The sequence below is a fragment of the Eleutherodactylus coqui genome, chromosome 1, assembly GCF_035609145.1.
Source record: "Eleutherodactylus coqui strain aEleCoq1 chromosome 1, aEleCoq1.hap1, whole genome shotgun sequence".
NCBI classification, from domain to species: domain Eukaryota; kingdom Metazoa; phylum Chordata; class Amphibia; order Anura; family Eleutherodactylidae; genus Eleutherodactylus; species Eleutherodactylus coqui.
The window spans coordinates 67,404,347-67,548,525 of NC_089837.1; the positions used below are offsets into that span (position 1 = coordinate 67,404,347).

Below are 144,179 nucleotides of genomic sequence, written 5' to 3' on the forward strand. Positions count from 1 at the left end.
TGTTCCTATGGGGAGAAAATGGCATTCATTAGTTTCATACATCATCTACTTTTGGGCTCCAATCTGAACCCGAGATTTATAGGGCGCATCTCCTATTACAGGAAGACTAGAAGATTTTAACTAAATAATCTCCTGTTAATGGTGCGGACTGCGGCGGCGCTCACTAGTGGGGAGACAACATGTGAAAAATCAGTTCAGACCAAATTAATTTGAACTGAACCACAAATTCACCAAAACCCGTAAAACTGCTGTATAATACTGTCTAAGGGCAGCCATGAAATAATGTAACTAACCAGGTAACGGGCAAGAAGTCATGATGTTGAAAAAAGCCACAAATACAGTCTAAACCATAAGAGCTGTGCTTCATAGTATCTCCATTGTAGCAGGAATAGTCAGAATAATAACGGTCCTAGTTCTGACCTCCGGTCCAGATGTTCCTATGGGGAGAACATGGCATTCATTAGCTTCATATATCATCTACATTTGGGCTGCAATCCGAACCCGAGATTTAGAGGGCGCATCTCTTATAAGTGTTACCTCACACTTTAGTATGTGAAAAGATGCTCGTCAAGTGCCACGCAGTTACATCATTAACGACACACTTTTGCGTTAGTTTTTACACATATTATCGTACAATTTCTGGTCGCTTAGCCATTTTACATGGGGGCAGGAATATAACCCCTTCCCGCTATAGGACGTACAGTTTTTGGCTGGGCCCAGGAGGTGGCCACCACTGGGACTTCCTCCTCTTTACCTTAGTAGGCTGCATAAATTTATTGAAAATTAAACTATTGTCTAAATTTGTGTATGTCAGCTATAACTCCCCAAAATTCCCCTAGTTTCCCCCAAATTTTCTGATACTCTCCACCTAATAGTACTAGTACGCAGCATGTTATGTAGAGGTTGCCTTCCAAGATTTAAATTAGAAGCCCTTTGCCTTCCGTATGATTGAGGGGTGGAGGGGGGGTGCCCTTCTTTAGCTAGCCAACTGGTTTATTCAGGCTCGTGGTTGTCCTCTTCTAATTACAATCAAGCAGTGGGCTTGGATCAGAGGGCTGGTACTGAGGGGCTGTTTTTCCATGGGGATTGTTTTGCCACCCCTATGATGGTGAGCCTTAAAGTGTGGCATTCTGTCCCGAGGAGGCGGCTAAATGTCCTCTGAATACTTCCCTGTGGGGTAATCCACATTTGCCCCGTCCGCACCACTTTACTGAATCCTCATTCTGAGGGCTTTATGGTGTGACCATCCTTACTGATATAGTAAGTGAGGGCAGCTTTTTAGTTCCTGCAGTTTAATGTTACTATACCAGCTAACTGCTACTTTTGGTATGCCAACTACGGCTTGCTGTTAGAGCCCAACGCAATGGCCTGACATTCTCACGTTCCTTGATTCTTCTGGAGGCTTTGGCTTAAATGTGTAATTATTGGAACTACGTTCTAGTTTTTATACTCATTTAACACGCTAGATATCCTACATGTGGACGGTGATGAGAGTGGGGATATCCTGGCTGGCCATAGCTCTCTACTGGTCAGTGTTAGGCCGTCATCACATGGACGCACAGAGAATAGAACCCATTGATTTCATTGGGTTTGTTCACATGCGCATATTTTGGTGTGCGTATTTTGGTCGCACAAAAAGACGCTAGAACATGCTTTACCTTTCTGTGTCCCCATTAGAGATGAGCGAGCATACTAACTAAGGCAAATTACTTGAGCGAGTATTGCCCTTTTCGAGTACATGCCCGAACGTCTCAAAAGATTCGGGGGCCGGCAGGGGGCGGGGGAGAGCGGGGAGGAACAGGGGGGGGGGGGAGATCTCTCTCTCAGTCTCTCCTTCCCGCTCCCCCATGCTCACTCCCGCAACTCACCACTCACCCACACCGGACGCCGAATCTTTTGAGACAAGCAGGCATGTACTCGAAAGTGGCAATACTCGCTCGAGTATTTTGCCTTAACCAGTATGCTCGCTCATCTCTAGTCCCCATAGAAGTCAATGGGGGTTCGGAGTAAGAACAACTGCGAACAGGCTTTTTTGTATTCAGCTCTCAGGACTGGATTGCTGACCAATAGCAGGGCAGTGCTTAGCAGGACATACACAAGAAGAAAGTACGGAGCAGGGAATAGTGATAAATGTAGGTTCAAGCTGCATATCCGCAGGGATGTGGCGGCCATCTTGAAAAATAGCGATGTGGAGAAGTATCAGAAATGAGGAATAGCATAAGATGGCAATGTTGCCCAATTTATACACACAACCAGCTGTGCATAAACATCTGGAATTTTTGAAGATTCACAACCAAAATACTACTTTAAAAAAAAAAACTTTATTAAACGTAATCAATAGCAAATAAAAAAAATAGTAAAACTTTTATTTTACATGTTGATGTATCAAAATTAAATAAATTAAAACTAAGTATTGCCCCATCCGTAAAAGTCCGATTTAACTTAAAAAAACAAAACAAAAAACACATTTATCCCACATGGTGAAGGCCATCAAAAATTATATATATATTTATATTTATATATATATATATATATATTTATATTCACACAGTGCCAATATTGTGCTTTTTTTTGGTCAATCCATCTCTACAAACAATTAAATAAAAAGTGACCAAAAATTCACAGCACAAAAAATATAAATTTGATATCGCCGTCATCATACTGACCCACAAAATACAGACAACACATCATTCCTGTTGCACGCTGAGGGCCATGAAAACGACCCCTCCTCCCAAAAGTTATAAGATTTCCTAGCTTCCATTTCATCCCACTTATAAGATTTTAAAAGTTTTCTGATACATTATACAATACTGTATATTAAATGGCACCACTGAAAATACAACTTGTCCCACAAAGACAGCCCTCATGTAGCCGTCGCCGGAAAAATAGAAAAAGTTATGATTTTTTAAAAGTGAGGATGGAAATATGAAAACAAAAGTGAGAAAGGGTTGTGGCAGGAAGGGGTTAAGTAGTGTTTTCTCCATATGTAACCCAATCAAAGAACTACTTACTTTTACTGATTATATCACGGATCCAAGGATGCCTTTCCTCGGGGTCATCCTTGGGCGCTGGGACAAGGTCATCATTCACATTGCTGGTACAAAATAAAAATCACTGCTTTAACAAGAGAATGAATAACAATATAGGAAATGACGTACAACATTGTTTCTCTGGTGAGAGTCTCTACCAGATTGATGTGCCACACACTTACCTTCCTATTAGAAAAACTGAAGTTGGAGCCAAGATGGTGGTATTCAAAATGGCCGCCATGCTGATGACATGGCCTAACAGGCTTCTTCTTTCCTCCACAACTTGTATCTAAAATTGGATCATAATCCGCCAAACCATTTTCCTTTTATATGGGTGTTTCCTCTTGTGGGTTAGTCCAACGCTAAAGGGATGAGAGTCATCAACATGACTCCGCTGACACCAACTACTCCATGTTAGAGCTCGTACCTTTAAATACCTTCAGGGTATGTTGGTGTTATTGTAGGTGATGTTTTTCCTATCACGCTGGCCGACTTTTCTGCAATATGCAAAATTCATAATAAATTAATTGAAAGGCAAAACAGAGATTTTCTATAAACAGCAGATTTCAGTCATTGGAAACACAATAGACATTGGTAGCTTCTTCTATGGGTTAAATTTTTTTCTATTCTTTGGATAAATTAACCCCTTCCTGGCAGCCACCATACACGTGAGGTGGAGGTGGTGTGTCACCGTATGGTGAAAAAAAATCGAGTCTGCTAAATACGTGGCTGTCTTTGATAGCTGACACCTGGCCGCAGTGTCCAAGATCAGAGAGAACTGAGATACCGGACATTTAATCATTTTATCATATAATTACCCTGACAGAAGGGACCCCCCCATCATCCCCTCTGGCCTGCCATGGATTTCTTATAGAGGAATAAATAGTAATAGTAACAACGTCATTATACACTTACCATTTATACCGGGAAGGGTCAGAATAATAACCGGTCTCAGATGGACCTCCGGTCCAGATGTTCCTATGGGGAGAATAACTTTGATTAGTTTTATACATTACCTACAACTGGGATCCAATCCTAACCCTAGATTTGTAAGGCACATCTCTTAGAACAGGAAAGCTAGAACAAAAAACTAACAGGAACTTTTATTATCATGATAATACGTAATGAGATATCGTGACTCTGTAGTCACCATTAAGGGGTTAACCTCCCTCTAGTTTACAGGTAAATGGTAGAAATCAGAGAAATATAAGGTGGACATTATATGTAGATAAAGAGTAAAGTTCTTCTCATCTCTCCAGTTTTGACAGTCAGGTTCTCTCCGGGGGTCACGGTGTTCTCATCTGACAGCCCTGTAAAAAACATAGAAATACACAGGTTATCAGCATGCTTATAGCATTAACCCCTTCTATCTCCGTGGAATACATGTAGGTGACTGAGGTGTGGGTTGGATACAAGGCGGACTATGGCGGCGCTCACTAGTGGGGAACCAACTTGTGAAAAATTCAGTTTGGTCCAAATTAATTTGAACTGAACCACAAGTTCACCAAAACCCCTAAAACTGCTGTATAACACTGTCTGAGGGCAGCGATGAAATAATGTTACATTACCAGGTAACGGGCAAGAAGTTGTCATGTTAAAAAAAAAACGCAATTATCATCCTAAAAATCAGATCTGTGCTCCGTAGTATCTCCATTGTAGAAGACACGGAATCATGGATAGTGGGATCATTTATCCCAGCTCTGATTTATAATGGGAGCTTAAAGTTGTTAAAGAGATAAAGTTTGAATAACAGTGATATGGGGTAAGAGAAAAAAACTACTAAAAAAAGAATAGAGTCTTGTGAGGAAACAAAACTAAGTGACTATGAAAAGAATAAAGAGAAGGGCTCACCTGGCGTGGACAGCTAGCCTGTGGGAAGGGAAGCCGCCAGACCTGTAGTCCTGGTAAGCCGGACACTTCTTCTGCACCAGATGCCTCCATGGGACAGGAAGACTCCAAAATCCAAGGCAGGGAATCAGGACAAGGACAACTATAGTTTAAAGAAAAAACAACAAGCGCTCATCAGTTAATGTAGGGGCAAATTGGTAATACTCATTAGCGAGAAGAGAGGAGTCTGATGTGGGAATTAGAACCCTCCTTTTGTCGTACATCAAGATGCAATGTAGACGCCTATTAATAGAAAGCAGGTTTTTTAATGACAAAAAGGGAAACAAAAGAACTTCACAATTTTGCAACGCGTTTCGGTGCCCATATAGCACCGTTTTCAAGCATGACTTAACAGACCAATATCACTGAATATATAACAAGTTCTAAAATATTAACAGGATGTAAGACGGTGGGAGAGCATTTTAGCTCCAAGGCTACCTTAGTTTGCGTTCTGTAGTCAGCTGGAGATGGCCTTGTGTCACCGTGACGCGGCGCACAGTAAGACCTCTCAGAGCATTGCACAGAGGATGATGGAGGAGTGCGCACCGTAGTGGCGAGGGGCAGGAGGTCTCTGTCACATCACCAGTAAGCGACACGCGTGTCCATCTACCGGGCCGTTACACAGATCATGGGTGTGAGCACCACCGTAGCAGGGGGCAGGGAAAGCTGATGCCATCCCTCATCGTGACAACGTGCCCACAACTGAACAAGCAAAACATTAGTAACCCTAAATCACTAAACATATTTTCAAGTTACCCTTTCACTACATATTAGTCTCACAGACTAACAAAATTAAACGACAATATTTTATTTATCATATTTATTAGTGAAAAAGTAACTTATATGAAAGGAGATTTATTAAATTTAACTAAAAACTATCAAACTAAATAAATTTATTACTTACAGTCGTTGAAAAGTGGAACAGTGTGTCCGCCCCACTTATAGCCTGCAGCATTTGCAGGAGAACTTGGTCATCCTGGGCTTCTGGTATGAACAATATCCACAAATAAACAATTGGTGAAAAAGTGTGAATTCTTTAGGTGTCACCCCACAAGATCACCCCTTACGGGCTTTGTTGGGATTTTGTGGCAGCCAATTAATGAGCTGTTCTAGGAGGTCCAGCATCTCCCGTGACACTTCTGGAAATAAGAAGAGAGGTATAAGATTAGTTTTAAGACTTGCTTTCCTATGCTAGAAGGTCCTTCTAAAATGGGTTTCCTGTCTTGCCTTTCGTCTGTTGACCTATCCTCCGATAGGCCATCAGTATTTGATGGACGGGGTCCGCTGCTCAGAAACCCCATCCATCAGCTGATCGTCTGACCCACTGCAGTGACAGCAGCATCAGCGGACATTGGAGGAAGTGGGAGCGCCGGCTTCACAACCCATGAAATAACTACCTACTTTTACTTTTGGCTTTCCGCATCCAAGGATACCTCTCCTCGGGTCATCCAGCAGCACTGCTGACAGTTCTGGAAAAGAGTAGTTGGAAAATAAAGTTATGGTTTTTGAAAGTGGGGGTGGAAAAATGAAAGTTTATGCTTCCACGGCTGACACTGTTGTTGCCGCTTTTGGTGTTGCTACCACCGTTGTTGTTTCCTCGGCTGACGTTGTTACCACTATTGTCACTGTTGTTTCCACGGCTGACACTGTTGTTGCCGCCGCTGTTGGTGTTCTTGTCACCACTGTTGTTTCCACGGCTGACACTGTTGTTGGCGCCACTGTTAGTGTTGTTGCCGCCACTATTGTTTCCACAGCTGCCGCTATTGTTGCTGCCGCTGTTGGTGTTGTTGCCACTACTGTTGTTTTCAACAGAAATCTCCCACAGGATCTGCCGCAGCATCAGCCCTGGGATCGCGGAGGATTTACTGGGCAATATCCGTTATTTTTTTAAAATTCTCTCTCCTTTTTCACAGTTAGGATAATTTTTAAGCACACAGAAAATCCCTTTAAAGTTAACCCTTAAATGACCAATCACATAAACGTATGTCATTGAGCTGTAGGGCGAGTATGGAACAAGCTCGGTAGTCATGCTTGCTTTATACCTGGCTGCTACCAGCTAATTCCTATAGCTGACATCTGCTGACTATAGCCACAATCAGAGCTGGCCCCCATCATGGCCATTTATCTACTTAGATGCTGCAGTCTATATAATCTCTCTATATATACTCTAGCGCTGGTATAACTGTGTCCCTTCTCTAACTGACATGCGTCTATAGAAGTATTCCCCTATAAGACACAGCCCGTCACTACTACCCAGTTTTATACTGTGTAGATGGCCGCTATGAGAATTCTCTATGTGTTCCCTCACAAGATCACCCCTTATGGCCTTTGTTGGGATTTTCTGTCAGCCAATTAATGAGCTGTTCTAGGAGGTCCAGCATCTCCTGCGACACTTCTGAAAATAAGAAGAGAGGTATACAGTTTAGTTTTAAGACTTGCTTTCTTATGGTAGAGGGTCCTTCTAAAAAGAGTTTCCTGTCCTGTTTTTCCTCTGATGACCTATCCTCCGATAGGCCATCAGTATTTGATGGAGGGGAATTCGCTGCTCATAAACCCCATCCATCAGCTAATTGTCTGGCCCACTGCAGTGACAGCGGCATCAGTGGACATTGCGTGAAGTGGGAGCGCCGGCTTCACAACCCATGAAATAACTACCTACTTTTACTTCTGGCTTTCCGCATCCAAGGATACCTCTCCCCGGGGTCATCCGGCGGCGCTGCTGACAGATGTGGGAAAGAGAGGTAATTTATACAGTGTTGAATAATAAATGGTACTGGTGAAAAATACAACTGCAAAAACAGCCCCATGTAGCTTCACATAGTCGGAAAATAAGGTTATGGTTTTTGAAAGTGGGGATGGAAAAATGAATGTTTATGTTTCCATGGCTGACACTATTGTTGCCGCTTTTTGTGTTGTTACCACCGCTGTTGTTTCCACGGCTGACGTTGTTGCAGCCACTGTCCCTGTTGTTTCCACAGCTGATACTGTTGTTGCTGCCGCTGTTGTTGTCGCCACTGTTGTTTCCACAGCTGACACTGTTGTTGCTGCTGCTGTTGCTGTCGCCGCTATTGTTTCCACAGCTGACACTCTTGTTAGCGCCGCTTTTAGTTTTGTTGTCGGCACTGATGTTTCTATGGCTGACGCTGTTGTTGCCACAGTTGTTGGTATTGTGGCCGCCACTGTCGCTGTTTTCACGGCTGACACTTTTGTTGCCGCCGCTGTTGTTTTCACTACTGCTGCTATTGTTGCTGTTGGTGTTGTTGCCACTGCTGTTGTTTTCAACAGAAATCTCCCGCAGGATCCATCGCATCATCCGCACTAGGATTGCGGGGGATTTACAGGGCAATATCCGTTATTATTTTTTAAGATTCTCTCTGCTTTTTCACAGTTAGGATAACTTTTAAGCACACAGAAAATCCCTTTAAAGTTAACCATTAAATAACCAATCACATAAAGGTGTGTCATTGATCTGTAGGGTTAGATTACATTGTTTTATACTGTGTAGATGGCCACTATGAGAAGTCTCAAGGTGTCACCCCATAAGATTACTACTTATGGCTTTTGATTGGATTTTCTGGCAGCCAATTAGGGTGCTGTTCTAGGAAGTCCAGCATCTCCAGTGACACTTCTGGAAATAAGAAGAGATGTATACAGTTTAGTTTTAAGACATGCTTTTTTATAGTAGAGGGACCTTCTATAAAGAGTTTCCTGCCCTGTTTTTCCTCTGATGACCTCTCCTCTGATAGGCCATCAGTATTTGATGGACAGGGGTCCGCTGCTCAGAAATCCCTTTCATCAGCTGATCGTCTGGCCCACTGCAGTGACAGCAGCATCAGCGGACATTGGAGGAAGTGGGAGCGCTGGCTTCACAACCCATGAAATAACTGCCTACTTTTACTTTTGGCTTTCCGCATCCAAGGATACCTTTCCTCGGGTCATCCGGCGGTGCTGCTGACAGATGTGGAAAAGAGAGGTAATTTATACAGTGTTGAATATTAAATGGTACTGGTGAAAAATAGGGTTATGGTTTTTGAAAGTGGGGATGGAAAAATAAAAGTTTATGTTTCCATGACTGACACTGCTGTTGCCACTTTTGGTGTTGTTACCACCGCTGTTGTTTCCACGGCTGACACTGTTGTTGGTTAGTTGTTAGTTTTGTTGCCGCCACTGTCACTGTTGTTTCCACAGCTGACACTGTTGTTGGTGCCGCTGGTAAGTTTGTTGGCGCCACTGTTGTTTCCATGGCTGATGCTTTTGTTGCCGCTGTTGTCGGTATTGTTGCCACTACTGTCACTGTTTTCACGGCTGACACTGTTGTTGCTGCCACTGTTAGTGTTGTTGCCGCTGACCTTAGTGTTGTTGCTGCTGCTATTGTTGGTGTTGCTGCGAATGCCGTTGTTTTCAAAAGAAATCTCCAACAGGATCCGCCGCAGCATGCGCACTGGGATCGCGGGGGATTTACAGGGCAATATCCGTTATTTTTTAAAATTCTCTCTCCTTTTTCACAGTTAGGAAAATTTTTAAGCACACAGAGAATCCCCTTAAAGTTAACCCCTTAATGACCAATCACATAAACGTGCGACTGTAGGGTGAGTATGGAACAAGCTCGGTAGCCATGCTTGCTTCATACCTGGCTTGAACCAGTTTAAGTGGAACCAGCTGTAAGTCACTTTAACCAGACTCACAGTTCAACACATTGTAACTGTTCTGAATACTTTGGTAATACACTTCATAACACTCAGTAACACGGACTGTGAAATCTGGGAACGCTGTATCGGCTTGCCAGTCTTTTCATTATCAAATCCGTTCTATAAACTGCTCAGATTAACGCAACCTTCTGAAACATCAATGGTTCTAGCGACACACTCTCAGATTTACCGCCCATACGGGATTCAACAGACACTTTGTATTCCTAATCTCTTTGTGTTTGCTGTCTCTTTACCTACTCATCCGGGCTGGTACACGCTCTCTACAGATCACACCGATCAGCAATCAGTGTCTCTACAGGTTAAGGCTCCGCATCTACAGCAGCTCATTAAAGCGTCCGCAGGGGCCACAACAAAACTCTTTTCCATCCGCACGCTCACACAGTCCCCAGTTATACAGTGAGGGCTCTTTCACATGAACATAAATATACAGCGTATTACACAGTGAATAAAACAGTGATTTCAGTGGGTTTATTCCCGTGTGCGTATTTCAGTCACGTAAGAAAAATCGAAGCATTTCTTATTTTAGTGTATATTATGTACCAAAATAACCCATATTAAACTGAAATCACTGGGAATATTCTTTCAGGGTTTTTTTTACATGCACAATACGCAGAAAGTATGCACATTTCAGTCACATAACTACGCTACCTATTTACACAACTGAAATACATAAATGCCCATGTGAATGAGCCCTAACCCATAGACGTCCTCACGCTTTCCTAGTACACAAATGCATCTATGTCAGTAAGTCACATTATATACATTAGGTTAGATTCCCACATTTCCCCTTACAGTCTCTTCTGTCCGCATCCTGTTATATAAGTCTATATCCTCCATGGACAGTCATGCTATATTACCTTCAGGATATGTAGTCAGGGTGGTCGGCAGCAGGTCTTCTGTTGCTATATCTCCTGTAAGGCCCCCTGTCCATGGCCGTTACAGAATATCGCCAGCGATATTCTGCCGCGGGGGAGGAGGGGGGCCGCTATCAGTTCTTTGCGGTGAGTCTATCTGATAGATAGGCTCACAGCAGAGAATCGCGGCACACCGCGATTTAGATCCCGCGAGCGGAGAATTGCTATGATTCTCCACTCGTGGATGCCCCTGCTGCACTTTCCATAGCAATGCTATGAAAAAGTGTACACTGCGTTACCAGCGGCTGGTTATCACCGCGGGTAACACAATCAACAATCGCCGATGGACAGGCAGCCTAAGAAACAAGAACATAATCACTTCAATCACAAAGCAAACCAATATATACAGTGGGGTCTCAAAAGTAAGGAAACACCCAGAGAAAATGAAAATGGTTTAGCGGATGATGATCCAACTTTAGACATAAACTGTAGAGGAAGGGAGAAACCCTCTAGGCCATGTAACCTAAGTATTGCAGTATATTCTACATGCAATCAGACGATCCCTAATTCAAGTCACCTAATAGGACAAAAAAAAGTAAAATAAAAGTCAGTTTAATAACCTTTTGTTGAAGTGAATGGAAACAGCTGCAATTCCAGAAACAACCCACAAAGAAGGGTGGCGCTGTGTTTGAAAAAAAACACGTTTTTCTAACCCTGGACAACCCCATTAACCCTTATTATGTCAACATATTGGGCTTGTCTGTATCTTTAATAAATTGGGGAACAGTTTCCTACAGTTATAAGTAATGACATAAAATAGAGGAATAAATAGTAGTAGTAACAATGTCATTATACACTTATCATTCATACTGGGAAGAGTCAGAATAATAACAGTCCTAATTCTGACCTCCAGTCCAGATGTTCCTATAGGGAGACCATGGCATTAACTAGTTTCATATATTATCTACATTTGGGCTTCAATCTGAACCCGAGATTTATAGGATGCATCTCTTATTACAGGAAGACTAGCCAATTCTAACTAATTTCCTGTTAATGGCGCAGACTGCGGCGGCGCTCACTAGTGGGGAGACAACTTGTGAAAAATCAGTTTGGTCCAAATGAAATTGAACTGAACCACAATTTCAACAAAACCCCTAAGGCTGCCTGTCCACGGGCGAGTTTGCATTGCGAGATGACACGCTTTCCATAGGCTTACTATGGAAAGCACAGCCCAACGTCCAGGAGCGGAGTTAATAGCGATTCTCCGCTGGCAAAATTCAAATCGCTGCATGTCGTGATTTGCCGCGATTCTCCGCAGTGAGCCTATCCATTATATAGGCTCACCGCGGAGACCCGTCAGTGCTTCCCCCTCCTCCCTGTGGTGGAATATCGCTAGCGATATCCGGTCACGGCCGTGGACAACGGACCTAAAACTGCTGTATAACACAGTCAAAGGGCAGCGATGAAATATTACCAGGTAAAGGTCAAGAAGTCGCTGTGTCCAAAAAAACGATCAACAAGAAAATAAACGCTGTGCTTCGTAGTATCTCCATTGTTGCAGGAATAGTCAGGATAATAATAGTCCTAATTCTGACCTCCGGTCCAGATGTTCCTATGGGGAGAACATGGCACTCATTAGCCTCATATATCATCTATGTTTGGGCTCCAATCTGAACCCGAGATTTATAGGGCATATTTCCTATTACAGGAAGACTAGCGGATCCTAACTAAATAATCTCAGTAAATGGCGCGGACAGCGGGGGCGCTCACTAGTGGGGAACCAACTTGTGAAAAATCAGTTTGGTCCAAATTAATTTGAACTGAACCACAAGTTCACCAAAACCCCTAAAACTGCTGTATAATATTGTTTAAGGACAACAATGAAATAATGTAACTTACTACGTAAAGGTCAAGAAGTCGCCATGTCCTAAAAAAACACAAATACAATCTAAACCACAAGAGCTGTGCTCTGTAATATCTCCATTGTAGCAGGACTAGTCAGCATAATAACAGTCTTAATTCTGACCTCCGGTCCAGATGTTCCTAATGGGAGACCATGGCATTCATTAGCTTCATACATCATCTATGTTTGGGCTCCAATCTGAACCAGAGATTTATAGGGCGTATTTCCTATTACAGGAAGACTAGCGGATCCTAACTAAATAATCTCCTGTAAATGGCGCGGACTGCGGCGGCGCTCACTAGTGGGGAGACAACTTGTGAAAAATCAGTTTGGTCCAAATTAATTTGAACTGAACCACAAGGTCACCAAAACCCCTAAAACTGCTGTATAACACTGTCTAAGGGCAACGATGAAATAATGTAATTTACCAGGTAACGAGTGAGAGGTCGCCATGTCCAAAAAAAAACACAAACACAATCCAAACCATAAGAGCTGTGCTCCATAGTATCTCCATTGTAGCAGGAATAGTCAGAATAATAACGGTCCTAGTTCTGACCTCCGGTCCAGATGTTCCTGTGGGGAGAACATGGCACTCATTAGTGTTATACATCATCTACATGTGGGCTCCAATCCCAACCCGTGATTCATAGGGCGCATCACTAGTGGGAAGCCAACTTTTGACTATGTAGATAAAGAGCAAATTTCTTCTCATTTCTCCAGTTTTGACCGTCAGGTTCTCTCCAAGGGTCACTATGTTCTTATCTGACAATCCTGTAAACATAAAGAAATATACAGGTTATCATCATGTTAATCACATTAACCCCTTCTACCTCTTTAGCGTATGTGTATGTCTCAGAGGTGTGGGGTGGATACAAAGTGGGTCCGGGAGCCAAGCTAGCTGCATACCCGGAGGGTGACGGCTGTTCTGACAGTTGACATCCGCCGCTAAAGGTCACAGTTGGAGCTAATTCTGATAGCAGCTATTTGACATCTTACATGCACTGTCTAACCTGACGGTGGCATGTAAACTGTCAGCATTGGGGGGGCTCTCCCTCCGACTCACCATCTAAGCCACCATGCGATTGCCATGAGTCAGTGTTTGCCATGGCAGCCCTGGGTCTAGTAAAGACTCTCAGGGCTGCCATGTATTTAAAATGGTATTTTAAATTGACAAGCCATCAATAGATGATCGTTGGGACCAGCCTTTCAAATTCCAATCAATCAGATGATTTCCGATGGGGTCAGCGCAGGAAGTAAAATGTGCCGACCATAGCGCAGCAACCCGGGTTGGAAATGCAGATGCAGCTCCTATTGAATACAATGGCAGAGACCAGCATACAACATCAAGTCCCCTCATTTCACTGAGATATATATTAGATAGTAGGAGACTGTTTTTACCTTCAGCATCCGCTGGTCCAGGCGGTGTCTCTGGTGCTCCGTTATCCTCATTGGGTGCTGCTGCTTCAGCAAGCAAGAGAGAAAGAAAAAGAGGAGAACATTATTCTTCCTGCTGCTAGAGACGTCTAGAAATGTATATGATTGGACAGAATGGAACAGAGAGATGAGAACTAAGTGATATGAGGATGAGATAAGTAACATTACCAGGTAAAGGCCGAGAAGTCGCCGTGTCCAAAAAAACACAAGTACAACCCAAAATATAAGAGCTGTGCTCTGTGAAGTCAACATTGTAGAAGAGGTGGAATCACGGAGAGCGTGATCACTTATCCCAAACTGCTTATGATGATAACCTAACCCCTTAGTGACCAAGCCTGTTTGCGCCTTAGTGACGGAGCCAAATTTTGGAAATCTGACGTGTGTCACTTAACATATCATAACTCCATAAAGGCTTTGCATATCCAAGTTATTCTGACATTGTTTTTTTCACCACATGTTGTACTTCATTTAGGTTGTAAAAATAGACCGATAGAACCTGTGTATATTTATTAAAAGTGCCAATATTGGGAAAAAGAATTAAAAAATTGACATTTTTTCACATTTTCAACTGTAATATCTTAAAGATCTGCAAACATACTGTACAAATTTTTGCTAAGATATATTTCCATCTGTTCACTTTATTCTGAATGCACATTTGAAAAACTTTCTTTTTTTTTTAACCATTTAGAAGTTGTACAAATTTAACATTAATTATCAACATTTTGAGGAACACTTTGTTTTCCAGCACTAAGCCAAGATTGCAAAGGCTCATAGGTTCAGAATTATAGATAACCCCACAAATGACCCCATTTTAAAAACTACACCCCTTAGTGTATTCACTGAGGGGGGTCAGGAGTATTTTGTCCCCACAGTTTCTTTTCAGGAATTAATGCAATTTAGAGTAGAAAAAAATTAAATTTCATATTTTTGCAAATACATAATTTTAAAGACAGGATTTTTTCTATAGTGCACATGAAAATGAGGATTTACATCTCAAAATGCATACCCCTGTTTGTCCTGTGTTCAGAAACATACCCATTGTGGCCCTATTCTTCTGTCCGTATGTACAACGGGGCCAAAACCGAAAGGAGCAGCCGGTGGCTTTCAGATCAGACATTTTGCTTGAAGGCGTTTTAGGCCCCATTGCTCACTTGTAGACCCCTTGAGCGGCCAAAATGTGGAGGACGCCCACAACTGACCTCATTTTGGAAACTATACCTCTTAGCGCATTAATCTAGGGGTGTACTGCGTATTTTGACCCAACAGTTTTTGAATGAATCAAAGCAAAGCAGAAGTAAAAAATTGTACGGGTAGAAATTTAAAAAATTATGATTTTAGTTTTTTTTTAATCAATTATGTGATTTCAAAAACAATTTTTATTGGAAAGCAGACATATGAATGGAGGCTTTCACCCAAAAATCGATACCCCCGTTTGTCCCGTGTTCAGAAACATACCCATTGTGGCCCTAATCTTCTGTCCGTATGCACAACGGGGCCCTATCTGAAAGTAGCAGTGGGTGGTTTTCAGAACAGACATTTTGCTTGAAGGTGATTTAGGCCCCATTGCCCACTTGTAGAGCCCTTGAGCGGCCAAAACGATAGAGAACCCCCACAAATGGACCCATTTTAAAAACTAGACCCCTTAACGCATTCATCTAGGGGTGTACTGCATATTTTGATTCCACCATTTTTAAATGAATCGAAGCAAAGCAGAAGGAAAAAGTAACGATTTTTGTTTTTTTGGCAATTACGTCATTTTAAAAATAGGTTTTTTTGTACAGCATACATAGGAATAAAGACTTTCACCCCAAAATGTATACCCCCATTTGTCCCGTGTTCAGAAACATACCCATTGTGGCCCTAATCTTCTATCTGGATGCACAACAGGGCCCAAACTGAACGGAGCATCAAACTTTAACTGTCTTTTAACTTTTACGTGATCGCCATTATCCATTGGATAATGGTGATCACATGACCGAAGACCGCTCACCGTGGCCCCCCATGACATCTCTAAGCTCTTGGCTACCTTTAGTAGCCAGGAGCAAGGAGATTTTAAATTTCCTCTTGCCCTCCCCAGCTTCTGCGCCTGTGTCCACCATTTTGGCTACAGGTGCATGCGCTAAAACTGGGGAAAGGTCCGCAGATAAGGATCCCATCAGGGGACATTGCCAGTGGACTTATTTAAGTAATTTCACCTCCCCTCACGGATCCGATCCGTGACGGGAGGTGAAAATTGAGCTTTTTTTACTTTTACGTGATCGCCGTTATCCATTGGATAACGGTGATCACATGACTGGGAAACGCGTACCATGGCACCCCATGAAATCTCCAGGCTCTTGGCTACATTTAGTAGCCAGGTGCAGGGAGATTTTAAATTACCCCGTCAATCTGCGACTTTTGTGCCTGCGTTCGCCATTTTGGCGATGGACGTGTGCAATCAAAAATATAATTAACAACTGTGTTCAGTAAAGTCAACATTGTAGAAGAGGCAGAATCACGGAGAGCGTGATCACTTATCCCAGCCCTGATTTATGAGGTTATCGCCCTAATCATGCTGTGATTTTTTGATATGGCTGCACAAGAAAAATCGCTCATGTGAATTAACCCATTGTAAGTAATGGGTTATTATAACACATACATCCCGTTTGTCCCGCAATCACAGAATTAGCGTGTTTTTTCTTGTCTGTGAAAATACAGGTTTAGAGCTGAAACAGATGAACGCGTTTGCACATGTTTTTGCGCGCATGAAATCGCGGCTATAAAATGTGACGAAGCGAAGCCATTCATTTCAATGGGTTCATTCTCCTGAGCGTATTTCTCGTGTTCTCGACCTGCCCTATCTTCCTGCATATTATGCAGAAAGCTGCTATAGAAGTCAAAAAAACCCAAGGGGAAGGGTGCGGCTTGGCGGGCGACGCAGGGAGAAGACAGCTGGTCCTTATTAGGCTTTAAATAGTATCACACGCGTGTGAACTGGCATTGCGAGGACAAAAATTAAATTACTACGCGCCTATACGCACGTATCAGCCTGAGTATTGCCATCTCACAACTTTCTTCATGTGTAAATACGCCCCCGGCGGACATATTTGCGCACATGCTTGTCTGTCAAAGCCCTAGGTCAGCGTTACTTTGGAACCACTCTTGTTGACCCTGTACAAGCAATAGTTCACATTTATAAGTTAAAACAGCAGGGGTTCCCAAATGTGAGCTGTGACTTCCTGGGGATCACAAGAGGATTTGGGCCTTACAGGCAACTGCGATTTCGCGGTAAATTGCGATTTGCACGATCGCGATTTTAACATTACAAGTCCCATAGACCCCTGCAGAAAAAAAAATGCTGCGAATTTCGCAGGGAAAAAAAAACTCCAGTGGGTAGTCACCCTAAAGCTGACATAGGAGTCAGCTCCAATTGTGGCCTATCATGGCCATTTAACTACTTAGATTCTGCAACCTATATAATCTCTCTATATAAACTCTAGCACTGGTATAACTGCCTCCCTTATCTAACTGACATGCGTCTATAGAAGAGTTCCCCTATAAGACATAGCCCGTCACTACTGCCCAGTTTTATACTGTGTAGATGGCCGCTATGAGAATTATCTGTGTGTCACCCCAAAAGATAACCTCTTACGGCCAATTAATGTGCTGTTCCAGGTCATCCAGCATCTCCTGTGACAGTTCTGGAAATAAGAAGAGATGTATACAGTTTAGTTTTAAGACGTGCTTTCTTATGGTAGAGGTTCTGTAGATGGCCGCTATGAAGGTTCTCTATGTGTCACCCTACAAGATAACCCCTTACAGCGTTTGATGGGTTTTTCGGCAGCCAATTAAGGTGCTCTTCCAGGTAATTCAGCTCCTCCCATGACAGTCTCGTAAATAGAGATTCATACGGTTTAGTTTCAAGACATGCTTTCTTATGGTAGAGGGTCCTTCTAAAAAGGGTTTCCTGTCTTGTTTTTCAACTGATGACCTATCCTCCGATAGGCCATCATTAATTGATGGACAGGGGTCCGCTATTTAGAAACCCTCCAATGTCCACTGATGCTGCTGTCACTGCAGTGGGCCAAACGATCAGCTGATGGATGGGAAGGGGTAGCCCTGGCAAAAGTGATATATTTTTTTAGGCGATGTATGTTGGCTGTCTTTTCTGCAATATGCAAAATTTAATAGAATGACAGTAAATTTACAAAATACTGCAATGCCTAAGTATTGCAGTATATTCTACATGCGATCAGATGATCACTAATTCTGGTCCCCTATTAGGACAAAAATAAACTGAATCAGTTTAATAATGTTTTTTTTTAGTGAATGGAAACTGAACTACAATTCCAGAAACAACCCACAAAGAAGGGTGGCGCTGTGTTTAGAAGCAAGCAACCATAATTTTCTAACATGGGACATCCCCATTAAACCCATCATGTCAACATATTGAGCTTGTCTGTATCTTTTAGAACTTAAAAAACAGTTTCAGTTATAAATAATGACATCAAATAGAGGAATAAATAGTAACAGCGTCATTATACGTTTACCATTTATAGTAGTTGAGATATTCCTATGTGAAGAACAGGACATTCATTAGTTTTATACATCATCTACATTTGGACTCCAATCCTAGCCCTAGATTTATAGGATGTATCCTTTAGTACAGGAAAACTAACAGATTCTAACTAACTAATCTCATGGAAATGGCGCGGACTGTGGCGGCGCTCAGTAGTGTCGAACCAACTTTTGAAAAATTTGGTTTGGTCCAAATTAATTTAATCTGAACCTCAAGTTCACCAAAACCCCTAAAAATGGGTGTATAACACTGTTTAAGAGTGGCTTTACACAAGCGTATCGCAAATATGCTCACCACAGCGCTGCATTTTTGAGCATGAATGAGGTTTGAAGAGGACCATAATCAGCGTGTTGCACACATGTCTACACCCATTACTATAATTGTTGCGCATGCAAGGCCAGTTCGCATGCACGTGACACACCCTTTCTGTGGAGTTTATTGGCTATTTCAGCCTAAGGGCAACCTCACATGAGAGTATGTGAAAAAACACTCGCCAAGCACCACGCATTTTCATCATGAACAATACACTTTTCCAAATATGTTTTCATTAAGTTTGGTATGAGATACTTTGTCAAATGCTTTACTAAAGCCAAGATATAGTATATCTACCGTATTATACAGATCAACCCAGTCGGTGATTCTGTCATAGAAGGAAATTAGATTAGTCTTGCATGACTTGTTTGTTACAAACCTATGCTGGCTCTAGTTAATTACTCCTTTTTTTCCAAGTACTTGAATACATGCTGTTTAATAATTTGTTCAAAGATCTTTCCCAGTATAGAAGTCAGGCTCACAGGCCTGTAGTTTCATGAATCCACCTTCTTCCCTTTTTTGAAGAGAGGGACAACATTTGCCATTTTCCAATCTTCTGGGACTTCTCCTGTTCTCTAGGAACTTTCAAAGATTACGGAGAATGGTTCAGCAATTACCTCCGCTGCTTCCTTTAGTATCCTAGGATGTAATTCATCTGGACCTTGAAACCTGAATTCATTTAAGTTAGCTATGTGTTCCCTCACCATCTCTCTGCTTATAGATAGCCTGCATTCTTGCATTCCTCCAATAGCACAGAGAAGAAAACAGATACAAAGTAGGAATTTAAAAGCTCGGCCTTCTCAACATCATTTTTAACCAATTGACCATTTTATTCCTGTGAACATCTTATACTATCTTTGAATTTTCTTTTGCTTTTGACATACCCCCCAAATCTTTTATTGCTTTTGGCCTCTATTGCAAGCCTCAATTCATTATTAGCTTTAGCTTTTCTGACACTTGCCCTACAGTTTCTGCAGAATTCTTTAGATATGCCCCCTCCCCTTTTCCCTTTGATACACACGTTAAAAAGGAAAAAATATATGTTTTAAGTTTTGTGTTCAACCATCCTGGTCTCTTTAAATGCTTCCCATTCTTCCTTCTTTTAGGGATTGTTAACGATTGTGCTTTAAGAATCTCATTTGGTATGTGAGGAGAGGGCTATCTGGATGTCGAAAAATAGAATGAATTTAACAGCGAACAGCATGGCTGGTTACGTTATAATGGTTATACTGATATGGCCAATAAGATGAGAAAAGTGTCTGAGGAAGTGACCAGGAGGGGATAAAAGGAGTATGAACTAAATGGATGTTTTATGTATGAATGCTTCAAGGACCACAGACTTAGTGACACAAATGGGCGAGACATCCGACTGACTTATGACCGAGATCACCAAATAAAGGCTCCCAAGATTAAAGAAGGTAGTGTTCCACCCATTTGCCGGCGTGGACGTGTGGCAGATGCGATGAACAGAATGCTTGGTGGCAAAAGATCTCTGTAGATTGTGGTGGAACACGCTCTCGACCCCCAAACCCCAGGTTGTATCCCATAATGCCCGTTGTAAAAGGCACCTTGCCAGGGCACAGTGGGCTTGATTTTTTGATAGATACTGGGACAGCCAAGTCTGTAATACACTCAGTGTCACAATTCCAGTGCAGGATCAGAGTCTCCTGTTTGTAACCGCCACTGAAGGGTAGTCAAGTCAGAGATGACGATGCAGCACAGAAGGTTTAAGCAGGAACATAGAAAGGGAGGCAGGCGGGGTTTGGTACACAAAAATGATGGTCCACTTATAAGAAAGACAGATATGCAGAGAGAGAGCTTGGGTAAAGGCTCAGGACACAATAAATACGTAATGAGGGAGGAACAGGGCCAGGTTTATATAGAAAATCCAATTTGTGCAGGTTGAAGCTAAATGGGAAACAGGAACCAGATTTGCAGAAACAAGATCCAAGGACCAGTTCAGCAAAGGAGCTGTCTAGAGGGCTGAATTGCTCAACAGGTAGAGCTCCTGCCTGGAGGACATGAGCTCCTGGGTTCAAATCCTGACAGATAACATTTTCCCCTATGAGATCACAGATGATTTTATCACCTGAACTGGAGTGGATGGCAATCCCAATAGGACTCCAATAAATATGCCTCTAGCTGCAGGTATTGACTAGGGTCACAAAACTGTCTACCCCACAGAAAGGATTCTAACACGATTCCTAGTCAGTGACACTGCATCGGTAAATCTGCTTGGGGCCGATGTGCTACAATCCAAGCAAACCACTATCCACTTCTCACCCAACGTTACTGTCACCCTTGGCTCTGAGGTGGATGAACAGTTAATTTGCTTGTCACATGTTTTTTTTTTCTTTGAAACAGCAAACAAGTGCACGTTCTCTGCAGATATAGCCCAGCTTATTCAGGTCCCACAGACACTATGGGCAAGTAGCAAGACAGATATTGGGAAGCTTCTGGTCCATCCTATCTTAGTCAAGGTGAATGAAGGGGCTGTGCTTTCTTCACACCTTAGTACCCCTTAAGGCCCGCACAATAGGCAGCCATTGGAATAACACTTCACATCTTATTACAGGCCAGAGCCATAAAAGAAACCACTTCTTGTAACACTCCACTGTATCCAATGATAAAAAATGGAGAAAAAGGCCATCCCCACCTTCAACAAATTGATAGCACCCACTGTTCCAAATCCTCACACCTTACTGGCTCGATAGCCCCCGACTGCCACTCATTTCATGGTTGTGGATCTGGTTATTGCTTATTTTGGCATTGCCCTGTAGAAATCATGTCAGTACTTGTTTGCCACCACCTTTAAGGGGAAACAATATACCTGTCTGGTCCTCCCACAGGGTGCACAAAATTCTCCCACACAGAATTAAACTACTCTAGCCTCCATCCTCCAAAATTGGATCCCTCTAGATCCTCCCATGGTGCTCCTGCAGTACATGGAAGAGCTACTTCTCTGCTCTCCTTGCGCCTGGCTCTTGCCCCCCCCCCCCCCCCCTGCAGATGAGGACGACGTATATCGGCTTGGCGTGAAAACCGAGCCGATATAAGTTCGTGGGAATGCTGCCCAAGTAAAATATAGGCAATATAGCATACAAACGCGTTCTATATCTCTAGCACAATATATATAGATGCAATAGAAATAAATATCTTGTTATCCTAATAATCCCAGTAATCCTGTAAATCTTGTTAAACGAGCACGAAGGAAGATTTTTGCATACAGTACCTTAAATCACATGATATTTCCATCCCAGTGATGAATAAATGCACCAGATTTAAAAGAGAATGGTCTGACACTTTATTGGGGGGAGTGGGCACCGGTATGGGTGTATTACATTCCATTGACAGTAATGAAGAACAAGGTAGCACATGCAGGTGAGGATGTGTCACAATTAATTCATCTACAGGCACAATGGATGCCATCCCTATTTTTGCCCCGACACCTAATGTTGGGATACGATGAAGATGTACTTACGTTATTCAACCTAAGCTTTACAATATGATATATTTTGAAATGTTAATGAATTTATTCAATGTACTCAATGTAGTTTACAATATCTATATATGCTTCATGAAAGGGATAAAATGCATTGAGGTCTGATGACAAATAATGAGCGATTACGGAGAAACATTTTTCGGAACATAATACCTGCTGATGTATGGATAGCCAGAGGGTTCAATGTCAAGAAACATTGTGCAGCGGACAATTCAGCTTCTTTACAGTGAAGGTTTTTGATCTTACGTGTCAGTTTGTGGTACTGCCTGTCATTTTCGGCCCACCTTTATATCACTATCAATATTGCTTGCCAAGTTTGAGGGTACACTGATAGATAGCGATAACCACACTCACAATGATGTAAATTGTGGAAGGACTTTGGCTGGTTTGGTGCGTGGGGGGAGTACAGCAATATACGTACCTTGCCTATTACAGCACTTGGTAAGCATGTGTGACTGGACGGTATCGCCACCTACTTCTGTTATGTTTACAGAGATCGGTCCACAGTACATCTGTATGGTAACTTACCAAGAAAGAACCGCACAAATGTATAATTTAACCCTTGCATGTTGAGGCTGCCTCTGGAACGTATCCTTTATGCATTAGTTTAATCCCCCTTGTTCCACCTCCTGCCTTTGTACCTTCTGTATCACCCCCAACCCCTTTGTTTCCAAATAGTTGAATACCACATGTAATTTCTGTAATGTTCATATTGCGTGTCTTCCCCATGTGCCACAAAAGCGCTGCGGAATAAATTAGCACTATACAAATAATTATACCGATTATTATATAACTCTTTGCCAGATGGTGATCATCCACAACACTATATTGGCACCCAATATACTAACAATATCTCTAGCGCGTGTTGTCCGTTTAATAAAGGACACTGAGCACCTGAAGAGGCATCTGGGAGTCATAAACAGTTCTTTGATTGACGTGGAAAAACAAACCATAACATCAAATGTCTCATTAACAATAGCCACTAAGACACAAGAGGATCAGGTCCCCGCTGGTATGACATATTCACTGGTTGGTCGACTACGGCTACATGCGCTTTAAATTGGTTTTTGCATCCCATGTTGGTTGTACTTATACTTTGTACTAGAGATCTCCAACTGGAGTCCCTTCAGCTATTCTTTAAATACAACTCCCAGCATGCCCTGTTTAAGAAGCTATCCCTCCCTTTTCAGGAAAGTGGCGTATAACAGTGTACATAACAATAAAATGCGGCACTTCCATCAAATTTTGCAACTTTTTTTTTTTCTCTACAACAAAGACGTACGATGAATCCCCCTGCAGTTCCATCCTGGTTTCCGTCTCTGCGCGTTTCTGCATAAAAGATGGAAACCTGAGACAGAGCCACCGCTGAAGAGAAAATCACGTTGAGAAAGTAGCCTTTGGGACATATATCATGTATCCCCGCCACTGGGTGATAATTATCATGTGTATACACACAGGGCTGGGAATATACAATATAATATGTGCATACACACAGAGGTGGGAATATACAGTATACTATGTGTATACACAGCGGTGGGGATATACGCTATAATATGTGTGTACACAGCAATGGGGATATACGGTATAATATATGTATAGACAGTGGTGGGGATATACGGTATAATGTGTATACACAGCAGTGGGTATATACAGTATAATATGTGCATACACCCAGCGGTGGGAATATATAGAATACTGTGTGTATACAGAGCGGTGGGGATATACGCTATAATATGTGTGTACACAGCAATGGGGATATACGGTATAATATATGTATACACAGCAGTGGGGATACATGGTATAATATGTGTATATACACAGCGGTGGGGATATACAGTATAATATATGTATACACAGCGATATGGATATATGGTATAATATGTGCATACAGCCAGCGGTGGGGATATACGGTATAATGTGTATACACAGCAGTGGGTATATACGGTATAAAATGTGCATTCACACAGATGTGGTGATATACGGTATTATATGTGTATACACACAGTGGTGGGGGTATACGCTAAAATATGTGTATACATCCAGCACTGGTGATATATGGTATATGTGTATACACACAGGGCAAGGGACAAAATAGACAGACAGATAAATTACATGCCGCATCTCTCTGTCTACTTGTATATTTATGGCTCTGCAATGCGCAGATGGATCAGACAATCACAGAGAAGAGGCACTTAAGATGTTTATGTTCAGCTCTCTTTATGAAAAACAGGACTTGTGCCTCATTTATCAAAACCGTCTCTAACAGTAAACCTCTCTCCGTTGCCCGTAGCAACCAATCACTGCGCAGCTTTCATTTCTTATACTCCGGAGGTAAAATAAAGCTGCGCTGTGATTGGTTGCTATGGGCAACGGAGAGCATTTTACTGTTAGACAGTGATGATAAATCTGTCCCCCTGTTATCTGTGGTAATGAGTCTCAGTACGGCTCGCAGTTTAACCACTTCAGGACCGCGGGACGACTATAAACGTCCTGCAGTCTTGAAGTGTGTATGGAGACGGTTTGGAAGCCGCGTCCGCTGTATACTCGGCAGCTATCAGACACAGCCGCTTGTGACGGCCACGATTACAGTTAGCTCTGATGGCGGCAGATAAATGTTTAGGTGCCACCATCATAATTGAAAATGTACGAATCCTGGAAGATGGGGACAAACAAAAGCGAAAATATAAAAGTGATAATTCCCTGCCCCGAGGGCTCATTCACACGGGCGTAGTCGTAAAACACTGCGTAAACATCGCAGCGTTTGAATTGCGTATTGTTCAACTATCCCTGCGTATGATCGTGGATACGGTTTATTTTGCATGCCTATACCTGCATATGTACTGTGTATGTGACACGCGCAAAAAAAAATGCAAGCAGGAAAGACGGCCTGGAGTGATATTCTTCCTGGTTATGTTTAAATTTATTAGCTTGTTTCCAGCAACATGCGTAATACACGACAAAATAGAGCATGCTGCGATTTTTCTTACGCACGTAACATACGCAATGACCGTATGCAAGTCATACTTTCATTGAGCCTATACCCGCGCATTACGCACGCAATATAAGCTGTATTTTGCACTGCCTTGTGGTATCTGGCGGTGTTATTTTGTGCTGCCTTGTGGTATCTGGCGCTTGTATGTTGCGCTGTCTTGTGTTATCTGGCGGTGTTATTTTGTGCTGCCTTGTGATACGTGGGGGTGTTATATTGCGCTGCCTTGTGGTACATGGGGGTGTTATATTGCGCTGCTTTGTGGTATCAGGCAGTATTATTTTGCCCTGCCTTGTGGTACGTGATGCAGCCAGGGGTCAGCAGTATGTGCGCTGCATGGTGACATTTGTTTGGCTCTGCTGGGGGTAATATGGCTGCCACATGGTGATATTTGGCGCTGTCTGGCAGTACTTGCTCCCTGGTGAGGTCCTGTGTCACCAAGGATTGGCTGCTGAGACCCACATAGACAATATCCTGCAGTATGGAGGGGATAATATTGTATGTGGGCTGCTGGGGCCGGTGGGCCGCTGTATAATCCCGGCACCCTGATCCTCCATCTTCCTCCCTAACGCTTGGACTGCGGCCCCTCAGTATGTATACGCTGTATATACGTTCTCACAGCGAGAGGGGAGGAGTCTATATACACAGCGGGGCTGAGGGGCGCAGCGTGAGGGAAGAAGTTAGTTAGATGGAGGATGGTGTTCTACTGTATGACTGAGGAGGTGGGGGAGCAGGCAATGGTGGATTATAATAGGGATAATGGACCCCGGCTCCAGCCCACGGCCACCAATACTGGCCCTATTATAACCCGCTCTTCCCTCCCACAGACAGCTGAGCCCCCGCCGCCCCTGAAGCTTCAGCTCCATCTAGAATGGAGTTTCTTCACTCTAGACATGTCACTAATAAGCTGACTACAATGGAGCTGCTGGAGGTTGTGAAGCCCCGCCCTATCCTGTGATGTCACACCTGCCAGGAGCAACTACACTCTGGCCTCCTCCCTGGGGGGGGGGTCCTTCTTCTCACCCCACAGGCCCCAGCTGAGGCGGCAGCACTTGAAGGGCCCCTCTTCCAGCTGCCCGTTAGGGCTTCTCCCAGCTGATGGCAGACAACTATCTGATCAGGTCATAGTAAAGGCGTCCATGAGTAACTGCAGGAGAGGATCCTGGACTCGTCACTCGAAGAGATAGCTGTTTCCTCGCCCTCATCACTAGCGCACATTCACACCACCGTATTTACCCCACGTGTTACGCAGTGAATAGAGCCCATTGATGTCAATGGGTTCTTTCACATATGTGTGTTTCTCACGTGACTTTCCATCGAGTGAAAACATACGCGGCACGTTCTATTTTTGTGCGAATTACACACCAAAATAGGCCATAGAAGTGAATGGGGCAAGCTCAAAAATGCAGCGGTGTATTTGCGCATTTAGGCCCCTCTGCGTGCCTAAATGCTCTGCGTAATTACACGCACTAAGGGCTTCTCAAGACGAGTGTTTTTGCGCACGGTTCAGCATGCGCAAAATGGCTGACACAAACCGCAGACAACAGAACCCATTGTTTTTAATGGCCTGCCTCCCATTCTGCCTTTTTGCACTCAATTTTCACATGTGTAAACATACCTGCATGCTCTATATTTGCGCACCCAAGGTACCATAGGAGTCTAAGGGGGTGTGCAGATGCGCCCCATGTCCGCACAAATTAGCACACTGAACTGCGCAATTTCAAATCACAGCACAGCGCAAAAAAGTACAGTAAACAGAGCTGCTAGTGATAGCGTTCCCTTCACAGCGCAATCACGTCGCACTCACAAGCGTATATACGCCTACACTCATCAGTGTTTTCTGCCCAGATAATACGCTGAGTATTACACAATGGAAATACGTATACGGCCGTGTGAGCGAGCCCTTAGTCAGATGTCCGCTATATCCTTCCGTAAACACACGTTACTCCGTCCTTCCGTGTAAACGCAGTGACTGAACAACACGCCACAATTCCTTCATCGTTCCGTTTCTGCAGGTTTAACAATCCAGCGACGATCAGCCGGTGTAAACAGGGTCACCAATGAACGACGACCTGCTTACAGTGAATGGAGGCGGGCGGCCGGAGCGATCTCCTGCGCACTTTACCTCCATTCGCTGAGTGATCATCGTCCGTTTGGAAAATTTAAATCCTGATTGGAGCATTCAAATGGCGCTGTCAGAATTGACATTGGCATTTGAAGGGTTAACAGCCACAATTGGCATGAATGTTGATCATTGCTGTTACCAGCGGAGGACAGCTATCAAATATGGCTGAGATCCACTCGGCTTCTGAGCCCGCTGCATACAGACACCTGATATGTGCCACGTCAGGAAAGAGTTAATATAGCTTTATACTACGACGGACCCAGCTGTATATCATCTGTAGGCGGTATTTGATGGATGATTTTACTGGTAGCAGAGATATTGAGCTAAAGCTACATGGCAGCTCTTGGCCACAACCGCGGTCACATGACCAAAAAAAATAAATATTTATAGCCGCGCGTCCTCACACGGTCACTGAAATAGATGCTTCGCCGTGCAACTCGCAAGTTGTCGCAACCCGCAGGTTTTAAAAATTCCACCAAGGTTGGAGGTAACTGGTGAGTTGCACCGTGACCCCATTGATCAGCGAGAGGGCGAGACCGCAAGGCAGCACCGCAATCTATAGCCGAAACCGAACGGATCCCATTATAATCAATGGAGTCCAACCGGCACTGTTCGGTTCAGTCATAAGATGGATCCGATCCGCCAGGGGATTCCCCTTTACTGCTCCACGAACAGAACCCCCGCCGCTGGTGTGAAGCCCCCCAATACTATCTGCACTAACCCAGATTTATGAATATTACCCACTGCAAGCGATAATATAACAGCCATATACAGGTCACATGGTACAATACGGTATATATTCCTTCTGGAAGTGGTTGTCACATCTCTGCTAAGGATTCCATTAGGCTGGGTTCTCACATGCCGGATTCCTGGCGGAAATCTCGCGGTTTGGCCGCAGCGAAAAACCGCAACATTTCTGCTGGGAAAAGCGCTGCTTCAAAACCCGCGGCACTTAGCTGTAGGTTTTGAAGCAGCCTGGCCGCTCGTTTTTCCACTGCGGCCGGCGTTCCCATAGAGGAGAGCGCGGCCACAGCGGAAGAAGTAAAGAAATTTACATGCTGCGGCCGGGGAATCCGCGCTGCAGCGCCGACTTCTGAGAAATCTCGTCTTCATGGCTGGCTAACCCCGGGATTAGCGGCCGCAGGCAGATCTGCCGTCGAGAAATTCCAGACGGAATTTTCGCGGCAAATCCGCCCAGTGTGAGCCCAGCCTTATAGGAGCAGGAAAACGAGATCCCCAGGATGAACAGATCCGTCTCATAATGGAACCAAATGGTGAATGTATCCCATTGACTATAATGGGTCCGTTCGGTTCCTGCAATTGTCCAGCCTCCTGCATGCACAACTTTTTCATCCGGCATCTCATGCTGTATCTGTACTGGAGGAGACACTGAGGCAGATGTGAATATAGTCTTAGTTTATTTTTTAGCCATAAATATGAAATGCGAGGTTTTTTACAAAGCCACCTCATTCTTTATTTTGGATGAATTAGAACAATATAACAATGGTTACACAGGGGGGCATAGAGGCACTTTTATTAAGAGCATCATTTCATATGCAGCCTTAGTAATGTGCCTGCTGGAGTAAGAGGTTAGAAATTTATCAAGAGGCACATCTTATGATAAATCTACGCAAGCAATGGGCTCAACAGTCCGTGACAAGCGACTCAAGCACTGAAGCCTTGGCATTAGTTCAATGTCCTCACTACAGGCTATTTCTCCTGCAGCAGGCCTGCTAACTCCTCCTGGTCCTGATGGTGTGCACACCTAAAGTCATGGATGAGGCTAGCCTCACTTATGGTTCGTTGTGCCGGCGTTGTCACTTTAACCGACTCTAAACAATATGTCTGCATTAGAGATGAGCGAGCACCAAAATGCTCGGGTGCTCGTTACTCGGGACGAATTTATCGCGATGCTCGAGGGTTCGTTTCGAGTAACGAACCCCATTGAAGTCAATGGGCGACCGGAGCATTTTTGTATTTCGCCGATGCTCGCTAAGGTTTTCATGTGTGAAAATCTAGGCAATTCAAGAAAGTGATGGGAACGACACAGAAACGGATAGGGCAGGCGAGGGGCTACATGTTGGGCTGCATCTCAAGTTCACAGGTCCCACTATTAAGCCACAATACCGGCAAGAGTGGGCCCCCCCCTCTCCCAACAACTTTTACTTCTGAAAAGCCCTCATTAGCATGGCATACCTTAGCTAAGCACCACACTAGCTACAACAAAGCACAATCACTGCCTGCATGACACTCCGCTGCCACTTCTCCTGGGTTACATGCTGCCCAACCCCCCTCCCCCCTGCACGACACAGTGTCCACAGCGCACACCAAACTGTCCCTGCGCGGCCTTCAGCTGCCCTCATGCCACACCACCCTCATGTCTATTTATAAGTGCGTCTGCCATGAGGAGGAACCGCAGGCACACACTGCAGAGGGTTGGCATGGCTAGGCAGCGACCCTCTTTAAAAGTGCTGAGGCGATAGCCCACAATGCTGTACAGAAGCAATGAGAAATCCAATCCTGTGCCACCTCCATCAGGAGCTGCACACGTGGGCATAGCAATGGGGAACCTATGTGCCACACACTATTCATTCTGTCAAGGTGTCTGTATGCCCCAGTCAGACTGGTAATATGTACCTTAACAGTAACCGCGTTGGTGGTATTGTGGTGGTGACTGCGGACCTAGTAGCACGGTTGTATTTTGTTGGTTTTCGGAATGTGGCCAGGATTAAGTGGGCCGTGGCGGGGGGATGGTGGGGGGGCTCTCTTGTAGTGTCGGTAAAGGTGAAATTCTTGGACTGCCACCAGACGAACCAATGCAAAGGCATTTGCCAAGAATGTTTTCATTGTTGGAGGAGGAGGGGGATGTTTTTGAGGCACTACGTGTCCTCTCCACGTGTCCGTGGTTATATGCACCTTAACAGTAACCGCGTTGGTGGGAAATGGCCTCGCCGCCATCATGTCTTTGGGAAGCCTCTGTTTCCACACCCCAGAGACATACCATTAGCAGCGGTATAGGCAGAGCCCAGAATTCGTAACATTTCAGCCGTAGCATTAGGACAGGCCCCACTAACATATCACTAGCAGCATTATAGGGGGAGCACAGTATTAGTTCCATTTCAGTAATAGTAGCACTCAAGACAGGCCCCAGTAACAATTCCGAAGCAGCAGTATAGGAGGAGCATAGTCTAAGTTCCATTTAAGTAATAGTAGCAGCCTACACAGGCCCCAGGAACAATTCTGAAGCAGCAGTATAGTGGGAGTGCAGTCTTAGTTCCATTTCAGTAGCTGCAGTATAGCCAAGGCCCAAGTTACATTTATGTAGCTAAAGTGTAGGCCAACCCCACACACCTTTCTGTACCATGAGTGCAGGCGAAGAACATAGAAATTGCTATGATTACACTGCAGGTGAGGGCCCAAAAAAATTGGTGTACCAACAGTACTAATGTACCTCAGTAAAAATTGGCCATGCCCAACCAAGATGGCAGGTGAAACCCATTAATCGCTTTGGTTAATGTGGCTTAAGTGGTAACTAGGCCTGGAGGCAGCCCAGTTTAACGAAAAATTGGTTCAAGTTAAAGTTCCAACGCTTTTAAGAGCATTGAAACGTATAAAAAATTTTTAGAAAAATTATATGAGTGAGCCTTGTGGCCCTAAGAAAAATTGCCCGTTCAGCGTGATTACGTGAGGTTTCAGGAGGAGGAGCAGGAGGAGGAGGAGGAATATTATACACAGATTGATGAAGCAGAAATGTCCCCGTTTTGGATGGTGAGAGAGAACTATGCTTCCATCCGCGGGTGCAGCCTACGTATTGCTTAGGTATCGCTGCTGTCCGCTGGTGGAGAAGAGAAGTCTGGGGAAATCCAGGCTTTGTTCATCTTGATGAGTGTTAGCCTGTCGGCACTGTCGGTTGACAGGCGGGTACGCTTATCTGTGATGATTCCCCCAGCTGCACTAAACACCCTCTCCGACAAGATGCTAGCCGCAGGACAAGCAAGCACCTCCAGGGCATACAGCGCTAGTTCAGGCCACGTGTCCAGCTTCGACACCCAGTAGTTGTAGGTGGCAGAGGCGTCACGGAGGACGGTCGTGCGATCGGCTACGTACTCCCTCACCATCCTTTTACAGTGCTCCCGCCGACTCAGCCTTGACTGGGGAGCGGTGACACAGTCTTGCTGGGGAGCCATAAAGCTGTCCAGGCCCTTAAAGACTGTTGCACTGCCTGGGCTGTACATGCTGCTCGATCTCCGCACCTCCCCTGCTACCTGGCGCTCGGAACTGCGCCTTCTGCCACTAGCGCTGTCGGATGGGAATTTTACCATCAGCTTGTCCGCCAGGGTCCTGTGGTATAGCAACACTCTCGAACCCCTTTCCTCTTCGGGAATGAGAGTGGGAAGGTTCTCCTTATAGCGTGGGTCGAGCAGTGTGTACACCCAGTAATCCGTAGTGGCCAGAATGCGTGTAACGCGAGGGTCACGAGAAAGGCATCCTAACATGAAGTCAGCCATGTGTGCCAGGGTACCTGTACGCAACACATGGCTGTCCGCACTAGGAAGATCACTTTCAGGATCCTCCTCCTCCTCCTCCTCAGGCCATACACGCTGAAATGATGACAGGCAAGCAGCATGGGTACCGTCAGCAGTGGGCCAAGCTGTCTCTTCCCCCTCCTCCTCATCCTCCTCATGCTCCTCCTCCTCCTCCTGAACGCGCTGAGATATAGACAGGAGGGTGCTCTGACTATCCAGCGACATACTGTCTTCCCCCGGCTCTGTTTCCGAGCGCAAAGCGGCTGCCTTTATGGTTTGCAGGGAACTTCTCAAGATGCATAGCAGAGGAATGGTGACGCTAATGATTGCAGCATCGCCGCTCACCACCTGCGTAGACTGCTCAAAGTTTCGAAGGACCTGGCAGATGTCTGCCAACCAGGCCCACTCTTCTGAAAAGAATTGAGGAGGCTGACTCCCACTGCGCCGCCCATGTTGGAGTTGGTATTCCACTATAGCTCTACGCTGCTCATAGAGCCTAGCCAACATGTGGAGCGTAGAGTTCCACTGTGTGGGCACGTCGCACAGCAGTCGGTGCACTGGCAGATTAAACCGATGTTGCAGGGTGGCAGCGTCCGTGTGGGACTTGCGGAAATGTGCGCAGAGCCGGCGCACCTTTCCTAGCAGGTCTGACAAGCGTGGGTAGCTTTTCAGAAAGCGCTGATCCACCAAATTAAAGACGTGGGCCAGGCATGGCACGTGCGTGAGGCTGCCGAGCTGCAGAGCCGCCACCAGGTTACGGCCGTTGTCACACACGACCATGCCCGGTTGGAGGCTCAGCGGCGCAAGCCAACGGTCGGTCTGCTCTGTCAGACCCTGCAGCAGTTCGTGGGCCGTGTGCCTCCTATCTCCTAAGCTGAGTAGTTTCAGCACGGCCTGCTGACGCTTGCCCACCGCTGTGCTGCCACGTCGCGCGACACCGACTGCTGGCGACGTCCTGCTGCTGCTGACACATCTAGATTGCGAGACAGAGGTTGAGGAGGAGGAGGAGGAGGAGGGTGCTTTAGTGGAGGAAGCATACACCGCCGAACATACCACCACCGAGCTGGGGCCCGCAATTCTGGGGGTGGGTAGGACGTGAGCGGTCCCAGGCTCTGACTCTGTCCCAGCCTCCACTAAATTCACCCAATGTGCCGTCAGGGAGATGTAGTGGCCCTGCCCGCCTGTGCTTGTCCACGTGTCCGTAGTTAAGTGGACCTTGCCACTAACCGCATTGGTGAGGGCGCGTACAATGTTGCGGGAGACGTGGTCGTGCAGGGCTGGGACGGCACATCGGGAAAAGTAGTGGCGACTGGGAACTGAGTAGCGCGGGGCCGCCGCCGCCATCATAGCTTTGAAAGCCTCCGTTTCCACAACCCTATACGGCAGCATCTCAAGGCTGATAAATTTGGCTATGTGGACGGTTAACGATTGAGCGTGCGGGTGCGTGGCGGCGTACTTGCGCTTGCGCTCCAACACTTGCGCTAGCGACGGCTGGACTGTGCTGTGCGAGACATTGGTGGATGGGGCCAAGGACAGCGGAGGTGAGGGTGTGGGTGCAGGCCAGGAGACGGTAGTGCCTGTGTCCTGAGAGGGGGGTTGGATCTCAGTGGCAGGTTAGGGCACAGGGGGAGAGGCAGCGGTGCAAACCGGAGGCGGTGAACGGCCTTTGTCCCACCTTGTGGGGTGCTTGGCCATCATATGTCTGCGCATGCTGGTGGTGGTGAGGCTGTTGGTGGTGGCTCCCCGGCTGATCTTGGCGCAACAAAGGTTGCACACCACTGTTCGTCGGTCGTCAGGTGTCTCTGTGAAAAACTGCCAGACCTTAGAGCACCTCGGCCTCTGCAGGGTGGCATGGCGCGAGGGTGCGCTTTGGGAAACAGTTGGTGGATTATTCGGTCTGGCCCTGCCTCCACCCCTGGCCACCGCACTGCCTCTTGCAACCTGCCCTGCTGCTGCCCTTGCCTGCCCCTCTGAAGACCTGTCCTGAGTAGGCGTTGCACACCAGGTGGGGTCAGTCACCTCATCGTCCTGCTGCTCTTCCTCCGAATCCTCTGTGCGCTCCTCCCTCGGACTTACTGCCCTTACTACTACCTCACTGCAAGACAACTGTGTCTCATCGTCATCATCCTCCTCACCCACTGAAAGGTCTTGAGACAGTTGCCGGAAGTCCCCAGCCTCATCCCCCGGACCCCGGGAACTTTCCAATGGTTGTGCATCAGTGACGATAAACTCCTCTGGTGGGAGAGGAACCACTGCTGCCCAATCTGAGCAGGGGCCCGAGAACAGTTCCTGGGAGTCTTCCCGCTCCTGAGCATGTGTCATTGTAGTGGAGTGAGGAGGCTGGGAAGAAGGAGGAGCAGCAGACAGAGGATTCGGATTTGCAGCACTGGACGTTGCAGAACTGTGGGTGGATGATAGCTTGCTCGAAGCACTTTCTGCCATCCACGACAGGACCTGCTCACACTGCTCATTTTCTAATAAAGGTCTCCCGCGTGGACCCATTAATTGGGCGATGAATGTGGGGACGCCAGAAACGTGCCTCTCTCCTAATCGCGCACCAGTCGGCTGCGACACACCTGGATCAGGAGCTCGGCCTGTGCCCACACCCTCACTTGGGCCTACGCGTCCTCGGCCGCGTCCACGTCCTCTAGGCCTACCCCTACCCCTCAGCATGCTGTATTACCAGTGATTTCCAAGCCAGGAAAGAAATTGGCGCAAGTCTGCAGCCAAAATAGAATTTTTTCCCTTGTTTTTCAAAGGACAAGCCACACTGCGTGTATTCAATGAATACTACTAAGTTTAATAACTGTGTTGTGGCCCTGCAAATGTGTCAGAGAACTGCAGTGATGCAAAGTTATTCGCTACAGCAGATCAGGGATTTCCCATGCAGGAAAAAAATTGGCGCAAGCCTGCAGCCAAAATAGAATTTTTTCCCTTGTTTTTCAAAGGACAAGCCACACTGCGTGTATTCAATGAATACTACTAAGTTTAATAACTGTGTTGTGGCCCTGCAAATGTGTCACAGAACTGCAGTGATGCAAAGTTATTCGCTACAGCAGATCAGGGATTTCCCATGCAGGAAAAAAATTGGCGCAAGCCTGCAGCCAAAATAGAATTTTTTCCCTTGTTTTTCAAAGGACAAGCCACACTGCGTGTATTCAATGAATACTACTAAGTTTAATAACTGTGTTGTGGCCCTGCAAATGTGTCACAGAACTGCAGTGATGCAAAGTTATTCGCTACAGCAGATCAGGGATTTCCCATGCAGGAAAAAAATTGGCGCAAGCCTGCAGTAAAACGTAGCTGGCTGCGTCTGATTTTTTTTAACGTTCTGCACGCAGCACACACGTACCCAGAGCCCTGAGGACTGTCAGAGGCAGGCGAAATAGAATTTTTTCCCTTGTTTTTCAAAGGAAAAGCCACACTGCGTCTATTCAATGAATAATGTATGTCTTCTGGCCCTGCCTACACAATTCTATCCCTGTAGTATTAATGCCGGGTGCAATGGTCTGCACAGTCGGTTTTGAGAAAAAAAAAAAATGCAACACTGCTAACAGCAGCCTGGACAGTACTGCATACGGATAGATGTGGCCCTAGAAAGGACCGTTGGGGTTCTTGAAGCCTACACTCACTGCTAACACTCTCCCTGCCTAACCACCACTTCTGTCCCTATTGCAGGGCGCAATGCTCTGCAGATCCAATTTTGAAAAAAAAAAAAAATACAGTGCTAACACAGTACTGCACACTATTAGATGTGGCCCTGAGAAGGACCGTTGGGGTTCTTGAAGCCTACACTAACTCCTAACGCTCTCCCTACAGCAGCTCCAGCACGATAGCACTTTCCCTCAGCTAACTCGCAAGGCATCTGAGCCGAGCCGCGGGAGGGGCCGATTTTTATACTCGGGTGACATCAGATCTCCCCAGCCACTCACAGCAGGGGGGTGGTATAGGGCTTGAACGTCACAGGGGGAAGTTGTAATGCCTTCCCTGTCTTTCAATTGGCCAGAAAAGCGCGCTAACGTCTCAGAGAGGAAACTGAAAGTAACCAGAACATCGCGTGGTACTCGTTACGAGTACCGAGCATCCCGAACACGCTAATATTCGCCCGAGTATCAAGCTCGGACGAGTACGTTCGCTCATCTCTAGTCTGCAGCTACAGGTTAGGGAAGCTGCTCACCACTCCTTTCTCAGGCTTCTTGTCGGGTCCTCCATTTGTCCTGGATAATTAGGACCCCTCTTTCTCTCTCCTCCAGCAGCGCTGGTGACAGTTCTCCAGCCCTTTTCTAGCAGCAGTTGGCATTTCTGCAGCTCACTACACAGAAGTAATTGTCTTTTTAATGGGAAGGTATCGACTAATCACAGCCAGTACAATGAGCATGCTCAGTTCCATTGTGCCAAAATTTTGTACAAATTTTCTTACATGGCGCTTTTGGTGCAATACTTAGTGTATTCTTCCATTTGATCTCCATGACAACCTTAACTGCTTCGGGTGAATCCTTTATAATTCCACCCCTTCAACTTGTGCAAAAAGTTGCAACTTTTTTAGGCTAGAAATCTGGCACAAGTGTCTTTGTTCATATGTGTACCATCAGGGGTCACAACTGCAACCCGGGCCCCTGCTCTGAGAGGGCGCAGTGGCCCCCCGCTATATATAGACTGCACATTGGGTGTTTTACCAGCCAGTCACACTGCTGGTCGCTTGTTGTGGAAAGAAGAAAGTGGAGGAGAAGGGATCAGAGGGAGGCAGGCATTGTGTACAGAGCAAAGCCAGATAATGACATCATCATGCTGCTCCTGCTCCAGAGTTTGTGCTGCCTGCTCTCCTCAAACCAGGGCTGTCTGCTGGTCCGTTTCCGTAGCTTGGATACAAGATATTATACGGGCAGGCATATAGGCTCCAGTACCCTGTTGTCCCACCTTTAGCTTGCAGCCAAGATGTGATAAAGTTAGGCATGGAGGCTCTAGTACCCTGTTGTAACACTTCCAGCTTGGATAGAAAAAGTGATGTGTGGATATGGAGGCTCTAGTAGCCAGTGGTACCGCCTCTAGCTCTGATACAAGATGTGATACGGGTGGGCATGGAGGCTCTAGTACTCTGTTGTACCGCCTCTAACTTGGATACAATATGTTATGCACATGCACATGGGCATGGAGGCTCCAGTACCCTGTTGTATCGCATCTAGCTTGGAAACAAGATGAGAAGTATGGAGGCTGTAGTATCCTGCTGTAACGTCTCTAGCTTGGATACAAGATATGATACGTGTGGGCATGGAGGCTCTAGTACCCTGCTGTACCGCCTCTAGCTTTGATAGAAGAAATCATACAGAAGGGCATGGAGGCTTAAGTACTTTGTTATATTGCATCTAGATTGGATAGAAGATGTGATACGTGTGGACATGGAGACTCTTGTAGCCAGTTGTATGGCCTCTAGATTGGATAGAATATACGATACGTGCGGGCATTGAGGCTCTAATACCCTGTTGTACCTCCTCTAGGTTGGATACAAGATGTGATACATGTGGACATGGAGGCTCTCGTAGTCAATTGTCCCGCCTCTCGCTTGGATACAAGATATAATATGTGCTGGCATGGAGGCTCTAGTAGCCTGTTATACCACCTCTAGCTTAGATACAAGATGTGATACATGTGGATATGTAGGCTCTAGAGCCAGTTGTACTGCCTCTAGCTTGAATACAAGATGTGATACGTGTCGACATTGAGGCTGCAGTACCCTGTTACACCGACTTAAGCTTGGATACAAGATTTGATACGGGCAGCATGAAGGCTTTAGTACCCTGTTGTACCGCCTCTAGCTTGGATACAAGATGTAATATGTGCAGCATTGAGGCTCTAGTTCCCTGTTATACCACCTCTGGCCTGGATGCAAGATGTGTTACAGGTCGGCATGGAAGCTCTAGTTCCCTGTTTTATTATCTGTGGACATGGAGGCTTTAGTAATGTGCGGTACCACTTCTAACTTGGATACAAGATGTGATATGGGCAGGCATGGAGGCTATTGTACCCTGTTGTACTGCCTCTAGCTTGGATACAAGATGTGATATGGGTGGGCATTGAGGCTCTAGTTCCCTGTTGTAACACCTCTACTTTGGATATAAAATGTGATACAGGCAGGCATGGAGGTATGCAGGCTCCGTCTGGTATCTTGTGGCATATCATGCCACATTTTTTTAACTGAGCCTCTAGATCGTCCAAACTCGTTGATAATATATATAATGGGGGCTTCCTGTGACCCCCCTGTTGTGTAAGGCTGAGCTGTATCCTGCTTGAAAATATACAGGAGATGTATAATTTATACCAGCTATATATATATTCTCTATATATTTGTCAATGTTTGTCTGTTGGAGCATCACGCACAAACTGTATGACCGATTGACATGCCATTTTGTACATAGCAAAATCTCAACCTTGAGAAGGTTATAGGCTAAAAAAATTGAAATGTTGTTGTCCTTGAAATTTAATACAGCAACCCACAAATTTACTCTCACCGATGGATTCTTCTGACTCGATTTAGTATCCTGGTTATTTCCAACAAACGACGGCGGATTTTGGTCGATGTTTAAAGTCCAAGGGCTAATTTATCATTGTGTAGGTTCACCACTACCTGAATCATATGAGGAACACAAGTCCCTGCAGATCTACTTTATGGGGGGCGAACAGCAGCGACCCGACCGACGCTGCAAGAATGCCCCAGCCACTAGCGAAAATATTGTCTTATCGCTGCACCGCAGTAACAGCTATGTTCGTAGTTTTAAATCAGCGATACAGCGAATGCCCCGTGATGCATTTAAAGTAGTTATTCGGGCGGACAAAACATTAACAAAGCATTAATCAGCATCAGTGTCCTTCCATGTATTTATGCCTACGTTCAGATATCTTTTCTTACTTAGAATGTCACATTTTGTATTGTCCATGTTCTGTATCGGGTACCCGGGCTACTACCCTGTTTCCCTGAAAATAAGACTTACCCTGAAAATAAGACATAGCATGGTTTTCTAGAATTTTTGAGGATGCAATATGATTTTTCAGGCTTTTTGAGGATGCTTGAAATATAAGCCCTACTCCAAAATTAGGCCCTGCTAACAGTTAATTTAAAAAGACAATTTAAATGGTGTCCAGGCAGCTATACATGTAAAAAGTTAACCCTTTTTGAACAAAAATTAATATAAGACACTGTCTTATTTTTGGGGAAACACAGTATCAGTATAATGTAGCTGACAAATGTGTTTTTTTAGTCCCACTAACAACAGTTATATTTGCCTTTATTATTCTTTACTGCCCCGTGCATGTATGTATTTGGAATCTTATGCTTTATTAAAACCTTACCAAACTCTTATAAATAACAGACACCAATATTGGATAAAAAGGCCGCAGTGTTTATTTAACGAGGTTACAAATAATAACCAATAATAACCATAACACTTTCTGTAAGCTTGTGTCTCTTAGGGCTCTGACCCATTTGCGTTTTTTTAATGCTGTGATATCGCTGCATTTTTTAACATTATTGTCAATAGGTCTTTCTTATGGTAAAAACTATAGATGAGCGAGTATACTCGCTAAGGGCAATTGCTCGAGCGAGTATTGCCTTTAGCGAGTATCTCCCCACTCGAGACTGAAGGTTCGGGTGTCGGCAGCGGGCAGGGAGCTGCGGAGGAGAGCGGGCGGAACGGAAGGGAGATATCTCTCTCCCTCTCTCCCCCCCCCGCTCCCTCCTGCTGGAGAGAGATCTCCCCTCCGTTCCTCCCTGCTCTCCCCCACCGATCCCCGCCCCCCGCCGGCCCCCGAATCTTTAGAGGCTCGCTCGAGTAATGTGCCTTAGCGAGTATGCTCGCTCATCTCTAATTCCAATCATTAATGAGGAGATAGATGCCTGCAGAATGGATCTGAAGCTATAACATCACACTGGAGCTCCAACATGTCATATCTGCACTAGTCACTGACTGGTATCAGTGGTACTAATATACTGAAAGCATCCCAATCATTAGTGAGGAGATAGATGCCTACAGCATGGATCTGAACCTAAAACATTACACTACAGCTCCCCGACATGTTATACACTCAATTTACACTAGAGCCCCCCAGCATTGAACCCTCTGTGGTGACATGTCTGCACATCAGCAGGGGGGGCCCCGTCAGTTCTCTGCGGTGAGCCTATCTGGCATGCCACGATTTAGATCCTGCGAGTGGAGAAATGCTATGATTCTCCGCTCGTGGACGCCACGGCTGCGCTTTCCATAGCAACGCTATGGAAAGTGTTTATTGCGTTACCCGTGGCCGGTTATTGCAATGAACAATTGCCCGTGGACAAGCAGCGTTAGGCCAAATGCACATGGGCGGAAATTCCGTAGCAGGATTTTGCGCAGAATTTCCGCCTGTGCACGCTGCCATAGGATTGCATTAGATAAAGCAATCCTATGCAGACGGCTGCGATTTGTCCGCGTGAAAAGGCAGAGGCCCCCACAGAAACGGCACGGCTGACGCCCCAGCTTCACTCCGTGCATGCACCGACAGCCGGCACATAGCAGAGCGGGGAGCAGCGGGATCCAACCCGGCCGTCTGCAGGAGGCCTTAATTTGGGAACAAAGGAATATATTTGGAGCGCTCATTTGCGCTAACACCGGCATTGCAGTGAGCCTCCATCTGTAAGTCACAGCCGACCACTGCTGCGTGTAATGTGGGCTCAGCTCATGGTGTACATTTTTGGTATAATTAATGACATTTTATGTAAAACTCAAAATTTGTTTGTTTGCGTCGTGTACAAATCCAGAGTTCTGATCTGATTTCAGTAAAGTTTTGCATGAGCGTTCTTCAGCCCCAGGCGACAAATACTGGCGTAGCTAAAAATGAAAAACTGACAGGCTTCCCCTGTAATTTTTGTTTCCAACAGAAACCAATCACAGCTCACCTTTCATTTCTAATACTGCTGAGGTAAAATGAAAGCTGCGCTGTGATTGGCTGCTATGAGCAACACAAACTTTCTTTTGGACAGCTTCCATAACAGTGCGGTGCTGGGCTCATTTTTGTGGCTTAGGCCTTAGTCAGACGGGCGTTTTTTCGCGCGATTTACGGATCGCATGACGGATGCACATCCGCAAATCGCGTGACCGGTGCCCGAAAATTGCCCGAAAATCTGCTCCTAGCCGCGTTTCATTAGAAACGGGCTGGAGCTGTCCAGCGCTTTGCATTCAATGGAGCCGGCAATACAGCCCGCTATATTGAAAGCAATGGGCTGCGGGCGAGTGTGGGATGAATTGTCGGGAAGGGCTTAAATATATAAGCCCTTCCCTGCAATTCATCCAGAAAAGTGTTAAAATAAAAAATATATATATACTCACCTGCTCCCGGCAGCCGGAGTTCCGCGCGGCCGGCCTGCAGTGGGTGTGAAGGGGGTGTGAGTCAGACCTGCCCCCTGATTGGCTCAGCGCTGAGCCAATCAGGGGGCAGGTCTGAATCACACCCCCTTCACACCCACTGCAAGCCGGCCGCACGGATCTCCGGCTGCCGGGAGCAGGTGAGTATATATATATTTTTTATTTTAACACTTTTCTGGATGAATTGCAGGGAAGGGCTTATATATTTAAGCCCTTCCCGACAATTCATCCTGCGCACGCCAGCAGCCCATTGCTTTCAATGGAGTCAGCTGTATTGCCGGCTCCATTTAATTAAATGGGCAAACATCGTTCTTCTCTGCCACAGCTGTTACAGCTGTGGCAGAGAAGAAGGATTTGTCTTCTATATGTTCTCAATGGGGTCGGCGCTGCTGCCGCCGGCCCCATTGAGCGCATATAGAGAAGAGAACAGGAATCGCAGATCGCAGATAGGTGCGATTTGCGATTTCTGTTCTATAATTTATCGGACGAGCGCATAAAAAGCGCTCATGTGTCCGATACCATTGCAAAGCAATGGTTTAATAAAATCGCCGGACGCATGCACATGCGCAAATCGCGGCAAAAAACGCCCGTCTGACTAAGGCCTTAAGTTGTATATTCCAGGACTGTTATCCATAAAATTGCTCTGCAGCATGCGGGTTAATCTCCTAGTTATAGACAAATGGGTTGGGCCGGGGCCGCCACACCCTGTAAGAGAAGCTATCCCTCCCATTTCAGGAAAGTGGCATATAACAATGTAGATAACAAAAAAATAGAATAAAAAAATAAAATGCCAAATTTTTGCGCAAGCATCAAATTTTCACATTTTTTTTTTACACAAAGAGGTACGATGAATCCCCCTGCAGTTCCATCCTGGTTTCCATCTCTGCGCGTTTCTGCATAAAAGATGGAAACCTGAGACAGAGCCACCGCTGAAGAGAAAATCATGTTGAGAAAGTAGCCATGGGGACATATATCATGTATATCCCCGCCACTAGGTGGTAACAATTATCATGTGTATACACAGCGTTGGGGATATACAGTATACTATGTGCATACACCCAGCGGTGGGGATATATAGAGTATACTATGTGTATACACAGCAGTGGGGATATACAGTATAATGTGTGCATACACCCAGCGGTGAGGATATACAGTATAATACGTGCATACACCCAGCGGTGGGAATATATTATACTATGTGTATACACAGCAGTGGGGATATACAGTATAATGTGTGCATACACCCAGTGCTGAGGATATACAGTATAATATGTGCATACACCCAGCGCTGGGGATATATAGTATACTATGTGTATACACAGCAGTGGGGATATACAGTATAATATGTGTATACACAGCAATGGGGATATACGGTATAATATGTGCATACACCCAGCAGTGGGGATATATAGTATATTATGTGTATACACAGCGGAGGTGGGGATATCCGGTATTATATGTGTATACACAGCGGAGGTGGGGATATCCGGTATTATATGTGTATACACAGCGGAGGTGGGGATATCCGGTATTATATGTGTATACACAGCGGAGGTGGGGATATCCGGTATTATATGTGTATACACAGCGGAGGTGGGGATATCCGGTATAATATGCGCATACACACAGCGGTGGGGATATACAGTATAATATGTGCATACACCCAGCGGTGGAGATATACAGTATACTATGTGTATACACAGTCGAGGTGGGGATATCCGGTATTATATGTGTATACACACAGCGGTGGGGGTATACGCTAAAATGTGTGTATACATCCAGCATTGGGGATGTATACACCATTTCTTGGTCTCCAAGAAAAACAGCACTTGCGCCTCATTTATTAAAGCAGTCTCTAACAGTAAACCTCTCTCCGTTGCCCGTAGCAACCAATCACTGCGCAGCTTTCATTTCTTATACTGCTGAGGTAAAATAAAGCTGCACTGTGATTGGTTGCTATGGGCAACGGAGACGATTTTACTGTTAGACAGTGATGATTAATCTGTCCCCCTGTTATCTGTGGTAATGAATCTCAGTACAGCTCGCAGTTTAACCCCTTCAGTACATCCGGACGACTATAAACATCCTACGGTCTTGAAATGTGTATGGAGACGGTTTGGAAGCCGCGTCCGCTGTATACTCGGCAGCTATCAGACACAACCGCTTTTAACGGCCACGATTACAGTTAGCTCTGATGGCGGCAGATAAATGTTTAGGTGCCACCGTCATAATTGAAAATGTACGAATCCTGGAAGATGGGGACGAAAAAGCGAAGATATAAAAGTGATAATTCCCCGGCCCCGAGGGCTCATTCACACGGGCGTATGCGTAAAACACCGTGTAAACATTGCAGCGTTTGAATTGCGTATTGTTCAACTATCCCTGCGTATGATCGTGGATACGGTTTATTTGCATGCCTATACCTGCATATGTACTGCGTATGATCGCGGATACGGTTTATTTGCATGCCGATACCTGCATATGTACTGCGTATGATCGCGGATACGGTTTATTTGCATGCCTATACCTGCATATGTACTGCGTATGTCACACGAGCAAAAAAAAATGCAAGCAGGAAAGACGGCCTGGAGTGATATTCTTTCTGTATGTTTAAATTCATTCCAGCAAAATGCGTAATACACGACAAAATAGAGCATGCTGCGATTTTTCTTAGGCGCGTAACATACGCAATGACTATATGCAAGTGTGAATGGATCAATGAAAATCCATCTACTTTCATTGAGTCTATTATTGCATATTACGCACGCAACATACGCGTATGTAATACGTGGTGAAAATACGCATGTGTGAATGAGGCCTAAGATGGTTAGGCAGTTATTTTGTGCTGCACCGTGGTATTTGATGCTGTTTCGGTGTTATTTGGTGCTGCGCCATCATATTTGCCACTGTCGGGGTGATATTTGGTGCTGTTGCGGTGTTATCTCGTGTAGCACAGTGGTATGTGGCGCTGTTGCACTGTTTTGCGCTGACTTGTGGTATCTGGCGGTTTTATTTTGCGTTGCCTTATTGTATCTGGCGCTGGTATTTTGCGCTGCCATGTGGTATCTGGCGGTGTTATTTTGCGTTGCTTTGTGGTATCTGGCGTGTTATTTTGCGTTGCCTTGTGGTATCTGGCAGTGTTATTTTGAATTGCTTTGTGGTATCTTGCGTGTTAATTTGCGCTGCCTTGTGGTATCTGGCGGTGTTATTTTGCGCTGACTTGTGGTATCTGGCGGTTTTATTTTGCGTTGCCTTGTCGTATCTGGCCCTGGTATTTTGTGCTGCCTTCTGGCATCTGGAGCTCATATTTTGCGCTGCCTTGTGGTATCTGGCGGTGTTATTTTGCGCTGCCTCGTAATATTTGTCTCTGGTATTTTGTGCTGCCTTCTAATGTCTGGCGGTGTTATTTTGCGCTGCATTGCGATATCTGCCGCTGGTATTTTGTGCTGCCTTGTGTTATCTGGCGGTATTATTTTGCGCTTCCTTGTGGTACATGGCAGAGTTATTTTGCGCTGACTTTTGGTATCTGGCGGTGTTATTTTGCGCTGCCTTGTGGTACGTGGCAGTGTTATTCTGCGCTTCATTGTCGTATCTGGTGCTGGTATTTTGCGCTGCCTTCTGGTATGTGGCGCTCATATTTTGCGCTACCTTGTGGCATCTGGCAGTGTTTTTATGTGCTGCCTTGTAATATCTGACTCTGGTATTTTGTGCTGCCTTGTGATATCTGGCAGTGTTATTTTGCGCTGCCTTGTAATATCTGCCGCTGGTATTTTGTGCTGCCTTTTGGTATCCGGCAGCGTTATTTTGCGCTGCCTTGTGGTATCTGCCGCTGGTGTTTTGCGCTGCCTTGTGGTATCTGGCAGTGTTATTTTTTCGTTGCCTTGTGGTATCTGGCGGTGTTATTTTGCGCTGCCTTGTGGTATCTGGCGGTGATACAGCCAGGGGCCAGCAGTATGTGCGCTGCATGGTGACATTTGTTTGGCTCTGCTGGGGGTAATATGGCTGCTACATGGTGATATTTGGCGCTGTGTGGCAGTACTTGCTCCCCGGTGAGGTCCTGTGTCACCAAGGATTGGCTGCTGAGACCCACATGGACAATATTCTTCAGTATGGAGGGGATACTATTGTATGTGGGCTGCTAGGGTCGGTGGGCTGCTGTATAATCCCGGCCCTGATCCTCCATCTTCTTCCCTCACGCTGGGACTGCGGCCCCTCATTGTGTATATGCTGTGTATACGTTCTCACAGCGAGAGGGGAGGAGTCTATACACAGCGGGGCTGAGGGGCGCAGCGTGAGGGAAGAAGTCAGTCAGACGGAGGATGGCGTTCTACTGTATGACTAAGGAGGTGGGGGAGCAGGCAATGGCAGATTATAATAGCGGTGACGGCCCCCGGCTCCAGCCCACGGCCACCAATACTGGCCCTATTATAACCCGCTCTTCCCTCCCACAGACAGCTGAGCCCCGCCGCCCCTGAAGCTTTAGTTTTATCTAGAATGGAGTTTCTCCTCACAGGCCTCTCTTTAGCCACTACGCTCTGGGAAGCCCCGCCCATCCTGTGATGTCACATCTGCCAGGAGCAACTACACTCTAGCCTGGAGGCGGAGTCCTTCTTCTCACCCCACAGGCCCCAGCTGAGGCGGCAGCACTTGAAGGGCCCCACGTCTCTCTCCCTCTTAGTTGTCCGCCATTAGCTGGGAGAAGCCCTATCAGATCAGGTCGTAGTAAAGGCGGCCATGAGTAACTGCAGGAGAGAATCCTAGACTAGTCATCCAAAGAGATAGCTGTTTCCTCGCCCTCATCACTATTAGCGCACATTCACACCACCGTATTTACCACGTGTGTTACACAGTGAATAGAACGCATTGATTTGAATAGGTTAATTCACATATGTGTATTTCTCAGGTGACTTTCCATCACGTGAAAACATACGCGGCACGTTCTATTTTTGTGCGAATTACACACCGAAATAGGCCATAGAAGTGAATGGGCCAGCGCAAAGATGCAGCGGTGTATTTGCGCATCAAAACAATGGGCCCCTCTGCGTGCCTAAATACGCTGCGTAATTAAACGCACTAAGAGCTCCTGAAGACGAGTGTTTTTGCGCACGGTTCAGCATGCGCAAAATGGCCGACACAAACCGCAGACAATAGAAGCCATTGTTTTTAATGGCCTGCCTCCCATTCTGCCTTTTTGCACTCAAGTTTCACCTGTAAAAACATACCTGCATGCTCTATATTTGTGCACCCAAGGTACCATAGGAGTCTAAGGGGGTGTGCAGATGAGCCCCCTGTCTGCACAAAATAGCCCACTGAACTGCGCAATTTCAAATCACAGCACAGCGCAAAATAGTACAGTAAACAGTGCTGCTAGTGATAGCGTTCCCTTCACAGCGTAATCACGTCACACTCACAAGCGTATATACGCCTACACTCATCAGTGTTTTCCAACCACATAATACGCTGAGTATTACACAACGGAAATACGTATACGGCCGTGTGACCGCGCCCTTAGTCAAAGTCCCCTATATCTTTCCGTAAACACACGTTACTCCGTCCTTCCGTATAAACGCAGTGACTGAACAACACGCCATAATTCCTTCATCGTTCCATTTCTGCAGGTTTAACAATCCAGCGACGATCAGCCGGTGTAAACAGGGTCACGAATGAACAACGACCTGCTTACTGTGAATGGAGGCGGGCGGCCGGAGCGATCTCCTGCGCACTTTACCTCCATTCGCTGAGTGATCATCGTCCGTTTGGGAAGATTAAATCCTGATCGGGGGAATTCAAATGGCGCTGTCAGAATTGACATTGGCATTTGAAGGGTTAACAGCCACAATTGGCATGAATGTTGATCATTGCTGTTGTCAGCGGAGGACAGCTATCAAATATGGCTGAGACCCACTCGGCTTCTGAGCCTGCTACATACAGACACCTGATATGTGCCACGTCAGGAAAGAGTTCATATAGCTTTATACTACGACGGACCCAGCTGTATATCATCTGTAGGTGGTATTTGATGGCTGATTTTCACTGGTAGCAGAGACATTGAGCTAGAGTTACATGGCAACTCTTGGCCTCAATTGCGGTCACATGACCAAAAATCACATTATAGGCCCTAGTCCTCACACGGTCACTGAAATAGATGCTTCACGGTGCAACTCACAAGTTGTCGCAACCCGCAGGTCACAAGTAAAATCCACCAAGGTTGGAGATAACTGGTGAGTTGCATCGTGACCCCATTGATCAGTGAGAGGGCGAGAGCGCAGGGCAGCACCGCAATCTATAGTCAGTAAAATACCGGACAGCCGAGCCGGAACCGAACGGATCCCATTATAGTCAATGGAGTCCGTCCGGCGCTGTTCAGTTCAGTCATACGATGGATCTGATCTGCCAGCGGATTCCCCTTCACTGCTTCCCTGAACAGAACCCCCGCCGCTGGTGTGAAACCCCCCAATACTATCTGCACTAACCCAGATTTATGAATATTACCCACTGCAAGCGATAATATAACAGCCATTAAATGATACTAAGCAAACGTTAGTCCTATAACACTGAGATGCAGGTCACAATGTACAACATACAGTCCTTCTGAAAGTGGTTGTCACTTCACGACTATTATGACAACTTAACCAAACATGGCGTCTCTACCCCAAGGGCTTGTACCCCAGTTCATATACTGTGAGCGCTGTTTCTTTAATTACTGATTGCTGCAGCGTCTCTCTATATAACAGTGTGATTTATCTCGTCTCTATTACTATGCAGACTTATTACTCGTCTCAGGGGCGCCCACTTCCACTTTGTTGCTTGGAATGGGAATAGTCAGGGGTTTCCCTTTGCCTGTGTCTGGTAACATCTACAGCCTCTGCCATTTCTGCAGAAGGTGGCCCCTTTAGTGTCCCGCACCACTGGAGGCTCAACACAGCATCTGATGCCCATCTCTCCCGGGAACTGGGTTCTGCCTTCTGCTGGCAATTGGGCCTTTACTACTTCACATGTGCTGCTGCAGTCTCTTATAAAAGGGTTCTGACACAGCCTTTTATGATGTTCTGGTCCCAAGATGAGTGCCAGCTCTTTGTTCAACCTCTCCAAAGATGGCCACTGCCCCACTTCCTTTTTAAGGCAAAGCTACAGTCCTCATATAATTGTAATAGTTCCACTGATTTCTATTAATAACAGTAATTGGAGCGCCAACTGTAATGCAGTCTGTCAATTACCTTTAATGAGGCTTAATATTTGGGACATTCGTTTTCAGAACCATAGTGGCCACTGGCAAGCTCAGTAATGCGGTGAGGGCTACTACCATCTCCTTACATTCACACCAAGCCGTTTTACTGAGGCCAGCCTCACTTATGGTTTGTTGTTTGGGACATGCTAGTGGACCAGGCTTGTCCTGGTTCTGGAGTCCAGCTCTATCATGGCTCTCCTCAGTCTTTGTTACAGTCCAGGCTGTAACATGGCTGAGCTCTCCCTCTTGGATCCAGGCAATGCGCACAGCAGGATTTTCAGCCCCTCTCTGGTTCAGGCTCTATTCAGTGATATAACATGTAATACTGTATCACTGAAGAAAGGCATCCATGCCCCTCTTACTCTCTTCTAGTGAGTTTACCATCACCACATCCTGAGGCAGAGAGTTTCATTGCCTCACTACTCTTACAGTAAAGAACCCCTTCTATGTCTTACAGTAAAGAACCCCCTTCTATGTCAGAGTAGAAACCTTTTTCCCTCTAGACGTTAGACTAAATTCACATCTGCGCTAGGGATTCCGCATGGGAGCAGGAAAACGAGATCCTCAGGATGAACAGATGTCTCATAATGGAACCAAATGCTGAATGGATCCCATTGACTATAATGGGTCTGTTCGGTTCCTGCACCTGTCCAGCCTCCTGCATGCACAACTTTTTCATCAAGCATCTCATGTTGTATCTCTACTAGAGGAGCCACTGATGCAGATGTGAATACAGCCTTAGGCCGCCTGCAGACGAGCGGAAATCCCGCCGCGGGATTTCCCGCGGGATTTCCGCCGCTGAAAGTCTGCATAGGAGTGCATTACAATACGCACTCCTATGCAGACGGCCGCGGTTTGGCCGCGCGAAATCTCGCGCGGCAAACAAACCGCGGCATGTTCTAATTTTCTGCGGGGCACGCACTCACCTGGCCGCCGGCTCCGGTCTGCGCATGCGCCGGCTGCGCGGCAGCCGGCACATCAAAGAGCCGGGGCCGCCAGGCGCGGGTGAGTACGCGCTCGTCCCTGCAGGCTCTGGGGTCGGATCGCGCGGCGAGATTTCTCGCTGCCGGATCCGACCCGCTCGTCTGCAGGCGGCCTTAGTTTGCTTTTTAGCCATAAATATAAAAAGTGACTTTTTTTTAGAAAGCCCCTTCATTCTTTGTTAGATGAATTATTACAATATAACAACGGTTACATGGGGGGGCATAGAGGCGCTTTCATTAAGACCGTCATTTCATATGCAGCCTTAGGGCTTTTACCCACTAGCGTTTTTTTTTTTTTAATGCTGTGATATCGCTGCGTTTCTTTCAATGGGACTTTCTAATGTTAAAATCGCATCGCACAAAAATCGCAACAGCACAAACGTGCGATTTTTGTGCGATGCGATTTTAACATTAGAAAGTCCCATTGAAAAAACACAGCGATATCACAGCATTAAAAAAACGCTAGTGGGAAAAGCCCCTAGTAATTTGCCTGCTGGAGTAAGATGTGAGAAATGTATTAAGAGGCACATACATCTTATGATAAATCTACACCAGCAATGGGCTGAACAGCCTGTGACAAGGGGCTCAAGCACTGGAGCCTTGGCATTAGTACAATGTCCTCAGGACAGGCTATTTCTCCTGCAGCAGGCCTGCTGATTCCCCTGGTCCTGATGATGTGCACACCTAAAGTCTTGGATGAGGCTAGCTTCACTCATGAGGTCACAAAGAGTTGGAAGCGCGTGAACGAATAAACTACAATCAAACAATCACAACCAGTACAATGAGCATGCTCAGTTCCGTTGTGCCAAAATGTGGTACAAATTTTGTTACACATATAGATTTTGGTGCAATATTTGGTGCATTCTTCCATTTCATCTCCATGACAACCTTAACTGCTTCGGGTGAATCCTTTATGATTCCACCCCTTTAACTTGTGTAAAGAGTTGCAACTTTTTTATGCCAGAAATCTGGCACAAGTGTCTTTGTTCATCAGGGTCGCAATTGTGACCCGACCCATGCACTTAGAGGGCCCAGAGGCCCCCCACCATATACAGAATGCACATTGAGTACATTACCAGCCAATCACACTGTCGGCGGCCTGTTGTCGGAGGAAGATAGAGGAGGAGAAGGGGTCAGAGGGAAGGCAGGCGTAGTGTATGGAGAAGGCCAGATAATGACGTCATCATCCTGCTCCTGCTCCCGAGTCTGCACTCCCTGCTCTCCTCACACTGCAGCTGTCTGCTGGTTCGTTTCCCAGGTCACAGCTGCTATTTCAGGTGTGCTGGTCCTATGTGACTGCCCTAGTGTGACTGCCCTATGCTTATGTTGTGAGGGGAAAAAAAGTCACCCATTCCCCATGGCTAATATTCAGAGAGTTGTAGTTTTACTACAGGTAATCTCGTACACACACACTTAGCTCTGCTACACTCTGCTGCACACACTCAACTTGGATGCAAGATGTGATACAGGGGGGCATGGAGGCTCTAGTACTCTGTTGTATCACCTCTAGCTTGGATACAAGATGTGATACGGGCGGGCATGGCACAACAGCCGCGCCAAAGTGAGGGAGACCACGAGGTTTTGCAAAAGGGTTGTCACGGATGGCTCTATGTTCTCACCCGATAGTGGCGCTAAAAGTGCTCTGGTCGGGGGTTTTGCAGCGACCCAGGGGACGTACTGTGGTACTGTTAGCAGGAAGGCCTGTTTTTGTCACGTGTGACGCCAGCACTTCAATTGGACCCTTTGGATGGAATGCCAATTAAATAATTGAGACAAATCCAATAGTTTGGGATAGTAATCTGGGAGTAGACAGATTTACTTAGGATGATATTTTGCAAAACAGTTGAATACACAATTTTCCACAACGGTACATAAAATGGTACAAGAAGGTGCAGCAGTATGCAGTAGATTAAACACGGTGTAAAACACAGCAATATTGTCTTGCTTAAGATCTGACCTCAACGCTCTCTCCTTACTTTTACTTGAAACTTATTCTGAAGGACAATTTTTTCCCCCCAGTTATTCTCACTGAAGGGATGATTAGAATTTAGTGAAGTGTAGGTGAAGCAGAGTTTAAAGTGGCTGATAGACTAATCCTGGCTTTGAGTTTACCGGGTAGTTTTAGACTCACTGTTTAGTGGAAGACCAACCTCGGAAAGGCGCTTCTCCTCTCTACTGTGAAACCTCAAGGGACCGGAATAAAACCTTGCTCGACCCTGGGAAAACAATGTGCTATAACTGTCTGCTCTTGCTTGTACGCGTGCCTCCTCCTCTCTCTGACACAACCTGACTGCAACCTCTCTTCTCTCCCTCCTGGCTGAGTCTGCCTAACTGCTCACTGACTCCTTTTATTACCTCTCTTTTTTTTCTCGACTCCTCCCTTCTTGTATAGGGACTTGTGTTGTTGCTTTCCCACCCTTGGACTAGCTGACTATCACCCAATAGGACACCAGCTGACATCACAGCTAAGCTCTAAGCCATGGATGTCACATAGAGAGGTGGGACAGGGCAAGTGTTGGTGTGAGTGTTCTGTAGGAGCCACTACGCCACTACAATGGAGGCTCCAGTACCCTTTTGAATCACATCGAGCTTGGATACAAGATGTGAAACAGGTGGGCATGCAGGCTCTAGCACCCTGTTGTACCGCCTCTAACTTGGATAAAAGATGTGATATGGGTGGGCATGGAGGCTCTAGCACCCTGTTGTATCGCCCCTAACTTGGATAAAAGATGTGATATGGGTGGGCATGGAAGCTCTAGTACCCTGTTGTACCACTTCTAGCTCTGATACAAGATGTAATACGGGTGAGCATGGAGGGTCTAGTACCCTGCCGTACTACCTCTAGCTTGGATACAAGATGTGATAAAGTTGGGCATTGACGATCTTGTATCCTGCTGTACCATCTCTAGCTTTGATACAAGATGTGATAGGGGCAGCATAGAGGCTCCAGTAGTCTGTTGTACCACCTCCTGTTTGGATACAAGATGTGATACTGGTGGGCATGGAGACTGTAGTACCTTGCTGTATCGCCTCTAGCTTGGATACAAAATGTGATACGAGTGGGCATGGAGGCTCCAGTACCCTGTTGTGTACAGGATGTGATACATGTAGGTTTTGAGGCTCCAGTACCCTTTTGTACCGCATCTAGCTTGGATACAAGATGTTATACAGGCGGGCATGGAGGCTCTAGTACCCTATTATACTGCCTCTAGCTTGGATATAAGATGTAATATGGGCTGCATGGAGGCTCCAGTACTCAGCTGTACTGCCTCTGGCTTGGATACAAGATGTCGTATGGATGAGCATGGAGGCTCTAGTCCCCTATTGCACTGCCTCTAGCTTGGATTCAAGATGTGATACTGGTGGGCATGGAGGCTCCAGTACCCTGTTGTATCGCATCTAGCTTGGATAGAAGATGAGATATGTGTGGACATGGAGGCTCTAGTACCCTGCTGTATCGCCTCTAACTTGAATACAAGATGTCATACCAGCGGGCATGGAGGTTATTGTATCCTATTGTACCGCCTCTAGTTTGGATACAATATGTGATAAAGTTTGCATAGAGACTCTATTACCCTGCTGTACTGCCTTACTTATGTCACGGCATAACATACAGCGGATATTCTGATGTCCTTTAAGGAAATACATACATAATGAAGTGCAAATACGGTATGTACATTATTATTAACAACATTAAAGTACAGGCTGGTATAAACTGCCTCCAATAGAGTTGTGTGTAGCAGGAGCACATGTGTGGCCACATCTGTATAATCTCACCATCAATGCTGGAATCCCCCCTTTCTAGAGATTAGTGGGGGTCTGTCTGGGGTCCTATTCTTTTTAATATGTTCCAAAGTAATATATGAGAAAGGAGTTCATATATGCACCAGTTACTGACTGGTATCAGTGGTACTAATATACCGAAAGCACCCTAATCAGTAGTGAAGAGACAGATGCCAACAGCATAGATCTGAAGCTAAAACATTACACTCCGACATGTCATATATGCACCAGTGCACATGGTCTTATTGGTTTCTATGGCTCAGTGTACACAAGCCATTGTGTTAGAGGCAGTGGAATGAGCGCTTATATAAGCTTCGGCCTACAATTGTCTTTTTCCCCATCTCCGCACATTTGTGTTCACCTCAACCAAGCCATCGAAGTTTACCAATAAATTCTAGCAATTTGCAAGGCCTACCATTATGGCGGACCACCAGCCTACTGCATCTAGTGGCTGCGGTTCAGTACAAACAAGAGATCTTCGAGCACTGCTGGATTTCCCATTGAGTGGTATAAAACATCATGAAATTCTTGGCCTCTAGGCTTCCTATACTTTACAAGTCTATCCTTTGGGAGGACATCATGCCGGACACCCTGCGACAGGCTCTGATAGTCCCAATTCCCAAACCTGGGAAGGACCTGAAAAACTGTGGTTCCTATCATTCCATTTCTCTTCTTAATAACATTAAATTCCTTACCAAAACACTAGTAATTCATATCAATTTCATCCATAAAGACATTATACACGCTGACCAATTAGTCGTTATGCCTGGAAAGAGTGCGGATAGGAACCTTACATCTCTTTTACCACTCTCACAAATCTGCATCCAATAGTGGGTATTGGATTCCTCTATTTATTGACCAAGATAAAGCCTTTGCTTCAGTGAAGTGGAGGTAGACATTGTGTGGAATGCCTTCACAACTTGTTAACTACATCTCCCGGAATGTGGCTGCACACACACCAGATGTTTTCTATTTCCAAATAACATCGCCAACAGTGGAAGGTCCAAAGGTGATGCAATGTCCTGTACTGATTGGCTGTTCAGGCCCATCACCATACCCGATTGGAAAAAAGTCTACTCTACACCTGGTGACATTCTGATGGCTTCTGTACTGGGATACACCTGTGTGATGTTCTACTTTATACCTGATGCTCACACTTTCGATTTGCCTATCCCCTTTAGTCTGACAGCAAAGAATTGGTTGGTATCCCAATTCTTTTGTCAACACAGTGTAGTTTGCAAAGCTGGAAAAAGATATACATTAATCCATTTTAGCCTATTATTCTGCAGTATTGATCCAGAGTACAGTGTATGTGCTCCAAAGAGGGGTAGTTTGTCTTAAGCTCCAAGAGATGCTATGATAGGCTGTGGTAACAAGATGAGTAATGACTACATTTTATCTTGCCAGAGCTTTGGGTTTGGGTTAGTTTTCATAAAATGGCTGCAGATGTTCTATAGCTCCCCAGTGGCTAGTGGCAGAACCAATACTCATATCTGTGCGTGTTTCTCTCTGACAGAGGTATGTGACTGGGTGGTCCCAACCTCTGGCCCTTTTTGTTCTAGTTATTGAGCCTCTCACAATCTAAGTGCGTAAGTCCTCTGCAATTGTAATATACCAGCTAACTGCTACTTTAGGTATTACCAACCATAGCTTGCTGTTAGAGCCTAGTTCAATGCCCTGACCATCTTCCTTGATTCTTCTGGAGGCTTTGGCTTACATGTACAACTTTTCTAACTACGTTCTAATTTTTATATTCATTTAACATGCTAGATATCCCAGATGTGGACTGTGATGAGAGCGGGGATATCCTGGCTGGCCCTGGCTCTCTACTGGTCAGTGTTAGGTCATTGTCACGTGGACATCTTTGTATGCGCAATGCACAGAGAATAGAATCCTTTGATTTCATTGGGTTTGTTCACATGCACAAGTTTTAGCGTGCACATTTCGGTTACACAAAAAAACATATAACATGCTCTATCATACTGTGTATTTGTGCACCAAAGGTCCCCATAGAAGTCAATGGGGGTTGCGCAAGTGTGCGTGCAACATGCAGGGAGATGCATGAAACATTGCGTAATTCCGCTGGAATAAGAACCATTTGGAACTCATTAGCTGAATCACCTATTTCAATCAGTGTGTGTAAAATGTGCCAACATGCGTGGGGAAAAAGCTTTCTTCCTAGCGCAAAAAAGTTGCCCTAAGGCGTGCGCAATTGTGCATACGCCCATGTGAAGCCGGCCTTAACGATAAGATTAATTTTATACCTAGAATTACTATCTCCCGTCTAGATTGCATACTCCGGGTCTGTCCGCTTCAGCGACTTGTTCATGATGTGTAACTAATGCAGCCCGTGTTCTGGGAGTATAACAACCAGTAGGACTACTGACGGGATGCATAGGGATGCATTGACCACCCGCGGGTAGATAAATACCCGCGGATGGTCAATAAAAGGGAATTAAAAAAAATATGGAGCATGAAATAAAATGGACATGCTCCATTTTCATGCGGGTCTCCCACGGGGACGGCTCCCGCAGGCTTCTATTGAAGCCTATGGAAGCCGTCCGGATCCGCGGGAGATCTAAAATAAGAATAACTTACCCACAACGGACCGGGCAGGTCTTCTCTTCTTCACGGCCGGATCTTCTTTCTTCGGCCTTGCGGATGTGCCCGGCGCATGTGCGCGGCGCGCTGCCGGCGTGCCGAGCACATCCGCCGGCCGAAGAAAGAAGATCCGGCCGTGAAGAAGAGAAGACCTGCCCGGTCCGCTGCGGGTAAGTTTATTCTTATTTTCAGCGCTCATGTCCGCGGGGCAGGAGGGACCCGCTATGGATTCTCCATGGAGAATCCGTAGCGTGCCTGATTTTCCCCGTGGACATGAGGCCTTAGGGCCACCGTGGATCATGCATCCCAAGGTTTGTCTTTTCGGGCTTGTGGATGATATCTTGTTGATTATGGCGACCCGCACCTTATATAAGCTTTTTTTTTAGGCCAAAAAAGTCATTTTACTCAATTGGAAGCATCCTAAGGGGCCGACCGAAGCTGCATAGATCTCGGTGGATCTGCCTAGACAAATTTAATAAAACCTAGGGATTTGGGTAACTTGCCCCTCAGCTGCAGTAGCGATGGCTGCATAATTCTCTCCCTCTCCTCAGGGGTGTAGGACGCCCGGCTCTATGGAGTTCTGTTCTTCCTGTCTTGTTGGTCCTGCTGAGTGGACTTATTGTATATTTGCCCCCTCCCCTGTTTATCTCTGGTTCCCCAGTTGGAATCTTTCTTCCTTGGTTTTAGCATGCAGGTGTAAAAGTCTTAAGGACCCAGCGATTTTCACCATTGTATTGTAAGAGCCATGACTCGTTGACTGAGTCGTACGAGGGCTTGGTTTTTGGGATGAGGTGTATTTTTAATGGCAGCACTCTGGGGTACATATAATTAGAGATGAGCGAACGTACTCGGATAAGCACTACTCGTCCGAGTAATGTGCTTTATCCGAGTACCTCTCTGTTCGTCCTGAAAGATTCGGGACGCGCTGCGGAGCGGGGAGCTGCAGGGGAGAGCGGGGAGGAACGGAGGGGAGATCTCTCTCTCCTTCTCTCCCGCCCGCTCTGCCCCGCTCCCCGCGGCGACTCACCTGTCAGCAGCGGAGCGCCCCGAATCTTTCAGGACGAGCGGGGAGGTACTCGGATAAAGCACATTACTCGGACGAGTAGTGCTTATCCGAGTACGTTCGCTCATCTCTACATATAATGTAATCTATGTCCAGAAAACCCACCACTTGTTTTATAGCATTCACCATTCGGTAAAAATAACATGATAGTTTTCTTATGTTTGTACAATTTTTTTAAAATTTTTTCCTACTTTTGCACAATAAAAACACATTTTTTAAAGATAATTGATTTTCCATGGTTAAGACCCATGACATCTTTATTTTTCCAGGAATCGAGCTATATGAGATCTTGTATTTTGCTGGAAGATTTGTAGTTCTTATTGGTACTATTTTGAAGTACATGTGACTTGGATTGCTTTTTATTAGGGTTTTTTTGGCATTCACCAAGCTTATGTGATGCATTCTACTATGACAGCAGCGTATTACTGGAGGCAGGGTTTAATACGCCGAGTTGCACAGTAAACATGGAGGCCTTTGTCAATCTTCCGGCTGCCATGGGAACACATTGGTATCTTGCAATCCCATTCCATGGTGTCGATGGGTGACAGAAGGAGCCCCCTCCACCTTTCATCTGCTTACATGCTGCAGTTGCTTTTGATTGTGGCATGTAAGGGGTTAAACTGCCAAGATCTGAGGTTTCTCCATTCCTACTGGTTAGAGTAGGAGCCCGGCAACTCAGTCAAGCCCCAGCTTTAAAAGTAAACATGCATGTTGAGGTTTAAGGCCTTTTACTGGGGTCACACTGTTGTTGCCGCTGTTGGTATTGTTGCCACCGCTGTTGTTTCCACGGCTGACACTGTTGTTGTCACCGCTGTTGTTTCCACGGCTTACACTGTTTTTGCCACCGCTGTTGGCATTGTTGCCGCCGCTGTTCTTTCTACGGATGACGCTGTTGTTTCCACAGCTGACACTGTTTTTGCCGCCGCTGCTATTTCCACGACTGACGCTGTTGTTGCCGCCGCTGTCGGTTTTGTGCCGCCGCTGTCATTTTCACGGCTGACACTGTTGTTGCCGCTGCTGTTCTTTCTATGGCTGACACCATTTTTGACGTTGGTGTTGTTGCCGCTGCTGTTGTTTCCACAGCTGACACTGTTGTTGCCACCGCTGTTGTTTCCACGGCTGACACTGTTATTTCTGCCAATGTCACTGTTGTTTCCACAGCTGTCACTGTTGTTGTTGCTGCCTTCAAGGAACGGCTTCCTGATGTTCATTCTGCTACGACCTGAGACAAACAAGAATGATATATTCTTTAGAAGTGCAAACAGAAATCAAAGCAAAACTCTTCCGCAGCATCCGCACTGAGATCGCGGGGGATTTACAGGGCGATATCTGTCATTTTTAAAAATTCTCTCTCTTTTTTCACAGTTAGGATAATTTTTAAGCACAAAGAAAATTCCTTTAAAGTTAACCCTTAAATGACCAATCACATAAACGTATGTCATTGAGCTGTAGGGCGAGTATGGAACAAGCTTGGTAGTCATGCTTGCTTCATACTGGGCTGCTACCAGCTAATTCCTACAGCTGACATCTGCTGACTATAGCCACAATCAGAGCTGGCTCCCATCATGGCCATTTATCTACTTAGATGCGGCAGCCTATATAATCTCTCTATATAAGCTCTAGCGCTGGTATAACTGCGTCCCTTCTCTAACTAACATGCGTCTATAGAAGTATTCCCTAATAAGACACAGCCCGTCACTACTGTGTAGATGGTTGCTATGAGAATTCTCTAGGTGTCACCCCATAAGATCACTACTTACGGCCTTTGTTGGGATTTTCTGGCAGCCAATTAATGAGCTGTTGCAGCAGGTTCAGCATCTCCCATGACACTTCTGAAAATAAGAAGAGATGTATACAGCTTAGTTTTAAGACTTGCTTTCTTATGGTAAAGGGTCTTTCTAAAAAGAGTTTACTGTCCTGTTTTTCCTCTGATGACCTATCCTCCGATAGGCCATCAGTATTTGATGGACAGGGGTCTGCTGCTCAGAAACCCCATCCATCAGCTGATCATCTGGCCCACTGCAGTGACAGCGGCATCAGCAGACATTGCATGGAGCGCCGGCTTCACAACCCATGAAATAACTACCTACTTTTACTCCTGGCTTTCCGCATCCAAGGATACCTCTCCTCGGGGTCATCCGGCAGCACTGCTGACAGATGTGGAAAGGAGAAGTCATTTATACAGTGTTGAATGTTAAATAATGTTAGGATAATTTTTAAGCACAAAGAAAATCCCTTTAAATTAACCCTTAAATCACCAATCACATAAATGTATTTGATGGACAGGGGTCCGCTGCTCAGAAACCCCATCCATCAGCTGATCGTCTGGCCCACTTCAGTGACAGCGGCATCAGCAGACATTGCATGAAGTGGGAGCGCCGGCTTCACAACCCATGAAATAACTACTTACTTTTACTTTTGGCTTTCTGCATCCAAGGACACTTCTCCTTGGAGTCATCCGGCGGCACTGCTGACAGTTCTGGAAAGGAGAAGTCATTTATACAGTGCTGAATGTTAAATGGTACTGTTGAAAAATACAACTGCAAAAACAGCCCCCATGTAGCTTCATGTAGTCGGAAAAATAAGGTTATGTTTTTTGAAAGTAGGGATGGAAAAATGAAAGTTTATGTTTCCATGGCTGACACGGTTGTAGCCGCTTTTTGTGTTGTTACCACCGCTGTTGTTTCCACGGCTGACGTTGTTGCTGCCACTGTTAGTGTTGTTTCCACAGCTGTCACTGTTGTAGCCGTCGCTGTTGGTTTTGTTGTCACAACTGTTGTTTCCACTGCTGACGCTGTAGTTTTCAACAGAAATCAAAGCAAAACTGTATAATCTATAGCGATGATATGTGTGTATACTGTGTAGAGATGATACACATAATATACAGGAACTAATAGATGGGAGAAGACCTTACCTTCAGAGTACGGTTTTCGGATGGTTTTCATGTTACGACCTGAGAAAAACAAGAATGATATATTCTTTAGAAGTGCAAATAGAAATCAAAGCAAAACTCTTCCGCAGGATCCGTCGCAGGAACTGCTCTGGGATCGCGGGGGATTTACAGGGCAATATCTGTCATTTTTAAAAATTCTCTCTCCTTTTTCACAGTTAGGATAATTTTTAAGCACAAAGAAAATCCCTTTAAAGTTAATTCTTTAGTGACCAATCACATAAACGTACATCATTGATCTGTAGGGTATGGAACAAGCTTGGTAGCCATGCTTGCTTCATACTTGGCTGCTACCAGCTAATTCCTACAGCTGACATCTGCTGACTATAGCCACAATCAGAGCTGGCTCCCATCATGGCCATTTATCTACTTAGATGCTGCAGCCTATATAATCTCTCTATATATACTCTAGCGCTGGTATAACTGCCTCCCTTCTCTAACTAACATGCGTCTATAGAAGAGTTGCCCTATAAGACACAACCCGTCACTACTGCCCAGTTTATACTGTGTAGATGGCCGCTATGAGAATTATCTGTGTGTCACCCCATAAAATCACTACTTACGGCCTTTGTTGGGATTTTCTGGCAGCCAATTAGGGTGTTGTTCCAGGAAGTCCAGCATCTCCTATGACAGCTCTGGAAATAAGAAGAGATTTATACAGATTAGTTTTAAAACATGCTTTCTTATGGAGGAGGGCCTATAGATGGCCGCTATAAGAATTATCTTTATCACCCCATAAGATCACCCCTTACGGCCTTTGTTGGGATTCTTATGGTAGAGGGTCCTTCTAAAACGAGTTTCCTGCCCTGTTTTTCCTCTGATGACCTATCCTCCGATAGGCCATCATTAGTTGATGGACAGGGGTTCGCTGCTCTGAAACCCCATCCATCAGCTGATCGTCTGGCCCACTGCAGTGACAGCAGCATCAGCGGACATTGGAGGAAGTGGGAGCACCGGATTCACAACCCATGAAATAACTACCTACTTTTACTCCTGGCTTTCCGCATCCAAGCATACCTCTCCTCGGGGTCATCCGGCGGCACTGCTAACAGATGTGGAAAGGAGAACTCATTTAACAGTGTTGAATGTTAAATGGTACTGGTGAAAAATAAAATAATAGAGTTATGGTTTTTGAAAATGGGGATGAAAAAATAAAAGTTTATGTTTCCATGGCTGACAATGCTGTTGCCGCTTTTGGTGTTGTTACCACCACTGTTGTTTCCACGGCTGACGCTGTTGTTATCGCCACTGTTGTTTCCATGGCTGATGCTGTTGTTCCGGCTGTTGTCGGTATCGCTGACAGTTCTGGAAAGGAGCAGTCATTTATACAGTTAACCTGTAAGACATGTTTTATCTGTGGGGGTTCTTAGTCAGTCAGTATATGTGTATAATCTATAGGTGATCTGTGTGTATACTGTGTAGAGATGATACGCATAATATGCAGGATTTATTAGATGGGAGAAAATTTTACCTTCACAGTACGGTTTCCAGATGGTTATTCTGTTATGACCTGAGAAAAACAAGAATGATATATTCTTTAGAAGTGCAAACAGAAATCAAAGCAAAACTCTCCTGCAGGATCCGCCGCAGCATCCGCACTGGGATCGCGGGGATTTACAGGGCAATATGTGTGTTTTTTTTTAAATTCTCTCTCCTTTTTGACTGTTAGAATAATTTTTAAGCATACAGAAAATCCCTTTAAAGTTAACCCTTTAATGACCAATCACATAAATGTGCGACTGTAGGGTGAGTATGGAACAAGCTCGGTAGCCATGCTTGCTTCATACCTGGCTGCTACCAGTTTAAGTGGAACCAGCTTTAAGTCACTTTATCAGACTCACAGTTCAACTCTCAGATTTACCGCCCATGCGGGATTCAACAGACACTTTGTATTCCTAATCTCTTTGTGTTTGCTGTCTCTCTACCTACTCATCCGGGCTGGTACACGCTCTCTACAGATCACACCGATCAGCACTCAGTGTCTCTACAGGTGAAGGCTCTGCATCTACAGCAGCTCATTAAAGCGTCCGCAGAGGCCACAACAAAACTCTTTTCCATCCGCACGCTCACACACAGTCCCCAGTTATACAGTGAGGGCTCTTTCACATGAACATAAATATACAGCGTATTACACAGTGAATAAAACTGTGGTTTCAATGGGTTAATTCCCGTGTGCGTATTTCAGTCACGTAAGAAAAAACGTAGCATTTCTTATTTTAGTGTATATTATGTACCAAAATAACCCATATTAAACTGAAATCATTGGGAACAGTCTTTCAGGGTTTTTTGTGCACAATAAGCAGAAAGTATGCATATTTCAGTCACATAAATACGCTGCATATTTACGTAACTGAAATACATATATGCCCATGTGAATGAGCCCTAACCCATAGACGTCCTCACGCTTTCCTAGTACACAAATGCATCTATGTCAGTAAGTCACATACAGTTATATACCTGGGTAGATTCCCACATCTTCCCTTACAGTCTCTTATGTCTGCATCCTGTTATATAAGTCTATATCCTCTATGGACAGACATGCTATATTACCTTCAGGATATGTAGTCGGGTGGTCGGCAGCAGGTCTTCTCTAGTTGTATCTCCTGTAAGAAACAAGAACATACTGACTTCAATCACAAAGCACGAAGAAAACCAATATATAGAAGGTGTCTCAAAGCAAGGAAACACCCAGAGAAAATGAAAATGGTTTAGCGGATGATGATCCAACGTTAGACACAAACTGTAGAGGAAGGGAGGAACCTGCTAGGCCATGTAACCTAAGTATTGCAGTATATTCTACATGTAATCAAACGATCACTAATTCAAGTCCCCTATTAGGACTTGAATTGAAAAAGAAAAATCTAAATCAAAATTAGCTTAATAACCTTTTGTTGAAGTGAATGGAAGATGAACTGCAATTCCAAAAACAACACACAAAGAATGGTGGCGCTGTTTTTGGGGAAAAAAACACCATGTTTTTCTAGCCCTGGACAACCCTAATACCCCCATTATGTCAATATATTGAGGTCGTCTGTATCTTTTATAAATTGGGGAATGGTTTCCTACAGTTATAAGTAATGACATAAACTACAGGAATAAATAGTAATAGTAATGGCCAAAGTACATATAACAGGTTTTGCACCAGCAGCACTAAACTTCCCACACTGGGTCAGGCCATTGTATGCAATAGCTAGTCAAGGTGTTTCAAACTGCACACTCCATAGAAAGTCCATATAGAAAAATTGTAGAACTGGCAGCATATGGGGATGCAGTAAAAAAGAGTAATTTATTCTCCCATCACAACAGACAAGCATGAGGAAGGCTGTCAGGCCGAACCTTCGCTGTCTGTTGTGATGGGAGAATAAATTACTCTTTTCTACTACATCCCCATATGCTGCCAGTTCTACATTTTTTCTAGTTATAGTAGTGACATCATTATACACTTACCGTTTATACTAGGAATAGTCTAAATAATAACGGTCCTAATTCTGACCTCCGGTCTAGATGTTCCTATTGGGAGAAAATGGCATTCATTAGTTTCATACATCATCTACTTTTGGGCTCCAATCCCAACCCGAGATTTATAGGGCGCATCTCCTATTACAGGAAGACTAGCGAATTCTAACTAATATCCTGTAAATGGCGCGGACTGCGGGGACGCTCACTAGTGGGGAGACAACTTGTGAAAAATCAGTTTGGTGCAAATTAATTTGAACTGAACCACAAGTTCACCAAAACCCCTAAAACTGCTGTATAACACTGTCTAAGAGTGGTGATAAAATAATGTAACATTACCAGGTAACGGGCGAGAAGCTGCCGTGTCCAAAAAAAAAGAATCAAGAAAATAGACGCTGTGCTCCGCAGTATCTCCATTGTAGCAGGAATAGTCAGGATAATAACAGTCCTAATTCTGATCTCCGGTCCAGATGTTCCTATGGGGAGAACAAGGCATTCTTTAGCTTCATACATCATCTATGTTTGGGCTCCAATCTGAACCCGAGATTTATAGGGCGTATCTCCTATTACAGGAAGACTAGAAGATTCTAACGAAATAATCTCCTGTAAATGGCGCGGACTGCGGCGGCGCTCACTAGTGGGGAACCAACTTGTGAAAAATCAGTTTGGTCCAAATTAATTTGAACTGAACCACAAATTCACCAAAACCCCTAAAACTGCTGTATAATACTATCTAAAGGCAGCCATGAAATAATGTAACTAACCAGGTAACGGACAAGTAGTCATGATGTTGAAAAAAGCCACAAATACAGTCTAAACCATAAGATCTGTGCTTCATAGTATCTCCATTGTAGCAGGAATAGTCAGAATAATAAAGGTCCTAATTCTGACCTCCGATCCAGATGTTCCTATGGGGAGAACAAGGCATTCATTAGCTTCATATATCATCTACATTTGGGCTGCAATCCCAACCCGAGATTTAGAGGGCGCATCTCTTATAAGTGTCACCTCACACTGTAGTATGTGAAAAGATGCTCGTCAAGAGCCACGCAGTTACATCATTAACGACACGCTTTTGCGTTAGTTTTTACACATATTATCGTACAATCTGTGCTCGCTTAGCCATTTTACATGGGGGCAGGAATATAACCCCTTCCAGCTATAGGATGTACAGTTTTTGGCTGGGCCCAGGAGGTGGCCACCACTGGGACTTCCTCCTCTTTACCTTAGTAGGCTGCATAAATTTATTGAAAATTAAACTATTGTCTAAATTTGTGTATGTCAACTATAACTCCCCAAAATTCCCCTAGTTTCCCCCAAATTTTCTGATACTCTCCACCTAATAGTACTAGTACGCAGCATGTTATGTAGAGGCTGCCTTCCAAGCTTTAAATTAGAAGCCCTTTGCCTTCCGATTGATTGGTGGGTGGGCGGGGGTGCCCTTCTTTAGCTAGCCAATTGGTTTATTCAGGCTGGTGGTTGTCCTCATCTAATTACAATCAAGCAGTGGGCTTGGATCAGAGGGCTGGTACTGAGGGGCCGTATTTCCATGGGGATTGTTTTGCCACCCCTGTGATGGTGAGCCTTAAAGTGTGGCATTCTGTCCCGAGGAGGCGGCTAAATGTCCCCTGAATACTTCCCTGTGGGGTAATCCACATTTGCCCCATCTGCACCACTTTACTGAATCCTCATTCTGAGGGCTTTATGGAGTAACCATCCTTACTGATATAGTAAGTGAGGGCAGCTTTTTAGTTCCTGCAGTTTAATGCTACTATACCCGCTAACTGCTACTTTGGTATTGCCAACTACGGCTTGCTGTTAAAGCCTGGTACAATGGCCTGACATTCTCACGTTCCTTGATTCTTCTGGAGGCTTTGGCTTAAATGTGTAACTTTTGGAACTACATTCTAGTTTTTAGACTCATTTAACATGCTATATATCCCAGATCTGGACTGTGATGAGAGTGGGGATATCCTGGCTGGCCATGGCTCTCTACTGGTCAATGTTAGGCCGTCATCACATGGACGCACAGAGAATAGAACCCATTGATTTCATTGGGTTTGTTCACATGCGCAAATTTTGGTCGCACAAAAAGACGCTAGAACATGCTTTACCTTTCTGTGTCCCCATTAGAGATGAGTGAGCGTACTAACTAAGGCAAATTACTTGAGCGAGTATTGCCCTTTTCGAGTCTCAAAAGATTTGGGGGCCAGCAGGGGGGCGGGGGAAAGCGGGGAGGAACGGGGGGGAGATCTCTCTCTCACTCTCTCCTTTCCACCCCCCCATGCTCACTCCCGCAACTCACCGCTCACCCACACCGGCCGCCGAATCTTTTGAGACGAGCAGGTATGTACTCGAAAATGGCAATACTCGCTCGAGTATTTTGCCTTAACGAGTATGCTCGCTCATCTCTAGTCCCCATAGAAGTCAATGGGGGTTTGGAGTAAGAACAACTGTGAACAGGCTTTTTTGTATTCAGCTCTCAGGACTGGATTGCTGACCAATAGCAGGGCAGTGCTTAGCAAGACATACACAAGAAGAAAGTACAGAGCAGGGAATTGTGATAAATGTAGGTTCAAGCTGCATATCCGCAGGGATGCGGTGGCCATCTTGAAAAATAGCGCTGTGGAGAAGTATCAGAAATGAGGAATAGCATAAGATGGCAATGTTGCCCAATTTATACACACAACCAGCTGTGCATAAATATCTGGAATTTTTAAAGATTCACAACCAAAATACTACTTTAAAAAAAAAAACTTTATTAAACGTAATCAATAGCAAATTAAAAAAATAGTAAAAGTTTACTTTTACCTGTTGATGTATCAAAATTAAATTAATTAAAACTAAGTATTGTAATACAGACAGCACATCATTCCTGTTGCATGCTGAGGGCCATAAAAACGACCCCTCCTCCCAAAAATTATAAGATTTCCTAGCTTCCATTTCATCCCACTTGATTTTAAAAGTTTTCTGATACATTATACAATACTGTATATTAAATGGCACCACTGAAAATACAACTTGTCCCACAAAGACAGCCCTCATGTAGCCGTCGCCGGAAAAATAGAAAAAGTTATGATTTTTTAAAAGTGAGGATGGAAATATGAAAACAAAAGTGAGAAAGGGTTGTGGCAGGAAGGGGTTAAGTAGTGTTTTCTCCATATGTAACCGAATCAAATAACTACTTACTTTTACTGATTATATCATGGATCCAAGGATACCTTTCCTCGGGGTCATCCTGGGATGCTGGGACAACGTCATCATTCACATTGCTGGTACAAAATAAAAATCACTGCTTTAACAAGAGGATGAATAACAATATAGGAAATGACGTACAACATTGTTTCTCTGGTGAGAGTCTCTACCAGATTGATGTGCCACACACTTACCTTCCTATTAGAAAAACTGAAGTTGAAGCCAAGATGGTGGTATTCAAAATGGCCGCCATGCTGATGACATGGCCTAACAGGCTTCTTCTTTCCTCCATAACTTGTATCTAAAATTGGATGATAATCCGCCAAACCATTTTCCTTTTATATGGGCGTTTCCTCTTGTGGGTCAGTCCAATGCTAAAGGGATGAGGGTCATCAACATAACTCCGCTGACGCCAACTACTCCATGTTAGAGTTCATACCTTTAAATACCTTCAGGGTATGTTGGTGTTATTGTAGGCGATGTTTTTCCTATCACGCTGGCCGGCTTTTCTGCAATATGCAAAATTCATAATAATTTAATTGAAAGGCAAAACAGAGATTTTCTATCAACAGCCGATTTCAGTCATCGGAAACACAATAGACATTGGTAGCTTCTTCTATGGGGTAAATTTTTTTTCTATTCTTTGGATAAATTAACCCCTTCCTGGCAGCCACCATACATGTGAGGTGGAGGTGGTGTGTCACCGTATGGTGAAAAACAATCGAGTCTGCTAAATACGTGGCTGTCTTTGATAGCTGACACCTGGCCGCAGTGTCCAGGATCAGAGAGAACTGAGATACCGGACATTTAATCATTTTATCATATAATTACCCTGACAGAAGGGACCCCCCCATCATCCCCTCCAGTCTGCCATGGATTTCTTATAGAGGAATAAATATTAATAGTAACAACGTCATTATACACTTACCATTTATACCGGGAAGGGTCAGAATAATAACCGGTCTCAGATGGACCTCCGGTCCAGATGTTCCTATGGGGAGAATAACATTAGTTTTATACATTACCTACAACTGGGATCCAATCCTAACCCTAGATTTGTAGGGCACATCTCTAAGTACAGGAAAACTAGAACAAAAAACTAACAGGAACTTTTATTATCATGATTATATGTAATGAGATATCGTGACTCTGTAGTCACCATTAAGGGGTTAACCTCCCTCTGGTTTACAGGTAAATGGTAGAAATCAGAGAAATATAAGGTGGACATTATATGTAGATAAAGAGGAAAGTTCTTCTCATCTCTCCAGTTTTGACTGTCAGTTTCTCTCCGGGGGTCACGGTGTTCTCATCTGACAGCCCTGTAAATAACATATAAATACACAGGTTATCAGCATGCTTATAGCATTAACCCCTTCTTATCTCCGTGGGATACATGTAGGTGACTGAGGTGTGGGTTGGATACAAGGCGGACTATGGCAGCGCTCACTAGTGGGGAACCAACTTGTGAAAAATTTGGTTTGGTCCAAATTAATTTGAACTGAACCACAAGTTCACCAAAACCCCTAAAACTGCTGTATAATACTGTCTGAGGGCAGTGATAAAATAATGTTATATTACCAGGTAACGGGCAAGAAGTTGTCATGTTAAAAAAAACGCAATTATCATCCTAAAAATCAGATGTGTGCTCTGTAGTATCTCCATTGTAGAAGACACGGAATCATGGATAGTGGGATCATTTATCCCAGCCCTGCATTATGATGAGCGCTTAAAGCTGTTGTAAAGTGTTAAAGAGATAAAGTTTGAATAACAATGATATGGGGTAAAAGAAAAAACTACTAAAAAAGAATAGAGTCTTGTGAGGAAACACAACTAAGTGACTAAAAAAAGAATAAAGAGAAGGGCTCACCTGGCGTGGACAGCTAGCCTGTGGGGAGGGGAGGCCGCCACACCTGTAGTCCTGGTAAGCCGGACACTTCTTCTGCACCAGGTGCATCCATGGGACAGGAAGATTCCAAAATCCAAGGCAGGGAATCAGGACAAAGACAACTATAGTTTAAAGAAAAAACAACAGGCACTCATCAGTTAATGTAGGGACAAATTGGTAATATTCATTAGCGAGAAGAGAGGGGTCTGATGTGGGAATTAGAACCCTCCTCTTGTTGTACATCAAGATGCAATGTAGACACATATTAATAGAAAGCAGGTTTTTTAATGATAAAAAGGTAAACAAAAGAGCTTCACAATTTTGCAACGCGTTTCGGTGCCCATATAGCACCTTTTTCAAGCATGACTTAACAGACCAATATCACTGAATATATAACAAGTTCTAAAATATTAACAGGAAGTAAGACGGTGGGAGAGGAAGAGCATTTTAACTCCAAGGCTACCTTAGTTTGCGTTCTGTAGTCAGCTGGAGATGCAAGGGACGCCATATCTCAGGCAGGAGATGGGAGTGGAGCAGGAGAGGGAGGCCTTGTGTCACCGGGACGCGGCGCACAGTAAGACCTCTCAGATCATTGCACTGAGGACAACGGAGGAGCGTGCACCGTAGTGGCGAGAGGCAGGAGGTCTCTGTCACATCACCGGTAAGCGACACGCGTGTCCATCTACCGGGCCGTTACACAGATCATGGGTGTGTGCAAATTTATTACTTGCAGTCGTTGAAAAGTGGAACAGTGTGTCCGCCACTTATAGCCTTGCTGCAGCAGTGGCATGAGAACCTGGTCATCCTGGGCTTCTGGTATGGACAATATCCACAAATAAACAATTGGTGAAAAATTGTGAAGTCTCTAGGTGTCACCTCACAAGATCACCCCTTACGGGCTTTGTTGGGATTTTGTGGCAGCCAATTAATGAGCTGTTCTAGGAGCTCCAGCATCTCCCGTGACACTTCTGAAAGTAAGAAGAGAGGTATACAGTGAAGTTTTAAGACTTGCTTTCTTATGGTAGAAGGTCCTTCTAAGAAGAGTTTCCTGTCCTGTTTTTCCTCTGATGACCTATCCTCCGATAGGCCATCAGTATTTGATGGACAGGGATTCACTGCTCATAAACCCCATCCATCAGCTAATTGTCTGGCCCACTGCAGTGACAGCGGCATCAGCGGACATTGGAGGAAGTAGGAGCGCCGGCTTTACAACCCATGAAATAACTACCTACTTTTACTTTTGGCTTTCCGCATCCAAGGATACCTCTCCTCGGGGTCATCAGGCAGCACTGCTGACAGCTCTGGAAAAAAGTAGTTGGAAAATAAGGTTATGGTTTTTGAAAGTGGGGATGGAAAAATGAAAGTTTATGCTTCCATGGCTGACACTGTTGTTGCCGCTTTTGGTGTTGCTACCACCGCTGTTGTTTCCTCGGCTGACGTTGTTACCACCATTGTCACTGTTGTTTCCACAGCTGACACTGTTGTTGGCGCCGCTGTTACTGTTGTTGCCGCCACTATGGTTTCCCCAGCTGCCGCTGTTGGTGTTGTTGCCACTGCTGTTGTTTTCAACAGAAATCTCCCGCAGGATCCGTCGCAGCATCCGCACTGGGATCGTGGGGGATTTACAGGGCAATATCCATTATTTTTTAAAATTTTCTCTCCTTTTTCACAGTTAGGATAATGTTTAAGCACACAGAAAATCCCTTTAAAGTTAACCCTTGAATGACCAATCACATAAACGTATGTCATTGTTCTGTAGGGCGAGTATGGAACAAGCTCGGTAGTCATGCTTGCTTTATACCTGGCTGCTACCAGCTAATTTCTACAGCTGACATCTGCTGACTATAGCCACAATCAGAGCTGGCTCCCATCATGGCCATTTATCTACTTAGATGCTGCAGCCTATATAATATCTCTATATAAACTCTAGCGCTGGTATAACTGCTTCCCTTCTCTAACTAACATGCGTCTATAGAAGAGTTCCCCTATAAGACACAGCCCGTCACTACTGCCCAGTTTTATACTGTGTAGATGGCCGCTATGAGAATTCTCTATGTGTCACCCAATAAGATCACCCCTTATGGCCTTTGTTGGGATTTTCTGGCAGCCAATTAATGAGCTGTTGCAGCAGGTTCAGCATCTCCCGCGACACTTCTGAAAATAAGAAGAGAGGTATACAGTTTAGTTTTAAGACTTGCTTTCTTATGGTAGAGGGTCCTTCTAAAAAGAGTTTCCTGTCCTGTTTTTCCTCTGATGACCTATCCTCCAATAGCCCATCAGTATTTGATGGACAGGGGCCCGCTGCTCAGAAACCCCATCCATCAGCTGATTATCTGGCCCACTGCAGTGACAGCGGCATCAGCGGACATTGGAGGAAGTAGGAGTGCCGGCTTCACAACCCATGAAATAACTACCTACTTTTACTTCTGGCTTTCCGCATCCAAGGATACCTCTCCCCGGGGTCATCCAGCAGCACTGCTGACAGTTCTGGAAAAGAGAAGTCATTTATACAGTGTTGAATGTTAAATGGTACTGGTGAAAAATACAACTGCATAAACAGCTCCATGCAGCTTCACGTAGTCTGAAAAATGACATTATGTTTTTTGAAAGTGGGGATGAAAAAATACAAGTTTATGTTTTCATGGCTGACACTATTGTTGCCACTTTTTGTGTTGTTACCCCTGCTGTTGTTTCCACGGCTGACGTTGTTGTTGCCGCCACTGTCACTGTTGTTTCCACAGCTGACACTGTTGTTGCTGCTGCTGTTGTTGTCGCCGCTGTTGTTTCCACAGCTGATACTGTTGTTGGCGGCGCTGTTAGTTTTGTTGTCGCCACTGATGTTTCTATGGCTGCCGCTGTTGTTGCTGCCGCTGTTGGTGTTGTTGCCGCTGCTGTTGTTTTCAACAGAAATCTCCCGCAGGATCTGCCGCAGCATCCGCACTGGGATCGCGGGGGATTAACAGAGCAATATCCGTTATTTTTTTAAATTCTCTCTCCTTTTTCACAGTTAGGATAATTTTTAAGCACACAGAAAATCCCTTTAAAGTTAACCCTTAAATGACCAATCACATAAACGTGTGTCATTGATCTGTAGGGTGAGATTACATTGTTTTATACTGTGTAGATGGCCAAAATGAGAAGTCTCTAGGTGTCCCCCATAAGATCACTACTTACGGCTTTTGATGGGATTTTCTGGCAGCCAATTAATGAGCTGTTCTAGGAAGTCCAGCATCTCCCGTGACACTTCTGGAAATAAGAAGAGATTTATACAGTTTAGTTTTAAGACATGCTTTCTCATGGTAGAGGGTCCTTCTTAAAAGAGTTTACTGTCCTGTTTTTCCTCTGATGACCTATCCTCCGATAGGCCATGAGTATTTGATGGACGGGGTCCGCTGCTCAGAAACCTAATTCATCAGCTCATCGTCTGGCCCACTTAAGTGACAGCAGCATCAGCGGACATTGGAGGAACTGGGAGCGCCGGCTTCACAACCCATGAAATAACTACCTACTTTTACTTTTGGCTTTCCGCATCCAAGGATACCTCTCCTCGGGTCATCCAGCGGCACTGCTGACAGATGTGGAAAGGAGAAGTCATTTATACAGTGTTGAATAATAAATGGTACTGATGGAAAATGCAACTGCAAAAACAGCCCCCATGTAGCTTCACGTAGTCTGAAAAATAAGTTTATGTTTTTTGAAAGTGGGGATGAAAAAATGAAAGTTAATGTTTCCATGGCTGACACTATTGTTGCCGCTTTTTTTGTTATTACCACCGCCGTTGTTTCCACGGCTGACGTTGTTGCCGCCACTGTCACTGTTGTTTCCACAGCTGACACTGTTGTTGCTGCCGCTGTTGTTTCCACAGCTGACACTGTTGTTGGCGCCGCTGTTAGTTTTGTTGTCGGCACTGATGTTTCTATGGCTGACGCTGTTGTTGCCGCAATTGTTGGTATTGTTGCCGTCACTGTCGCTGTTGTTTTCACGGCTGACACTTTTGTTGCCGCCGCTGTTGTTTCCACTACTGACGCTATTGTTGCTGTTGGTGTTGTTGCCACTGCTGTTGTCTTCTTTTTTTTTTTTTTTTTCTTTTTGGTTTTAAAATGAAATTTTTATTATAATTGCCCATGAAAATTAAAGAACTGGGAACTGAGGAACTGGGAGCGCCGGCTTCACAACCCATGAAATAACTACCTACTTATACTTTTGGCTTTCCGCATCCAAGGATACCTCTCCTCGGGTCATCCGGCGGCACTGCTGACAGTTCTGGAAAAGAGAAGTCATTTATACAGTGTTGAATATTAAATGGTACTGTTGAAAAATACAACTATAGGGTTATGTTTTTTGAAAATGTGGATGGAAAAATAAAAGTTTATGTTTCCATGGCTGACACTGTTGTTGCCGCTTTTGGTGTTGTTACCACCAATGTTGTTTCCACAGCTGACATTGTTGTTGCAGCCACTGTCATGGTTGTTTACACAGCTGATACTGCTGTTGGCGCCGCTGTTAGTTTTGTTGTCGGCACTGTTGTTTCCATGGCTGATGCTGTTGTTGCCGCTGTTGTCGGTATTGTTGCCGCTACTGTCACTGTTTTCACGGCTGACACTGTTGTTGCTGCCACTGTTAGTGTTGTTGCCGCTGACGTTAGTGTTGTTGCTGCCGCTATTGTTGGTGTTCTAGCAACGCACTCTCAGATTTACCGCCCATATGGGATTCAGCAGACACTTTGTATTCCTAATTTCTTTGTGTTTGCGGACTCTTTACCTACTCATCCGGGCTGGTACACGCTCTCTACAGATCACACCGATCAGCTCTCAGTGTCTCTACAGGTTAAGGCTCCACACCTACAGCAGCTCATTAAAGCGTCCGCAGGGGCCACAACAAAACTCTTTTCCATCCGCACGCTCACACACAGTCCCCAGTTATACAGTAAGGGCTCTTTCACATAAACATAAATATACAGCGTATTACACAATAAATAAAACTGTGATTTCAATGGGTTAATTCCAGTGTGCGTATTTCAGTCACGTAAGAAAAAAACGTAGCATTTCTTATTTTAGTGTATATTATGTACAAAAATAACCCATATTAAACTGAAATCATTGGGCACAGGCTTCAGGGTTTTTTTCTGTGCGCATACACTACATATTTACGCAACTGAAATACATATATGCCAATGTGAATGATCCCTAACCCATAGACGTCCTCATGCTTTCCTAGTACACAAATGCATCTATATCAGTAAGTCACATTATATACTGGATTAGATTCCCACATCTCCCCTTACAGTCTTTTACATCTGCATCCTGTTATATAAGTCTATATTACCTTCAGGATATGTAGTCAGGGTAGTGGGTAGCAGGTCTTCTGTAGCTATATCTCCTGTTAGGCCCCCTGTCCACGGCTGTTGCCGAATATTGCCAGCGATATTCTGCCGCGGGGGAGGAGGGGGGCCGCTGTCAGTTCTTTGCGGTGAGTCTATCTGATAGGTACATAGGCTCGCCGCGGAGAATCGGGGCACGCAGCGATTTAGATCCCGCGAGCGGAGAATCGCTATGATTCTTCACTCGTGGATGCCACTGTTACGCTTTCCATAGCAATGCTATGAAAAAGTGCACACTGCGTTACCAGCGGCTGGTTATCACCGCGGGTAACACAATGAACCATCGCCCATGGACAGACAGCCTAAGAAACAAGAACATAATCACTTCAATCACAAAGCACGGAGCAAACATATATACAGTGGGGTCTCAAAGTAAGGAAACACCCAGAGAAAATGAAAATGGTTTAGCGGATGATGATGCAACTTTAGACACAAACTGTAGAGGAAGGGAGGAACCCGTTAGGCCATGTAACCTAAGTATTGCAGTATATTCTACATGCAATCAGACGATCACTAATTCGGGTCACCTGCTAGGACAAAAAAAGTAAAATAAAAGTCAGTTTAATAACCTTTTGTTAAAGTGAATGGAAACTGAGCTGCAATTCCAGAAACAACCCACAAAGAAGGGTGGCGCTGTGTTTGAAAAAAAAACACGTTTTTTTAACCCTGGACAACCCCATTAACCCCATTATGTCAACATATTGAGCTTGTCTATATCTTTAATAAATTGGGGAATGGTTTCCTACAGTTATAAGTAATGACATAAAATAGAGGAATAAATAGTAATAGTAACAATGTCATTATACACTTATCATTCATACTGGGAAGAGTCAGAATAATAACAGTCCTAATTCTGACCTCCGGTCCAGATGTTCCTATAGGGAGACCATGGCATTAACTAGTTTCATATATTATCTACATTTGGGCTTCAATCCGAACCCGAGATTTATAGGATGCATCTCTTATTACAGGAAGACTAGCCAATTCTAACTAATTTCCTGTTAATGGCGCAGACTGCGGCGGCGCTCACTAGTGGGGAGACAACTTTTGAAAGAATCGGTTTGGTCCAAATTAAATTGAGCTTAACCATAAATTCAACAAAACCCCTTAGGCTGCCTTTCCATGGGTGAATTTGCATTGCGAGATGACACACTTTCCATAGGCTTACTATGGAAAGCACAGCCCGACGTACAGGAGGGGAGTATCATAGCGATTCTCCACTGGCGAAATTCAAATCGCCGCGATTCTCAGCAGTGAGCCTATCTATTATATAGGCTCACCGCGGATACCTGTCAGTGCTTCGCCCTCCTCCCTGTGGCGGAATATCACTAGCGATATTCCGTCACGGCCGTGGACAGGGGGCCTAAAACTGCTGTATAACACTGTCTAAGGGCAGCGATGAAAAATGTAACATGGTAAAGGTCAAGAAGTCGCCGTGTCCAAAAAAACGATCAACAAGAAAATAAACGCTGTGCTTCGTAGTATCTCCATTATAGCAGGAATAGTCAGGAAAATAACAGTCCTAATTCTGACCTCCGGTCCAGATGTTCCTATGGGGAGAACATGGCATTCATTAGCTTCATACATCATCTATGTTTGGGCTCCAATCTGAACCAGAGGTTTATAGGGCATATTTCCTATTACAGGAAGACTAGCGGATCCTAATTAAATCTCCTGTAAATGGCGCAGACAGCGGCGGCGCTCACTAGTGGGGAGACAACTTGTGAAAAATCAGTTTGGTCCAAATTAATTTGAACTGAACCACAAGTTCTCCAAAACCCCTAAAACTGCTGTATAATACTGTTTAAGGACAGCGATGAAATAATGTAACTTACTATGTAAAGGTCAAGAAGTCGCCATGTCCAAAAAAAAACACAAATACAACCCAAACCATAAGAGCTGTGCTCTGTAATATCTCCATTGTAGCAGGACTAGTCAGAATAATAACAGCCCTTATTACGACCTCCGGTCCAGATGTTCCTATGGGGAGAACAAGGCATTCATTAGCCTCATATATCATCTATGTTTGGGCTCCAATCTGAACCAGAGATTTATAGGGCATATTTCCTATTACAGGAAGACTAGCGGATCCTAATTAAATAATCTCCTGTAAATGGTGCGGACTGCGGGGGCGCTCACTAGTGGGGAACCAACTTGTGAAAGGTTCGGTTCAAATAATTTCAACTGAACCACAAGTTCATCAAAACCCCTAAAACTGCTGTATAATACTATCTAAGGGCAGCCATGAAATAATGTAACTAACCAGGTAACGGGCGAGAGGTCGCCATGTCCAAAAAATCACAAACACAATCCAAACCATAAGAGCTGTGCTCCATAGTATCTCCATTGTAGCAGGAATAGTCAGAATAATAGCGGTCCTAATTCTGACCTCCGGTCCAGATGTTCCTATGGGGAGAACAAGGCACTCATTAGTGTCATACATCATCTACATGTGGGCTCCACTCCCAACCCGAGATTTATAGGGCGCATCACTAGTTGGAAGCCAACTTTTGAATATGTAGATAAAGAGCAAAGTTCTTCTCATTTCTCCAGTTTTGACAGTCAGGTTCTCTGCAGGGGTCACTATGTTCTTATCTGACAATCCTGTAAACATAAAGAAATATACAGGTTATTATCATCATGTTAATCACAAACCCCTTCTACCTCTGTAGCGTATGTGTATGTCTCAGAGGTATGGGGTGGATACAAAGTGGGTCCGGGAGCCAAGCTAGCTGCATACCCGGAGGGTGACGGCTGTTCTGACAGTTGACATCCGCCGCTGAAGGCCACAGTTGGAGCTAATTCTGATAGCAGCTATTTGACATCTTACATGCACTGTCTAACCTGACGGCGGCATGTAAACTGTCAGCATTGGGGGGGCTCTCCCTCCGACTCACCATCTAAGCCACCATGTGATTGCGGTGAGTCAGTGTTTGCCATGGCAGCCCTGGGTCTAGTAAAGACTCTCAGGGCTGCCATGTATTTAAAATGGTATTTTAAATTGACAAGCCATCAATAGATGATCGTTGGGACCAGCCATTCAAATTCCAAACAATCAGATGATTTCCGATGTGGTCAGCGCAGGAAGCAAAATGTGCCGACCATGGCGCAGCGACCCGGGTTGGAAATGCAGATGTATCTCCTATTGAATACAATGGCAGAGACCAGCATACAACATCAAGTCCCCTCATTTCACTGAGATATATATTAGATAGTAGGAGACTGTTTTTACCTTCAGCATCCGCTGGTCCAGGCGGTGTCTCGGGTGCTCCGTTATCCTCATTGGGTGCTGCTGCTTCAGCAAGCAAGAGAGAAAGAAAAAGAGAACATTATTCTTCCTGCTGCTAGAGACGTCTAGAAATGTATATGATTGGACAGAATGGAACAGAGAGATGAGAACTAAGTGATATGAGGATGAGATAAGTAACATTACCAGGTAAAGGCCGAGAAGTCGCCGTGTCCAAAAAAACACAAGTACAACCCGAAATATAAGAGCTGTGCTCTGTAAAGTCAACATTGTAGAAGAGGCAGAATCACGGAGAGCGTGATCACTTATCCCAAACTGCTTATGATGATTACCTAACCCCTTAGTGACCAAGCCTGTTTGCGCCTTAGTGACGGAGCCAAATTTTGGAAATCTGACGTGTGTCACTTAACATATCATAACTCCATAAAGGCTTTGCATATCCAAGTTATTCTGACATTGTTTTTTTCACCATATGTTGTACTTCATTTAGGTTGTAAAAATAGACCGATAGAACCTGTGTATATTTATTAAAAGTGCCAATATTGGGAAAAAGAATTAAAAAATTGACATTTTTTCACATTTTCAACTGTAATATCTCAAATATCTGCAAACATACTGTACAAATTTTTGCTAAGATACATATTTCCATCTGTTCACTTTATTCTGAATGCACATTTGAAAAACTTTCTTTTTTTTTTAAACCATTTAGAAGTTGTACAAATTTAACATTAATTATCAACATTTTGAGGAACACTTTGTTTTCCAGCACTAAGCCAAGATTGCAAAGGCTCATAGGTTCAGAATTATAGATAACCCCACAAATGACCCCATTTTAAAAACTACACCCCTTAGTGTATTCATTGAGGGGGGTCATGAGTATTTTGTCCCCACAGTTTCTTTTCAGGAATTAATGCAATTTAGAGTAGAAAAAATTAAATTTCATATTTTTGCAAATACATAATTTTAAAGACAGAATTTTTTCTATAGTGCACATGAAAATGAGGATTTACACCTCAAAATGCATACCCCTGTTTGTCCTGTGTTCAGAAACATACCCATTGTGGCCCTATTCTTCTGTCCGTATGTACAACGGGGCCAAAACCGAAAGGAGCAGCCGGTGGCTTTCAGATCAGACATTTTGCTTGAAGGCGTTTTAGGCCCCATTGCTCACTTGTAGACCCCTTGAGCGGCCAAAATGTGGAGGACGCCCACAAATGACCTCATTTTGGAAACTATACCTCTTAGCGCATTAATCTAGGGGTGTACTGCGTATTTTGACCCAACAGTTTTTGAATGAATCAAAGCAAAGCAGAAGTAAAAAATTGTACGGGTAGAAATTTAAAAAATTATGATTTTAGTTTTTTTTTAATCAATTATGTGATTTCAAAAACAATTTTTATTGGACAGCAGACATATGAATGGAGGCTTTCACCCAAAAATGGATACCCGCGTTTGTCCGGTGTTCAGAAACATACCCATTGTGGCCCTAATCTTCTGTCCGTATGCACAACGGGGCCCTATCTGAAAGTAGCAGCGGGTGGTTTTCAGAACAGACATTTTGCTTGAAGGTGATTTAGGCCCCATTGCCCACTTGTAGAGCCCTTGAGCGATAGAGAACCCCCACAAATGACCCTATTTTAAAAACTAGACCCCTTAACGCATTCATCTAGGGGTGTACTGCGTATTTTGATTCCACCATTTTTAAATGAATCGAAGCAAAGCAGAAGAAAAAAGTTACGATTTTTGTTTTTTTGGCAATTACGTCATTTTAAAAATAGGTTTTTTTGTACAGCATACATAGGAATAAAGACTTTCACCCCAAAATGTATACCCCCATTTGTCCCGTGTTCAGAAACATACCCATTGTGGCCCTAATCTTCTATCTGGATGCACAACAGGGCCCAAACTGAACGGAGCATCAAACTTTAACTGTCTTTTAACTTTTACGTGATCGCCATTATCCATTGGATAATGGTGATCACATGACCGAAGACCGCTCACCGTGGCCCCCATGACATCTCTAAGCTCTTGGCTACCTTTAGTAGCCAGGAGCAAGGAGATTTTAAATTTCCTCTTGCCCTCCCCAGCTTCTGCGCCTGTGTCCACCATTTTGGCTACAGGTGCATGCGCTAAAACTGGGGAAAGGTCCGCAGATAAGGATCCCATCAGGGGACATTGCCAATGGACTTATTTAAGTAATTTCACCTCCCCTCACGGATCCGATCCGTGACGGGAGGTGAAAATTGAGCTTTTTTTACTTTTACGTGATCGCCGTTATCCATTGGATAACGGTGATCACATGACTGGGAAACGCGTACCATGGCACCCCATGAAATCTCCAGGCTCTTGGCTACATTTAGTAGCCAGGTGCAGGGAGATTTTAAATTACCCCGTCAATCTGCGACTTTTGTGCCTCCGTTCGCCATTTTGGCGATGGACGTGTGCAATCAAAAATATAATTAACAACTGTGTTCAGTAAAGTCAACATTGTAGAAGAGGCAGAATCACGGAGAGCGTGATCACTTATCCCAGCCCTGATTTATGAGGTTATCGCCCTAATCATGCTGTGATTTTTTGATATGGCTGCACAAGAAAAATCGCTCATGTGAATTAACCCATTGTAAGTAATGGGTTATTATAACACATACATCCTGTGTGTCCCGCAATCACAGAATTGGCGTGGTTTTTCTTGTCTGTGAAAATACAGGTTTAGAGCTGAAACAGATGAATGCGTTTGCACATGTTTTTGCGCGCATGAAATCACGGCTGTAAAATGTGACAAAGCGAAGCCATTCATTTCAATGGGTTCGTTCTCCTGAGCGTATTTCTCATGCTCAGGACCTGCCCTATCTTCGTGCATATTATGCAGAAAGCTGCTATAGAAGTCAATGGCAGGTTTAAAAAACCCAAGGGGAACGGTGCGGCTTGGCGGGCGACGCAGGGAGAAGAAGACAGCTGGTCCTTATTAGGCTTTAAATAGTATCACACGCGTGTGAACTGGCATTGCGAGAACAAAAATTAAATTACTACGCGCCGATACGCACGTATCAGCCTGAGTATTGCCATCTCACAACTTTCTTCATGTGTAAATACGCCCCCGGCGGACATATTTGCGCACACGCTTGTCTGTCAAAGCCCTAGGTCAGCGTTACTTTGGAACCACTCTTGTTGACCCTGTACAAGCAATAGTTCACATTTATAAGTTAAAACAGCAAGGGTTCCCAAATGTGAGCTGTGACTTCATGGGGATCACAAGAGGATTTGGGCCTTACAGGCAACTGCGATTTCACGGTAAATTGCGATTTTGCGCGACCGCGATTTTAACATTACAAGTCCCATAGACCCCTGCAGAAAAAAAAATGCTGCGAATTTCGCAGGGAAAAAAAAACTCCAGTGGGTAGTCACCCTTAAAGCTGACATAGGAGTCAGCTCCAATTGTGGCCTATCATGGCCATTTAACTACTTAGATCCTGCAACCTATATAATATCTCTATATAAACTCTAGCGCTGGTATAACTGCCTCCCTTACCTAACTGACATGCGTCTATAGAAGAATTCCCCTATAAGACATAGCCCGTCACTACTGCCCAGTTTTATACTGTGTGGATGGCTGCTATGAGAATTATCTGTGTGTCACCCCATAAGATAACCCCTTACAGCCAATTAAGGTGCTGTTCCAGGTCATCCAGCATCTCCTGTGACAGTTCTGGAAATAAGAAGAGATGTATACAGTTTAGTTTTAAGATGTGCTTTCTTATGGTAGAGGTTCTGTAGATGGCCGCTATGAGAGTTCTCTATGTGTCACCCTACAAGATAACCCCTTATAGCGTTTGATGGGTTTTTCGGCAGCCAATTAAGGTGCTCTTCCAGGTAATTCAGCTCCTCCCATGACAGTTCCGTAAATAGAGATTCATACGGTTTAGTTTCAAGACATGCTTTCTTATGGTAGAGGGTCCTTCTAAAAAGGGTCTCCTGTCTTGTTTTTCAACTGATGACCTATCCTCCGATAGGCCATCATTAATTGATGGACAGGGGTCCGCTATTTAGAAACCCTCCAATGTCCACTGATGCCGCTGTGACTGCAGTGGGCCAAACGATCAGCTGATGGATGGGAAGGGGTAGCCCTGGCAAAAGTGATATACTTTTTTAGGCGATGTATGTTGGCTGTCTTTTCTGCAATATGCAAAATTTAATAGAATGACAGTAAATTTACAACATACTGCAATACCTAAGTATTGCAGTATATTCTACATGCGATCAGATGATCACTAATTCTGGTCCCCTATTAGGACAACAATAAACTGAATCAGTTTAATAATGTTTTTTTTTTAAGTGAATGGAAACTGAACTACAATTCCAGAAACAACCCACAAAGAAGGGTGGCGCTGTGTTTAGAAGCAAGCAACCATGATTTTCTACCCTTGGACATCCCCATTAAACCCATCATGTCAACATATTGAGCTTGTCTGTATCTTTTATAACTTAAAAAACAGTTTCAGTTATAAATAATGACATCAAATAGAGGAATAAATAGTAACAACGTCATTATACGCTCACCATTTATAGTAGTTGAGATGTTCCTATGTGAAGAACAGGACATTCATTAGTTTTATACATCATCTACATTTGGACTCCAATCCTAGCCCTAGATTTATAGGATGTATCCTTTAGTACAGGAAAACTAACAGATTCTAACTAACTAATCTCATGGAAATGGCGCGGACTGTGGCGGAGCTCAGTAGTGGGGAACCAACTTTTGAAAAATTTGGTTTGGTCCAAATTAATTTAATCTGAACCACAAGTTCACCAAAACCCCTAAAAATGGGTGTATAACACTGTTTAAGGGTGGCTTTACATGAGCGTATCCGCAAATATGCTCACCACAGCGCTGCATTTTTGAGCATGAATGAGGTTTGAAGAGGACCATAATCAGCGTGTTGCGCACATGTCTACACCCATTACTATAATTGTTGCGCATGAAAGGCCAGTTCACACGCACGTGACACTCCCTTTCTGTGGAGTTTATTGGCTATTGCAGCCTAAGGGCAACCTCACATGAGATTATGTGAAAAAACACTCGCCAAGCACCACACATTTTCATCATGAACGATACACTTTTCCAAATATGTTTTCATTAAGTTTGGTATGAGATACTTTGTCAAATGCTTTACTAAAGCCAAGATATAGTATATCTACCATATTATACAGATCAACCCAGTCGGTTATTCTGTCATAGAAGAAAATTAGATTAGTCTTGCATGACTTGTTTGTTACAAACCTATGCTGGCTCTAGTTAATTACTCCTTTTTTTCCAAGTACTTGAATACATGCTGTTTAATAATTTGTTCAAAGATCTTTCCCAGTATAGAAGTCAGGCTCACAGGCCTGTAGTTTCATGGATCCACCTTCTTCCCTTTTTTGAAGAGAGGGACAACATTTGCCATTTTCCAATCTTCTGGGACTTCTCCTGTTCTCTAGGAACTTTCAAAGATTACGGAGAATGGTTCAGCAATTACCTCCGCTGCTTCCTTTAGTATCCTAGGATGTAATTCATCTGGACATTGAAACTTGAATTCATTTAAGTTAGCTATGTGTTCCCTCACCATCTCTCTGCTTATAGATAGCCTGCATTCTTGCATTCCTCCGAAAGCATAGGGAAGAAAACAGATACAAAGTAGGAATTTAAAAGCTCGGCCTTCTAAACATCATTTTTAACCAATTGACCATTTTAATCCTGTAAACATCTTATAGTATCTTTTAATTTTTTTTTGCTTTTGACATACCCCCAAAATCCTTTATTGCTTTTGGCCTCTATTGCAAGCCTTAATTCATTATTAGCTTTTCTGACACTTGCCCTACAGTTTCTGCAGACTTCTTTAGATTGGTCCCCCCATTTCCCTTTGATACACACGTTAAAAAGGAAAAAAATATATGTGTTAAGTTTTGTGTTCAACCATCCTGGTCTCTTTAAATGCTTCCCATTCTTCCTTCTTTTGGGGATTGTTAACCGTTGTGCTTTAAGAATCTCATTTGGTATGTGAGGAGAGAGAGGGCTGTCTGGATGTCGAAAAATAGAATGAATTTAACAGCGAACAGCGCGGCTGGTTACGTTATAATCGTTATACTGATATGGGCAATAAGATGGGAAAAGTGTCTGAGGAAGTGATCAGGAGGGGAAAAAAGGAGTATGAACTAAATGGATGTTTTATGTATGAATGCTTCAAGGACCACAGACTTAGTGACACAAATGGGCGAGACATCCGACTGACTTATGACCGAGATCACCAAATAAAGGCTCCCAAGATTAACCCCTTAAGAACATGGCCTATTTTGGGCTTAAGGACGCAACAATTTTTGGCGGATTTTCTTCTCCGTTTATCAAAAGCCATAACTTTTTTATTTTTCCGTCGACGCGGCCATAAAAGAGCTTGTTTTTTGCGTGGCGAACTGTAGTTTTTATCGGCGTCATTTTTGGGTACATTAACTATATTGTAAAACTTTTATTTTTTTTTTATGATAGCAGGGAGAGAAAACGCATCAATTCTGCCATAGATTTTTTTTTTTTTTTTTTTTTACAGCGTTAATCATGCAGCATAAATGAGACATTCCATTTTTTCTGCGGACCGGTACGGTTACAACGATACCAAAATTCTAACATTTTTTTTATTTTTTTCCACTTTTCTGCAATAAAACCCCTTTTTTTGGAAATCTTTTTTTTTTTTCTAAATCGCTGCATTCAAAGTCCTGTAACTTTTTTATTTTTTGATGTGCGGAGCTCTGTGAGGGCTTATTTTTTGCAAGACGAGCTGTAGTTTGTACTGGTACCATTTCGGGGTACATACGGCTTTTTTGATCACTTTTATTGCATTTTTAGCGAGGCAAAATGCTAAAAATTAGCATTTTGCCTGTTTTTTTGCGGTTTTTTTTTTCCGTGCCCAGTCAAAAGCATGTGCATCTTATTGTACGTGTCGTTACGGACGCGACAATACCAAGTATGTGGGGTTTTATTTTTTTTTTATGCTAATCTGAGAATAAGCATAAAAATTTTTATTAATTTATTTTTTTTACATTTTTTTTCCTTTTTTTAATCTTTGTTTTTTTTACAACATTTGTGTCCCCCTGGGGGACTTTGACCACTGCCCTGATGATCGCTGTCATGCCTTATCGCTTATACAGCGATCTCAGGCACTGGTAACACAGGACGCCAGTATCTGGCGTCCTGTTACCATGGCGGCAGGCCAGGCTCTCGCAATAACATCGCGTGAGCCGGCTGGAGACACAGAGGGAGCGCGCTCAACAGGTAGAGCTGCTGCCTGGAGGACATGAGCTCCTGGGTTCAAATCCTAGCAGATAACATTTTCCCCTATGAAATCAGAGATGACTTTATCACCTGAACTGGAGTGGATGGCAATCCCAATGGCACTCCAATAACCATGCCTCTAGCTACAGATATTGACTAGGGTCACAAAACTGTCTACCCCACAGAAAGGATTCTAACACGATTCCTAGTCAGTGACACTGCATCGGTAAACCTGCTTGGGGTCGATGAGCTACAAGCCTTGCAAACCACTATTCACTTCTCACCCAACGTTACTGTTACCCTTGGCTCTGAGGTGGATGAACAGTTAATCTGCTTGTTACATGTTTTTTTTTTTCTTTGAAACAGCAAACAAGTGCACGTTCTCTGCAGATATAGCCCAGCTTAGTCAGGTTCCACAGACACTATGGGCAACTAGCAGGGCAGATATTGGGAAGCTTCTGGTCCATCCTATCTTAGTCAAGGTGAATGAAGGGCTGTGCTTTCTTCACACCTTAGTACCACTTGAGGCCTGCACAATAGGTAGCCATTGGAATAACACTTCACATCTTATTACAGGCCAGAGCCATAAAAGAAACCACTTCTTGTAACACTCCACTGTATCCAATGATAAAAAATGGAGAAAAAGGCCATCCCCACCTTCAACAAATTGATAGCACCCACTGTTCCAAATCCTCACACCTTACTGGCTCGATAGCCCCCGAATGCCACTCATTTCATGGTTGTGGATCTGGTTATTGCTTATTTCGGCATTGCCCTGTAGAAATCATGTCATTACTTGTTTGCCACCACCTTTAAGGGGACACAATATACCTGTGTGGTCATCCCACAGGGTGCACAAAATTCTCCCACACAGAATTAAACTACTCTAGCCTCCATCCTCCAAAATTGGATCCCTCTAGATCCTCCCATGGTGCTCCTGCAGTACATAGAAGAGCTACTTCTCTGCTCTCCTTGCGCCTGGCTCTTGCCCCCCCCCCCCCCTGCAGATGAGGACGACGTATATCGGCTTGGCGTGAAAACCGAGCCGATATAAGTTCGTGGGAATGCAGCCCAAGTAAAATATAGGCAATATAGCATACAAACGCGTTCTATATCTCTAGCACAATATATATAGATGCAATAGAAATAAATATCTTGTTATCCTAATAATCCCAGTAACCCTGTAAGTCTTGTTGAATGAGCACGAAGGCAGATTTTCGCATTCAGTACCTTAAATCACATGATATTTCCATCCCAGTGATGAATAAATGCACCAGAATTAACAGAGAATGGTCTGACACTTTATTGGGAGGAGTGGGCACTGGTATGGGTGTATTACATTCCATTGACAGTAATGAAGAACAAGGTAGCTCATGCAGGTGAGGATGTGTCACAATTAATTCATCTACAGGCACAATGGATGCCATCCCTATTTTTGCCCCGACACCTGATGTTGGGATACGATGAAGATGTACTTACGTTATTCAACCTAAGCTTTACAATATGATATATTTTGAAATGTTAATGAATTTATTCAATGTACTCAATGTAGTTTACAATATCTATATATGCTTCATGAAAGGGATAAAATGCATTGAGGTCTGATGACAGATAATGAGCGATTACGGAGAAACATTTTTCGGAACATAATACCTGCTGACGTCTGGATAGCCAGAGGGTTCAATGTCAAGAAACATTCAGCACCGGACAATTCAGCTTCTTTACAGTGAAGGTTTTTGATCTCACGTGTCAGTTTGTGGTACTGCCTGTCATTTTCGGCCCACCTTTATATCACTATCAATATTGCTTGCCAAGTTTGAGGGTACACTGATAGATAGCGATAACCACACTCACAATGATGTAAATTGTGGAAGGACTTTGGCTGGTTTGGTGCGTGGGGGGAGTACAGCAGTATACGTACCTTGCCTATTACAGCACTCGGTAAGCATGTGTGACTGGACGGTATCGCCACCTACTTCTGTTATGTTTACAGAGATCGGTCCACAGTACATCTGTATGGTAACTTACCAAGAAAGAACCGCACAAATGTATAATTTAACCCTTGCATGTTGAGGCTGCCTCTGGAACGTATCCTTAATGCATTAGTTTAACCCCCCTTGTTCCACCTCCTGCCTTTGTACCTTCTGTATCACCCCCAACCCCTTTGTATAGTATAATATGTGCATACACCCAGCGGTGGGGATATACGGTATAATGTGTATACACAGCGGTGGGTATATACGGTATAAAATGTGCATACACACGGAGGTCGGGATATATAGTATTATATGTGTATACACAGCGGTGGGTATATACGGTATAAAATGTGCATACACACAGATGTGGGAATATACGGTATTATATGTGTATACACACAGGGCAAGCGACAAGATAGACAGACTGATAAATTACATGCCGCATCTCTCTGTCTACTTGTATATTTATGGCTCTGCAATGCGCAGATGGATCAGACAATCACAGAGAAGAGGCGCTTAAGACGTTTATGTTCAGCTCTCTTTATGAAAAACTGGACTTGTGCCTCATTTATCAAAACGGTCTCTAACAGTAAACCTCTGTTGCCCGTAGCAACCAATCACTGCGCAGCTTTCATTTCTTATACTCCTGAGGTAAAATAAAGCTGTGATTGGTTGCTATGGGTAACGGAGACCATTTTACTGTTAGACAGTGATGATAAATCTGTCCCCCTGTTATCTGTGGCAATGAGTCTCAGTACGGCTCGCAGTTTAACCACTCAGGACCGCCAGACGACTATAAACATCCTGCAGTCTTGAAGTGTGTATGGAGACGGTTTGGAAGCCGCGTCCGCTGTATACTCGGCAGCTATCAGACACAACCGCTTGTGACGGCCGCGATTACAGTTAGCTCTGATGGCGGTAGATAAATGTTTAGATGCCACCGTCATAATTGAAAATGTACAAATCCTGGAAGATGGGGACAAACAAAAGCGAAAATATAAAAGTGATAATTCCCCGGCCCCGAGGGTCATTCACACGGGCGTATGCGTAAAACACTGTGTAAACATCGCAGCGTATGAATTGCGTATTGTTCAACTATCCCTGCGTATGATCGCGGATACGGTTTATTTTTCATGCCTATACCGGCATGTGTACTGCGTATGTCACACGAGCAAAAAAAAAAAAAAATGCAAGCAGGGAAGACGGCCTGGAATAATATTCTTCCCGGTTATGTTTAAATTCATTAGCTTGTTTCCAGCAAAATACGTAATACACGACAAAATAGAGCATGCTGCGATTTTTCTTACGCACGTAACATACGCAATGACCGTATGCAAGTCATACTTTCATTGAGCCTATAACCGCGCATTACGCACGCAATATAAGCTGTATTTTGCACTGCCTTGTGGTATCTGGCAGAGTTATTTTGCGCTGCCTTGTGGTATCTGGCGGTGTTATTTTGTGCTACCTTGTGGTATCTGGCGCTTGTATGTTGCGCTGTCTTGTGTTATCTGGCGGTGTTATTTTGTGCTGCCTTGTAGTACGTGGTGGTGTTATATTGTGCTGCCTTGTGATACGTGGGGGTGTTATATTGCGCTGCCTTGTGGTACGTGGCGGTGTTATTTTGCGCTGCCTTGTGGTATCAGGCAGTATTATTTTGCGCTGCCTTGTGGTACGTGATGCAGCCTGGGGCCAGTAGTATGTGCGCTGCATGGTGACATTTGTTTGGCTCTGCTGGGGGTAATATGGCTGCCATATGGTGATATTTGGCGCTGTGTGGCAGTACTTGCTCCCCGGTGAGGTCCTGTGTCACCAAGGATTGGCTGCTGAGACCCGCATGGACAATATTCTGCAGTATGGAGGGGATACTATTGTATGTGGGCTGCTGGGGCCGGTGGGCCGCTGTATAACCCCGGCCCTGATCCTCCATCTTCTTCCCTCACACTGGGACTGCGGCCCCTCAGTGTGTATATACTGTATATACGTTCTCACAGCGAGAGGGGCGGAGTCTATATACACAGCGGGGCTGAGGGGCGCAGCATGAGGGAAGAAGTTAGTTAGATGGAGGATGGCGTTCTACTGTATGACTGAGGAGGTGGGGTAGCAGGCAATGGTGGATTCTAATAGGGGTGACGGCCCCCGGCTCCAGCCCATGGCCACCAATACTGGCCCTATTATAACCCGCTCTTCCCTCCCACAGACAGCTGAGCCCCCGCCGCCCCTGAAGCTTCAGCTCCATCTAGAATGGAGTTTCTTCACTCTAGACACATCACTAATAAGCTGACTAGAATGGAGCTGCTGGAGGCTGTGAAGCCCCGCCCATCCTGTGATGTCACACCTGCCAGGAGCAACTACACTCTAGCCTCCTCCCTGGGGGCGGAGTCCTTCTTCTCACCCCACAGGCCCCAGCTGAGGCGGCAGCACTTGAAGGGCCCCTTTTCCACCTGCCCGTTAGGGCTTCTCCCAGCTGATGGCGGACAACTATCAGATCAGGTCATAGTAAAGGCGGCCATAAGTAACTGCAGGAGAGGATCCTGGACTCGTCATTCGAAGAGATAGCCGCTTCCTCGCCCTCATCACTAGCGCACATTCACATCACCGTATTTACCCCACGTGTTACACAGTGAATAGAGCCCATTGATGTCAATGGGTTCTTTCACATATGTGTATTTCTCACGTGACTTTCCATCGAGTGAAAACATACGCGGCATGTTCTATTTTTGTGCAAATTACACACCAAAATAGGCCATAGAAGTGAATGGGCCAGCGCAAAAATACAGCGATATATTTGCGCATCAAAACAATGGGCCCCTCTGCGTGCCTAAATACACTGCGTAATTACACGCACTAAGGGCTCCTCAAGACGAGTGTTTTTGCATACGGTTCAGCATGCGCAAAATGGCCGACACAAACCGCAGACAGTAGAACCCATTGTTTTTAATGGCCTGCCTCCCATTCTGCCTTTTTGCACTCAATCTTCACATGTGAAAACATACCTGCATGCTCTATATTTGCGCCCCCAAGGTACCATAGGAGTCTAAGTGGTTGTGCAGATGCGCCCCCTGTCCACACAAAATAGCCCACTGAACTGCGCAATTTCAAATCACAGCACAGCGCAAGATAGTACAGTAAACAGAGCTGCTAGTGATAGCGTTCCCTTCACAGCGCAATCACATCGCACTCACAAGCGTATATATGTCTACACTCATCAGTGTTTTCTGCCCAGATAATACGCTGAGTATTACACAATGGAAATACGTATACGGCCGTGTGACCGAGCCCTTAGTCAAAGTCCCCTATATCCTTCCGTAAACACACGTTACTCCGTCCTTCCGTGTAAACGCAGTGACTGAACAACACGCCATAATTCCTTCATCGTTCCGTTTCTGCAGGTTTAACAATCCAGTGATGATCGGCCGATGTAAACAGGGTCACCAATGAACGACAACCTGCTTACTGTGAATGGAGGCGGGCGGCCGGAGCGATCTCCTGCGCACTTCACCTCCATTCGCTGAGTGATCATCGTCCGTTTGGGAAATTTAAATCCTGATTGGAGCATTCAAATGTTGCTGTCAGAATTGACATTGGCAATTGAAGGGTTAACAGCCACAATTGGCATGAATGTTAATCATTGCTGTTGTCAGCGGAGGACAGCTATCAAATATGGCTGAGATCCACTCGGCTTCTGAGCCTGCTGCATACAGACACCAGATATGTGCCACGTCAGGAAAGAGTTAATATAGCTTTTATACTACGGCGGATACAGCTGTGTATCATCTGTAGGCGTTATTTGATGGATGATTTTCACTGCTAGCAGAGATATAGAGCTAAAGCTACATGGCAGCTCTTGGCCACAACCGCGGTCACATGACCCAAAAAAAAATATTTATAGCCGCGCGTCCTCACACGGTCACCGAAATAGATGCTTCAAGGTGCAACTCGCAAGTTGTCACAACCCGCAGGTTATAAAAAATCCACCAAGGTTGGAGGTAACTGGTGAGTTGCACTGTGACCCCATTGATCAGCAAGAGGGCGAGACCGCAGGGCAGCACCGCAATCTATAGCTGAAACCGAATGGATCCCATTGTAATCAATGGAGTCCAACCGGCACTGTTCGGTTCAGTCATAAGATGGATCCTGCCCTAACTTGTGGTATCTGGCGGTGTTATTTTGCATTGCTTTTGTGATATCTGGCGTGTTATTTTGCGCTGACTTGTGGTATCTGGCGGTTTTATTTTGCCCTGACTTGTGGTATCTGGCGCTGGTATTTTGCGCTGCCTTCTGGTATCTGGAGCTCGTATTTTGCGCTACCTTGTGGTATCTGGCAGTGTTTTTTCCGCTGCCTTGTAATATCTGGCTCTGGAATTTTGTGCTGCCTTTTGGTATCTGGCAGTGTTATTTTGCTCTGCCTTGTGTTATGTGGCGGTGTAATTTTGCGCTGTGTTGTGGTACGTGTCGGTGTTATTTTGCGCTGATTTTTGGTATCTGGCAGTGTTATTTTGTGCTGTCTTGTGGTACGTGGCAGCGTTATTCTGCGCTGCATTGTCGTATCTGGCGCTGGTATTTTGCGCTGCCTTCTGGTATCTGGCGCTTGTATTTTCCGCTACCTTGTGGCATCTGGCAGTGTTTTTTGCGCTGCCTTGTGGTACGTAGCAGTGTTATTTTGTGCTGCCTTGTGGTATCTGGCGGTGTTATTTTGTGGTACATGATACAACCAGGGGCCAGCAGTATGTGCGCTGCATGGTGACATTTGTTTGGCTCTGCTGGGGGTAATATGGCTGCTACATGGTGATATTTGGCACTCTCTGGCAGTACTTGCTCCCCGGTGAGGTCCTGTGTCACCAAGGATTGGCTGCTGAGACCCATATGGACAATATTCTGCAGTATGGAGAGGATACTATTGTATGTGGGCTGCTGGGGCCGGTGGGCCGCTGTATAACCCCGCCCCTGATCCTCCATTCCCTCACGCTGGGACTGCGGCCCCTCAGTGTGTATACGTTGTGTATACGTTCTCACAGCGAGAGGGGAGGAGTCTATATACACAGCGGGGCTGAGGGACGCAGCGTGAGGGAAGAAGTCAGTCAGATGGAGGATGGCGTTCTACTGTATGGCTGAGGAGGTGGGGGAGCAGGCAATGGCAGATTATAATAGGGGTGACGGCCCCCGGCTCCAGCCCACGGCCACCAATACTGGCCCTATTATAACCCGCTCTTCCCTCCCACAGACAGCTGAGCCCCGCCGCCCCTGAAGCTTCAGCTCCATCTAGAATGGAGTTTCTCCTCACAGGCCTCTCTTTAGCCACTACGCTCTGGGAAGCCCCGCCCATCCTGTGATGTCACATCTGCCAGGAGCAACTACACTCTAGCCTGGAGGCGGAGTCCCTCTTCCCACCCCACAGGCCCCAGCTGAGGCGGCAGCACTTGAAGGGCCCCTCTTCCCCCTCCCTGTTAGTTGTCTGCATCAGCTGGGAGAAGCCCTATCAGATCAGGTCGTAGTAAAGGCGGCCATGAGTAACTGCAGGAGAGGATCCTGGACTCATCATCCGAAGAGATAGCGATTCCTCGCCCTCATCACTAGCGCACGTTCACACCACCATATTTACCACGTGTGTTACACAGTCAATAGAACGCATTGATTTGAATAGGTTAATTCACATATGTGTATTTCTCATGCGACTTTCTGTCGAATTAAAACATACGCGGCACGTTCTATTTTTGTGGGAATTACACACCGAAATAGGCCATAGAAGTGAATGGGCCAGCATTTGTATGGGGTGTATTTGCGCATCAAAACAATGGGCCCCTCTGCGTGCCTAAAAACGTTGCGTGATTACACGGACAAACAGTTGAAACGTGCATGTAAGAGCTCCTGAAGACGAGTGTTTTTGCGCACGGTTTTGCATGCGCAAAATGGCCGACACAAACCGCAGACAACAGAACCCATTGTTTTTAATGGCCGGCCTCCCATTCTGCCTTTTTGCTCTCAATCTTCACATGTGAAAACATACCTGCATGCTCTATATTTGCGCCCCCAAGGTACCATAGGAGTCTAAGGGGGTGTGCAGATGCGCCCCATGTCCACACAAAATAGCACACTGAACTGCGCAATTTCAAATCACAGCACAGCGCAAAATAGTACAGGAAACAGTGCTGCTAGTGATAGCGCTCCCTTCACAGCGCAATCACGTCGCACTCACAAGCGTATATACGCCTACACTCATCAGTGTTTTCTGCCCAGATAATACGCTGAGTATTACACAATGGAAATACGTATACGGCCGTGTGACCGAGCCCTTAGTCAGATGTCCCCTATATCCTTCCGTAAACACACGTTACTCCGTCCTTCCGTGTAAACGCAGTGACTGAACAACACGCCATAATTCCTTCATCGTTCCGTTTCTGCAGGCTTAACAATCCAGTGACGATCGGCCGATGTAAACAGGGTCACCAATGAACGACGGCCTGCTTACTGTGAATGGAGGCGGGCGGCCGGAGCGATCTCCTGCGCACTTTACCTCCATTCGCTGAGTGATCATCGTCCGTTTGGGAAATTTCAATCCTGATTGAAGCATTCAAATGCCGCTGTGGTAATTGAAGGGTTAACAGCCACAATTGGCATGAATGTTAATCATTGCTGTTGCCAGCGGAGGATAGCTGTCATAGATGGTTGACATCCACTCGGCTTCTGAGCCTGCTGCATACAGACACCTGATATGTGCCACGTCAGGAAAGAGTTAATATAGCTTTATACTACGGCGGACCCAGCTGTATATCATCTGTAGGCGGTATTTGATGGCTGATTTTCACTGGTAGCAGAGACATTGAGCTAAAGCTACATGGCAGCTCTTGGCCACAACGCGGTCACATGACCAAAAATCACAGTGTAGCCCCTAGTCCTCACACGGTCACTGAAATAGATGCTTCACAGTGCAGCTCGCAAGTTGTCGCAACCCGCAGGTCACAAGTAAAATCCACCAAGGTTGGAGGTAACTGGTGAGTTGCACCGTGACCCCATTGATCAGTGAGAGGACGAGACCGCAGGGCAGCACCGCAATCTGTAGTCGGTAAAATGCCGGACAGCTGAGCCGGAACCGAACGAAGTCAATGGAGTCCGTCCGGCGCTGTTCAGTTCAGTCATACGATGGATCTGATCCGCCAGGGGATTCCCCTTTACTGCTCCCCGAACAGAGCCCCCGCCGCTGGTGTGAAACCCCCTAATACTATCTGCACTAACCCAGATTTATGAATATTACCCACTGCAAGCGATAATATAACAGCCATTAAACGATACTAAGCAAACGTTAGTCCTATAACACTGAGATACAGGTCACAATGTACAACATACAGTCCTTCTGAAAGTGGTTGTCACTTCACGACTATTACGACGACTTAACCAAACATGGCATCTCTACCCCAAGGGCTTGTGTATTGCTTTAGCCTCAGTCCATATACTGTGAGAGCTGTCCCTGTAATTACTGATTGCTGCAGCGTCTCTCTATATAACAGGCCTGCTGTGATTTATCTCGTCTCTATTACTATGCGGACTTATTACTCGTCTCGGGGGCGCCCACTTACAGTCTGTCGCTTGGAATGGGAATAGTCAGTGGTTTCCCTTTGTCAGTGTCTGGTAGTTCAGTCTTATAATGTGAGGTCCTTTTGTAACATCTACAGTCTCTGCCATTTCTGCAGAAGGTGGCCCCTTCACTGTCCCGTGCCACTGGAGGCCCAACACAGCATCTGATGCCCATCTCTCCTGGGAACTGGGTTCTGCCTCCTGCTGGCAATTGGGCCTTTACTACTTCACATGTGCTGCTGCAGTCTCTTATAAAAGGGTTCTGACACAGCCTTTTATGATGTTCTGGTCCCAAGATGAGTACCAGCTCTTCGTTTAACCTCTCCAAAGATGGCCACTGCCCCACTTCCTTTTTAAGGCAAAGCTACAGTCTCCATATAATTGTAATAGTTCCACTGATTTCTATTAATAACAGTAATTGCAGCGCCAACTGTAATGAAGTCGGTCAATTACCTTTAATGAGGCTTAATATTTGGGACATTCGTTCTCAGAACCATAGAGGCCACTGGCAAGCTCAGTAATGTGGTGAGGGCTGCTACCATCTCCTTACATTCACACCAAGCCGTTTTACTGAGGCCAGCCTCACTTATGGTTTGTTGTTTGGGACCTGCTAGTGGACCAGGCTTGTCCTTGGTCAGGAGTACAGCTCTATCATGGCTCCAGACTGTAACATGGCTGAGCTCTCCCTCTTGGATCCAGGCAATGCACACAGCAGGCTTTTCAGCCCCTCTCTGGTTCAGGCTCCATTCAGTGATATAGCATGTAATACTGTATCACTGAAGAAACGCATCCAGGCCCCTCTTACTCTCCTCTAGTGAGTTTACCATCACCACATCCTGAGGCAGAGAGTAGCATTGTCCCACTACTCTTACAGAGGCGAAACCTTTTTCCCTCCAGATGTTAGACTAAATTTACATCTGCGCTAGGGATTCCATTATGGGAGCAGGAAAATGAGATCCTCAGGATGAACAGATCCGTCTCATAATGGAACCAAATGGTGAATGGATCCCATTGACTATAATGGGTCCGTTCGGTTCCTGCACTTGTCCAGCCCCCTGCATGCACAACCTTTTCATCCGGCATCTCATGTTGTATCTCTACTAGAGGAGACACTGATGCAGATGTGAATACAGCCTTAGTTTACTTTTTAGCCATAAATATGAAATGTGACTTTTTTTAGAAAGCCCCTTCATTCTTTATTAGATGAATTATAACAATATAACAACGGTTACATGGGGGGGGGGGCATAGAGGCACTTTCGTTAAGACCGTCATTTCATATGCAGCCTTAGGGCTTTTACCCACTAGCGGTTTTTTTAATGCTGTGATATCGCTGCGTTTCTTTCAATAGGACTTTCTAATGTTAAAATCGCATCGCAGAAAAATTGCAAAAGCACAAACTTGCGATTTTTGTGCAATGCGATTTTAACATTAGAAAGTCCCATTGATAAAAACACAGCGATATCGCAGTGTTAAAAAAAACGCTAGTGGGTAAAAGCCCTTAGTAATGTGTTTGCTGGAGTAAGATGTGAGAAATGTATTAAGAGGCACATACATCTTATGATAAATCTACACCAGCATTGGGCTGAACAGTCCGTGGCAAGAAGCTCAAGTACTGGAGCCTTGGCATTAGTGTAATGTCCTCAGGACAGGCTATTTCTCCTACAGCAGGCCTGCTGATTCCCCCTGGTCCTGATGGTGTGCACACCTAAAGTCTTGGATGAGGCTAGCCTCACTCACGAGGTTACAAAGTGTTGGAAGCAACTGAATGAATAAACTACAATCAACCAATCACAACCAGTACAATGAGTATGCTCAGTTCCGTTGTGCCAAAATTTGGTACAAATTTTGTTACATGTGGAGATTTTGGTGCAATATTTGGTACATTCTTCCATTTCATCTCCATGGCAGCCTTAACTGCTTCGGGTGAGTCCTTTATGATTCCACCCCTTTAACTTGTGTAAAGAGTTGCAACTTTTTTATGCCAGAAATCTGGCAGAAGTGTCTTTCTTTATCAGGGTCGCAATTGTGACCCGACCCCTGCACTTAGAGGGCCCAGAGGCCCCCCGCCATATACAGAATGCACATTGAGTGCATTACCAGCCAATCACACTGCCGGCGGCCTGTTGTTGGAGGAAGAGAGAGGAGGAGAAGGGGTCAGAGGTAAGGCAGGCGTAGTGTATAGAGAAGGCCGGATAATGATGTCATCATCCTGCTCATGCTGCCGAGTCTGCTCTCCCTGCTCTCCTCACACTGCAGCTGTCTGCTGGTTCGTTTCCGAAGTCACAGCTGTTATTTCTGGTGTGCTGGGCCCATGTGACTGTCCTAGTGTGACTGCCCTAGTGTGACTGTCCTATGCTTATGTTGTGAGGGGAAAAAACTTATTCATTCCCCATGGCTAATATTCAGAGAAGTGTAGTTTTACTACAGATAATCTCGTACACACACACTTAGCTCTGCTACACTCTGCTACACACACTCAGCTTGGATACAAGATGTGATACGGGTAGCATGGACACTTTTGTACCCTGTTGTACTGCCTCTAGCTTGGATACAAGATGTGATACACGGGGGCATGGAGGCTCTAGTACTCTGTTGTATCGTCTCTAGCTTGGATACAAGATGTGATACAGGGGGGCATGGAGGCTCTAGTACTCTGTTGTATCGTCTCTAGCTTGGATACAAGATGTGATACAGGGGGGCATGGAGGCTCTAGTACTCTGTTGTATCGCCTCTAGCTTGGATACAAGATGTGATACGGACGGGCATGGTGCATCAGCCGAGCCAAAGCGCGCCAAAGTGAGGGAGACCACAAGGTTTTGCAAAAGGGTTGTAACGGATGGCTCTATGTTGTCACCGAACAGTGGTGCCAAAACTGCTCTGGTCAGGGGTTGTGCAGCGATGTACTGTGGTACTGTTAGCACGAAGGCCTGTTTTTGTCATGTGTGACGCCAGCACTCCAATTGGACCCTTTGGATGGAATGCCAATGAAATAATTGAGACAAGACCAATAGCTTGGGATAGTAGTCTGGGAGTAGACAGATTTACTTAAGATGATATTTTGCAAAACAGTTGAATACACAATTTTCCACAACGGTACTTGAAATGGTTATTCTCACTTAAGGGATGATTAGAGTTTAGTGAAGTGTAGGTGAAGCAGAGTTTAAAGTGACTGAGAGACTAATCCTGGCTTTGAGTTCACCGGGTAGTTTTAGACTCACTGTTTAGTAGAAGACTGACCTCGGAAAGGCGCTTCTCCTCTCTACTCTGGAACCTCAAGGGACCAGAATAAAACCTTGCTCGACTCTGGGAAAACAATGTGCTATAACTGTCTGCTCTTGCATGTACGCGTGCCTCCTCCTCTCTCCGACACAACCTGACTGCAACCTCTCTTCTCTCCCTCCTGGCTGAGTCTGCCTAACTGCTCACTGACTCCTTTTATTACCTTTCTTTTTTTCCTGCATTTTCTCGACTCCTCCCTTCTTGCATAGAGACTTGTGTTGTTGCTTTCCCACCCTTGGACTTTGCACTAGTGAGATTGAAGCTGACTATCAGCCAATAGGACACCAGCTGACATCACTGCTAAGCTCTAAGCCATGGACGTCACATAGAGAGGTGGGACAGGGCAAGTGTTGGTGTGAGTGTTCTGTAGGAGCCACTATGCCACTACAATGGAGGCTCTAGTACCCCTTTGAATCGCATCTAGCTTGGATACAAGATGTGAAACTGGTGGGCATGGAGGCTCTAGCACCCTGTTGTATCACCTCTAAATTAGATAAAAGATGTGATATGGGTGGGCATAGAGGCTCTAGTACCCTGTTGTACCGCCTCTAGCTTGGATACAAGATGTGATATGGGCAAGCATGGAGGCTCTAGTACCCTGTTGTACCACCTCTAGCTTGGATACAAAATGTGATACGAGTGGGCATGGAGGCTCCAGTACTCTGTTGTGTACAGGATGTGATACATGTAGGTCTTGAGGCTCCACTACCCTTTTGTACCGTATCTAGCTTGGATACAAGATGTTATACAGGCGGGCATGGAGGCTCTAGTACCCTATTATACTGCCTCTAGCTTGGATATAAGATGTAATATGGGCTGCGTGGAGGCTCCAGTACTCAGCTGTACTGCCTCTGGCTTGGATACAAGATGCCATATGGATGAGCATGAAGGCTCTAGTACCCTATTGCACTGCCTCCAGCTTGAATACAAGATGTGATACTGGTAGGCATGGAGGCTCCAGTACCCTGTTGTATCACATCTAGCTTGGATACAAGATGAGATATGTATGGACATGGAGGCTCTAGTACCCTGCTGTACTGCCTCTAACTTGAATACAAGATGTCATACCAGCGGGCATGGAGGCTATTGTATCCTATTGTGCCGCCTCTAGTTTGGATACAACATGTGATAAAGTTTGCATAGAGGCTCTATTACCCTGCTGTACTGCCTCTAGCCTGGATACTAGATGTGATATGGGTGGGTAGGCAGGCTGTTGCAACCTGTTATGCAGGGTGTAATACAGGGGGCATGGAGGTATACAGGCTTCATTTGGTATATTGCCGCAGATCGCTCCACATTTGCTGTTAATGAGCCTCTAGATCATCCAAACTTGTTGGCTGTGGAAGTTGATGTACCTGATGGTCCCATAAATTAATCCTGTGACCCGCTGGTGTGTGCGGCCGAGCTTTATTCTGCTTGAAAATATATCGGAGATGTATAACTTATACCAGCTATATATATATATCTTCTATATATTTGTCAATGTCCGTTTGTTTGTTCGAGCATTGGCACAAACTGTATAACTGTGTTTCACATAGTATAATCCCGACCCAGAGAAGGTTAAAAAAAATTCTGAAACTTTGTTGCCTTGGCAACCTTATTTGCATTTTTTGTCCTTGCTTGAATTTTAATGCAGCAACCCCCAAATTTGCTTACTCCAATGTAATCTATGTACACAATTTAGTACTCCTGGTTATTTCCAACAAGTAATTCCCACTAGAAGAGTCAGACGGAGCGTTGAATACATGGAGCACATTTATGAACACCGGCCTTCATTTATCAAAACTGTCCAACAGTCAATCAACAAACAGTAAAAAACTGTTTTTGGTGCCGATAGCAACCAATCACAGAGCAGCTTTCATTTTACCTCAGCACTGAGGATTGAAAACTGTTGCCCATAGCAACCCATCATAGCACAGTTTTCATTTTACCTCAGCACTAAGAAGATTACAGCGCAGCTTTTATTTTACCTCCGCAGTATAATGTATAGCAACCAATGACGGTGCAGCTTTCATTTTACCCCAGCAGAGTTTTCAAAGGACATCATTGGGCGCAACAAAGGAATTGAGCAACAGCGGATTTTGGTCAACATTTAAAGTCCAAGGGCAAATTTATCATTGTGTTGGTTCACTACTACCTGAATCATATGAGGAACACAAGTTCTTGCAGATCTACGTTATGGGGGGCGAACAGCAGCGAGACGACCGATGCTGCAAGAACATCTCAGCCACTAGGGAAGATATTGCTTTATCGCTGCAGCCAATGGTGCACCAGAATTACAGCTATGTTCGTCCCTCCACGTATTTATGCGTATGTTCTGATATCATCTTTTCTTACCTAAAATGTCACGTCTTGTATTGTCCGCATTCTGTATCGGGTACCCAGGCTACTATCAATATAATGTAGCTGACAAATGTGTGTTTTTTAGTTCCACCAGCAACAGTTACATTTGACTTTATTATTCTTTACTGCCCTCTCTATGTATATACATTATTATTAACACCATTATAGTACATCCGGGTATAAACTGCCTCCAATAGAGTTGTGTGTAGCAGGAGGCATGTGTGGCGACATCTGTATAATCTCATCATCAATGCTGGACTTCCCCCTTTCTAGAGATTAGTGGGGGTCTGTCTGGGGTCCTATTCTTTTTAATATGTTCCTAAGTAATATAGGAGAAAGGAGTTCATATATGACCCTAGTTACTGACTGGTATCAGTGGTACTAATATACTGAAAGCACCCCAATCACTAGTGAGGAGATAGATGCCTACAGAATAGATCTGAGACCAAAACATTACACTAGAGCTCCCCAACATGTCATATATGCACCAGTGCACATGGTCTTATTGGTTTCTATGGCTCAGTGTACACAAGCCATTGTGTTAGAGGCAGTGGAATGAGCGCTTATATAAGCTTCGGCCTACAATTGTCTTTTTCCCCCATCTCCACACATTTGTGTTCACCTCAACCAAGCAGCCGAAGTTTACCATTAAATTCCAGCGATTTGCAAGGCCTACCATTATGGTGGACCATTATGGTGGACCACCAACCTACTGCATCTAGTGACTGCAGTTCAGTCCTTCACAAACAAGAAGTCTTCGAGCACTGATGGATTGCCTATTGAGTGGTATAAAACACCATGAAATTCTTGGCCTCTAGGCTTCCTATACTTTACAATTCTAGGGGAGGACATCATGCCGGACACCCTGCAAGAGGCTCTGATAGTCCCAATTCCAAAACCTGGGAAGGACCTGAAAGACTGTAGTTCCTATCATTCCATTTCCCTTCTTAATAACATTAAATTCCTTACCAAAACACTAGTAATTCATATCAATTCCATCCTTAAAGACATTATACATGCTGACTAATTAGTCGTTATGCCTGGAAAGAGTGCAGATAGGAACCTAGGATCTCTTTTACCAATCTCACAAATCTGCATCCAATAGTGGGAATTGGATTCCTGTATTTATTGACCAAGATAAAGCCTGTGGTTCAGTGAAGTGGAGGTAGACATTGTGTGGAATGCCTTCACAACTTGTTAACTACATCTCCCGGAATGTGGCTGCACACACACCAGATGTTTTCTATTTCCAAATAACATTGCCAACAGTGGAAGGTCCAAAAATGCTGCAATGTCCTGTACTGATTGGCTGTTCAGGCCCATCACCATACCCGATTGGAAAAAAAAGTCAACTCTACACCTGGTGACATTCTGATGGCTTCTGTACTGGGATACACCTGTGTGATGTTCAGCTTTATACCTAATGCTCACACTTTCAATTTGCCTATCCTCTTTCGTCTGACAGCAAAGAATTGTCTGGTATCCCAATTCTTTTGTCAACACAGTGTAGTTTGCAAAGCTGGAAAAAGACATACATTCATCCATTTTAGCCTATTATTCTGCAGTATTGATCCAGAGTACAGTGTATGTGCTCCAAAGAGGGGTAGTTTGTCTTAAGCTCCAAGAGATGCTATGATAGGCTGCGGTAACAAGATGAGTAATGACTACATTTTATCTTGCCAGAGCTTTGGGTTTGGGTTAGTTTTCATGAAATGGCTGCAGATGTTCTATAGCTCCCCAGTGGCTAGTGGCAGAACTAATACTCATATCTCTGCGTGGTTCTCTCCAATAGAGGTATGTGACTGGGCGGTCTCCATCTCTGGCCCTTTTTGTTCTAGTTATTGAGCCTCTCACAATCCAAGTGCGTAAGTCCTTTGCAATTGTAATATACCAGCTAACTGCTACTTTAGGTATAACCAACTATAGCTTGCTGTTAGAGCCTAGTTCAATGCCCTGACAATCTTCCTTGATTCTTCTGGAGGCTTTGGCTTAAATGTACAACTTTTTTTAACTACGTTCTAGTTTTTATACTCACTTAACATGCTAGATATCCCAGATGTGGACTGTGATGAGAGCGGGGATATCCTGGCTGGCCCTGGCTCTCTACTGGTCAGTGTTAGGCCGTTGTCACATGGACATCTTTGTATGCGCAATGCACAGAGAATAGAACCCTTTGATTTCATTGGGTTTGTTCACATGCGCAAGTTTTAGCGTGCACATTTCAGTAACACAAAGAAAAAGATGATAAAAAAAGATAGAACATGCTCTATCATACTGTGTATTTGTGCACCAAAGCTCCCCATAGAAGTCAATGGGGGTTGCGCAAGTGTGTGTGCAACATGCAGGGAGATGCATGAAACATTGCGTAATTCCGCTGGAAGAAGAACTATCTAGAACTCATTAGATGAATCACCTATTTCAACCAGTGTATTTTACACACACTAGTTGAAATAGGTGATTCATCTAATGAGTGCCAACATGCACGGGAAAAACGCTTTCTTCATAGCGCACAAAAGTTGCCCTAAGGCGTGCGCAATTGTGCATACGCCCATGTGAAGCCGGCTTTAAGGATAAGGTTAATTTTATACCTAGAGTTTACTATCCCCGTCTAGATTACATACTCTGGGTCTGTCCGCTTCAGCGACTTGTTCATGATGTGTTACTAATGCAGCCCGTGTTCTGGGAGTATAACAACCAGTAAGACTACTGACGGGATGTTCCCGAATTCATGGAGTCTCACTTAGGGCCACTGTGGATCATGCATCCCAAGGTTTGTCTTTTCGGGCTTGTGGATGATATCTTGGTGATTATGGCGACCCGCACCTTATAGAAGTGGTTTTTTTTAGGCCAAAAAAGTCATTTTACTCAATTGGAAGCATCCTAAGGGGCCGACCGGAGCTGCATAGATCTGGGTGGATCTGCCTAGACAAATTTAATAAAACCTAGGTATTTGGGTAACTTGCCCCTCAGCTGCAGTAGCGATGGCTGTGTAATTCTCTCCCTCTCCTCAGGGGTGCAGGACGCCCCGCTCAATGGGTCCTGTTCTTCCTGTCCTCAGGGGTGTAGGACGCCCGGCTCTATGGGGTCCTGTTGGTCCGGCTGAGTGGTCCAGAAAACCCACCACTTGTTTTACAGCATTCACCATTCGGTAAAAATAACATGATAGCTTTCTTATGTTTGTACATTTTTTTTTATTTTTTACAACTTTTGCACAATAAAAACACGTTTTTAAAGATAATTGATTCTGCATCGCTAAGACCCATGACATCTTTATTTTTCCAGGAATCGAGCTATATGAGGTCTTGTATTTTGCAGGAAGAGTTGTAGTTTTTATTGGTACTATTTTGAAGTACATGTGACTTGGATTGCTTTTTATTACATTTTTTTGGCATTCACCAAGCTTATGTAATGCATTCTACTATGACAGCAGCGTATTACTGGAGGCAGGGTTTAATACGCCGAGTTACACGGTAAACATGGAGGCCTTTGTCAAGCTTCCGGCTGTCATGGGAACACATTGGTATCTTGCAATCCTATTCCATGGTGCCGATGGGTGACAGAAGGAGCCCCCTCCACCTTTCATCTGCTTACATGCTGCAGTTGCTTTTGATTGTGGCATGTAAGGGGTTAAACTGCCTGGATCTGAGGTTTCTCCATTCCTACTGGTTAGAGTAGGAGCCCGGCAACTCAGTCAAGCCCCAGCTTTAAAAGTAAACATGCATGTTCGGGTTTAAGGCCCATTACTGGGATCACACTGTTGTTACCGACACTGTTGGTGTTGTTTCCACCGCTGTTGTTTCCACGACTGACACTGTGGTGGTCGCCGCTGTTGTTTCCATGGCTTACACTGTTTTTGCCACCGCTGTTGGCGTTGTTGTGGCCACTGTTCTTTCCACTGCTGATGCTGTTGTTGCCACTACTGTCGCTGTTGTTTCCACAGCTGACACTGTTGTTGCCGCCGCTGTTGTTTCCATGGCTGACACTGTTGTTGCTATTCCTTTTGGTGTTGTTACCGCCACTGTTGTTTCCACGGCTGACGCTGTTGTTGCCGCCACTGTTGGTTTTGTGCCGTCGCTGTCGTTTCCAGAGCTGACACTGTTGTTGCCACCACTGTTGTTTCCACGTCTGACACTGTTGTTTCTGCCACTGCCACAGTTGTTTCCACAGCTGTCACTGTTGTTTCTTCCGCAGTTGGTGTTGTGCCGTCGCTGTCGTTTTCACGGCTGACACTGTTGTTGTCGCTGCTGTTGTTTCCATGGCTGACACTGTTGTTGGCACCGCTGTTAGTTTTGTTGTCACCACGGTTCTTTCCATGGCTGATGCTGTTGTAAGCCGCCGTTGTCGGTATTTTTCCCACCACTGTCGCTGTTGTTTCCACGGCTAACACTGTTGTTTCCACAGTTGTCACTGTTGTAGCCGTCGCTGTTGGTGCTGTTGTCGCTGCTGTTGTTTCCATGGCTGACACTGCTGTTTCCGTTGCTGTTAGTTTTGTTGTCACCACTGTTGTTTCCACGGCTGACTCTGTTGTTTTCAACAGAAATCAAAGCAAAACTGTATAATCTATAGCGATGATCTGTGTGTATACTGCGTAGAGATGATACACATAATGTACAGGATCTAATAGATGGATGAAGACTTGACCTTCACGGAACGGTTTTCAGATGGTTTTCATGTTACGACCTGAGAAAAACAAGAATGATATATGCTTTAGAAGTGCAAACAGAAATCAAAGCAAAACTCTCCCGCAGGATCCGTCGCAGCAACTGCACTGGGATCACGGGGGATTTACAGGACAATGTCTATCATTTTTAAAAATTCTCTCTCCTTTTTCACAGTTAGGATAATTTTTAAGCACAAAGAAAATCCCTTTAAAGTTAATTCTTTAGTGACCAATCACATAAACGTTCATTAATGATCTGTAGGGTATGGAACAAGCTTGGTAGCCATGCTTGCTTCATACTTGGCTGCTACCAGCTAATTCCTACAGCTGACATCTGCTGACTATAGCCACAATCAGAACTGGCTCCCATCATGGCCATTTATCTACTTAGATGCTGCAACCTATATAATCTCTCTATATATACTCTAGCGCTGGTATAACTGCGTTCCTTCTCTAACTAACATGCGTCTATAGAAGAGTTCCCCTATTAGACACAGCCCGTCACTACTGCCCAGTTTATACTGTGTAGATGGCCGCTATGAGAATTCTCTAGGTGTCACCCCATAAAATCACTACTTACGGCCTTTGTTGGGATTTTTTAGGGAGCCAATTAGGGTTCTGTTCCAGAAGGTCCAGCATCTCCCGTGACACTTCTGGAAATAAGAAGAGATATATACAGTTTAGTTTTAAGACTTGCTTTCTTATGGTAGCGGTCCTTCTAAAAAGAGTTTCCTGTCCTGTTTTTCCACTGATGACCTATCTTCGGATAGGCCATCAGTATTTGATGGACAGGGGTCTGCTGCTCAGAAACCCCATCCATCAGCTGATCGTCTGGCCCCCTGCAGTGACAGCGGCATCAGCAGACATTGTAGGAAGTGGAAGCGCCGGCTTTACAACCCATGAAATAAGTACTTACTTTTACTTTTGGCTTTCCGTATACAAGGATACCTCTCCTCGGGTCATCCGGCAGCACTGCTGACAGTTCTGGAAAGAAGTCATTTATACGGTATTAAATATTAAATGGTACTGGTGAAAAATACAACAATAGGGTTTTGAAAGTGGGGATGGAAAAAAAAAAGATTATATTTCCATGGCTGACATTGCTGTCGCCGCTTTTGGTGTTGTTACCACCACTGTTGTTTCCACGGCTGACACTGTTGTTGGCGCCGCTGTTAGTTTTGTTTTCGCCACTGTTGTTTCCATGGCTGATGCTGTTGTTGCCGCTGTTGTTGGTATTGCTGACAGTTCTGGAAAGGAGCAGTCATTTATACAGTTAACCTGTAAGACATGTTTTATCTGTGGGGGTTCTTAGTCAGTCAGTATATGTGTATAATCTATAGGTGATCTGTGTGGATACTGTGTAGATATAATACACATAATATGCAGGATTTATTAGATGGGAGAAGACCTTACCTTCACAGTACGGTTTCCAGATGGTTATTCTGTTATGACCTGAGAAAAACAAGAATGATATATTCTTTGGAAGTGCAAACAGAAATCAAAGCAAAACTCACCGCAGGATCCGCCGCAGCATCCGCACTGGGATCGCGGGGATTTACAGGACAATGTGTTGGTTTTTTTTAATTCTCTTTCCTTTTTCACTGTTAGAATAATTTTTAAGCATACAGAAAATCCCTTTAAAGTTAACCCTTTAATCACCAATCACATAAACGTGCGTCTATAGGGTGAGTATGGAACAAGCTCGGTAGCCATGCTTGCTTCATACCTGGCTTGAACCAGTTTAAGTGGAACCAGCTGTAAGTCACTTTAACTAGACTCACAGTTCAACACATTGTAACCGTTCTGAATACTTTGGTAATACACTTCATAACACTCAGTAACACGGACTGTGATATCTGATAACGCTGTATCGGCTTGCCAGTCTTTTCATTATCAAATACTGTTCTCTAAACTGCTCCGCTTAACACAAGCTTCTGGAACATCAATGGTTCTAGCGACATACTCTCAGATTTACCGCCCATACGGGACTCAACAGACACTTTGTATTCCTAATCTCTTTGTGTTTGCTGTCTCTTTACCTACTCATCCGGGCTGGTACACGCTCTCTACAGATCACATCAATCAGCACTCAGTGTCTCTACAGGTTAAGGCTCCGCATCTACAGCATCTCATTAAAGTGTCCGCAGGGGCCACAACAGAAACCCTTTTCCATCCGCACGCTCACGCACAGTCCCCAGTTATACAATAAGGGCTCTTTCACATGAATATAAATATGCAGCGTATTACACAGTGAATAAAACAGTGATTTCAATGGGTTAATTCCCGTGTGCGTATTTCAGTCATGTAATAAAAAACTTAGCATTTCTTATTTTAGTGTATATTATGTACCAAAATAACCCATATTAAACTGAAATCACTGAGAACAGTCTTTCAGGTTTTTTTTTAGCACAATAAGTAGAAAGTATGCACATTTCAGTCACATAAATACGCTACCTATTTACACAACTGAAATACATATATGCCCATGTGAATGTGCCCTAACCCGTAGACGTCCTCACGCTTTCCTAGTACACAAATGTATCTATGTCAGTAAGTCACATACAGTTATATACATGGGTAGATTCCCACATCTCCCCTTATAGTCTCTTATGTCTGCATCCTGTTAAATAAGTCTATATCCTCTATGGACAGACATATATATTACCTTCAGGATATGTAGTCGGGTGGTGGGCAGCAGGTCTTCTGCAGCTGTATCTCCTGTAAGAAACAAGAACATACTGACTTCATTCATAAAGATTTAGAAACAGTCATGCTATATTACCTTCAGGATATATGATCCTTGTGGTGGGCAGCAGGTCTTCTGTAGCTGTATCTCCTGTAAGAAACAAGAGCATACTGACTTCAATTACAAAGCACGGAGCAAATCAATATATAGAGGGGCGTCTCAAAGTAAGGAAACACCCAGAGAAAATGAAAATGGTTTAGCGGATGATGATCCAACTTTAGACACAAATTGTAGAGGAAGCGAGGAACCCGCTAGGCCATGTAACCTAAGTATTGCAGTATATTCTACATGCGATCAGATGATCACTAATTCAAGTCTCCTATTAGGACTTCAATTGAAAAAAAAAATCGAAATCAAAATTAGTTTAATAACCTTTTGTTGAAGTGAATGGAAGATGAACTGCAATTCCAAAAAACAGCACACAAAGAAGGGTGGCGCTGTTTTTGAAAAAAAAAACACCATGTATTTCTAGCCCTGGACAACCCTAATAACCCCATTATGTCAATATATTGAGGTTGTCTGTATCTTTTATAAATTGGGGAATGGTTTCCTACAGTGATTACTAATGACATAAAATAGAGAAATAAATAGTAATCGTATTGATCCAAGTACATAAAGCAGGTTTTGCACCAGCAGCAGCAATAACTTCCCACACTGGGTCAGGCTGTTGTATGAAATAGGCAGTCAAGGAGTTTCAAACCGCACACTCCATAGAAAGTCCATATAGAAAAATTGTAGAACTGGCAGCATATGGGGATGCAGTAGAAAAGAATAATTTATTCTCCCATCACAACAGACAGCGAAGGTTCGGCCTGACAGCCTTCCTCTAGTTATAGTAGTGACGTCATTATACACTTACCGTTTATACTGGGAATAGTCAGTATAATAACAGTCCTAATTCTGACCTCCAGTCCAGATATCCCTATGAGGAGAAAATGGCATTCATTAGTTTCATATATCACCTACATGTGGGCTTCAATCCCAACCCGAGATTTATAGAGCGTATCTCCTATTACAGGAAGAATAGCGGATACTAACTAACTAATCTCCTGTAAATGGCGCGGACTGCGGCGGCGCTCACTAGTGGGGAGACAACTTGTGAAAAATCAGTTTGGACCAAATTAATTTGAACTGAACCACAAGTTCACCAAAACCCCTAAAACTGCTGTATAAGGGCGAGCACCCACTGGCGTTTGCGTTTTCCGCCTCCAGAAAGCTAATACGCACGCCGTCAGCCAGTTACATCCATTCAATGACATCATTGAATGGCTGTGATTGGCTAAAACACACGTGGCTTCAGCCAATCACACTATTCAATGACATCATTGAATGGGTGTGATTGCTAACACACGTGCGCCTTCAGCCAATCACAGCCATTCAATGATGTCATTGAATAGTGTGATTGGCTGAAGCCACGTGTGTTTTAGCCAATCACAGCCATTCAATGCTGTCATTGAATAGCTGTACCGGCTGACGGCGTGTGTATTAGCTTTCTGGAAGCGGGGATTTCAAGCCCCGCATTCAGAAAGCAATGCTGCGCCGCGGACGAGGAGCGAGCGACATCCTGCCGGAGCGCGACAGAACGCCGGGGGAGGTGAGTAATGATTTTTTTTTTTTACACTTTTTTTTTTTGTATTACCGGCGCATAAGACGACCCCCGACTGCAGAGCAGATTTTTCGGGGTTCAAAAGTCGTCTTATACGCCGGTATATACGGTAAAAAAGAATAGAGTCTTGTGAGGAAACAAAACTAAGTGACTATAAAAAGAATAAAGATAAGGGCTCACCTGGCGTGGACAGCTAGCCTGTGGGGAGGGGAGGCCGCCACACCTGTAGTCCTGGTAAGCCGGACACTTCTTCTGCACCAGGTGCATCCATGGGACAGGAAGAGTTCAAAATCCAAGGCAGGGAATCAGGACAAAGACAACTATAGTTTAAAGAAAAAAACAACAAGCGCTCATCAGTTAATGTAGGGACAAATTGGTAATATTCATTAGCGAGAAAAGAGGGGTCTGATGTGGGAATTGAAACCCTCCTCTTGTCGTACATCAAGATGCAATGTAGACGCCTATTAATAGAAAGCAGGTTGTTTTTTAATGACAAAAAGGTAAACAAAAGAACTTCACAATTTTGCAACGCGTTTCGGTGCCCATATAGCACCCTTTTCAAGCATGACTTAACAGACTTATATCACTGAATATATAACAAGTTCTGAAACATTAACAGGAAGTAAGACGGTGGGAGAGGAAGAGTGTTTTAGCTCCAAGGCTATCTTAGTTTGCGTTCCGTAGTCAGCTGGAGATGCAAGGGACGCCATATCTCAGGCAGGAGACGGGAGTGGAGCAGGGGAGGGAGGCCTTGTGTCACCGGGACGCGGCGCACAGTAAGACCTCTCAGATCATTGCACTGAGGACGACGGAGGAGCGTGCACCGTAGTGGCGAGGGGCAGGAGGTCTCTGTCACATCACCGGTAAGCGACACGCGTGTCTATCTACTGGGCCGTTACACAGATCATGGGTGTGAGCACCACCATAGCAGGGGGCAGGGAAAGCTGATGCCATCCCCCATTGTGACGACGTACCCACAACTGAACAAGGAAAACATTAACCCTAAATCACTAAACAAATTTTCAAGTTACCCTTTCACTACATATTAGTCTCACAGAGTAACAAAATTAAACGTTAATATTTTATTTATCATATTTATTAGTGAAAAAGTAACTTATATGAAAGGAGATTTATTAAATTTAACTAAAAACTATCAAACGAAATAAATTTATTACTTGCAGTCGTTGAAAAGTGGAACAGTGTGTCCGCCGCTTATAGCCTTGCTGCAGCAGTGGCATGAGAACTTGGTCATCCTGGGCTTCTGGTATGGACAATATCCACAAATAAACAAATGGTGAAAAATTGTGAATTCTCTATGTGTCACCTCACAAGATCACCCCTTACGGGCTTTGTTGGGATTTTGTGGCAGCCAATTAATGAGCTGTTCTAGGAGGTCCAGCATCTCCCGTGACACTTCTGGAAATAAGAAAAGAGGTATAAGATTAGTTTTGAGACTTGCTTTCCTATGCTAGAAGGTCCTTCTAAAATGGGTTTCCTGTCTTGTTTTTCCTCTGATGACCTCTCCTCCGATAGGCCATCAGTATTTGATGGACAGGGGTCCGCTGCTCAGAAACCCCTTTCATCAGCTGATCGTCTGGCCCACTGCAGTGACAGCAGCATCAACGGACATTGGAGGAAGTGGGAGCGCCGGCTTCACAACCCATGAAATAAGTACCTACTTTTACTTTTGGCTTTCCGCATCCAAGGATACCTCTCCTCGGGTCATCCGGCAGCACTGCTGACAGTTCTGGAAAAGAGTAGTTGGAAAATAAGGTTATGGTTTTTGAAAGTGGGGGTGGAAAAATGAAAGTTTATGCTTCCATAGCTGACACTGTTGTTGCCGCTTTTGGTGTTGCTACCACCGCTGTTGTTTCCATGGCTGACGTTGTTACCACTATTGTCACTGTTGTTTCCATAGCTGACACTGTTGTTGCCGCCGCTGTTGGTGTTCTTGTCACCACTGTTGTTTCCACGGCTGACACTGTTGTTGGCGCCACTGTTAGTGTTGTTGCCGCCACTATTGTTTCCACAGCTGCCGCTATTGTTGCTGCCGCTGTTGGTGTTGTTGCCACTACTGTTGTTTTCAACAGAAATCTCCCGCAGGATCTGCCGCAGCATCCGCACTGGGATCGCGGGGGATTTACTGGGCAATATCCGTTATTTTTTAAAATTCTCTCTCCTTTTTCACAGTTAGGATAATTTTTAACAACACAGAAAATCCCTTTAAAGTTAACCCTTAAATGACCAATCACATAAACGTATGTCATTGAGCTGTAGGGCGAGTATGGAACAAGCTCGGTAGTCATGCTTGCTTTATACCTGGCTGCTACCAGCTAATTCCTATAGCTGACATCTGCTGACTATAGCCACAATCAGAGCTGGCCCCCATCATGGCCATTTATCTACTTAGATGCCGCAGCCTATATAATCTCTCTATATAAGCTCTAGCGCTGGTATAACTGCGTCCCTTCTCTAACTGACATGCGTCTATAGAAGAGTTCCCCTATTAGACACAGCCCGTCACTACTGCCCAGTTTTATACTGTGTAGATGGCCGCTATGAGAATTCTCTATGTGTTTCCTCACAAGATCACCCCTTACGGCTTTTGTTGGGATTTTCTGTCAGCCAATTAATGAGCTGTTCTAGGAGGTCCAGCATCTCCTGCGATACTTCTGAAAATAAGAAGAGAGGTATACAGTTTAGTTTTAAGACTTGCTTTCTTATGGTAGAGGGTCCTTCTAAAAAGAGTTTCCTGTCCTGTTTTTCCTCTGATGACCTATCCTCCGATAGGCCATCAGTATTTGATGGACAGGTATTCGCTGCTCATAAACCCCATCCATCAGCTAATTGTCTGGCCCACTGCAGTGACAGCGGCATCAGCGGACATTGCGTGAAGTGGGAGCGCCGGCTTCACAACCCATGAAATAACTACCTACTTTTACTTCTGGCTTTCCGCATCCAAGGGTACCTCTCCCCGGGGTCATCCGGCAGCGCTGCTGACACTTCTGGAAAAGAGAAGTCATTTATACAGTGTTGAATAATAAATGGTACTGGTGAAAAATACAACTGCAAAAACAGCCCCCATGTAGCTTCACGTAGTCGGAAAATAAGGTTATGGTTTTTGAAAGTGGGGATGGAAAAATGAATGTTTATATTTCCATGGCTGACACTATTGTTGCCGCTTTTTGTGTTGTTACCACCGCTGTTGTTTCCACGGCTTACGTTGTTGTTGCAGCCACTGTCCCTGTTGTTTCCACAGCTGATACTGTTGTTGCTGCCGCTGTTGTTGTCGCCACTGTTGTTTCCACAGCTGATACTGTTGTAGCTGCCACTGTTGTTGTCGCCACTGTTGTTTCCACAGCTGACACTGTTGTTGCTGCCGCTGTTGTTGTCGCCACTGTTGTTTCCACAGCTGACACTGTTGCTGCTGCTGTTGTTGTCGCCACTGTTGTTTCCACAGCTGACACTGTTGTTGCTGCTGCTGTTGTTGTCGCCGCTATTGTTTCCACAGCTGACACTCTTGTTAGCGCCGCTTTTAGTTTTGTTGTCGGCACTGATGTTTCTATGGCTGACGCTGTTGTTGCCACAGTTGTTGGTATTGTGGCCGCCACTGTCGCTGTTTTCACGGCTGACACTTTTGTTGCTGCCGCTGTTGTTTCCACTACTGCTGCTATTGTTGCTGTTGGTGTTGTTGCCACTGCTGTTGTTTTCAACAAAAATCTCCCGCAGGATCCGTCGCATCATCCGCACTGGGATCGCGGGGATTAACAGCAATATCCGTTATTATTTTTTAAGATTCTCTCTGCTTTTTCACAGTTAGGATAACTTTTAAGCACACAGAAAATCCCTTTAAAGTTAACCCTTAAATAACCAATCACATAAAGGTGTGTCATTGATCTGTAGGGTGAGATTACATTGTTTTATACTGTGTAGATGGCCACTATGAGAAGTCTCAAGGTGTCACCCCATAAGATCACTACTTATGGCTTTTGATTGGATTTTCTGGCAGCCAATTAGGGTGCTGTTCTAGAAAGTCCAGCATCTCCAGTGACACTTCTGGAAATAAGAAGAGATGTATACACTTTAGTTTTAAGACATGCTTTTTTATAGTAGAGGGACCTTCTATAAAGAGTTTCCTGCCCTGTTTTTTCACTGATGACCTATACTCCGATAGGCCATCAGTATTTGATGGACGGGGTCCGCTGCTCAGAAATCCCTTTCATCAGCTGATCGTCTGGCCCACTGCAGTGACAGCAGCATCAGCGGACATTGGAGGAAGTGGGAGCGCCGGCTTCACAACCCATGAAATAACTACCTACTTTTACTCCTGGCTTTCCGCATCCAAGGATACCTTTCCTCGGGTCATCCGGCGGCGCTGCTGACAGATGTGGAAAAGAGAGGTAATTTATACAGTGTTGAATATTAAATGGTACTGGTGAAAAATACAACAATAGGGTTATGGTTTTTGAAAGTGGGGATGGAAAAATAAAAGTTTATGTTTCCATGACTGACACTGCTGTTGCCACTTTTGGTGTTGTTACCACCGCTGTTGTTTCCACGGCTGACACTGTTGTTGGTTAGTTGTTAGTTTTGTTGCCGCCACTGTCACTGTTGTTTTCACAGCTGACACTGTTGTTGGCGCCGCTGGTAGGTTTGTTGGCGCCACTGTTGTTTCCATGGCTGATGCTTTTGTTGCCGCTGTTGTCGGTATTGTTGCCACTACTGTCACTGTTTTCACGGCTGACACTGTTGTTGCTGCCACTGTTAGTGTTGTTGCCGCTGACCTTAGTGTTGTTGCTGCTGCTATTGTTGGTGTTGCTGCGAATGCCGTTGTTTTCAAAAGAAATCACCAACAGGATCCGCCGCAGCATGCGCACTGGGATCGCGGGGGATTTACAGGGCAATATCCGTTATTTTTTAAAATTCTCTCTTCTTTTTCATAGTTAGGATAATTTTTAAGCACACAGAGAATTCCCTTAAAGTTAAAGGGGTTGTCCCGCGCCGAAACGGGTTTTTTTTTTTTTTCAACAGCCCCCTGTTCGGCGCGAGACAAACCCGATGCAGGGACTTAAAAAAAAAAAAACGCACAGCGCTTACCTGAATCCCCGCGCTCCGGTGACTTCTTACTTACCGGTTGAAGATGGCCGCCGGGATCTTCTCCCTCGGTGGACCGCAGGGCTTCTGTGCGGTCCATTGCCGATTCCAGCCTCCTGATTGGCTGGAATCGGCACGTGATGGGGCGAAGCTACACGGAGCCGCTCTCTGGCACGAGCGGCCCCATTCAGAAAAGAAGAAGACCGGACTGCGCACGCGCGTCTAATCTGGCGATTAGACGCTGAAAATTAGACGGCACCATGGAGACGAGGACGCCAGCAACGGAACAGGTAAGTGAATAACTTCTGATAACTTCTGTATGGCTCATAATTAATGCACAATATACATTACAAAGTGCATTAATATGGCCATACAGAAGTGTATAGACCCACTTGCTTTCGCGGGACAACCCCTTTAACCCTTTAATGACCAATCACATAAACGTGCGACTGTAGGGTGAGTATGGAACAAGCTCGGTAGCCATGCTTGCTTTATACCTGGCTTGAACCAGTTTAAGTGGAACCAGCTGTAAGTCACTTTAACCAGACTCACAGTTCAACACATTGTAACCATTCTGAATACTTTGGTAATACACTTCATAACACTCAGTAACACGGACTGTGAAATTTGGGAACGCTGTATCGGCTTGCCAGTCTTTTCATTATCAAATCCGTTCTCTAAACTGCTCAGATTAACGCAACCTTCTGAAACATCAATGGTTCTAGCGACACACTCTCAGATTTACTGCCCATACGGGATTCAACAGACACTTTGTATTCTTAATTTCTTTGTGTTTGCTGTCTCTTTACCCACTCATCCGGGCTGGTACACGCTCTCTACAGATCACACTGATCAGCACTCAGTGTCTCTACAGGTTAAGGCTCCGCATCTACAGCAGCTCATTAAAGCGTCCGCAGGGGCCACAACAAAACTCTTTTCCATCCGCACGCTCACACATAGTCCCCAGTTATACAGTGAGGGCTCTTTCACATGAACATAAATATACAGCGTATTACACAGTGAATAAAACAGTGATTACAGTGGGTTTATTCCAGTGTGCGTATTTCAGTCACATAAGAAAAATCGAAGCATTTCTTATTTTAGTGTATATTATGTACCAAAATAACCCATATTAAACTGAAATCATTGGGAATATTCTTTCAGGGTTTTTTTTACATGCACAATACGCAGAAAATATGCACATTTCAGTCACATAACTACGCTACCTATTTACACAACTGAAATACATATATGCCCATGTGAATGAGCCCTAACCCATAGACGTCCTCACGCTTTCCTAGTACACAAATGCATCTATGTCAGTAAGTCACATTATATACATTAGGTTAGATTCCCACATTTCCCCTTACAGTCTCTTCTGTCCGCATCCTGTTATATAAGTCTATATCCTCCATGGACAGTCATGCTATATTACCTTCAGGATATGTAGTCAGGGTGGTCGGCAGCATGTCTTCTGTAGCTATATCTCCTGTAAGGCCCCCTGTCCATGGCCGTTACAGAATATCGCCAGCGATATTCTGCCGCGGGGGAGGAGGGTGGCCGCTATCAGTTCTTTGCGGTGAGTCTATCTGATAGATAGGCTCACAGCAGAGAATCGCGGCACACCGCGATTTAGATCCCGCGAGCGGAGAATCGCTATGATTCTCCACTCGTGGATGCCCCTGCTGCACTCTCCATAGCAATGCTATGAAAAAGCGCTCACTGCATTACCAGCGGCTGGTTATCACCGCGGGTAACACAATGAACAATCGTCCATGGACAGGCAGCCTAAGAAACAAGAACATAATCACTTCAATCACAAAGCAAACCAATATATACAGTGGTGTCTCAAAAGTAAGGAAACACCCAGAGAAAATTAAAATGGTTTAGCGGATGATGATCCAACTTTCGACACAAACTGTAGAGGAAGGGGGGAACCCGCTAGGCCATGTAACCTAAGTATTGCAGTATATTCTACATGCAATCAGACGATCACTAATTCAAGTCACCTATTAGGACAAAAAAAAGTAAAATAAAAGTCAGTTTAATAACTAGAGATGAGCGAGCACCAAAATGCTCGGGTGCTCGTTACTCGGGACGAAATTATCGCGATGCTCGAGGGTTCGTTTCGAATAACGAACCCCATTGAAGTCAATGGGCGACCCGAGCATTTTTGTATTTCGCCGATGCTCGCTAAGGTTTTCATGTGTGAAAATCTGGGCAATTCAAGAAAGTGATGGGAATGACACAGCAACGGATAGGGCAGGCGAGGGGCTACATGTTGGGCTGCATCTCAAGTTCACAGGTCCCACAATACCGGCAAGAGTGGGCCCCCCCCCTCCCAACAACTTTTACTTCTGAAAAGCCCTCATTAGCAATGGATACCTTAGCTAAGCACCACGCTACCTCCAACAAAGCACAATCACTGCCTGCATGACACTCCGCTGCCACTTCTCCTGGGTGACATGCTGCCCAACCCCCCCGCACGACCCAGTGTCCACAGCGCACACAAAAGTGTCCCTGCGCAGCCTTCAGCTGCCCTCATGCCACACCACCCTCATGTCTATTTATAAGTGCGTCTGCCATGACGAGGAACCGCAGGCACACACTGCAGAGGGTTGGCACGGCTAGGCAGCGACCCTCTTTAAAAGGAGCGGGGCAATAGCCCACAATGCTGTACAGAAGCAATGAGAAATATAATCCTGTGCCACCGCCATCAGGAGCTGCACACGTGGGCATAGCAATGGGGAACCTATGTGCCACACACTATTCATTCTGTCAAGGTGTCTGCATGCCCCAGTCAGACCGCGGTTTTTAATTCATAGACACAGGCAGGTACAACTCCCTATTGTGAAGTCCCTGTGGACCGACAGCATGGGTGGCTCCCTGGAACCCACCGGCGGTACATAAAAATATCCCATTGCATTGCCCAACACAGCTGAGGTAGTAATGTCGTGCTTAATGCAGGTGGGCTTCGGCCCACACTGCATGCCCCAGTCAGACTGGGGTTCTTTAGAAGTGGAAACAGATGCATTTATAATTCCCTGTGGACCCACAGCATGGGTGGCTCCCTGGAACCCACCGGCGGTACATAAAAATATCCCATTGCATTGCCCAACACAGCGGATGTAACATCAGCTGTAATGCAGGTGGGCTAAAAATAAATTTGATTACACTGTAGGCGAGGGCCCACAAAAATTGCTGTATCAACAGTACTAATGTACATCAGAAAAATTGGCCCTGGCCAACCAAGAGGGCAGGTGAAACCCATTAATCGCTTTGGTTAATGTGGCTTAAGTGGTAACTAGGCCTGGAGGCAGCCCAGTTTAACGTAAAATTGGTTCAAGTTAAAGTTTCAACGCTTTTAAGAGCATTGAAACGTATAAAAAATTTTAAGAAAAATTATATGAGTGAGCCTTGTGGCCCTAAGAAAAATTGCCCGTTCGGCGTCATTACGTGAGGTTTCAGGAGGAGGAGCAGGAGGAGGAGGAGGAATATTATACACAGATTGATGAAGCAGAAATGTCCCCGTTTTGGATGGTGAGAGAGAACGCTGCTTCCATCCGCGGGTGCAGCCTACGTATTGCTTAGGTATCGCTGCTGTCCGCTGGTGGAGAAGAGAAGTCTGGGGAAATCCAGGCTTTGTTCATCTTGATGAGTGTAAGCCTGTCGGCATTGTCGGTTGACAGGCGGGTACGCTTATCTGTGATGATTCCCCCAGCCGCACTAAACACCCTCTCTGACAGGACGCTAGCCGCAGGACAAGCAAGCACCTCCAGGGCATACAGCGCGAGTTCAGGCCACGTGTCCAGCTTCGACACCCAGTAGTTGTAGGTGGCAGAGGCGTCACGGAGGACGGTCGTGCGATCGGCTACGTACTCCCTCACCATCCTTTTACAGTGCTCCCGCCGACTCAGCCTTGACTGGGGAGCGGTGACACAGTCTTGCTGGGGAGCCATAAAGCTGTCCAGGGCCTTAAAGACTGTTGTATTGCCTGTGCTGTACATGCTGCTCGATCTCCGCACCTCCCCTGCTACCTGGCCCTCGGAAGTGCGCCTTCTGCCACTAGCGCTGTCGGATGGGAATTTTACCATCAGCTTGTCCGCCAGGGTCCTGTGGTATAGCAACACTCTCGAACCCCTTTCCTCTTCGGGAATGAGAGTGGAAAGGTTCTCCTTATACCGTGGGTCGAGCAGTGTGTACACCCAGTAATCCGTAGTGGCCAGAATGCGTGCAACGCGAGGGTCACGAGAAAGGCATCCTAACATGAAGTCAGCCATGTGTGCCAGGGTACCTGTACACAACACATGGCTGTCTTCACTAGGAAGATCACTTTCAGGATCCTCCTCCTCCTCAGGCCATACACGCTGAAAGGATGACAGGCAAGCAGCATGGGTACCGTCAGCAGTGGGCCAAGCTGTCTCTTCCCCCTCCTCCTCATCCTCCTCATGCTCCTCCTCCTCCTCCTGAACGCGCTGAGATATAGACAGGAGGGTGCTCTGACTATCCAGCGACATACTGTCTTCCCCCGGCTCTGTTTCCGAGCGCAAAGCGTCTGCCTTTATGCTTTGCAGGGAACTTCTCAAGATGCATAGCAGAGGAATGGTGACGCTAATGATTGCAGCATCGCCGCTCACCACCTGGGTAGACTGCTCAAAGTTTCGAAGGACCTGGCAGATGTCTGCCAACCAGGCCCACTCTTCTGAAAATAATTGAGGAGGCTGACTCCCACTGCACCGCCCATGTTGGAGTTGGTATTCCACTATAGCTCTACGCTGCTCATAGAGCCTGACCAACATGTGGAGCGTAGAGTTCCACCGTGTGGGCACGTCGCACAGCAGTCGGTGCACTGGCAGATTAAACCGATGTTGCAGGGTCCGCAGGGTGGCAGCGTCCGTGTGGGACTTGCGGAAATGTGCGCAGAGCCGGCGCACCTTTACGAGCAGGTCTGACAAGCGTGGGTAGCTTTTCAGAAAGCGCTGAACCACCAAATTAAAGACGTGGGCCAGGCATGGCACGTGCGTGAGGCTGCCGAGCTGCAGAGCCGCCACCAGGTTACGGCCGTTGTCACACACGACCATGCCCGGTTGGAGGCTCAGCGGCGCAAGCCAGCGGTCGGTCTGCTCTGTCAGACCCTGCAGCAGTTCGTGGGCCGTGTGCCTCTTATCTCCTAAGCTGAGTAGTTTCAGCACGGCCTGCTGACGCTTGCCCACCGCTGTGCTGCCACGACGCGCGACACCGACTGCTGGCGACGCACTGCTGCTGCTGACACATCTTGATTGCGAGACAGAGGTTGCGTTGGAGGAGGAGGAGGAGGAGAAGGGTGGTTTAGTGGAGGAAGCATACACCGCCGCAGATACCACCACCGAGCTGGGGCCCGCAATTCTGGGGGTGGGTAGGACGTGAGCAGTCCCAGGCTCTGACTTTGTCCCAGCCTCCACTAAATTCATCCAATGTGCCGTCAGGGAGATATAGTGGCCCTGCCCGCCTGTGCTTGTCCACGTGTCCGTTGTTAAGTGGACCTTGCCACTAACCGCATTGGTGAGGGCGCGTACAATGTTGCGGGAGACGTGGTCGTGCAGGGCTGGGACGGCACATCGGGAAAAGTAGTGGCGACTGGGAACTGAGTAGCGCGGGGCCGCCGCCGCCATCATACTTTTGAAGGACTCCGTTTCCACAACCCTATACGGCAGCATCTCAAGGCTAATAAATTTGGCTATGTGGACGGTTAACGCTTGAGCGTGCGGGTGCGTGGCGGCGTACTTGCGCTTGCGCTCAAACACTTGCGCTAGCGACGGCTGGACGGTGCGGTGCGAGACATTGCTGGATTGGGCCGAGGACAGCGGAGGTGAGGGTGTGGGTGCAGGCCAGGAGACGGTAGTGCCTGTGTCCTCAGAGCGGGGTTGGATCTCAGTGGCAGGTTGGGGCACAGGGGGAGAGGCAGCGGTGCAAACCGCAGGCGGTGAACGGCCTTCGTCCCACCTTGTGGGGTGCTTGGCCATCATATGTCTGCGCATGCTGGTGGTGGTGAGGTTGTTGGTGGTGGCTCCCCGGCTGATCTTGGCGCGACAAAGGTTGCACACCACTGTTCGTCGGTCGTCAGGCGTCTCTGTGAAAAACTGCCAGACCTTAGAGCACCTTGGCCTCTGCAGGGTGGCATGGCGCGAGGGTGCGCTTTGGGAAACAGTTGGTGGATTATTCGGTCTGGCCCTGCCTCTACCCCTGGACACCGCACTGCCTCTTGCAACCTGACCTGCTGCTGCCCTTGCCTCCCCCTCTGAAGACCTGTCCTGAGTAGGCGTTGCACACCAGGTGGGGTCAGTCACCTCATCGTCCTGCTGCTCTTCCTCCGAATCCTCTGTGTGCTCCTCCCTCGGACTTACTGCCCTTACTACTACCTCACCGATAGACAACTGTGTCTCATCGTCATCGTCCTCCTCACCCACTGAAAGGTCTTGAGACAGTTGCCGGAAGTCCCCAGCCTCATCCCCCGGACCCCGGGAACTTTCCAATGGTTGGGCATCAGTGACGATAAACTCCTCTGCTTGGAGAGGAACCACTGCTGCCCAATCTGAGCAGGGGCCCGAGAACAGTTCCTGGGAGTCTTCCCGCTCCTGAGCATGTGTCATTGTAGTGGAGTGAGGAGGCTGGGAGGAAGGAGGAGCAGCAGCCAGAGGATTCGGATTTGCAGCACTGGACGGCGCAGAACTGTGGGTGGATGATAGCTTGCTCGAAGCACTTTCTGCCATCCACGACAGGACCTGCTCACACTGCTCATTTTCTAATAAAGGTCTCCCGCGTGGACCCATTAATTGGGCGATGAATGTGGGGACGCCAGAAACGTGCCTCTCTCCTAATCGCGCAGCAGTCGGTTGTGATACACCTGGATCAGGAGCTCGGCCTGTGCCCACACCCTAACTTGGGCCTACGCATCTTCGGCCACGTCCACGTCCTCTAGGCCTACCCCTACCCCTCAGCATGCTGTATTACCAGTGATTTCCCAGGCAGGAAATAAATTGGCGCAAGCCTGCAGGACAAATAGAATTTTTCCCTTTTTTTTAAAGAAAAGGCCCACTGACTATATTCAATCAGATAAGAAATGTGTTCCACAGAAATGCAGTTATATGAAGTGCAGCAGAGCTGTGATTTTTCCCAGGAAGGCAGGAAATAAATTGGCGCAAGACTGCTGTTAAACGTAGCTGGCTGCGTATGATTTTTTTACTATCTCCACCCACCACACACGTACCCAGAACGCTGAGGACTGACAGAGGCAGGCCACATATAATTTTTCCCTTTTTTTTAAAAGAAAAGGCCCACTGACTATATTCAATCAGATAAGAAATCTGTTCCACAGAAATGCAGTTATATGAAGTGCAGCAGAGCGGTGATTTTCCCCAGCCAGGAAGGAAATAAATTGGCGCAAGACTGCTGTTAAACGTAGCTGGCTGCGTATGATTTTTTTTACTATCTCCACCAACCACACACGTACACAGAACGCTGAGGACTGACAGAGGCAGGCCACATAGAATTTTTCCCTTTTTTTTTTAAGGGAAGGCCCACTGACTATATTCAATCAGATAAGAAATCTGTTCCACAGAAATGCAGTTATATGAAGTGCAGCAGAGCGGTGATTTTCCCCAGGCAGGAAGGAAATAAATTGGCGCAAGACTGCTGTTAAACGTAGCTGGCTGCGTATGATTTTTTTTACTATCTCCACCAACCACACACGTACACAGAACGCTGAGGACTGACAGAGGCAGGCCACATAGAATTTTTCCCTTTTTTTAAAGAAAAGGCCCACTGACTATATTCAATCAGATAAGAAATCTGTTCCACAGAAAAGCAGTTATATGAAGTGCAGCAGAGCGGTGATTTTCCCCAGGCAGGAAGGAAATAAATTGGCGCAAGACTGCTGTTAAACGTAGCTGGCTGCGTATGATTTTTTTACTATCTCCACCCACCACACACGTACACAGAACGCTGAGGACTGACAGAGGCAGGCCACATAGAATTTTTCCCTTTTGTTTTTAAGGGAAGGCCGGCCCACTGACTATATTCAATCAGATAAGAAATCTGTTCCACAGAAATGCAGTTATATGAAGTGCAGCAGAGCGGTGATTTTCCCCAGGCAGGAAGGAAATAAATTGGCGAAAGACTGCTGTTGAACGTAGCTGGCTGCGTATGATTTTTTTTACTATCTCCACCCACCACACACGTACCCAGAACGCTGAGGACTGACAGAGGCAGGCCACATAGAACTTTTCCCTTTTTTTTTAAAGAAAAGGCCCACTGACTATATTCAATCAATAATATATGTCTTCTGGCCCTGCCTACACAATTCTCTCCCTGTAGTATTACTGCAGGGCGCAATGCTCTGCACAGCCGATTTTGAAAAAAAAAAAGATGCAACACTGCTAACAGCAGCCTGCACAGTACTGCACACGGTTAAATGTGGCCCTAAGAAGGACCGTTGGGGTTCTTGAAGCCTACACTCACTCCTAACACTCTCCCTGCCTAACCACCACTTCTGTCCCTGGACTATTACTGCAGGGTGCAATGCTCTGCAGACAGCCGATTTTGAAAAAAAAAAAAATTGTGCAACACTGCTAACAGCACCCTCCACAGTACTGCACACGGATAGATGTGGCCCTGAGAAGGACCGTTGGGGTTCTTGAAGCCTACACTCACTCCTAACACTCTCCCTACAGCAGCACCAGCAGCAGCACTTTCCCTCAGCTAACTCACAAGGCATCTGAGGCGAGCCGCAGGAGGGGCCGACTTTTATACTCGGTTGACATCTGATCTCCCCAGCCACTCACAGCAGGGGGGTGGTATAGGGCTTGAACGTCACAGGGTGAAGTTGTAATGCCTTCCCTGTCTTTCAATTGGCCAGAAAAGCGCGCTAACGTCTCACAGAGGAAAGTGAAAGTAACCCGAACACCGCGTGGTGCTCGTTAAGAGTAATGAGCATCCCGAACACCCTAATATTCGCCCGAGCATCAAGCTCGGACGAGTACGTTCGCTCATCACTATTAATAACCTATTGTTGAAGTGAATAGAAACTGAGCTGCAATTCCAGAAACAACCCACAAAGAAGGGTGGCGCTGTGTTTGAAAAAAAACACGTTTTTCTAACCCTGGACAACCCCGTTAACCCCATTATGTCAACATATTGAGCTTGTCTATATCTTTAATAAATTGGGGAACGGTTTCCTACAGTTATAAGTAATGACATAAAATAGAGGAATAAATAGTAGTAGTAACAATGTCATTATACACTTATCATTCATAATGGGAAGAGTCAGAATAATAACAGTCCTAATTCTGACCTCCGGTCCAGATGTTCCTATAGGGAGACCATGGCATTAACTAGTTTCATATATTATCTACATTTGGGCTCCAATCTGAACCCGAGATTTATAGGATGCTTCTCTTATTATAGGAAGACTAGCCAATTCTAACTAATTTCCTGTTAATGGCGCAGACTGCGGTGGCGCTCACTAGTGGGGAGACAACTTGTGAAAAATCAGTTTGGTCCAAATTAAATTGAACTGAACCACAAGTTCAACAAAACCCCTGAGGCTGCCTGTCCACGGGCGAGTTTGCATTGCGAGATGACACGCTTTCCATAGGCTTACTATGGAAAGCACAGCCCAACGTCCAGGAGCGGAGTTAATAGCGATTCTCCGCTGGCAAAATTCAAATCGCTGCATGTCGTGATTTGCCGCGATTCTCCGCAATGAGCCTATCCATTATATAGGCTCACCGCGGAGACCCGTCAGTGCTTCCCCCTCCTCCCTGTGGTGGAATATCGCTAGCGATATCCGGTCACGGCCGTGGACAAGGGACCTAAAACTGCTGTATAACACAGTCTAAGGGCAGCGATGAAATATTACCAGGTAAAGGTCAAGAAGTCGCCGTGTCCAAAAAAACGAACAACAAGAAAATAAACGCTGTGCTTCGTAGTATCTCCATTGTAGCAGGAATAGTCAGGAAAATAACAGTCCTAATTCTGACCTCCGGTCCAGATGTTCCTATGGGGAGAACATGGCACTCATTAGCCTCATATATCATCTATGTTTGGGCTCCAATCTGAACCCGAGATTTATAGGGCATATTTCCTATTACAGGAAGACTAGCGGATCCTAACTAAATAATCTCAGTAAATGCCGCGGACAGCGGTGGCGCTCACTAGTGGGGAGACAACTAGTGAAAAATCAGTTTGGTCCAAATTAATTTGAACTGAACCACAAGTTCACCAAACCCCCTAAAACTGCTGTATAACACTGTCTAAGGGCAACGATTAAATAATGTAATTTACCAGGTAACGAGTGAGAGGTCGCCATGTCCAAAAAAACCACAAACACAATCCAAACCATAAAAGCTGTGCTCCGTAGTATCTCCATTGTAGCAGGAATAGTCAGAATAATAACGGTCCTAATTCTGACCTCCAGTACAGATGTTCCTGTGGGGAGAACATGGCACTCATTAGTGTCATACATCATCTACATGTGGGCTCCGATCCCAACCCGAGATTCATAGGGCGCATCACTAGTGGGAAGCCAACTTTTGAATATGTAGATAAAGAGCAAATTTCTTCTCATTTCTCCAGTTTTGACCATCAGGTTCTCTCCAGGGGTCACTATGTTCTTATCTGACAATCCTGTAAACATAAAGAAATATACAGGTTATCATCATGTTAATCACATTAACCCCTTCTACCTCTTTAGCGTATGTGTATGTCTCAGAGGTGTGGGGTGGATACAAAGTGGGTCCGGGAGCCAAGCTAGCTGCATACCCGGAGGGTGACGGCTGTTCTGACAGTTGACATCCGCCGCTAAAGGTCACAGTTGGAGCTAATTCTGATAGCAGCTATTTGACATCTTACATGCACTGTCTAACCTGACGGCGGCATGTAAACTGTCAGCATTGGGGGGGCTCTCCCTCCGACTCACCATCTATGCCACCATGTGATTGCGGTGAGTCAGTGTTTGCCATGGCAGCCCTGGCTCTAGTAAAGACTCTCAGGGCTGCCATGTATTTAAAATGGTATTTTAAATTGACAAGCCATCAATAGATGATCGTTGGGACCAGCCATTCAAATTCCAATCAATCAGATGATTTCCGATGTGGTCAGCACAGGAAGCAAAATGTGCCGACCATGGCGCAGCGACCCGGGTTGGGAATGCAGATGCAGCTCCTATTGAATACAATAGCAGAGACCAGCATACAACATCAAGTCCCCTCATTTCACTGAGATATATATTAGATAGTAGGAGACTGTTTTTACCTTCAGCATCCGCTGGTCCAGGCGGTGTCTCGGGTGCTCCGTTATCCTCATTGGGTGCTGTTTCTTCAGCAAGCAAGAGAGAAAGAAATAAGAGAACATTATTCTTCCTGCTGCTAGAGACGTCTAGAAATGTATATGATTGGACAGAATGGAACAGAGAGATGAGAACCAAGTGATATGAGGATGAGATAAGTAACATTACCAGGTAAAGGCCGAGAAGTCGCCGTGTCCAAAAAAACACAAGTACAACCCGAAATATAAGAGCTGTGCTCTGTAAAGTCAACATTGTAGAAGAGGCAGAATCACAGAGAGCGTGATCACTTATCCCAAACTGCTTTATGATGATAACCTAACCCCTTAGTGACCAAGCCTGTTTGCGCCTTAGTGACGGAGCCAAATTTTGGAAATCTGACGTGTGTCACTTAACATATCATAACTCCTTATTCTAACATTGTTTTTTTCACCACATGTTGTACTTCATTTAGGTAGTAAAAATAGACCGATAGAACCTGTGTATATTTATTAAAAGTGCCAATGAATTAAAAAATTGACATTTTTTCACATTTTTCAAGTGTAATATCTCAAATATCTGCAACCATACTGTACAAATTTTTGCTAAGATATATATTTCCATCTGTTCACTTTATTCTGAATGCACATTTGAAAAACTTTCGTTTTTTTTTAACCATTTAGAAGTTGTACAAATTTAACATTAATTATCAACATTTTGAGGAACACTTTGTTTTCCAGCACTAAGCCAAGATTGCAAAGGCTCATAGGTTCAGAATTATAGATAACCCCACAAATGACCCCATTTTAAAAACTACACCCCTTAGTGTATTCACTGAGGGGGGTCAGGAGTATTTTGTCCCCACAGTTTCTTTTCAGGAATTAATGCAATTTAGAGTAGAAAAAATTAAATTTCATATTTTTGCAAATACATAATTTTAAAGACAGGATTTTTTCTATAGTGCACATGAAAATGAGGATTTACACCTCAAAATCCATACCTCTGTTTGTCCTGTGTTCAGAAACATACCCATTGTGGCCCTATTCTTCTGTCCGTATGTACAACGGGGCCAAAACCGAAAGGAGCAGCTCGTGGTTTTCAGAACAGACATTTAGCTTGAAGGCGTTTTAGGCCCCATTGCTCACTTGTAGACCCCTTGAGCGGCCAAAATGTGGAGGACGCCCACAAATGACCTCATTTTGGAAACTATACCTCTTAGCGCATTAATCTAGGGGTGTACTGCGTATTTTGACCCAACAGTTTTTGAATGAATCAAAGCAAAGCAGAAGTAAAAAATTGTACGGGTAGAAATTTAAAAAATTATGATTTTAGTTTTTTTTTTAATCAATTATGTGATTTCAAAAACAATTTTTATTGGACAGCAGACATATGAATGGAGGCTTTCACCCAAAAATGGATACCCCCGTTTGTCCCGTGTTCAGAAACATACCCATTGTGGCCCTAATCTTCTGTCCGTATGCACAACGGGGCCCTATCTGAAAGTAGCAGCGGGTGGTTTTCAGAACAGACATTTTGCTTCAAGGTGATTTAGGCCCCATTGCCCACTTGTAGAGCCCTTGAGCGGCCAAAACGATAGAGAACCCCCACAAATGACCCTATTTTAAAAACTAGACCCCTTAACGCATTCATCTAGGGGTGTACTGCGTATTTTGATTCCACCATTTTTAAATGAATCGAAGCAAAGCAGAAGGAAAAAGTTACGATTTTTGTTTTTTTTGACAATTACGTCATTTTAAAAATAGTTTTTTTTGTACAGCATACATAGGAATAAAGACTTTCACCCCAAAATGTATACCCCCATTTGTCCCGTGTTCAGAAACATACCCATTGTGGCCCTAATTTTCTATCTGGATGCACAACAGGGCCCAAACTGAACGGAGCATCAAACTTTAACTGTCTTTTAACTTTTACGTGATCGCCATTATCCATTGGATAATGGTGATCACATGACCGAAGACCGCTCACCGTGGCCCCCCATGACATCTCTAAGCTCTTGGCTACCTTTAGTAGCCAGGAGCAAGGAGATTTTAAATTTCCTCTTGCCCTCCCCAGCTTCTGCGCCTGTGTCCACCATTTTGGCTACAGGTGCATGCGCTAAAACTGGGGAAAGGTCCGCAGATAAGGATCCCATCAGGGGACATTGCCAGTGGACTTATTTAAGTAATTTCACCTCCCCTCACGGATCCGATCCGTGACGGGAGGTGAAAATTGAGCTTTTTTTACTTTTACGTGATCGCCGTTATCCATTGGATAACGGTGATCACATGACTGGGAAACGCGTACCATGGCACCCCATGAAATCTCCAGGCTCTTGGCTACATTTAGTAGCCAGGTGCAGGGAGATTTTAAATTACCCCGTCAATCTGCGACTTTTGTGCCTGCGTTCGCCATTTTGGCGATGGACGTGTGCAATCAAAAATATAATTAACAACTGTGTTCAGTAAAGACAACATTGTAGAAGAGGCAGAATCACGGAGAGCGTGATCACTTATCCCAGCCCTGATTTATGAGGTTATCGCCCTAATCATGCTGTGATTTTTTGATATGGCTGCACAAGAAAAATCGCTCATGTGAATTAACCCATTGTAAGTAATGGGTTATTATAACACATACATCCTGTGTGTCCCGCAATCACCGAATTGGCGTGTTTTTTCTTGTCCGTGAAAATACAGGTTTAGAGCTGAAAAAGATGAATGCGTTTGCACATGTTTTTGCGCGCATGAAATCGCAGCTGTAAAATGTGACAAAGCGAAGCCATTCATTTCAATAGGTTCGTTCTCCTGAGCGTATTTCTCGTGTTCTCGACCTGCCCTATCTTCCTGCGTATTATGCAGAAAGCTGCTATAGAAGTCAATGGCAGGTTTAAAAAACCCAAGGGGATGGGTGCGGCCTGGCGGGCGATGCAGGGAGAAGATAGCTGGCCCTTATTAGGCTTTAAATAGTATCACACGCGTGTGAACTGGCATTGCGAGGACAAAAATTAAATTACTACGCGCCGATACGCACGTATCAGCCTGAGTATTGCCATCTCACAACTTTCTTCATGTGTAAATACGCCCCCGGCGGACATATTTGCGCACACGCTTGTCTGTCAAAGCCCTAGGTCAGCGTTACTTTGGAACCACTCTTGTTGACCCTGTACAAGCAATAGTTCACATTTATAAGTTAAAACAGCAGGGGTTCCCAAATGTGAGCTGTGACTTCCTGGGGATCACAAGAGGATTTGGGCCTTACAGGCAACTGCGATTTTGCGGTAAATTGCGATTTTGCGCGATCGCGATTTTAACATTACAAGTCCCATAGGCCCCTGCAGAAAAAAAAATGCTGCGAATTTCGCAGGGAAAAAAAAACTCCAGTGGGTAGTCACCCTAAAGCTGACATAGGAGTCAGCTCCAATTGTGGCCTATCATGGCCATTTAACTACTTAGATCCTGCAACCTATATAATCTCTCTATATAAACTCTAGCGCTGGTATAACTGCCTCCCTTACCTAACTGACATGCGTCTATAGAAGAGTTCCCCTATAAGACACAGTCCGTCACTACTGCCCAGTTTTATACTGTGTGGAAGGCCGCTATGAGAATTATCTGTGTGTCACCCCAAAAGATAACCCCTTAGAGCCAATTAATGTGCAGTTCCAGCAGGTCCAGCATCTCCTGTGACAGTTCTGGAAATAAGAAGAGAGGTATACAGTTTAGTTTTAAGACGTGCTTTCTTATGGTAGAGGTTCTGTAGATGGCCGCTATGAGAGTTCTCTATGTGTCACCCTACAAGATAACCCCTTACAGCGTTTGATGGGTTTTTCGGCAGCCAATTAAGGTGCTCTTCGAGGTAATTCAGCTCCTCCCATGACAGTCTCGTAAATAGAGATTCATACGGTTTAGTTTCAAGACATGCTTTCTTATGGTAGAGGGACCTTCTAAAAAGGGTCTCCTGTCTTGTTTTTCAACTGATGACCTATCCTCCGATAGGCCATCATTAATTGATGGACAGGGGTCCGCTGTTTAGAAACCCTCCAATGTCCACTGATGCCGCTGTCACTGCAGTGGGCCAAACGATCAGCTGATGGATGGGAAGGGGTAGCCCTGGCAAAAGTGATATATTTTTTTAGGCGATGTATGTTGGCTGTCTTTTCTGCAATATACAAAATTTAATAGAATGACAGTAAATTTACAAAATACTGCAATACCTAAATATTGCAATATATTCTACATGCGATCAGATGATCACTAATTCTGGTCCCCTATTAGGACAAAAATAAACTGAATCAGTTTTAATAATGTTTTTTTTAAGTGAATGGAAACTGAACTACAATTCCAGAAACAACCCACAAAGAAGGGTGGCGCTGTGTTTAGAAGCAAGCAACCATGATTTTCTAACCATGGACATCCCCATTAAACCCATCATGTCAACATATTGAGCTTCTCTGTATCTTTTATAACTTAAAGAACAGTTTCAGTTATAAATAATGACATCAAATAGAGGAATAAATAGTAACAACGTCATTATACGCTTACCATTTATAGTAGTTGAGATATTCCTATGTGAAGAACAGGACATTCATTAGTTTTATACATCATCTACATTTGGACTCCAATCCTAGCCCTAGATTTATAGGATGTATCCTTTAGTACAGGAAAACTAGCAGATTCTAACTAACTAATCTCATGGAAATGGTGCGGACTGCGGCGGCGCTCAGTAGTGGGGAACCAACTTTTGAAAAATTTGGTTTGGTCCAAATTAATTTAATCTGAACCTCAAGTTCACCAAAACCCCTACAAATGGGTGTATAACACTGTTTAAGGGTGGCTTTACATGAGCGTATCCGCAAATATGCTCACCACAGCGCTGCATTTTTGAGCATGAATGAGGTTTGAAGAGGACCATAATCAGCGTGTTGCGCACATGTCTACACCCATTACTATAATTGTTGCGCATGCAAGGCCAGTTCACACGCACATGACACACCCTTTCTGTGGAGTTTATTGGCTATTTCAGCCTAAGGGCAACCTCACATGTGAGTATGTGAAAAAACACTCGCCAAGCACCACGCATTTTCATCATGAACGATACACTTTTCCAAATATGTTTTCATTAAGTTTGGTATGAGATACTTTGTCAAATGCTTTACTAAAGCCAAGATATAGTATATCTACCATATTATACAGATCAACCCAGTCGGTGATTCTGTCATAGAAGAAAATTAGATTAGTCTTGCATGACTTGTTTGTTACAAACCTATGCTGGCTCTAGTTAATTACTCCTTCTTTTCCAAGTACTTGAATACATGCTGTTTAATAATTTGTTCAAAGATCTTTCCCAGTATAGAAGTCAGGCTCACAGGCCTGTAGTTTCATGGATCCACCTTCTTCCCTTTTTTGAAGAGAGGGACAACATTTGCCATTTTCCAATCTTCTGGGACTTCTCCTGTTCTCTAGGAACTTTCAAAGATTACGGAGAATGGTTCAGCAATTACCTCCGCTGCTTCCTTTAGTATCCTAGGATGTAATTCATCTGGACCTTGAAACTTGAATTCATTTACGTTAGCTATGTGTTCCCTCACCATCTCTCTGCTTATAGATAGCCTGCATTCTTGCATTCCTCCAATAGCACAGGGAGGAAAACAGATACAAAGTAGGAATTTAAAAGCTCGGCCTTCTCAACATCATTTTTAACCAATTGACCATTTTATTCCTGTGAACATCTTATACTATCTTTGAATTTTCTTTTGCTTTTGACATACCCCCCAAATCTTTTATTGCTTTTGGCCTCTATTGCAAGCCTCAATTCATTATTAGCTTTAGCTTTTCTGACACTTGCCCTACAGTTTCTGCAGAATTCTTTAGATATGTCCCCCCCCCCCCCTTTCCCTTTGATACACACGTTAAAAAGGAAAAAAATATATGTTTTAAGTTTTGTGTTCAACCATCCTGGTCTCTTTAAATGCTTCCCATTCTTCCTTCTTTTAGGGATTGTTAACGATTGTGCTTTAAGAATCTCATTTAGTATGTGAGGAGAAGGCTATCTGGATGTCGAAAAATAGAATGAATTTAACAGCGAACAGCATGGCTGGTTACGTTATAATGGTTATACTGATATGGCCAATAAGATGAGAAAAGTGTCTGAGGAAGTGACCAGGAGGGGATAAAAGGAGTATGAACTAAATGGATGCTTTATGTATGAATGCTTCAAGGACCACAGACTTAGTGACACAAATGGGCGAGACATCCGACTGACTTATGACCGAGATCACCAAATAAAGGCTCCCAAGATTAAAGAAGGTAGTGTTCTACCCATTCGCCGGCGTGGACGTGTGGCAGATGCGATGAACAGAATGCTTGGTGGCAAAAGATCTCTGTGGATTGTGGTGGAACACGCTCTCGACCCCCAAACCCCAGGTTGTATTCTATAATGCCCGTTGTAAAAGGCACCTTGCCAGGGCACAGTGAGCTTGATTTTTTGATAGATACTGGGACAGCCAAGTCTGTAATACACTCAGTGTCACAATTCCAGTGCAGGATCAGAGTCTCCTGTTTGTAACCGCCACTGAAGGGTAGTCAAGTCAGAGATGACGATGCAGCACAGAAGGTTTAAGCAGGAACATAGAAAGGGAGGCAGGCGGGGTTTGGTACACAAAAATGATGGTCCACTTATAAGAAAGACAGAATTGCAGAGAGAGAGCTTGGGTAAAGGCTCAGGGCACAATAAATACGTAATGAGGGAGGAACAGGGCCAGGTTTATATAGAAAATCCAATTTGTGCAGGTTGAAGCTAAATGGGAAACAGGAACCAGATTTGCAGAAACAAGATCCAAGGACCAGTTCAGCAAAGGAGCTGTCTAGAGGGCTGAATTGCTCAACAGGTAGAGCTCCTGCCTGGAGGACATGAGCTCCTGGGTTCAAATCCTGACAGATAACATTTTCCCCTATGAGATCACAGATGACTTTATCACCTGAACTGGAGTGGATAGCAATCCCAATGGCACTCCAATAAATATGCCTCTAGCTGCAGGTATTGACTAGGGTCACAAAACTGTCTACCCCACAGAAAGGATTCTAACACGATTCCTAGTCAGTGACACTGCATCGGTAAATCTGCTTGGGGCCGATGTGCTACAATCCAAGCAAACCACTATCCACTTCTCACCCAACGTTACTGTCACCCTTGGCTCTGAGGTGGATGAACAGTTAATTTGCTTGTCACATTTTTTTTTTTCTTTGAAACAGCAAACAAGTGCACGTTCTCTGCAGATATAGCCCAGCTTATTCAGGTCCCACAGACACTATGGGCAAGCAGCAAGACAGATATTGGGAAGCTTCTGGTCCATCCTATCTTAGTCAAGGTGAATGAAGGGGCTGTGCTTTCTTCACACCTTAGTACCCCTTAAGGCCCGCAAATAGGCAGCCATCGGAATAACACTTCACATCTTATTACAGGCCAGAGCCATAAAAGAAACCACTTCTTGTAACACTCCACTGTATCCAATGATAAAAAATGGAGAAAAAGGCCATCCCCACCTTCAACAAATTGATAGCACCCACTATTCCAAATCCTCACACCTTACTGGCTTGATAGCCCCCGACTGCCACTCATTTCATGGTTGTTGATCTGGTTATTGCTTATTTTGGCATTGCCCTGTAGAAATCATGTCAGTAATTGTTTGCCATCACCTTTAAGGGGAAACAATATACCTGTCTGGTCCTCCCACAGGGTGCAAAAAATTCTCCCACACAGAATTAAACTACTCTAGCCTCCATCCTCCAAAATTGGATCCCTCTAGATCCTCCGATGGTGCTCCTGCAGTACATAGAAGAGCTACTTCTCTGCTCTCCTTGCGCCTGGCTCTTGCCCCCCCCCCCTGCAGATGAGGACGACGTATATCGGCTTGGCGTGAAAACCGAGCCGATATAAGTTCATGGGAATGCAGCCCAAGTAAAATATAGGCAATATAGCATACAAACGTGTTCTATATCTTTAGCACAATATATATAGATGCAATAGAAATAAATATCTTGTTATCCTAATAATCCCAGTAACCCTGTAAGTCTTGTTAAATGAGCACGAAGGCAGATTTTCGCATACAGTACCTTAAATCACATGATATTTCCATCCCAGTGATGAATAAATGCACCAGATTTAAAAGAGAATGGTCTGACACTTTATTGGGGGGAGTGGGCACCGGTATGGGTGTATTACATTCCATTGACAGTAATGAAGAACAAGGTAGCTCATGCAGGTGAGGATGTGTCACAATTAATTCATCTACAGGCACAATGGATGACATCCCTATTTTTGCCCCGACACCTGATGTTGGGATACGATGAAGATGTACTTACGTTATTCAACCTAAGCTTTACAATATGATATATTTTGAAATGTTAATGAATTTATTAAATGTACTCAATGTAGTTTACAATATCCATATATGCTTCATGAAAGGGATAAAATGCATTGAGGTCTGATGACAGATAATGAGCGATTACAGAGAAACATTTTTCGGAACATAATACCTGCTGACGTCTGGATAGCCAGAGTGTTCCATGTCAAGAAACATTGTGCACCGGACAATGCAGCTTCTTTACAGTGAAGGTTTTTGATCTTACGTGTCAGTTTGTGGTACTGCCTGTCATTTTCGGCCCACCTTTATATCACTATCAATATTGCTTGCCAAGTTTGAGGGTACACTGATAGATAGCGATAACCACACTCACAATGATGTAAATTGTGGAAGGACTTTGGCTGGTTTGGTGCGTGGGGGGAGTACAGCAGTATACGTACCTTGCCTATTACAACACTCGGTAAGCATGTGTGACTGAACGGTATCGCCACCTACTTCTGTTATGTTTACAGAGATCGGTCCACAGTACATCTGTATGGTAACTTACCAAGAAAGAACCGCACAAATGTATAATTTAACCCTTGCATGTTGAGGCTGCCTCTGGAACGTATCCTTAATGCATTAGTTTAATCCCCCTTGTTCCACCTCCTGCCTTTGTACCTTCTGTATCACCCCCAACCCCTTTGTTTCCAAATAGTTGAATACCACATGTAATTTCTGTAATGTTCGTATTGCGTGTCTTCCCCATGTGCCACAAAAGCGCTGCGGAATAAATTAGCATTATACAAATAATTATACCGATTATTATATGCCTTTTTGCCAGATGGTGAACAATCCACAGCACTATATTGGCACCCAATATACTAACAATATCTCTTGCGTGTGTTGTCCGTTTAATAAAGGACACTGAGCACCTGAAGAGGCATCTGGGAGTCATAAACAGTTCTTTGATTGATGTGGAAAAACAAACCATAACATCAAATGTCTCATTAACAATAGCCACTAAGACACAAGAGGATCAGGTCCCCGCTGGTATGACATATTCACTGGTTGGTCGACTACGGCTACATGCGCTTTACATTGGTTTTTGCATCCCATGTTGGTTGTACTTATACTTTGTACTAGAGATCTCCAACTGGAGTCCCTTCAGCTATTCTTTAAATACAACTCCCAGCATGCCCTGTTTAAGAAGCTATCCCTCCCTTTTCAGGAAAGTGGCGTATAACAGTGTACATAACAATAAAATGCGGCACTTCCATCAAATTTTGCAACTTTTTTTTTTTCTACAACAAAGACGTACGATGAATCCCCCTGCAGTTCCATCCTGGTTTCCGTCTCTGCGCATTTCTGCATAAAAGATGGAAACCTGAGACAGAGCCACCTCTGAAGAGAAAATCACGTTGAGAAAGTAGCCATGGGGACATATATCATGTATCCCCGCCACCGTGTGATAATTATCATGTGTATACACACAGAGGTGGGAATATACAGTATAATATGTGCATACACAGTGGTGGGGATATACAGTATACTATGTGTATACACAGCGGTGGGGATATACAGTATAATATGTGTATACACAGCGGTGGGGATATACGCTATAATATGTGTATACACAGCAATGGGGATATACGGTATAATATATGTATAGACAGTGGTGGGGATATACGGTATAATGTGTATACACAGCAGTGGGTATATACAGTATAATATGTGCATACACCCAGCGGTGGGAATATATAGAATACTGTGTGTATACAGAGCGGTGGGGATATTCGCTATAATATGTGTGTACACAGCAATGGGGATATACGGTATAATATATGTATATACAGCGGTGGGGATACATGGTATAATATGTGCATATACCCAGCGTTGGAGATATGCCGTATTATATGTGTATACACAGCGGTGGGGATATACAGTATAATATATGTATACACAGCGATATGGATATATAGTATAATATGTGCATACAGCCAGCGGTGGGGATATACGGTATAATGTGTATACACAGCGGTGGGTATATACGGTATAAAATGTGCATACACACAGATGTGGGGATATATAGTATTATATGTGTATACACAGTGGTGGGGGTATACGCTAAAATATGTGTATACATCCAGCACTGGTGATATATGGTATATGTGTATACACACAGGGCAAGGGACAAAATAGATAGACAGATAAATTACATGCCGCATCTCTCTGTCTACTTGTATATTTATGGCTCTGCAATGCGCAGATGGATCAGACAATCAGAAGAGGCGCTTAAGACGTTTATGTTCAGCTCTCTTTATGAAAAACTGGACTTGTGCCTCATTTATCAAAACAGTCTCTAACAGTAAACCTCTCTCCGTTGCCCGTAGCAACCAATCACTGCGCAGCTTTCATTTCTTATACTCCTGAGGTAAAATAAAGCTGCGCTGTGATTGGTTGCTATGGGCAACGGAGACCATTTTACTGTTAGACAGTGATGATAAATCTGTCCCCCTGTTATCTGTGGTAATGAGTCTCAGTACGGCTCGCAGTTTAACCCCTTCAGGACCGCGGGACGACTATAAACATCCTGCAGTCTTGAAGTGTGTATGGAGACGGTTTGGAAGCCGCGTCCGCTGTATACTCGGCAGCTATCAGACACAACCGCTTTTAATGGCCGCAATTACAGTTAGCTCTGATGGCGGCAGATAAATGTTTAGGTGCCACCATCATAATTGAAAATGTACGAATCCTGGAAGATGGGGATGAAAAAGCGAAAATAAAAAAGTGATAATTCCCCGGCCCCGAGGCTCCTTCACACGGGCGTATGTGTAAAACACTGCGTAAACATCGCAGCGTTTGAATTGCGTATTGTTCAACTATCCCTGCGTATGATCGCGGATACGGTTTATTTGCATGCCTATACCTGCATATGTACTGTATATGTGACACGAGCAAAAAAAAAATGCAAGCAGGAAAGACGGCCTGGAATGATATTCTTCCTGGTTGTGTTTAAATTCATTAGCTTGTTTCCAGCAAAATACGTAATACACGACAAAATAGAGCATGCTGCGATTTTTCTTACGCACGTAACATACGCAATGACCGTATGCAAGTCATACTTTCATTGAGCCTATTACCGCGCATTACGCACGCAATATAAGTTGTATTTTGCACTGCCTTGTGGTATCTGGCGGTGTTATTTTGTACTGCCTTGTGGTATCTGGCGCTTGTATGTTGCGCTGTCTTGTGTTATCTGGTGGTGTTATATTGCGCTGCCTTGTGATACGTGGGGGTGTTATATTGCGCTGCCTTGTGGTACGTGCGGGTGTTATATTGCGCTGCTTTGTGGTATCAGGCAGTATTATTTTGCCCTGCCTTGTGGTACGTGATGCAGCCAGGGGCCAGCAGTATGTGCGCTGCATGGTGACATTTGTTTGGCTCTGCTGGGGGTAATATGGCTGCTACATGGTGATATTTGGCGCTGTGTGGCAGTACTTGCTCCCCGGTGAGGTCCTGTGTCACCAAGGATTGGCTGCTGAGACCCGCATGGACAATATTCTGCAGTATGGAGGGGATAATATTGTATGTGGGCTGCTGGGGCCGGTGGGCTGCTGTATAATCCCGGCCCTGATCCTCCATCTTCCTCCCTAACGCTTGGACTGTGGCCCCTCAGTATGTATACGCTGTGTATACGTTCTCACAGCGAGAGGGGCGCAGCGTGAGGGAAGAAGTCAGTCAGACGGAGGATGGCGTTCTACTGTATGACTGAGGAGGTGGGGGAGCAGGCAATGGTGGATTATAATAGGAATAATGGACCCCGGCTCCAGCCCACGGCCACCAATAATGGTCCTAACCCGCTCTTCCCTCCCACAGACAGCTGAGCCCCCGCCGCCCCTGAAGCTTCAGTTCCATCTAGAATGGAGTTTCTTCACTCTAGACACATCACTAATAAGCTGACTAGAATGGAGCTGCTGGAGGTTGTCAAGCCCCGCCCATCCTGTGATGTCACACCTGCCAGGAGCAACTACACTCTAGCCTCCTCCCTGGGGGGGGGGGGAGTCCTTCTTCTCACCCCACAGGCCCCAGCTGAGGCGGCAGCACTTGAAGGGCCCCTTTTCCACCTGCCCGTTAGTTGTCCGCCATCAGCTGGGAGAAGCCCTATCAGATCAGGTCGTAGTAAAGGCGGCCATGAGTAACTGCAGGAGAGGATCCTGGACTCGTCATTCGAAGAGATAGCTGATTCCTCGCCCTCATCACTAGCGCACATTCACACCACTGTATTTACCCCGCATGTTACGCAGTGAATAGAGCCCATTGATGTCCATAGCTTCTTTCACATATGTTTATTTCTCACGTGACTTTCCATCGAGTGAAAACATACGCGGCACGTTCTATTTTTGTGCAAATTACACACCAAAATAGGCCATAGAAGTGAATGGGCCAGCGCAAAGATGCAGCGGTGTATTTGCGTATTTAGGCCCCTCTGCGTGCCTAAATACTCTGCGTAATTACACGCACTAAGGGCTCCTCAAGACGAGTGTTTTTGCATACGGTTTTGCATGCGCAAAATGGCCGACACAAACCGCAGACAATAGAACCCATTGTTTTTAATGGCCTGCCTCCCATTCTGCCTTTTTGCACTCAATTCTCCCATGTGAAAACATACCTGCATGCTCTATATTTGCGCACCCAAGGTACCATAGGAGTCTAAGGGGGTGTGCAGATGCTCCCCATGTCCGCACAAAGTAGCCCACTGAACTGCGCAATTTCAAATCACAGCACAGCGCAAAATAGTACAGTAAACAGAGCTGCTAGTGATAGCGTTCCCTTCACAGCGCAATCACGTCGCACTCACAAGCGTATATACGCCTACACTCATCAGTGTTTTCTGCCCAGATAATACGCTGAGTATTACACAATGGAAATACGTATACGGCCGTGTGACCGAGCCCTTAGTCAAAGTCCCCTATATCCTTCCGTAAACACACATTACTCTGTCCTCCCGTGTAAACGCAGCGACTGAACAACACGCCATAATTCCTTCATCGTTCCGTTTCTGCAGGTTTAACAATCCAGTGATGATCGGCCGATGTAAACAGGGTCACCAATGAACGACAACCTGCTTACTGTGAATGGAGGCGGGCGGCCGGAGCGATCTCCTGCGCACTTCACCTCCATTCGCTGAGTGATCATCGTCCGTTTGGGAAATTTAAATCCTGATTGGAGCATTCAAATGTAGCTGTCAGAATTGACATTGGCAATTGAAGGGTTAACAGCCACAATTGGCATGAATGTTAATCATTGCTGTTGCCAGCAAAGGATAGCTGTCATAGATGGTTGACATCCACTCAGCTTCTGAGCCTGCTGCATACAGACACCTGATACGTGCCACGTCAGGAAAGAGTTAATAGATCTTTATACTACGACGGACCCAGCTGTATATCATCTGTGGGCGGTATTTGATAGATGATTTTCACTGGTAGCAGAGACATTGAGCTAAAGCTACATGGCAGCTCTTGGCCTCAATTGCGGTCACATGACCAAAAATCACGTTGTAGCCCCTAGCCCTCACACGGTCACTGAAATAGATGCTTCACGGTGCAACTGGCAAGTTGTCGCAACCCACAGGTCACAAGTAAAATCCACCAAGGTTGTAAGTAACTGGTGAGTTGCACCGTGACCCCATTGATCAGTGAGAGGACGAGACCGCAGGGCAGCACCGCAATCTATAGTCGGTAAAATGCCGGACACCTGAGCCGCAACCGAACAAAGTCAATGGAGTCCGTCCGGCGCTGTTCAGTTCAGTCAGAAGATGGATCTGATCCGCCAGGGGATTCCCCTTTACTGCTCCCCGAACAGAACCCCCACCGCTGGTGTGAAACCCCCCAATACTATCTGCACTAACCCAGATTTATGAATATTGCCCACTGCAAGTGATAATATAACAGCCATTAAACGATACTAAGCAAACGTTAGTCCTATAACAGTGAGATACAGGTCACATGGTACAGCATACAGTCCTTCTGAAAGTGGTTGTCACTTCACGACTTTTACGACGACTTAACCAAACATGGCAGCTCTACCCCAAGGGCTTGTGTATTGCTTTAGCCTCAGTCCATATACTGTGAGAGCTGTCCCTGTAATTACTGATTGCTGCAGCGTCTCTCTATATAACAGACCTGTTGTGATTTATCTCGTCTCTATTACTTTGCGGACTTATTACTCGTCTCAGGGGCACCCACTTACAGTCTGTCGCTTGGAATGGGAATAGTCAGTGGTTTCCCTTTGTCAGTGTCTGGTAGTTCAGTCTTATAATGTGAGGTCCTCTTGTAACATCTACAGTCTCTGCCCTTTCTGCAGAAGGTGGCCCCTTCACTGTCCCGTGCCACTGGAGGCCCAACACAGCATCTGATGCCCATCTCTCCCGGGAACTGGGTTCTGCCTCCTGCTGGCAATTGGGCCTTTACTACTTCACATGTGCTGCTGCAGTCTCTTATAAAAGGGTTCTGACACAGCCTTTTATGATGTTCTGGTCCCAAGATGAGTACCAGCTCTTTGTTCAACTTCTCCAAAGATGGCCACTGCCCCACTTCCTTTTTAAGGCAAAGCTACAGTCTCCATATAATTGTAATAGTTCCACTGATTTCTATTAATAACAGTAATTGGAGCGCCAACTGTAATGAAGTCTGTCAATTACCTTTAATGAGGCTTAATATTTGGGACACTCGTTCTCAGAACCATAGTGGCCACTGGCAAGCTCAGTAATGTGGTGAGGGCTGCTACCATCTCCTTACATTCACACCAAGCCGTTTTACTGAGGCCAGCCTCACTTATGGTTTGTTGTTTGGGACCTGCTAGTGGACCAGGCTTGTCCTGGGTCAGGAGTACAGCTCTATCATGGCTCCAGACTGTAACATGGCTGAGCTCTCCCTCTTGGATCCAGGCAATGCACACAGCAGGCTTTTCAGCCCCTCTCTGGTTCAGGCTCCATTCAGTGATATAGCATGTAATACTGTATCACTGAAGAAATGCATCCAGGCCCCTCTTACTCTCCTCTAGTGAGTTTACCATCACCACATCCTGAGGCAGAGAGTACCATTGTCCCACTACTCTTACAGAGTAGAAACCTTTTTCCCTCTAGATGTTAGACTAAATTTACATCTGCGCTAGGGATTCCCTTATGGGAGCAGGAAAATGAGATCCCCAGGATGAACAGATCCGTCTCATAATGGAACCAAATGGTGAATGGATCCCATTGACTATAATGGGTCCGTTCAGTTCCTGCACTTGTACAACCCCCTGCATGCACAACTTTTTCATCCGGCATCTCATGTTGTATCTGTACTGGAGGAGACACTGATGCAGATGTGAATACAGCCTTAGTTTACTTTTTAGCCATAAATATGAAATGTGACTTTTTTTAGAAAGCCCCTTCATTCTTTATTAGATGAATTATAGCAATATAACAACGGTTACATGGGGGGGGGGGCATAGAGGCACTTTCGTTAAGACCGTCATTTCATATTCAACCTTAGGGCTTTTACTTAATAGCGTTTTTTTTTTTCTAATGCTGTGATATCGCTGTGTTTCTTTCAATAGGACTTTCTAATGTTAAAATCGCATCGCACAAAAATTGCAAAAGCACAAACTTGTGATTTTTGTGCAATGCGATTTTAACATTAGAAAGTCCCATTGAAAAAAACACAGCGATATCGCAGTGTTAAAAAAAACGCTAGTGGGTAAAAGCCCTTAGTAATGTGTTTGCTGGAGTAAGATGTGAGAAATGTATTAAGAGGCACATACATCTTATGATAAATCTACACCAGCATTGGGCTGAACAGTCCGTGGCAAGAAGCTCAAGTACTGGAGCCTTGGCATTAGTACAATGTCCTCAGGACAGGCTATTTCTCCTGCAGCAGGCCTGCTGATTCCCCCTGGTCCTGATGGTGTGCACACCTCAAGTCTTGGATGAGGCTAGCCTCACTCACGAGGTTACAAAGTGTTGGAAGCAACTGAATGAATAAACTACAATCAACCAATCACAACCAGTACAATGAGCATGCTCAGTTCCGTTGTGCCAAAATTTGGTACAAATTTCGTTACATGTGGAGATTTTGGTGCAATATTTGGTACATTCTTCCATTTCATCTCCATGGCAGCCTTAACTGCTTCGGGTGAGTTTGCAAAGCTGGAAAAAGGCATACATCCATCCATTTTAGCCTATTATTCTGCAGTATTGATCCAGAGTACAGTGTATGTGTTTCAAAGAGGGGTAGTTTGTCTTATGCTCCAAGGGATGCTATGATAGGCTGTGGTAACAAGATGAGTAATGACTACATTTTATCTTGCCAGAGCTTTGAGTTTGGGTTAGTTTTCATGAAATGGCTGCAGATGTTCTATAGCTCCCCAGTGGCTAGTGGCAGAACTAATACTCATATCTCTGCGTGGTTCTCTCCGACAGAGGTATGTGACTGGGCGGTCTCCACCTCTGGCCCTTTTTGTTCTAGTTATTGAGCCTCTCACAATCCAAGTGCGTAAGTCCTCTGCAATTGTAATATACCAGCTAACTGCTACTTTAGCTATTACCAACTATAGCTTGCTGTTAGAGCCTAGTTCAATGCCCTGACAATCTTCCTTGATTCTTCTGGAGGCTTTGGCTTAAATGTACAACTTTTCTAACTGTACAACTTTCCTAACTACTTTCTAGTTTTTATACTCACTTAACATGCTAGATATCCCAGATATGGACTGTGATGAGAGCGGGGATATCCTGGCTGGCCCTGGCTCTCTACTGGTCAGTGTTAGGTCATTGTCACGTAGACATCTTTGTATGTGCAATGCACAGAGAATAGAATCCTTTGATTTCATTGGGTTTGTTCAAATGCGCAAGTTTTAGCGTGCACATTTCGGTTACACAAAAAAAGCTAGAACATGCTCTATCATACTGTGTATTTGTGCACCAAAGGTCCCCATAGAAGTCAATGGGGGTTGCGCAAGTGTGCGTGCAACATGCAGGGAGATGCATGAAACATTGCATAATTCCGCTGGAAGAAGAACCATCTGGAACTCATTAGCTGAATCACCTATTTCAACCAGTGTGTGTAAAATGTGCCAACATGCGCCGGAAAAAAGCTTTCTTCATAGCACAAAAAAGTTGCCCTAAGGCGTGCGCAATTGTGCATACGCCCATGTGAAGCCAGCCTTAACGATAAGGTTAATTTTATACCTAGAATTTACTATCTCCCGTCTAGATTACATACTCTGGGTCTGTCAGCTTCAGCGACTTGTTCATGATGTATAACTAATGCAGCCTGTGTTCTGGGAGTATAACAACCAGTAGGACTACTGACGGGATGTTCCTGAATTCATGGAGTCTCACTTAGGCCTCATGTCCACAGGCAAAATATGATTTTAAATCCGCAGCGGATCACCCGGATGCGGATCCGCATCCGATAGGGATGCATTGACCGCCCGTGGGTAGATAAATACCCGCGGATGGTCAATAAAAGTGAATTAAAAAAAATATGGAGCATGAAAAAAAATGGACATGCTCCATTTTCATGCGGGTCTCCCAGGGGATGGCTCCAGCAGGCTTCTATTGAAGCCTATGGAAGCCGTCCGGATCTGCGGGAGACCTAAAATAAGAGTAACTTACCCGCAGCAGACCGGGCAGGTCTTCTCTTCTTCACGGCCGGATCTTCTTTCTTTGGCCTGGCGGATGTGCCCGGCGCATGTGCGCGGCACGCTGCCGACGTGCCAAGCACATCCGCCGGCCGAAGAAAGAAGATCCGTCCGTGAAGAAGAGAAGACCTGCCCAGTCCGCTACGGGTAAGTTTATTCTTATTTTCAGCGCTCATGTCCGCAGGGCAGGAGGGACACGCTATGGATTCTCCATGGAGAATCGTAGCGGGCCTGATTTTCTCCGTGGACATGAGGCCTTAGGGCCACCGTGGATCATGCATCCCAAGGTTTGTCTTTTCGGGCTTGTGGATGATATCTTGTTGATTATGGTGACCCACACCTTATATAAGCTTTTTTTTTTAGGCCAAAAAAGTAATTTTACTCAATTGGAAGCATCCTAAGGGGCCGGAGCTGCATAGATCTGGGTGGGTCTGCCTAGACAAATTTAATAAAACCTAGGGATTTGGGTAACTTGCCCCTCAGCTGCAGTAGCGATGGCTGTGTAATTCTCTCCCTCTCCTCGGGGGTGTAGGACTCCCCGCTCTATGGGGTCCTGTTCTTCCTGTCCTCAGGGGTGTAGGACGCCCAGCTCTATGGGGTCCTGTTCTTCCTGTCCTCAGGGGTGTAGGATGCCCCGCTCTATGGGATCCTGTTCTTCCTCTCCTCAGGGGTGTAGGACTCCCCGCTCTATGGGGTCCTGTTTTTCCTCTCCTCAGGTGTATAGGACGCCCCGCTCTATGGGGTCCTGTTCTTCCTGTCCTCAGGGGTGTAGGACGCCCCGCTCTATGGGGTGCTGTTCTTCCTGTCTTGTTGGTCCTGCTGAGTGGACTTATTATATATTCGCCCCCTCCCCTGTTTATCTCTGGTTCCCCAGTTGGAATCTATCGTCCTTGGTTTTAGTATACAGTTGTAAAAGTCTTAAGGACCCAGCGATTTTCACCATTGCATTGTAAGAGCCATGACTCGTTGACTGAGTCGTACAAGAGCTTGGTTTTTGGGATTAGGTGTATTTTTAATGGCAGCACTCTGGGGGTACATATAATGTAATCTATGTCCAGAAAACCCATCACTTGTTTTACAGCATTCACCATTCAGTAAAAATAACATGATAGCTTTCTTATATTTGTACAATTTTTTAAAATTTTTTTTTACTACTTTTGCACAATAAAAACACATTTTTTAAAGATAAACAATTGATTCTGCATCGCTAAGACCCTTGAAATCCTTATTTTTCCAGGAATCGAGCTATATGAGGTCTTGTATTTTGCAGGAAGAGTTGTAGTTTTTAT

The 144,179-nt window shown here is 45.0% G+C and overlaps 1 protein-coding gene across 1 annotated transcript; it reads right to left on the reverse strand.

Moving 5' to 3' along the window:
• Positions 1–12,910: 12,910 nt before the first annotated feature.
• Positions 12,911–112,213, reverse strand: LOC136620356 (homeobox protein 2-like). The gene is made up of 40 exons (XM_066595115.1): positions 111,892–112,213; positions 111,409–111,477; positions 111,073–111,144; positions 110,332–110,595; positions 110,184–110,219; positions 109,817–109,888; positions 107,726–107,788; positions 106,903–106,956; positions 106,786–106,838; positions 105,847–105,875; positions 105,249–105,367; positions 104,701–104,773; positions 103,760–103,981; positions 103,225–103,514; positions 76,974–77,036; positions 76,250–76,345; positions 76,131–76,147; positions 73,987–74,043; positions 72,779–73,034; positions 72,589–72,624; positions 72,132–72,446; positions 71,536–71,607; positions 71,041–71,301; positions 70,780–70,848; positions 69,775–69,966; positions 69,594–69,662; positions 69,258–69,329; positions 67,405–67,467; positions 66,926–66,985; positions 66,671–66,777; positions 63,319–63,335; positions 61,033–61,130; positions 59,790–59,828; positions 59,286–59,354; positions 58,966–59,025; positions 58,636–58,707; positions 57,870–58,097; positions 13,781–13,843; positions 13,020–13,153; positions 12,911–12,955 (listed from the first exon to the last, which is right to left on the reverse strand). Exons 1-40 carry the CDS (start codon positions 112,211–112,213, stop codon positions 12,911–12,913), a joined length of 4,368 nt encoding a protein of 1,455 aa, XP_066451212.1.
• Between the last annotated feature and the right edge of the window lie 31,966 nt (positions 112,214–144,179).

Bases quoted from the DNA above. Each gene is read 5' to 3' on its own strand.
- LOC136620356 (XM_066595115.1), bottom strand. From the start codon at position 112,213: ATGCGACGGATCCTGCGGGAGATTTTTGTTGAAAACAACAGCAGTGGC. The intron at 107,789-109,816 runs GTAAGGGGTGAT...TTCTCCTCATAG, and splicing joins ACAAAATCCCAACAAAGCCC to GGATATCTGGACTGGAGGTC. The intron at 69,967-70,779 runs GTAGGTAGTTAT...CCACGATCCCAG, and splicing joins GCGGAAAGCCAGAAGTAAAA to TGCGGATGCTGCGACGGATC.